We start from the raw sequence: 143,864 nt of genomic DNA on the forward strand, positions 1-143,864 counted from the left end.
GCTGTTGGGTGGATGTTCATGCTCTTGCCAATCTGAACCACTTGAAGGCCCACTCGGGAGAATCAGTCACCATGGGGCCCCTAGGTCGGGAATATAGTTTAACAGACAGGGGGTGTTCCCATCAGATCCCAGAAATTTCCAGAGAGTCCCTGGCTCACTAGACCTGTCTTACAGATTTATAGGGGCGCAAGGGATGTGTGCACGTGGCTGTACCTTTCTTTTTGAGACTGGAATACTCACTAGTAGCCCAGGCTAAGGGATAACTGCCCTTAAGAAAGGAACTCTAAGAAGCGCTTTTCCAGGAGCCTGGGACAGAAAATTCGCAGGATGCGGGAAAAGCGAGTCTCCTTCAGGGACGAAGAGACAGCAAGCTGCGGTGTGCTTGCCAGCCTCTATTTGAAGCAAGAAGTTCTCTGATACAAAGGGAGAACTCCAGCTAGAAGTGCTTTTCCAGGAGGCTTGGACAGGAAATTCGAAGGATGGGGGAAATGCGAGCCTCCTTCAGGGACGAAGGGACAGCAAGCTGCGGTTTGGTTGCCATCCTCTACTTGAAGTCTGAAGGTTGCTGATACAAGGGGAGACCTCCAGCTATGCTCGGCGCCCCAAATTTCAAGTGAGAGGGCCTTGAAAATCCCGTTTCCTTTGCCATCCTAGCACAGACCTTGCCGGCTGAGAGCAATACTGCCAATGAGGAAGAAAGCAGCGGGAGTATGTTTGACATGATGGGGTGCGCTCCTGGGCTCGGCTCTTCAAAGGGGCCTTTCCTCTCTACGTGGGCCCCAAATCCCACTGGTGAAGGGCTTTGCCCCTCTTCCTTCCAGCCTGCAAATGGGCGGGACCAAGCTGGCTCTGTGACACGTAGGAAAAGAGCCGTTGGGTGGATGTTCATGTGCTTGCCAATCTGAAGCACTTGAAGGCCCACTCAGGAGAATCAGTCTTCCTGGGGCCCCTAGGTCGGGAATACAGGTTAACAGACATGGTGTGTTGCCATCAGAGTGCAGAAATTTCCAGAGAGACCCTGGCTCATTAGACCTGTCCTACAGAGCAAAAGGGACACAAGGATGTGTGCACGTGGAATCTCTAAGATGCCTGTCGATAATACTCTTGACTGAAGGCAGAGAGGAAGGGGACAACAGAGGATAAGATGGCTGAATGGCATCACTGACCAGATGGACATGAATTTGAGCAAGCCCCTGGAGGGGGTGATGGACAGGGAAGCCCAGCGTCCTGCAGTCCATGGGGTCACAGAGAGCCAGACACGAATGACCAGCTGAACTGAACTGAGCTGAGCTGACAATACCTTCTCCAGATTTTGGTCACCTGACTTTCTATCGTTGTGCTAAACTGAGTGATGACAGTGTACTGAATAGCTAGGTCATCTCCAAATAAATTAAGCTTAGTGTTTGACAGGACACCAGGACATGAATGGGGAGACCAGCACGGATGCATGGACACCAAGCTTGATACCTAGACAGCCAGTGGGAAATCGCTGTCTGACTCAGGGAACTCAAACTGGGGCTCTCTGATAGCCTAGAGAGGTGGGAATGGGCGGGACGTGGGAGGAAGATCAAGAGCGAGGGGAAACACGTACACTTACAGTGCATTCAGGTTGATATATGACCAATCAAACCAATATTGTAGAGCAAAAATCATTCCACTGAAAATAAATAACAATTAGAAAGAAAGAAACAAACAAAACGAAACAGATGGAATGAAATGAACAGAAACAGAATCTCTGCAACTCGAACACCTACGGTACATTCAGGTTGACATATGACCAATCAAACCAATATAGTAGAGCAAGAAACATTCCACTGAAAATAAATAACTGTTAGAAAGAAAGAAAGAAAGAAAGAAAACCAAACAGATGGAATGAAATGAACAGAAACACAAACTTTGAAACTCATACCCTATGGTAAATTAAGGTTGATATATGAACAATCAAACCAATATTATAGAGCAAGAAACATTCCACTGAAAATAAATGTTAGAAAGAAACAAAGAAAGAAAACCAAACAGATGGAATGAAATGAACAGAAACACAAACTTTGCAACTCACACCGATATTCAATTACAAAAAAAAAAAGACTATAAACATTTTAGAAAAACAACAAACCTCCCCATGACCTTTGATCTGGTGTTGAGTTCTAACACAAACAGAAAAAGCCAACTTCTCCAAATTGTGAATATAAGTTATTTCACACATTGACTTTTACAATTTGGGGCATTTACTCTGTGAAGGACCTTATTCGAGAGAAGCAAAAGACAAACTGGTAAATGAACCACTGACCACCCATCCTGGCCAGGCGGCAGAGAACGGAAAACACTTCCAGGAGTCATCTTCCAACAGGAGGTCCTGGTCAGGATCAAGGATCTCACAGGCTACCAGCAACCACGATTCTGGAGAGGTCGAAAAGAGATGGGAGACTCCAATCCAGAGGTCCTACCGACTTCCCAGGATCCTCCTCGCTGGAATCCATCTCAGCTGAGTGGTGCGTGTGCCCCCAGGAAGGATGCCAGTTCAGAATGACTGGCAAGAGACACGCCAGAAAGGAACCCAATGACCATAAACCCTGAGACTGTGAGCTTCCCTTCGTTTCCCTCTAGCAAGAGCAGTTTCTCTCCCATTTCCCTCACCCTCCTGCGCCCCCAGACGCTCTCCTGCTGCTGCTTCTGGCTGCGCCACACCCCCAGCCTAGCTCACAGGTCCGGCGCCTGGGCCTGGGAGCCAACCGCCTGCCAGGTGATCTCGGGCGCCCCGCCTGCACACCCACTTCCAGCACAGGCCCGCAAGCCACTCTCCTGCCGCCAGGTCAGACACCTGAAACACCAGCAGATCCAACCCACAGAGACAATCCAAGCTTTTTATCCGCTGATCTGTCTATCATTTGGGGATCAAAGTACGTCCACAGAAAGGAATGAGTACCTGACCTAGGACGGCCGTGATATCCTGTAGAAGCAGAGAAAACGGGTTACAGTCAAACTCTTCCTCTGGAAACGGTAAAGCGGGTTCTTTTGCATGTGCAATTATACAAAACAAATGCTTCTTACAAAGGCCTGCCTAGGGCCACGCAATAAGGGAATCCTTTCCAGGGCCTTGGGAGACTTCGCTGGTAGCTCAGGCTGTATGTCAAAGCTTTGCACCAACAGTGCAACAGTGCGGGAGATCTGGGTTCCACCCCTAGCTCAGGAAGACCTCCTGGAGAAGGGAATGGTATTCTTGCCCATCCCCCTCGCCCTCCCCCACCCCCGAACACCACTGGCCCCAGCCCCCCAAAAAAGAGGCTCAACGGGACATTGTAAATCTCAGGCGGAAATCTAGAAGATCTCTGTCTGCATTTACGTATGACTCCATGTGAGTCTTCTGTTTTCTCATAATATTGCTGAAGTTGTGAGTTCTTATCGAAATGGTCAAAAGAAAAGGAAGCCCTTACAAATCAAACAGCTCTAACTACAAGAAAAAATTGACCTAAATGAATTTCAGGTTCCCATGAACTGGGAAATAGTCAATATTAAATATTTAGTGTGTGTATATGTATGTATATATATTTTTTTTAATCACCTGCTACTCTACTATAGACATGGCTAAGAGGCATTAATATGATGCCCAACATTGTCATTGTGCCTAGGTTCATTATATGCTAAACATCGCTATATTGTCATATCTGTCACAAGCTTGTGAACAAAGAAAGTACCTCTAAAAACAATAACAAGGAAAACTCCTCAAAAATGTAAATGTGATATGAGCTTTTAGATAAACTCTTAACAATGATTATACTCTAACATGCCTGTCCATAATTGTCTCAAATGAAGGCAGAGGGGAAGGGGACGACAGAGGATAAGATGGCTGAATGGCATCACTGACCAGATGGACATGAATTTGAGCAAGCCCCTGGAGGGGGTGATGGACAGGGAAGCCCAGCGTCCTGCAGTCCACAGGGTCACAGAGAGCCAGACACGAATGACCAGCTGAACTGAACTAAGCTGAGCTGACAATACCTTCTCCAGATTTTGGTCACCTGACTTTCTATCGTTGTGCTAAACTGAGTGATGACAGTGTACTGAATAGCTAGGTCATCTCCAAATAAATTAAGCTTAGTGTTTGACAGGACACCAGGACATGAATGGGGAGACCAGCACAGATGCATGGACACCAAGCTTGATACCTAGACAGCCAGTGGGAAATCGCTGTCTGACTCAGGGAACTCAAACTGGGGCTCTCTGATAGCCTAGAGAGGTGGGAATGGGCGGGACGTGGGAGGGAGATTCAAGAGCAAGGGACCACACATACCCCTATGGTACATTCAGGTTGATATATGACCAATCAAACCAATATTGTAGAGCAAGAATCATTCTACTGAAAATAAATAACTGTTAGAAAGAAAGAAAGAAAGAAAGGAAACCAAACAGATGGAATGAAATGAACAGAAACAGAATCTGCAACTCGTACCCCTATGGTAAATTCAGCTTGGTATATGAACAATCAAACCAATATTATAGAGCAAGAAACATTCCACTGAAAATAAATAACTGTTAGAAAGAAACAAAGAAAGAAAACCAAACAGATGGAATGAAATGAACAGAAACACAAACTTTGCAACTCACACCGATATTCAATTACAAAAAAAAAAAAAAAAAGAAACACTATACACATTTTAGAAAAACAACAAACCTCTCCATGACCTTTGGTCTGGTGTTGAGTTCTAACACACAACAAAAAAAAGCCAACTTCTCCAAATTGTGAATATAAGTTATTTCACACATTGACTTTTACAATTTGGGGCATTTACTCTGTGAAGGACCTTATTCGAGAGAAGCAAAAGACAAACTGGTAAATGAACCACTGACCACCCATCCTGGCCAGGCGGCAGAGAACGGAAAACACTTCCAGGAGTCATCTTCCAACAGGAGGTCCTGGTCAGGATCAAGGATCTCACAGGCTACCAGCAACCACGATTCTGGAGAGGTCGAAAAGAGATGGGAGACTCCAATCCAGAGGTCTTACCGACTTCTCAAGATCCTCCTCACTGGAATCCATCTCGGCTGAGTGTGCGTGTGCCCCCAGGAAGGATGCCAGTTCAGAATGACTGGCAAGGGACAAGTCAGAAAGGAACCCAATGACCATAAACCCTGAGACTGTGAGCTTACCTCCATTTCCCTCTGGCAAGAGCAGTTTCTCTCCCGTTTCCCTCACCCTCCTGTGCCCCCAGATGGATGCGCTCCCGCTGCCGCTTCGGGCTGCGCCCCGTCCCCCGCCGAACTCACAGGTGCGGCGCCTCGGCTTGTGAGGGGCCCGCCCTCCAGGCGCTCTAGGCACGCCCCGCCTGCACACCCACTTCCAGCACAGGCCTCGGGCCTCGCTCCTGCCGCCAGGCCAGACACCTGAAACACCAGCAGATCCACCCCACAGAGACAATCCAAGCTTTTTATCCACTGATCTGTCTATAATTCGGCGATCAAACTAAGTCTACAGAAAGGAAATATGACCTGACCTAGGACGGCCTTGATATTCTACAGAACCGGAGACAACTGGTTACAGTGAAAACTGTTTTCCTCCTGGAAACAGTAAAGCTGGTTCTTTTGCATATGCAATTATTCAAAACAATTGCTTCTTACAAAGGCCTGCCTAGGGCAAGGCATGAAGGGAACCCTTTCCAGGACCTTGGGAGAAGTCCCTGGCAGCTCAGGCGGTAAAGCTTCCCCCCTACAGTGTGGGAGATCTGGGTTAGATCTTTGGCTCAGGAAGATCTCCTTCAGAAGGGAATGGCAACCCACTCTGTCATTCTTGCCCAACCCAACCCTCTCAAAAAAGGGGCTCAACGGCATATTTTAAATCTCAGGTAGAAAACTAGAAGATCTCTGTCTGTCTGCATTTATGTATGTCTCCATGTGAGTCTTCTGTTTTTTTCATAATATTGCTGACGTTGTGAGTTCTTATCGAAATGGTCAAAAGAAAAGGAAGCCCTTACAAATCAAACAGCTCTAACTACAAGAAAAAATTGACCTAAATGAATTTCAGATTCACGGGAACTGGAAAATATTCAATATTAAATATCTAGTATTTTTTTCCTGCTACTCTTCTATAGACATATTTAAGAGTCATTAACATGAAGCCCAAAATTGTCATTGTGCCTAGGTTTATTATAAGTTAAAAATTGCTATATTGTTATATCTGTCATAAGCTTGTCAACAAAGAAAGTATCTCTAAAATAATAACAAAGAAAACTCCTAAAAAATGTAAATGTGATGTAGGCTTTTAGATAAACTATTAACAATAATTATACTCTAAAATCCCTGTCTATAATAGTCTTGATTGAAGGCAGAGGAGAAGGGGACGACAGAGGATAAGATGGCTGGATGGCATCGCTGACTCGATGGACATGAGTTTGAGCAAGCCCCTGGAGTTGGTGATGGACAGGGAAGCCTGGTGTCCTGCAGTCCACTGGGTCACAAATAGTCAGACATGACTGAGCAACTGAACTGAACTGAACTGACAGTAGTTTCTCCAGATTTTGGTCACCTGAGTTTCTATTGTTTTTCTAAACTAAGTGATGACAGTGTATTGAATAGCTAGGTCATTCCAAATAAATTAAGTTTCTGAAACATTCACTACTTTACAGGACCTTCCTCTTACACAGAAATGAAGAGATTTTTGACTATCCATGAATAGCGTCTGGTGCCATCCTGAAACTAAACAATTTTATGGAATCACATTGCCATGCTCCCCTACAGTCCAATGGACTTTCACAAGGACATGATTTCTCTGAATGTTTATTTCAAAAAGTTAGAATTGGATGACTGCAAACAATAAAACTAATAATATTTTAATACATAATGTTAATAATACAGAGTTGGTCATTCTTTTTCCTATTCTACCACAGCCTACTGACTGGAAGTCAGTTTTAGTAACTACTACTATCATAAGACCCTCATCAGTAAGTGAAGATATATAGGAAAACCCATAATATATCTAAAAAAAATCAAAGATACAATGATGATTAAAAAAAAATACAGTGACATCTTAGTTGGTATAGATACAGGATGATTATGAAAGCACAGCCCACGATCAAGTACAGGCCATGGAAACCTGTGACTGTCACGAGTGTTGACTTCTCCTCTATCTGAGGTTGTCAAAAGTGCCTTGTAAAATCCTGAGGTTTGCAGCACTTGTAACCTCCTGAAGAGACTGCAATCAAAAGGGTTTCTAGAATATCCTGATGATTTGCATCTACCAGGCTGTGGTGAGCTCAAGCAATACATTCTCCAGAGGACAGAAGACAGACATGTTGGGAAGTGGGAATGACTTCTACTGCACTTAGGGAGAAAGGGCATGTTACTACTCAGCCTGCTACAAGTGTAGAAGCATCACCTCAGTGATGAAACCTTTAAAGGCTCGATAAAAATGACAATGACTGGTAGGAATAAACCTTCAGAAGTGCCTTCTCAGACCTCCCGTCATAAGCACAAGCACACTAAAAACACCGAGTTTTCACGGCCTCACACAAAATTAGACTCACTTATGACAATGGCCGGAGAGGCTCCTATAAGACATCGGGGCTGGGCTTTACTGTAAGATGCACGTCGGTTCAGTGCATCGCTATGTGTTACGGAAATATGTGTTACTGACAGGGTGAAGGCATATTCTTGAATAACACAGCAAATAACACTACAAATTCAAGGAACTTGGCTACAATGACAATAGCTGATTTCATGATGGCTACTGCTTGGTAGAGCTAGGATTGCCTCTCCCATTAAGTACCTCAATGGCCAGCTGTGATAGTAGCCATTAGTTTCTCACTGCAATTCTCACTTAGAAACCGAACCTAATACTTGCCATGTTGACTAGCGCAAGAACAGTGGAAGCCCCTTGGAGAAGCAAGTCAGACAGACATGCTTCTGTTTTATCACAGAAACTGCTTCTCGCCGGTCCTGCTCACAGACAGATTGCTAATTCCAAATTTATAGACAGTTATGTAGATATTCTTTACCAACTGAGCCACCAGGGAAGCCCTAATAGCTTAGTTGGTAAAGAAACTATAAATAGTGAAGAGAGGGAAGGAAAAATGGGAACCTGTCATGAGGCCCCTGAAAATAGGGAACTAAAAACTTTTCAGAGATTCGAAGTCAAAGGGGGCTAATATGACTTGGAAATGGAGCAGCAGGCACAAGCTCTAGAATGAAATGAAGGGCAGAAGAATGAAATTAGGGAATATAAGATAGAGACGAAGATAGAACAATGTCAAAGTGAAGTCCAACTCTTGGAGAGGGAATTCACAGGGCCTGGACCCCATCTCAGGCCTGTCCATGCTGCTCGTGCACAGCCACCTCTCCAGTGGACTCTGAGCTCTGCGCTTAGTGCCTGTGGGGACGACAATGGAAGGATAGGACCCCCTCCGCACAGGGGGACCTTGAAGAGCGTGTCCAGGTTGCTCATCGCCTAAGAGAAAATAGACACTCATCACCCCTGTCTCTGGACCTGTCTCTGGACAGGTCATAATTTTTTCTGTATCTATCAGAGTGTAACCTCGGCCTTATTGATTATTGGCCAATTGTTTAACTTTTTGAACACATAACACATGAATGATGGGATTATTGTGATTGTATTTACCCTTCGTTTGTTTATGTAAGTCTTAAGTAATTTGGGGTGGTGAGTTCGGACATGGACACATGGGGTATAAAAGATTTTCACAAATGCTGGTCAGGATCCTTGGCTAAGAGAAGGCTCTGCCTTGGGCCTGCCACTGTAATAAACTGCACTCCACTATCTACATTGTCCTTCTGAGTGAATTTGTTTCCCAGAACGCATGGCTACAACACTCTTACAAAAAGTATAGATCGAAGAATTAGGGAAGAAAATTAAGATATACTGACTGCTTATTATGTCTTGCACTGATTAGGAGCTTTGTAACTACTTTTAATTTAATCTTCCAGGCTCCCCTGGTGGCTCAGTGGTAAAGAATCCACCTGCCAATGCAGGGAGCATAGGTTCAGTCCCTGATCCAAGAAGATCCCACACGGCAGGAAACAACTAAGCCTGTGTGCCACAACTATGGAGCCTATGCCCCAGAGCCCAGAAGCTACAACTATTGAGTGCATGTGCTGCAGCTGCTGAGCCCTGGAGCCTGTGCTCCACAAGAGAAGCCACCACAGCGGGATGGCCACGCACCGCACTTAAAGAGTGGCCTTCACTGTCCACAACTAGAGAAAAGCCCGTGCGGGAACAAAGACCCAGCACAGCCAGAAATAAATAAATAAAATGACTTTATAGTTTAGTCTTCCAGTTTCTATTTTCTATGAAATAGCTATCTCACTAAAGGTGATATTCAAATATTTAACAGTAGACAAATATTTAACAGCATAGACAATGAACCAGTCAGAAGCTAGCCAGAACACCCCTGCTGAGCCAGGTGTTAATCTCTAATGACTGGCTCCCAAGGCCACAGTAGGGATCTTGGGAGGGGTCAGGGCAGGCCAGCAAGCACACAGGAAACAGGCTCTGGACAAAGGCCATGCACTGTTCTTAAGAGTGAAATGATATGTACCAACAGAATATCAGCTCTCAGTGGAAATGTCCTCTGGGCAGGTTTAGACTTAATCTCCATCTTTACTTTATTGTCTCCTTGATGCTTCACTAGCAACTGGGGTGTTCCCTGCTGCTCTTGCCTTCGAGGGGCAGTACCACTGCTACAGACGGTGGCTCCAAGGAGAGCAGGCAGCAGAGACCCTTGTTATCATTTGCCTCCAAATCCCTTCAGCATCCCCAAGATTAGCACACTAGCCTGTATAAATTTAGGTACATTTCTTTACTAAAGGCCTGGGAGCAATTACAGAAGGAAATTATAATGAAGGAAAGAAAGAGTTCAAGTTCTAGTTCATTTAGAGTTCTAGAGAAGGCAGGGCTTCCTAGACATTTTTACTTGGTCTGCCCAGCACCCTTTCCCAAACCCCACACCATGGTGCCTTGGTTAAAGGTGTAGATGTGCAACCTGTGCGGTGGGATTTGCAGTTATCACTCAGTAACACTGTAGCATTGAGCTAAAAGTCACACCTCTCAGAGCCAATATGGATTGGTTATTAAAATTGCTAATTTTATTAGGTGGGACATTGGCAATTTGTAAGAAAAAAGTTTTTTTTGCTTTGACTTGTAAATGGAGGTATTTGGGGAGCAGGAAATGATGTGGTGCTTGGAATTTGTCTTTAAACACACCCCAGGCCAAAAAAGGGAGTGTTACTGCAGTGGTAGGAGAGGACAGATGATTGCTGAAGCAAGGCGAGGGCTACGTAGAGCGGGGTGGGGTTTCTGTGCTCTCCAGAGTTGTGTGTATGTTTGAAACGTTTCACTAAGAGTGAATGAACCAAAAACAAACAATAAGGATTTCCAAAGAGCGTGTACATTTCATAGTTGCAATTTATTTGATTTTCCAGGTCGATTCCAGCTCTCATCCTATCCGTTAGCTTCCCTAGACATTAGCAGGGATATTCCCTCTGACAAAACTTGCCAGGTCCAATGCTAGTGAGCACACTGGTTTGGATTCTATCAGTTCACTTTAGTCGTTCAGTTGTGTCTGACTCTTTGTGACAACATGGATTGCAGCAAGCCAGGCTTCCCCGTCAATCACCAACTACCAGAGCTTGCTCCAATTCAAGTCCATCGAGTCAGTGATGCCATCCAACCATCTTATATTCTGAGGTCAACTTCTCCTGCCTTCAATCTTTCCCAACATCAGGGTCTTTTCAATTGAGTCAGTTCTTTGCATCAGGTGGCCAAAGGATTGGAGTTTCAGCTTCAGCATCAGTCCTTCCAGTGAATACTCAGGATGCTTTCCTTTAGGATGAACTGGTTTGATCTCCTTGCAGTCTAAGGGACTCTCAAGAGTCTTCCCCAACACCACAGTTCAAAAGCATCAATTCTTCAGCACTCAGCCTTCTTTACAGGCCAACTCTCACATCCATACATGACTACTGGAAAAATCATAGCTTTGACTATATCAATCTTTGTTGGTAAAGTAATGTCTCTATTTTTTAGTATGCTGTCTATGTTGGTAAAGCTGTTCTTCCAAGGAGCAAGCATCTTTACATTTCATGACTGCAGTCATCATTTGCAGTGATTTTGGAGCCAAAAGTAGTAAAGCCTGTCACTGTTTCAATTGTTTCCCCATCTATTTGCTATGAAGTGATGGGACCAGATGCCATGATCTTAGTTTTTTGAATGTTGAGTTTTAAGCCAACTTTGTCACTCTCCTCTTTCACTTTCATCAAAAGGCTCTTTAGTTCTTCTTCACTTTCTGCCATAAGGGTGGTGTCATCTGCATATCTGAGGTTATTGATATTTCTCCTGGCAATCTTGATTCCAGCTTGTGCTTCATCCAGCCCAGCATTTCACATGATGTATTCTGCGTTTAAGTTAAATAAGCAAGATGACAAGATACAGCCTTGACATACTCCTTTTCCAACTTGGAACCAGTCCATTGTTCCATGTCCAGTACTAACTGTTGCTTCTTGACCTGCATACGGATTTCTCAGGAGGCAGATCAGGTGGTCTGGTATTCTCATTTCATGAAGAATTTTTCAGTTTGTTGTGATCCACATAAAGCCTTTAGTGTAGTCAATGAAGCAGACATAGATGTTGTTCTGGAATTCTCTTGCTTTTCCTATGGTCCAGCAGATGTTGGCAATTTGATCTCTGGTCCCTCTGCCTTTTCTAAACCAGCTTGAACATCTGGAAATTCTTGGTGCATATACTGTTGAAGCTTGGCTTGGAGAATTTTGAGCATTATTTGTTAGTGTGAGATAGGGGCAATTATGTGGTAGTTTGAACATTCTTTAGCATTGCCTTTCTTTGGGATTAGAATGAAAAGTGACCTTTCCCAGTCCTGTGTGGCCACTGCTGAGTTTTCCAAATTTTCTGGAATATTGAGTGCAGCACTTTCACAGCATCATCTTTGAGGATTTGAAATAGCTCAGCTGGAATTCCATCACCTCCACTAGCTTTGTTTGCAGTGATGTTTCATAAAACCGGTTGATACACACTCCAGGGTGTCTGGCTCTAGGCGAGTGATCACACCATTATGTTTATCTGGGTCATTAAGATCTTTTTTGTATAGTTCTTCTGTGTATGCTTGCCACTTCTTCTTAATATCTTCTGCTTCTGTTAGGTCTATACTGTTTGTGTTCTTTATTGTGCCCGTTTTTGCATGAAATACTCCCTTGGTATCTCTAATTTCCTTGAAGGGATCTCTAGTCTTTCCCATTGTATTCTTTTCCTGTGTTCCTTTTCACTGGAAAGGATTCCAATGATTCCAATTCCTTTCCTGAGGAAGGCTTTCTTCTCTCTCCTTGCTATTCTTTGGAACTCTGCATTCAGATGGATATAGCTTTCCTTTTCTCCTTTGCCTTTCACTTCTCTTCTTTTCTCAGCTATTTGTAAGGCCTCCTCAGACAACCATTTTGTCTTTTTGCATTTCTTCTTGAGGATGGTCTTGTGCCATGTTTCCTGTACCATGTTACAAATCTCTGCCTATACTTTTTCAGGCACTCTGTCTATCAGGTCAAATTCCTCGAATCTATTTGTCAATTACATTGTATAATTCTCCCTGGAGAGGGGAAAGGCTACCCACTCCAATATTCTGGCCTGGCGAATTCCATGGACTGCATAGTCCAGAGGGTTGCAAAGTGTTGGACATGACTGAGCAGCATTCACTTTCACTTTTCATTGTATAATTGTAAGGGATTTGATTTAGGTCATACCTGAATGGTCTAGTGGTTTTCCCTACTTTCTTCAATTTAAATCTGAATTTTGCAATAAGGAGTTCATGATCTGAGCCACAGTCAGCTCCAGGTCTTGTTTTTGCTGACTGTATGGAGCTTCTTCATCTTCGGCTGCAAAAATTATAACCAATCTAATTTCAGTATTGACCATCTAGTGATGTTCATGTGAAGAGTCATCTCTTGTGTTGTGGGAAGAGGATGTTTACTATGACCAGTGCATGCTCATGGAAAAGGCTAACTCTGTTAGCCTTTGCCCTGCTTCATTTTATACTCCAAGGCCCAGACTTGCCTGTTACTCTAGGTATCTCTTACTTCTTACTTTTGCATTCCAGTCCCCAATGATGAAAAGGACACCTTTTTTGTTGTTGTTAGTTCTGAAGGTCTTGGAGGTCTTCATAGAACCATTCAGTTCAGCTTCTTCAGCATTAGTGTTTGGGCATAGACTTGGATTACTGTGATAGTGAATGGTTTGCCTTGGAAATGACCAGAAATCACTTTGTCGGTTCTGAGATTGCACCCAAGTACTGCACTTTGCACTCTTTTGTTGACTATGAGGGCCACTCCATTTCTTCTAAGGGATTCTCGCCCATAGTAGTAGATATAATGGTCCTCTGAATTAAATTTGCCCGTTCCAGTCCATTTTAGTTCATTGATTCCTAAAATATTGATGTTCACTCTTGCCATCTCCTGCTTGACCACTTCCAATTTACCTTGATTCATGGACCTAACATTCCAGTTTTCTATGCAATATTATTCTTTTCAGTATCAGAATTTACTTCCATCACCAGTCACATCCATGATTGGGCATTGTTTTCACTTTGGCTCAGCGTCTTCATTCTTTCTGGAGCTATTTTTTCACCCTTCTCCAGTAGCATATTGGGCAGTTACCGACCTGGGGAGTTCATCTTTCAGGGTCGTATATTTTTGCCTTTTTTTTTTTTTTTTTTACTGTTCATGGGATTCTTAAGGCAAGAATACTGAAGTGGTCTGCCATTCCCTTCTACAGTGAACCACGTTTTGTCAGAACTCTCCACCATGATCCATCCATCATACATGGCCCTACATGGCATGCTCATAGTCTAACTGAATTAGATAGGGTTGTGATCCAAGTGATCAGTTTGGTTAATTTTCTGTAATTTTGGTTTTCATTCTGTCTGCCCTCTGATGGATGAGGATAAGAGACTTGTGGAAGCTTCCTGATTGGAGGGATTGGCTGTGAGGGAATCTGGGTCTTGCTCTGACATGCTTAGTAAATCTGTAATCTAATTTTCTCATGATGGGTACAGCTGTGTTCCTTCCCTGTAGTTGGCTTGAGACCAAGCTGTGGTAGGGGTAATGGCAACCTCCTTCCAAATGGTTTATGCCAGGACTGTTGTATTCAGTGAGACTGAGCTATGGTAGGGGTAATTGCAACCTCCTTCCAAATGGTTTATGCTAGGACTGTTGTATTCAGTGAGACTGAGCTATAGTAGGGGTAATTGCAACCTCCTTCTAAATGGTTTATTCCAGGACTGTTGTATTCAGTGAGACTGAACTATGGTAGGGGTAATTGCAACCTCCTTCCAAATGGTTTATGCCAGGACTGTTGTATTCAGTGAGACTGAGCTATGGTAGGGGTAATTGCAACCTCCTTCCAAATGGTTTATTCTAGGACTGTTGTATTCAGTGTCCCTGACCCCACAATAGCCATGTTGACCCATGCTTCCCCTGGGGACTCTTGGACACTCACAGGCAAGTCTGCCTCAGTCTCCTGTGAGGGTCACTGCTCCTTTCTCCTGGTTCCTAGTGTGCACAAGGTTTTGTTTGTGCCCTCTAAGAGTCTCTTTCACCAGTCCCATGGAAGTTCTGTAATCAAGTCCCACTGGCCTTCAAGGTCAAATTCCCTGAGGGTTCTCAGTCCCTTTGCTGGATCCCCATGTTGGGAAATCTGTTGTGGGCCTTAGAACTTTCATAACAGTGTGAGGACTTCTCTGGTATAATTGATCTTCAGTTTGTGGGTTGTCTACTCGCTGGCTCTCTGATGGGGCTCACACATTGTGCTTCCCCAGTCTGCTGAGGCCACAGCCCCTGTCCCCACAGCAGGCAACTGCTGACACTTGCATCTGCAGGAGACACTCAAACACTCAAAGGCAGCTCTGGCCCAGACCTATAACCATGTTTTTAAAATGTGACCAGTTTGCTGTTTGCACTAACTTGAATGCAAGAATCTCATTTTGAGGTGTTATCTTCCTCTGTCCCACTCTCTCTTAAGGACTGTTAAGGGTTAATGTTATCTCCAAGGTGAAAACAGCCTTGGGAGGAGCAGCCTACACCTGGTGTATAAAGGCAAAGTCTGCAGGAAGAAGAGTTTCAGGGTGAAGAGTGTCAAGAGAGGTTTGTAGTTTGAGTTATCGGTCTCAAGGAGAGAAAAAGAAAAGTGAATCCTCATCATTTGATCCTGGTATTCAGAGCCAGAGGCAGGGACCTTGGGAAAGTGAAGAAGAGAAAAAGAAAGAAAAATGTCCAAATAAAATAGGTATGTATGAGGGCAAGAGGAGGGAGAAACTCTGAGAAAATGGGGTTGGGTGTATGATCACATTGATTTGCTGTTGTTGTTTAGTCTCTAAGTCGTGTCCAACTCTTTTGCAACCCCATGGACTCTAGCCCACCAGGCTCCTCTGTTCATGTGATTTCCCAGGTGAGAATACTGGAGTGGGTTGCCATTTCCTTCTCCAGGGGAATCTTTCTGACCCAAGGCTCAAATCTACCTCTACTTCATTAGCAGGTGGACTCTTTCTTACTGAGCCACCAGGGAAGCCCAATCACATGGATACTGGCCTCAAACACAAAAATTTGCTATTCCTAGTGAAAAATGGAATCAGCTCAGTTCAGTCACTCAGTTGTGCCTGACTCTTTGCGACCCCATGGACTGCAGCACACCAGACCTCCCTGTCCATCACCAACTCCTGGAGTTTATTCAAACTCATGCCGATTGAGTGGGTTATGCCATCCAACCATCTCATCCTCTGTCGTCCCCTTCTCCTCCTGCCTTCAATCTTTTCCAGCATCAGGGTCTTTTCCATTGAGTCAATTCTTTGCATCAGGTGGCCAAAGTACTGGAGTTTCAGTTTCAGCATCAGTCCTTCCGATGAATAATCAGGACTGATTTCCTTTAGGATGGATTGGTTTGATCGTGCTGTCCAAGGGACTCTCAAGAGTCTCCTCCAACACCACAGTTCAGAAGCATAAATTCTTTGGCTCTCAACTTTCTTCATAGTCTAATTCTCACATCCATACCTGACTACTAGAAAAACCATAGCTTTGACTAGATGGATCTTCGTTGGCAAAGTAATGTCTCTGCTTTTTAATATGCTGTCTTAGTTGGTCATAACTTTTCTTCCAGGGAGCAAGCGTCTTTTAATTTTGTGGCTGCAATCACCATATGTAGTGATTTTGGAGCCCCCCCAAATAAAGTCTGCCACTGTTTCCATTGCTTCCCCATCTATTTGCCATGAAGTCATGGGACCAGATGCCATGATGTTAGTTTTCTGATTGTTGAGTTTTAAGCCAAGTTTTTCACTCTCCTTTTTCACTTTCATCAGTAGGCTCTTTAATTCTTCACTTTCTGCCATAAGGGGAGTGTCATCTGCATATCTGAGGTTATTGATATTTCTCCCAGCAATCTTGATTTCAGCCTGTGCTTCTTCTAGCCCAGCGTTTCTCATGATGTACTCTGGATATTAGTTAAATAAGCTGGGTGACAATATACAGCTTTGACATACTCCTTTGCCGATTTGGAACCAGTCTGTTGTTCCATGCACAGTTCTAACTGTTGCTTCCTAACCTGCATACAGATTTCTCAAGAGGCAGGTCAGGTGGTCTGGTATTCCCATCTCTTTCAAAATTTTCCACAGTTTATTGTGATCCATGCAGTCGAAGGCTTTGGCATAGTCAATATGCAGAAATAGATGTTTTTCTGGAACTCTCTTGGTTTTTTGATGAGCCAGAGGATGTTGGCAATTTGATCTCTGGTTCCTCTGCCTTTTCTAACACCAGCTTGAACATCTGGAAGTTCACGGTTCATGCATTGCTGAAGCCTGACTTGGAGAATTTTGAGCATTACTTTACTAGCATGTGAGATGAGTGCAATTGTGTGGTAGTCTGAGCATTCTTTGCCATTGCCTTTCTTAGGGATTGGAATGAAAACTGACCTTTTCCAGTCCTGTGGCCACTGCTGAATTTTCCAAATGTGCTGGCATATTGAGTGCAGCACTTTCACAGCATCATCTTTCAGGATTTGAAATAGCTCAACTGGAATCCCATCACTTCCACTAGCTTTGTAGTGATGCTTCCTAAGGTCCACTTGACTTTGCATTCCAGGATGTCTGGCTCTAGGAGAGTGATCACACCATCGTGATTATCTGGGTCGTGAAGATCTTTTTTGTATAGTTCTGTGTATTCTTGCCACCTCTTCTTAATATCTTCTGCATCTGTTAGATCCATACTATATCTGTCTTTTGTTGTGCCCATCGTTGCATGAAATGTTCCCTTGGTATCTCTAATTTTCTTCAAGAGATCTCTAGTCTTTCCCATGTATTGTTTTCCTCTATTTCTTTGCATTGATCACTAAGGAAGGCTTTCTTTTCTTTGAACTGATCACTGAGGAAGGAGATATGGAATAGTTTCTGCCATATCAATAAACAAAGGATATCACAGTTGTCAGCAATTGCAGCCACCATGGAAGGTGAGCTAATGAGCCCTGAGGGTATTCAGGATGGAAATAGTGCCTGCCATCTAGTAGCCATCAAACTGCAGCCATTCCCTATGGTGAGTCCTGAGGAAGCTCAGGATGTGAAAACAGACTACTAGCCCCAGATAGTTGAGGGGCATATCAAAGGAATAATTTCAGTAAGACTAGTCCCTCGCATCTTTCTTTACATAGAAAAGCACTAAATTTCTCAACTTGGAATATCTGGTTTTCTTTCAATTACAAGACATTTTTGACATTCAGACTACCTACACTTTGTTGCAAAACTTCTATATAAACTGTCCCCCAACTCCCTGCCTCCTCTGAGCAGTTCTCTCAGGGTCACTTGAGCTGCTATCTCCCCGACTTGAAGTTCTAAAAATTCTCACCAAATAAAGCATAACTCTCAACTTCTAGGTTGTGAATGGCTTCTAAGGAGATTACAAATAAATATGTATGCACATGTATTTGTGTGCTATGTTCTGACTAGCTAGGTGATGAGGTGCTCTTTAAGAAGAGTGAAGACCAGAGTTACTCAAAGGTGCTCCCTTAAGAAGAGTGAAGACCCAAGGTTATTCCGACCTCCCACCTGGATCTGAGCCAGACCCTGGAGCAAGATCTGGGAGGAGATCCTGGAAGAATGCTGCAGGTAGATTTTTCCCAGTGGAAACGGCGGCTGGAGAGGAAGCCCCAGACTTCTCCAGCCAGTGCTCTTCAGTCTCAGACCTACCTCACTTGGGAGCCAGACTGCCCAACCCAGCTTGCCTGAGCTGCAGTGTCGCCCTCCGCCGCACGGTGGCAGCATGACCTACAGCGCGGTGGCAGCGGCGATCGCCACGCCCCTCTTGGCGGCGGCGGGCGGAGGCCGTGCGGCGGAGGCCGGCCCGCGGAGCCCTCGCTGATTGGCCGCGGTGCGGCAGCTGCCATGTTGGCCAAAGTGGCGCTCTCTGCTGGGGCAACTGGCTCTGGCTGCGGCTGCCAGGTCGGTAAGCACAGGGTCTTCCTTCTTCCCCTCGCCCGCGGTTGGAGCTGAGGGGCGGCGTTCGGCGGGATGGAGAAAAGTAGGATGAACCTGCCCAAGGGGCCGGACACGCTGTGCTCTGACAAGGACGAGTTCATGAAGGTGCGCCCGGGGGGCTGTGCTCCCCGAGCCGAGGCGGGTGGCCTGTTTTCCTTTCCCTCCGGGGCCTCCTCCAGCTGCTGGGCCGCGCACGCCCCGGATCAGCCCCCGGCGGGACCTCGCTGCCTTCGCAGTGAGTCTTTTGGCCTCAGGTGGGGCTGGGGAAGCCTGCTGTGAGAAGGCACTTATGTGAAATGGTGCACAGTGAGGAAAAGGCCTGAAGTTGTGGGCAAGTGGTTTTGAGCTAGGTGTAAAAGCTCCGGTTATTACCCGAGCCCGTTCCCATGCAGTGCAGTCGGGATTGCCAGATCCTGGGCAGACAGAAGTTTGTCGATCGCCGCCTTAAACCTAGAAGCTCAGTATGAATGTATTGACCAAATCTCTGGACCCACGTCTCTACCTAGGGATTAGGTGGGTGGAAAAGGCACTTAATCGAAAGTTTTTCCTTAACGTTCGCCTGAAGTTTCTGAATGGGATATTTAAAAGATTAGAATCTGATTACTGATTTTGTTGCAGTACAACAAAGCAAACCATTTTACTTCTCTAAAGTTAGTCTACTTTTTATAAGGTGAACTTGAGGTTGGTCTGAAGGTAAATATAGGCCATCAGCTTACATGAAGAGTTGAAATATGATGGATATTAAAGGTTTATCCGGCACAGCCTTGAAAGTGTCCAAGATTTGAATCAGAGCTGGGAGGAACTTTGCATATTCTTTTGGGGGTGATGCTCTGGAACTGTACATACACCATCAAGAAATACAGTTATGCTTTATTTATAAGGTTTGGGGTTTTTATACCACTTAATGGCTACTTTCAGTGTTAAAAAGTTAAATGTTTTGGCTCAGTAGACACTTAAATTTTTGAGCAACTGAATTTAAGTCTTACTTTTTTTTTTTTTATGACTTCAAGTCTTAGTATGTTTTTTTGCTTTTTAGCTTCATTAGTTTATCCTTTTGATGCTTGCATTCAGTTCACAGTCTCTGGTTTTAAACAGTATTTACATCTGTTCTTTTTTATAGCTGAGTAGTGTGTACCACATGGACTTGAGCTTGGGCAAACTTGGGGAGATGGTGAGGGCCGGGGAAGCTGGGTGTGCTGCAGTCCATGGGGTCTCAAAGAGTCAGACGTGACTTGGGGACTGAACAACGCCACATCTTCTTTATCCATTCCTGTGAACTTTTAGATTGTTTCCATGTCTTGGCCATTGCAAATAGTGCTGCAGTGAATACTAGGGTGCGTGTATCTTTTCAAATGATGATTTTCTTCAGATACATGCCCAGGAGTGGGGTTGCTGAATGATATGGTAGTTTTATATTTAGTTTTTTTATTGTTGTTGTTTTCCATTTATTTTTATTAGTTGGAGGCTAATTACTTTACAATATTGTAGTGGTTTTTGCCATACATTGACATGAATCAGCCATGAATTTACATGTATTCCCCATCCTGATCCCCCCTCCTACATCCCTCCTTATATTTAGTTTTTAAAGGAACTTCCATATTGTTCATCAAAAAGAGCAAAGTAATGCCATTTGCAGCTACATGAATGGACCTGGAGATTATCATACTAAGTGAAGTAAGTCAGACAGAGAAAGACAAATATATCATTTATATGTGGACTCTAATAAAAATGATACGTGCATGCGTGTATGCTCAGTCTTAAGCAACTCTTTGAAACCTCATGGACTGTAGCCTGCCAGGCTCCTCTGGCCATGGGTTTCTCCAGGAAAATCCTGGAGTAGTTTGCTGTTTCCTTATCCAGGGGATATTCTTAACCCAGGGGTGAAACTCACATCTCCCATGTTTCTTTGCATTGGCGGGTAGGTTGTTTACCATAGAGCCACCTGGGAAGCCTGGAAAGTCATAACAGATGAACTTATTTACAAAACAGACTCACAGCCATGTCTGACTCTTTGCAACCCCATGGACTGCAGCACACCAGGCCTCCCTGTCCCATCACCAACTCCCAGAATTTACTCAAACTCATGTCCATTGAGTTGGTGATGCCATCCAACCATCTCATCCTTTGTCGTCCCCTTCTCCTCCCGCCTCCAATCTTTCCCAGCATCAGGGCGTTTTCCAATGAGTTAGTTCTTTGCATCAGGTGGTCAAAGTATTGGAGTTTCAGTTTCAGCATCAGTCCTTCCAGTGAATATTCAGGACCAGTCTCCTTTAGGATGGACTGGTTGGATCTCCTTGCAGTTCGAGGGACTCTCTAGAGTCTTCTCCAACACCACAGTTCAAAGGCATAAATTCTTCGGTGCTCAGCTTTACTTATGGTCCAACTCTCACATCCGTACATGACTACTGGAGAAACCATAGCCTTGACTAGCCGGATCTGTATGGTTACTGAAGGGGAAGCATGGGGAGAGGTGATAAGTTAGGAGACTGGGATTAACGTATACACACTACCATATGTAAAGCAGATCAGCAGAGGTTCACTGTGCAGCACAGAGAGCTCTGCTCAGCACTTCAGTGACCCACGTGGGAGAGGAGCCCAGGGCAGAGTGGGTCCACGCGTGCACACAGACGAGCTGCTCTGCAGCACGCCCGGGACTGGCACAGCAGTGCATGTCAGCTGTAGTAAAAAAGTTAAGTGATGCAGTTTCAGAAAAAAAGCAGTTACATCTGGATCTTCTCCAGTGTGGCCATGTCATTTTTATCACGCAGGCCATCTAGACCCAGGAATAATGCACTCTTGTCCTTGCGCAGTGATGTTTCTGCTAAACCTCTGTGATGAAGGGCGTCATTTGAAAGGGAGTACCACCTGAGCTTGCCGATCCAGAAACGCTTTGTTCCATCCGCTGGCTGAGAACTGTCCTGGAGCAAGGGTAGGAAGAAAGAGCATGATGAGGCGAGGTGTGCTGAAAGAAGCCAAGGCACAAGCAGAGATGAGGGGCTTTGTTCAAGAATCTCAGAATACAGAGAGCTTAGCTTGACCAACTTTGCCTTCTTCAAGGCTTCCTTCAGGCTCAACACCAGCATTCTTTCTGACTTGCTAGCCCCACCATGTTTCTTGCTCTGAACTGATAGAAAGCCGTTGGGAAGAGAGGCTTCGGAAAGTAGAAACCTCAAAATAAGTTCTAAAGTAGAACTTGATGAAGGGGAGAGCAAACTGGGGAGGTGGCTGAAATGGCAGCAGTTTCATATTCTTTCATGCCTCCTAAGCCTCTGAATGTGCTCTGTAGTTTGTAGTGCTAATAAATGTGACCACTTCACATGTAAAAGCAAAATGCATAGGACAGCCACCCTGTGTTAAATGTTGATTTTCTAAGTGAGACTCGGAGGTAAAGGTTACTTGCAATTTATGTTTCCTTCAGAGAGACATTTTAAAAGTTTTGGTCACATGGCAGAAATGATAGGTAGAGAGTTTGCCTTTGGGGTTATATTTCATAAGTCTGTCTGATTCAACACATATTGTAATTTGTGCCTGTGAGAAAGTTAGAGAATGTCTGATTTGCATTGGGAGAGTGAAGGTTACTCAAAAAATTCAGTCATTGGAAAATTTGTTTCCAGTCAAAGGAAACTGTCTCACACACATGATGAGGCCCTATTAGGACAATGGTAGCAATCATTCATTTAATAAACAGGCACTCATTGATCACCTTGGAGAAGGAAATGGCAACCCACTCCAGTGTTCTTGCCTGCAGAATCCCATGGACTGAGAAGCCTGGTGGGCTACAGCCCATGGGGTTGCAGAGAGTTGGACATGACTGAGTGTCTATCACTTCACTTCACTGATCACCTTCTTTGTGTCCACCAGCAGTCTGGACTGGATAGTACAAGGGTAGATAAGATTTAGGCTTTTGAGTATGGTCACAGAAAGACCACAGTGTGTGCTGAGAAACTGGACTTAGTCCAGAGAGGCTGGGAGGATGACCAGAATTGAGACTGGAAAAGTAGAAAGACAGCTGGGTGGGACTGCAAGTTGTTCTCGTGTACTGCACTGAGGGGTTTGTGCTTGATGAGTTACAGTCAGGTGGAAAGCAGGAAATGACGTAGTCATGTCTGTGGCATTGGACCCGTGTTAGAGGATGCTGGGCCACTGGTTACTTCAAGGGTTCTGTTTCAAGGGGAAATTAGGTTGGATTTGGACTGATGAGCTAATGTTTTGATTTGGGCCATTCTTGCACATGTATTTCAGTCCTAACTCAATGTCGTAGTGGTATCTTAGACTTTTAGGAAGTTATTTAATAAATGCTTAAGAAACAACCAACTACCTTTCTGAACATAGAGAGAAAAGGCTACTTAAAATGCTTCAGTGGTCCTTGTAATATCTAATGAGAAATACAGAGCAGAGGACAGATTTGTGAAGGATGTAGATGATCAGAAGACAAGAGTGGCAGATGGTAGTAGAGGTACCATCACTTGGGGACGTCTGTCACTTGGTAGTAGAGGTGGTGATGACATCATATCATTAGTTTTGTCAGCTTAAAAAATACAAAAATCCTTAGCGAGGATTGATGGCCAACTAATACATGAAATAGGACATGAGATACTAGTAACACGGGAGAGAAGAGGCTGCTAACAAAGATAACTTAGACCAATTCACCTAGGTGTGCTGTTGAAATCTGTCTTTCTATCTCAGCATATGACTTCTATTTTATAGAAAAAATAGTGCCATCAGATGGGAACTTCTTCATCTTGACTGATGACAGCTCCATTCTTGTACATGTACCCATCCCCTTTCTCCACCTCGCCTGTTTGGAAAAGGGGTTTTCCTTCCTGAGGTTGGTCCTTCCTACCCCACTCCTCCCCGTGCTTGGAGCCCAGACCCCCTGGTACTCTCCCCACCCTCTGATTCCCCTCTCCTCTGACCTCATCCCCAGTGGCTTTCAAACACGCTCCTGCTTTGGTCCTTCCTCTTGACCCTCCTGCCTCTAGTCATTTTCATATCATTCTCTTCCACATCCCAGCCAAACTCTTGAGTTGTTTTTACTTTCTTATATGCTGATTGGCTGTTTGTATATCTTCTTTGGAGGAATGTCTATTCAGATCCTTTGCTAATTTTTTAATTGGTTTATTTGTCTTTTAACTGTTGAGTTGTAAGAGTTTTTATACTCTGGATGTTAGACCCTTGTCAGATACATGATTTGCAGATATTTTCTCCCATTCACTGGGTTGTCTTCTCACTTTGTAAATAATGTGTTTTAACACACAAGTTTTAATTTTGATTGAGTTCAGTTTATTTGTTATCTTGATGCTTTTTGTGTCAATGACTGCCTAATTCAAGGGCACACAGATTTTCCCCTGTTTTCTTCTTAGAGTTTGATTGTTTTAGCTCTTCTATTTGTCTTTTCATCTATCTTGAGTTAAATTTTTATGTATAGTGTGATGTTGGTATCTAAATTCATTCTCTTGCATGATATTTTCTAGATAATAATATCAATTGCTGGATGTTTAGTAAATCTACAGTGTAAAGTGAAACCCTCTGGGAAGTGAAATGTGGCAGTTATTCCATGCCACTGTGAGTCTGAAGTCGTTTGCTGTCAGAGCAAAAGCTCTGATATTCATAGGTGTTCTCAGTCATTTTCTCTTGTGTGGGGCTACGTTTGTTTATCCAAGAACAAATATGTAAATGGCAAACTGAGCACTAATATTGCCTGATAGCATTTGTTAGAGCTCAAGTTATATGATTTAGAATGCCACCATGAAGCTCAGCTCTGAACTTCATCCATTGGAAGTTCATACTTTCAGAGTAACAAGCCGAGTGCTCTGCGTAGAGTCGTACGGCTGGTCAGTACCAAGGCCAAGATGTCAGGCTGAGTCCTGCCCCCCCATTCTTTGTGATTGTTGTGTAACTGTGAGTCTAAGGTGTTATCTTAGGTAGTCTCAAGAAGTAAAAGAAACCGATGGTTTTTCACTAGGTGGCTGTGAAATTAGTTTGGTAAGAACTCTCTTATCTGACACTATTATAGCAGGTGTTTGGGTGATTAATTAAGAAAGTCAGTTTTTATAAGTACTCTTAGGGAATGGTGCATGTTGTCCTTAACATGTGTATATTTGTTCTACGTTGATGTGGCTCGAAACTCTTTTCTCTGAAAATCTGTCTGTGAATTCGATTTTTGTTGTTGTTGTACTTTAAGTTGAATGAGAACCCCAAGGCATTTGCAGAGAATCTGGTATAGAATCCTTCAAGACTTGTATGATCCTCCTTCCCACAGCACTACCTGGTTCATGGTCATCTCATACATTTAATATAATTCAGCAAAAATTGTCTTATCAGTTTCTCAGTGTCAGGTCTTTGCAAAGCATCTGCCTTAGTTTTCATGAAAACAGTTATCACTGTGTACTTATATTTTGTTGGTTTGTACAATGTTTAATAAAATTATGTAATTTTGGTGATAAGTATAAGTGGCATTAACAAGTTTGGGAATCATCGTACCTGATACTTGATAACTAAACAGCTCAGTTAGTACTGAAGTCATAAGTAGACAGTAATTTGCTCTCTGTATGCCTGTGTGCCTACCTGGGGCATCAGAATGTTATAAAGGGAAACAGGGCATAATGATTCTGTGAACAATGCTTGAAAGTTGGTTTTGAAAGATTTTGAACATCTGTTCAGTTGAATACTTAACATCCATATAAAATGTCAATAACAATTAATATGTATTATGAAAAGACATTGAAGCTATATGTAAAAGGAGAAAAATAGCTTAGAAAAGGTCTATTAAGATTCTGTGTATGTGTGTGTGTTTGTGCATGTGTGTGTGAACATAGAAAAAGGTCAAGGAGGTCCTTTCATTCAAGGAGGATCCTACAACACTTACCTCCTCCCGTGGACACAGGAAATCAGTAGCTCCTCGTGAAATAGTTTCCTCCTCTGAGCAACTCCTGCACATCTGGCCAACAACCCACATCAAAGTGGATAGGAGAGGCTGAGACATGGTCTCACCATCCACCCCACTCCCAGCATGGTGACCCACAATTGGAAGGAAGCTACCATCCCCAGCTGCTCCCTGAGAAGTGAAGGGTCTGAACCCTAAACTTGGCACCGTTCCTTTAAAGACTTGCACCTGGGAGATGAGCCCCCAAACATCTACCTTTGAAAGTCAGTGGAACTGGCATCTGCAAGACCCACCAGGCTTATGATGTGAGAAACAGCTTTTGAAGGGCAGCATGAACTTGGCCACCCTCCTGGGGCCTGGCACAGGGACAGCGGCTGAAAAGGGCCCAGACTTTCTGTGAAAGAGGCTTGTTTATCTTAAAGCATCAGCCTGAGGGGCCCGCCTCTCATTTAACACTCTCTGGGGGCTTGGAGGCTGGCAGGAGCCGTCTTTGCCCTCTCTGCCTCATTCCAGCTGGACAGTATCTCCTAGAAAGGAACTTGGGTACTTGTCGGGTGCCCCGATGTTTGCAGTTGCTGCCCAGAGACAACTCTAGGTCACCTGGCTTTGGTGGCCAGTGAGGCTTACACCTGTAGGTCCCCAGTGTTCACTGCAGTATTACTTGCAATAGTCAAGACATGGAAGCAGGCTTAGTATCCATCGATAGATGAATAGATAAAGAAACCATGATATACACACACCACACACACACAGAGGAATATTATTCAGCCATGAAAAGGAACTAAATCTAGACTCCCCTGGTGGTACTGAAAAGGAAAAGTTAAAATTTGACATAACCTCCTGCTCGTTCTGCCTGTGTAACTCAGCTTGCTCCTTGCAAAGTCTGGATCGGGTAGATCACGTAGTCTCAGAAAGTGGGGACTTACGATACGAAGAACTGGAGCTTTTCTCACCACCCCTGTACTGCTCTTTGCAATTCCCCAGCCCCTGTAAACCTGCTTAATCATGCCTTTCCATATAAAGGTCAGGCATTCCCCTCCTCATCTTGACTGCTGTTCCCGTGCACACAAAACTGCTTCGTTTAAACCAGCCTATTAGCAGCTAGTGTTGCCCACTATAGTCTGTCTATGAACACTCTGTAACCCCTCTGTTTGGGGCTCAGAGCTTAGAGTGTTAACTGCTCTGGGCCCGCTGGCGTAGTAAACGTGAGTTCTCCAACTCTCCGAGTGTGGTGCTTGGTTTCTCGAGTACTGCTTTCTACAACAGTACAGTGGCTAAGAATCTGCTTGCCAATTCAGAGGACACAGATTTGATCCCTGGTCCGGGCAGATTCAACATGCCACAGAGCAGATAAGCCTCTGAGCCACAGCTACTCTGCCTGTGCTCTAGAGTCCGTTGCCCACAGCAAGAGAAACCAGCAAATGAGAAGTCTGCAAACCACAACACAGAGTAGCCCCTGCTCGCCACAACTAGAGAAAGCCCGCAGGCAGCAATGAAGATGCAGCACAACCAAGAATAATAAATAAAAATATTTTCAAAAAAGAAAGAAATCTTGCCATTTGTGGCAACGTGGATGGAGCTTGAGGGCATTAATGCTACATGACATAAGTTAGAGAAAGATGCTCATGATCTCACTTTTATGTGAAATCTAAAAAACGAAACAAAAATTAACTCAAAGGTACTGAGAACAGATTGGTGGTTGCTAGAGCAGGGGGTGGGGAATGGACGAAATGGGCGAAGGGGTCAAATGGTGCAGACTTCTAGTTAATCAGTTAAATAAGTCATGGGGATGTGATGTGTAGCATGGTGACTATAGTTGATAATACTGTACTGTATATTTGAAAGTTTAAGAGAGTAAATCTTTAAATTTATCATAGCAAGAAAAGGAAATTTGTAACTGTGTGGTGGATGTTACCTCATCCATCCTCACAGTGAAAATATTTGGGAAAAAAAATGCCAGAAAGTTTCAAAAGACAAAACTTGAATTTTCTGTGACAAATAGTTGGCAACACTTTACATAGTATTTTCAATGATATATAACATTTACATTTTATTAGGTATTATGTAATCTAGAGATGATTTAAAGTGTATGTAAATACTGTGCCATTTTATTTTAGAGACTAGGACATACCTAGATTTTGGTGTCTTTGGGGGTCCTGAAAACAGGCCCCCATGGATGCTGAGGGATGGCTTTATTTTTAGGTTGAAATTGTCACAGTGAATATTTGTTACTTTTAAAACTTAAGGGAAAAGGAACTACTTCTGAGAAGAGCCTATTTAATGTGTGTAGTTAAAAACAAATGAAATCCCTTTTGGGACTTAGGCAGCAGGAGAGAATGCTCTTGGTCAGGGGCCTCCCTCTTGGCACGTTGACAGTGTGCAAGCGCCTTTCTGTCCTGTGTGTTTTAAAGTGCTTTATCCTGACAGCAGTTAACCTTTCAAATGAATAGAATGGTGTCTCTCTGTTCTCCCTCCTTTTATTTGTATATGTAAAATGTGAAATTGTTGCAATAATTTTTTTTTCTGGTTTTATTTTCAGGAAGACTTTGATGTCGATCATGTTGTGTCTGACTGTCGGAAGCGAGTCCAGCTAGAAGCACTTAGAGATGACCTGGAGCTCTACTATAAGCTGCTTAAAACAGCCATGGTTGAGCTCATCAAGGACACACAGACTTTGTCAACCTGTCAACAAACCTGGTAAACTTGAAATCCACAGTTCCTGCCTGTCAGTGTATTTACACATGTACTACACACTTTTTTTCTCACTCATGTTTCTTCTTAACAGCTCTGCGTCTTTTTAGAAACCTTTTAGTTATTTTTTTCCCCAGAAACTTGAAGGGATTGCTAATCTTGATTAATAAAGGAACTAAACTTTCTTGACACACATCTTTTGTGTTTAGTTTGATTATGTTTGGAATGACTTATTAAGAAGTGGTGACAAGTAAAGGATAGCAATGCCAAGAGTGTTTTTGTTAGTTGCTAATTGATTCCCATGAAATCTCACCAGTTTAGACTAATTTCCAAGAGCAGATATCAACTATTCTTAAGGAAATGTTCCATTTACTTTCAGGTACATGTGCTAGCCAGAGATAGGTTGAGAAAACATTGGCCAATATTGATCATTAAGAAGCCTATTTTTATACATGTTATACAAATATAGGAATTGTTTGTAAGAAATACCTGTAACACTCCATGGCTGATTCGTTTGTAAAGTAATTAGCCTCCAAATAATAAAAATAAATGAAAAAAAAAAAGAAGCATATCAATTACTTGGAAAAGTTGTTTAGAAACACTTGAGTTTTCATACTTGTGAAAGTCTTGTTCATATTTTGTTTTTAAGTCTGTTTGTCAAAAGAGGTATGGAAAATAGCCATCTCTATGGGAATTTCAAGAAACATTGAGAATAATGAGCCATATTTGCTTTTGGGAAATACACCACTAAGATAAATGTTCCAGTAGGATTAGAGACCCTGAAAATTTTATTTCCATCCTATTTAATTTGGATTTTTCTGAAGGGTTGTAATAATGCTTAGGAGAGATGTAGTCCATCAGACTTTCATATCAGCTGGTTGAATATCATAAACAACAGAGATAGCTATTTTTCCTGTTAGTTTTTTAAGTCATTTAAAATTTCATCCCAAAGGCAAATTGTGCATAGGAATTTTTGATTTCTTATGACTTTCCTTATTTTTATAGTGCTTATATATCAACAGGTTTTTCACATTCAAGGAGCAATATTTATGGCCAAATAACATTTTTGTTATGTAGTTACTAGCAGCATATAATTGTACAGAAAGAATAACCTAAGTTTCATACTGCTTTGATCATTAAGCACAGGCTTCACTGTTAACCCTGGCCCTGATGTCTGTGCCAACATGCTTTTGCCTTTAGGTCGGTATGGACAAGGCCCTCAATCAGCTTTCTGTGCCTTTGGGACAGTTACGAGGTCCCGAAATAACCGTCAACAATCTACCATAAAGCATATTACACTTGTTTGCCTTCTCCAAGAATTATTTTATTAATCTGTTAGGTTGTTGTGATTGGTGTTTTTTAATGTTCCATGATTATAGTATAATACTTTCAAAATGTAAATGATTTGCATGTGATGTTACAACCTAAGAAACATATTTGGTTTGAAGATGACAAATTCTCAAGGGTAGAGTAGACACTTTTAAATGTCGAGGAGGAGGAGAAGGGTATTTCAAAAATTAAATTTGTTAATACCACCTCACCCATGTATAAGTGGTCTCCAGCTTAGAACTGGCTTACTTATATTTTAAAATTTGTCATTTTACAAGTATTTTCCCAGACAATATTTTATATGTAGTTAGATTCGTGGACCAGTTTATACCAGCCATTTAACCCCTGCTGTAACTGAAGGGTCATATAAATGTCGTGTAATACCTAGTTTCTCTGAGAAAATCTCTCCCTTGGGAATGGAACTGTCTGCCCCTAAGCCGTGAGAACAGGGACTTCATCCGGGTGAACAGTGGAGAGGGAGTTTTGGTATCACCTCCAACAGAAAACTGCCGCCCTGTCCTCCCCTCACCCTCTGGGCTGTGCTAGGCGCCTCAAACTCCATCCTCCCTTCGTTGTGAAGCACCGCACCATCACTTCCTGTGTGTGTCAGCACTGGGCCACGCCAGACCACGTGGTCTTATGCTCCTTGCCTCGAGACAGTACCTGGCACATGCAGGGTTCTCACTAGATAATGTAGTAAAGAGGTTCTGCTTGGATAAAGCTGTAGGAAATGCAGGACAATGGGAACGTCAGGGCTGAGAGGTCCCGAGGAGGGTAGGCAAGAAAAAATTCGTAAAAGAGGTTAAGTTGTGAGCTGTGTCTTGAACTAGCAGATTGTTTGAAAGTTCGTGTCTTGTTTGAATTTTACAAAGCTTATTAAAGTGCGTTTTGTTGGAATGGAAAAGAAAGAAGTTTTTGGTCTGCTGCTGAATCCCACACCAGCCTCTGCATGGCCTTCCTGCCTCCTTTTCAGGACTCCTCTTCCTTCTCGCACCCTATAGCCATGATATTTCCCAAACCCCATCATTTATTAACCTTCCACTCTTCTCTCTGAACTCTCTCCACTCTGCCCACCTGTGCTTGAACTTCCTCGACTGCCCTCTTGCCTTCAGGCTCTTGTCCTACACTGCCAGCGGCCAGCACCACCTACCGTCCCTTACTCTGCAGCTGTCTTTATCACTACCCTTCTCCTCATCAACCAAGACCTCACCTGCCTTTTTAATCTCAACTCAAGAAGCTTCTCCGAGATTCTAAGATCATTGAGGGATAAGACTGTTTCTATCTAATTCATCATTGTATCCTCATTGGCTGACTGTTAGTAGACATTTCATGTTTATTGAATGAATTAATTCACTTTTCTATAAAATTTTTGTGATTTGTCTGGTGGTGGTGGTTTAGTCGCTAAGCCGTGTCTGACTCTTGCGACCCCACGGACTGTAGCCTGCCAGGCTCCTCTGTCCATGGGATTCTCCAGGCAAGAGTACTGGAGTGGGTTGCCATGTCTAGTTTATTCTAATCGTTTCTTTTACCTTTGTTTTGGCCTGATTCTTCATATTTTGTTTAATTTATTAGCTTTTGGACATGTTTCTCCACCTATGAGCTGCCTTTTCCTGGCCATTCTTTTCCTTACTCCTTGATTCGTAATATCCTTAGAACAACATGGCATCATGAAGTATCAGTGCTTAAGGATTGTTTAGTTCCTGATAGAATCTAGTCTAAAATTCTCCTAAACCTCCCCCACCCCTGTTTATTTCTACTTCTCTCCAAAATGAAGCCTGCTGTGTACCCGGGTGCACCCTCCAACCCCGAGTGCGCCCTGTCAGTTGTACCTTTCCACCCTCTGTCCTCTAGTGACTGGTCTCCTCCACCGTCGGCCTCCACAGGCTCTCCAAGTCAGACTCGAGTTCCACCCCCTGCGCCAGATTTTCCTAGTGTTTGATTCAGATGGTTCTTTGTGTACTCTGACCACGTATGACGGTGATTGTATATGTATTGGGTTGGCCAGCAAGTTCCACTGGTTTTTAAGTAAAAATAAAAGACACACTTTTCATTTTCACCAAGAACTTTATTGAACAGTGTATTCACAGTTTTGTTCCAGTACCTTCTGCCGTTTTTTTCAGGCAGCTTCATAATTCCATCTTCCCAAAACTTTTTATGTCTTTGAGCAAAGAACTGTTGCAGGTGTCTTTTATGGTCTTCCAGGGAATTGAAATTTTTCCATTAAAAGAATTTTGTAAAGACCAAAATAAGTGAAAATCTGAAGGTGCAATGTCTGGTGACTGTGGTGGATGAATCAGAAATTTCCCAGTCAAGCTGTAACAGTTTTTGCCTGGTCATCAAAGAAACATGGTCTTTGAGTTATCCTGATGCAAGATTATGCATTTTCTGTTGACTAATTCCAGATGCTTTTCGTCTAGTGCTGCCTTCAGTTGGTCTAATTGGGAGCAAGTACTTGTTAGAATTAGTCATTTGGTTTTCCAGAAGGAGCTTATTATAGAGAATCCCCTTCCAATCCCACCATATACACAGCATCACTTGTGGATGAAGAGCAGCCTTACGTATGATTGTGGTGCTTCATTTTGCTCGCCCCATGAGCTCTTCCATTCCACATAATTGTACAGTATCCACAGAGGATGAGATGGTTGGATGGCATCATCAACTCAATGGACATGAGTTTGAGGAAACTCTGGGTGATAGTGAAGGACAGGGAAGCCTGGCGTGCTGCAGTCCACGGGGACAACTGAGCAACTGAACAACAACAGCAATCCACTTTTCTCTCCCCTGTCACAACTTGTTTTAAAAATTAAACATTTTTGTTACATTTAAGTATAGAATTACCTGTGGAAATATGGTCAAGAAGGTTCTTTTTTTGCTTCACTTATGTGGAACCCAAGCATCAAAACGATTCACATAACCAAGCTGGTGCAAATGGTATTCAACAGTCGATTTGAATATTTTGAGTATGTTGGCCATCGCCTGCATGGTATAACATTGATTGTTCTCAGTTAAGGTCTCGATTTGATTGCTGTCAACTTCAACTGCTCTTTTCAACTGTGGCCAAATCGATCCAGTGAGAAGTCTCCAGCACAGAACTTTGCAAGCCATTTTGACTCTTCAGTCAGTCACAGCACCTTCTCCATACACTGCACAAATCTTACTTTGCATTTCAGTTGTATTTTTACCTTTCTTGAAATAATAAAGCATAATATGCAGAAAATGTTGCTTTTTTCCTCCTTTAATATTAAAATGACTACACAAAAATTCAGTAGTCTTGATTTTTCTTTTTTTAATTTATTTTATTTCTTTTCATTTATTTTTATTAGTTGGAGGCTAATTACTTTACAATATTGTAGTTGTTTTTGCCATACATTGACATGAATCAGCCATGGATTTACATGTGTTCCCCATCCCAATCCCCCCTCCCACCTCCCTCCCCATCCCATCCCTCTGGGTCTTCCCAGTGCACCAGCCCTAAGCACTTCTCTCATGCATCCAACCTGGGCTGGTGGTCTGTTTCACCCTTGATAGTATACTTATTTCAATGCTGTTCTCTCAGAACATCCCACCCTCGCCTTCTCCCACAGAGTCCAAAAGTCTGTTCTGTACATCTGTGTCTCTTTTTCTGTTTTGCATATAGGGTTATTGTTACCATCTTTTTAAATTCCATATATATGTGTTAGTATACTGTATTGGTCTTCATCTTTCTGGCTTACCTTACTCTGTATAATGGGCTCCAGTTTCATCCATCTCATTAGAACTGATTCAAATGAATTCTTTTTAATGGCTGAGTAATATTCCATGGTGTATATGTACCACAGCTTCCTTATCCATTCATCTGCTGATGGGCATCTAGGTTGCTTCCATGTCCTGGCAATTGTAAACAGTGCTGCGATGAACATTGGGGTGCATGTGTCTTTTTCAGATCTGGTTTCTTCGGTGTGTATGCCCAGAAGTGGGATTGCTGGGTCATATGGCAGTTCTATTTCCAGTTTTTTAAGAAATCTCCACACTGTTCTCCATAGTGGCTGTACTAGTTTGCATTCCCACCAACAGTGTAAGAGGGTTCCCTTTTCTCCACACCCTCTCCAGCATTTTATTGCTTGTAGACTTTTGGATAGCAGCCATCCTGACTGGCGTGTAATGGTACCTCATTGTGGTTTTGATTTGCATTTCGCTGATAATGAGTGATGTTGAGCATCTCTTCATGTGTTTGTTAGCCATCTGTATGTCTTCTTTGGAGAAATGTCTGTTTAGTTCTTTGGCCCATTTTTTGATTGGGTGATTAATTTTTCTGGAATTGAGCTGCAGGAGTTGCTTGTATATTTTGAGATTAATCCTTTGTCTGTTTCTTCATTTGCTATTATTTCCTCCCATTCTGAAGGCTGTCTTTTCACCTTGCTTATAGTTTCCTTTGTTGTGCAAAAGCTTTTAAGTTTCATTAGGTCCCATTTGTTTAGTTTTGTTTTTATTTCCAATATTCTGGGAGGTGGGTCATAGAGGATCCTGCTGTGATTTATGTCAGAGAGTGTTTTGCCTATGTTCTCCTCTAGGAGTTTTATAGTTTCTGGTCTAACATTTAGATCTTTAATCCATTTTGAGTTTATTTTTGTGTATGGTGTTAGAAAGTGTTCTAGTTTCATTCTTTTACAAGTGGTTGACCAGTTTTCCCAGCACCACTTTTTAAAGAGGTTGTCTTTTTTCCATTGTATATTCTTGCCTCCTTTGTCGAAGATAAGATGTCCATAGGTATGTGGATGATTTTTTTTTTTAATGCACACTGATATGACAGCTGTCACAATACAGTCTTACAAAATTATTTCTAATGAAATTGAAGACAGCCAAGCACTACTAGAGCCATCTTATGATAAAAAAGTAAACTAACGTTTTTGCCAACCCAATATTATTATTCTTTTGGCCGTTAATCCTCTGTGATCTTGGCTTTATATGTCATTTTGCCCTCGAAGCATGAGTACCCTCAACAGCATTGTATTTGATATTATGTATTTTTGTCAATGTCTACATAATACTGGCCCAAAGATAATTAAGTTACGTGAAATTTCATGTATAAGTTTTGTAATGCCACGAAACAATTTCTGCAATACATTTTCTTTATTCTTTTAAAGAGTCTTCGGTCATCTGTCAGTGAAGGAATTTGGGCAGTAGATGAACGAAGGTCTAAACAAAAGAGGACACTAGGGGAAAAAAGGTATCCTTGAGTGTCATACTGTTAAACATGGGCTTATGGTAGCACCTTGGAGCTAACGGCACTTTCCTGGATGCAGTGTGATATACTCCTCTTGGTACCTCTGCAGAGAGGAGTGCGGGATCTTCCTTTCTCTTTAGGCATCAGCATTCAGCCAGGCTCCTGAGGGGTTCAGCCAGAGCTAGAACCCATGTCTTCTCACTCCTTGGCTGATTAAAGTCCTAGTAACAAGAAGGGTGTGGTAAAGTAACTAATTGAAGAAAAACACAAAGAATATTGCATAGTCTTCTTGTGCTTTATTAATGATAGCATTAAAAATTTTAAGTGTAGATTTCTTATGCTACATGCCAGCTAAAAGCCTCATGTCTTCTCAACTTCTCAGCATATGAAACATTTTTTGGTCCTCCCAAAACTGTTTCTATGTTTATAATGTCATGTTAACTATTTGAAATAAAGCAGAATTTTAGAAGTACCCAAATGGACACAAAATTAAGATTCCTCAGTTTTTCCAGAATAAGACACAGTAATAACTGGTATCAGTGAAGCATTTTACAGTTTAACAGGCATAAAACAAATTTCTCAGCACCCTTGTAAGGAAGATATTCAAATTTTAGTGATTAGGGAGCAAGTAGGCCCTCTTGCCTGGAGAATCCCAGGACAGCGGAGCCTGATGGGCTGCCGTCTGTGGGTTCGCACAGAGTCGGACACAACTGAAGCGACTTAGCAGCAGCAGCAGCATTCATTGGAAGGACTGATGCTGAAGCTGAAAGTCCAATACTTTGGCCACCTGATGTGAAGAACTGACTCATTTGAAAACACTCTTACGCTGGGAAGGATTGAGGGCAGGCTGAGCAGGGCACAGAGGGGTCAATAAAACACATCCAATCCCTCAGGGAACTGCCCAACCCACAGTGGACAGACATAAGCAGATATGTCTTGAGTGAGTTTATAAGAACACTGGTAGCACAGAACACAGAAGAGGAAGCACTTTGTTCCTTCTGGAGGGGAGGGGGGCCATGTCAGGAAGAGCAGCAGAGGAGACATGACGCTGAAGCTGGGTCCCAGAGGGTTTGTGGAATTTCACCTGGGGAGCAGGAGGGAACGTGTTCTACAGGGGCCCTCCTGAGCAAGGGCATGGAGGCGTGCATGCACACCCTGTGTTTGCTGTGCCCAGAGCTTCTGGTCCAAGTGAGTGATGTAACTCCAGATGCCGGGAGCCCAGGCTGAGCAGCATCAGGATAGGGAAGGCCCATCCTGGCCGCCGGGCTGGGGCGAGGTGGGGGAGCAGGTGCTGATCCAAGCTGACTCCCCTTCAGGGGAAGGTTGAGGCCGTTCACACAGACGATGAAGGAACTGGACCCTGTCCCAGTTCTGTGTTCTTTTTTTAAATTTTTTAAAAAAATAGAATCAGGCATCTGGAGAGTCAAAAATAAACCTTTGCCCATTGAGACAGGAAGCCTGGAGACCAAGGGTTTCAGGGGAAGGGTTGGGAGGAGAGTGAGGTAGGCACTGGACTGAGGGTCATCCAGAAAGGAACAGGACAGGAGGGAAGAGCGGCAGTGGTCTGGGGCCTGCACTGCCTGTCCTGGATCCACACACGTCCTGCCTGCCTTCCCCGGGCCACGTCCTAGCCTCATTCTCTGCTCTCTCCACAGCTCTGGAGGCCTGTACTCCGAAAGGTGCTAGAAACAAAGCCTGTGAGTGTGATCCGGGACTCCAAAGCCCCTCACCCACCACCACCATGGCAGGAAAAGGTGCCAAAGGGACGCTGGTGAGTACAGAAACCAGACTGCAGCGAGGGGTGGGGGTCATGAGCACCGTCCGTCCCTTCTGGGGCCTGCTGTCAGCTGCTGGCCCCGACAGGAGGGCCTAGGAGGCTCCATGGGGCCCCAGGTCTGGCACTGCCAGGGCTCCTGAGTGCTGGGGCTATTGCAGGCCTAGGCAGGCAGCCCCTCACCCAGCAGGTTAGATACTGCCGTGGTTCAGAGCCCTCAGCAGGCAGATTCTGCTACAGAGCCCAAAAGTCACGCTGGGAGGCAGGAAGCACACTCCCCACCCTCATCACAAGATGCCCTGGAGAGCAGGCTGCAGTCGGTCCTGCCGGGAGGGCTGTCCCGTGGCTGACACCCCGCACCCTCATCACAAGATGCCCTGAAGAGCAGGCTGCCATCTGTCTTGCCAGGAGGGCTGTCCCGTGGCTGACACCCCGCACCCTCATCACAAGATGCCCTGGAGAGCAGGCCGCAGTCAGTCCTGCCAGGAGGGCTGTCCTGTGGCTGACACCCCGGCTCCCTCATCACAAGATGCCCTGGAGATCAGGCTGCAGTCGGTCCTGCCGGGACGGCTGTCCCGTGGCTGACACCCCGGCACCCTCATCCTGTGCTCTGCCTGCTGAGGGGAGCATTCAGTAGGGGCTGGTCAAGGAGTCCTCAGAGACTGATTTTTCTCTTCTTCCACTTGAAAAATAGCATAGAACATTTCATGTTGAATCCTCTTGTGAGGTCTTTCAGGACACATCCCTCTCCCCTTTCCCCAAGTCACGGCTCTTCACTGCCCACTGCCTCAGAGCACAGGAGAGGTGGTGCAAAGCAGAGGGCAAGAGCAGGGCCAGCTCATGGATGGATGGCTCATGGATGGAGGAAGCAGGCCAGCTCTGGAATCAGAAGCCAGGAAAATACCCAAGGGCAGTCATTGTATTCCTTCTCTGGGGATATTGCCTCAAGAAGCAGTGAGACTGGGCAGCTGCCCTAGGGTCTCTTGCTGAGCCCTCCCCAAACAAGCCCTGTCTCTCACCAGGGATTTCTGGGCTCTTAAGTCCTTGGTCCAGAGAAATGCTGTCAGGGAGGCAGCCACACACTTGTGCCCCAGGCTCAGGACCCTCTCTCCTGCCTGGTCCTGAACTTCCAGCATCCAGCCCCTCAGGCCCGCTCTGGTCTGGCCCACTCCCGATTGGAAGAAGTCTGAATGAATAAGGCTTCTCAAAGTATTCCTGAGCCAGCCTGAGCTCTTGAGTGCTCAGGTGTGGGCAGAGACGGAGGTCTCCAGACCCGCATACTTGCTAGGGGGGAGTAGATGCCATGATAGGATCAAGACTGGCTTCCTTCTTGCCAGAAGTGTTGGAATGGCCATGGGCCTGTAGCAGAAAGTGGAGTGCGGCTCTGCCCCTCCCTCCCTAGAGATTCTGAATCCCGTGAAACTTAAGAAACCCTCTGAGGACTCGCTGGCTGTTCTGTTTTCTCTGGAGTGACCCTGAAAGGACTGGGACGGGCAGGCAGGGGTGATGTGGGACCCATGTGGGCAGCACAGAGAGCCTGAATCCCAAGGTCCCAGAACCCCTGCTGCAGCTGAGCTTCCCAGACCCCAGGCTCTGCCGGCTAGCCCGTCTGTGGAAGGGAATGCCACCTTGGGACACCTGTTCCCAGCACCAGGATGTGCCTAAAGATAGCCAGAGCGTAGTTTCCTTCGTGCCCTTTGACCTTTGACATCTGCCCACTGCTGCTGCGTCTGAGGCTCCATAGCAGGTCCCCTGGGCACCCCCAGTGTTTGCTCGAGATTCTACTCCTGCTTCTTTCTCAGTTCTGCTTATGACCCTGGGCTACACTGTTTTCAGGACTCAGTTGGAACCAGTGCTGCCTCCATGTAGTGCTTGTCTCTGAGGAGTGCCGTCCTTCTTAGCTAACCTGGGCAGCTGTACCTGGACTTCATTAACTGCCATGGTCCCCAAAGGGGAGATCATGAAGATGCTCCTTCTCTAGAGGCCACGGTGGGAACAGAGGGAACTGAGGGCCATGTGTGTAAACCAGGGGCACTGGGGCCCTCCCAGGTCTGTGATTCCTGCTGCCATTTGTGTCCTGGGATGCGGGAGTGGGCAGCTGGCCCTGGCCACGAGGTCCTCCCTTCCATCCCCCTTTGCCCAGGCTTGGGCGTGAAGACATGGGTCCCCCGGGTCTCCTCGGTGTCTACCATGTGTCATCCTTGGAGCCTCTGCGGAGCTGTCCATGCAGCAGGTGCCCCGTGGAGGGCAAGCCACTTCCCAGCACATGCTCAGGCCCACATGCCCACCGCACGTGTTCCTTCCCCCACTCCCAGCCCAGATGGTCTCTGCCAGGCCAGCTCAGCTGCCTCCCTCATGCCTCAGCAGCTCCTAGGACAGGGCCACGCAGGAACCCAGCTGGCCAGGATGTTTCCAAGCCTGGGAGCAGCTGGGATGGTTGGCGGCACCAGGGATGGGGGTGGGGGTGGTTCCTTTCATGGAGACCTAGTGCCTCTGTTTATACACATGTAGGGCCGGGTTGCCTGGGGCTCAGAGGACAGGGAGCTGGTAGAGAGGAGCTCAGGACAGGAGAGCCCCACTGCTGCTGCTAAGTTGCTTCAGTCGTGTCCGACTTTGTGCAACCCCCCTGGTAGCCTGCCAGGGTCCTCTGTCCCTGGGATTCTCTAGGTAGAATACTGGAGTGGTTTACCATTTCCTTCTCCAATGCATGCATGCATGTTAAGTCGCTTCAGTCGTGTCCAACTCTGTGCAACCCCATAGACGGTAGCCCACCAGAGTCCTCTGTCCCTGGGATTCTCTAGGTAAGAATACTGGATGAGTTGCCATTTCCTTCTCCAATGCACGCGTGCATGCTAAGTCGCTTCAGTCCTGTCAGATTCTGTGCGACCCCATGGACAGCAGCCCACCAGGCTCCTCTGACCACGGATTCTCTAGGTAAGAATACTGGAGTGAGTTGCCATTTCCTTCTCCAAGAGCCCACTGGGTCAGCTTTAATCCCACAGTCTCACACAAAGTCCAACTCAGTCCCCTCCCCTGTGCCTGCTCCCCTCTCGTATAGTATCTTGGGCAGATAGGCCTTGGTGAGTCTTACTGGTCTCTCCCCACATCTCTGCTGCATTGGGTGCCTCTGCTACTGGGAAGTCTCATGATGAATAAGAGCAGAGTCACCCAGGCTAGGGCTCTAGGTGCTGGAGCATCTAAATCGTCCTAGAAGGCTTTGAAAGTACCACAGGCCGCCTGGGCCTGTCCCACCCTGACCTGTTCTGTTCTGTCTTGACAAAAGTGTTTAGCTGCTTCTTGTCTGCAGCAGCCGTCAGCACCTGGGGCGCAGTGGACGCTCACCCAGCCCCGGTGTGGGCTTGACACATCCTGGGAGCTCAGCAAGCACAGGTTTGGCGTACACCAGGGCCTCCCCTGGTAGAAGGCTTGTCACTTACCAGGCGTCCTGCTAGCACGAGTCCTGGCACGTGACCAGGGCTCGCCCAGCATGACACGGCACACCCTGGGCACCCACCTGGCACAGGGCCAGGCTCAAGGTGCAGCTCACCCTGCTCAGGGCTGACCGCGTCCTGGGTCCTCAGCTGGCCCAGAGTTTGGCACACATGGGAAGACCATATCCTGGGTCCTCACCTGGCCCAGAGTTTGGCACACATGGGAAGACCGCATCCTGGGTCCTCACCTTGCCCAGAATTTGCCACACATGGGCACTCATCTAGTGCAGGACCCAGCAAACCACCAGGGCTCCCTGGCATGGGGCTGGCACACACTGGGTGCCTTCCTAGTGTGGTCTGTCACACAGTAGGTCTTCTCCTATCTTAGGCACCAACACACAGTGGGCACTCTCCTTATATGACAAGGACTAGCACAGAGGAGGTGCTGTCCTACAATGACTAGATGATCCTAGATTCACAACTACAGCCTCCCCAGTGAAATGGACAATATCTAGATCCAGAGGAAAAGGCCCAACCTCCTCAGGCTTCCTCTCTGGACCTAGGGCCTGCCCTCCGTTCCACTTGGCATCCCTCCCCACCCTGGCCTCCCTGGAACCCACCGACTCAGCTCTGTGGCCTCCCCTCCCCTCACACAGCTTCCCAGCAGCCCCACCACCTGCCTCAGCAGGACCTTCCCTCGGAGTCACGGGTCGTAAACAAAGCCCCTCGACTCCTTGGCCCTCTGGAGGAATGCCCCCTCTTACTAAGAAAGGTCAGTAGGCTGCCTCTGCCTCAAATCTTCTCCTAGGCTGCCCTTCATATTGTGACCTGCAGAGGGCGCTGACCAACACATGCCTCTTCTGCCAAACTCCTGCCTCTGTGTTGGTTCGCTCAACAGGCATCAGGGTCAGAAACTGTCCAGGCTCTCAGTCCATGGGGGAACCAAAGATAAAGGGATGAATAAGATCCACCCCCTCCTCCCAGGAGTGGCTCCTGGACCCTTGCGGCTGAGCTTTCCAATCTTTTTCCCTTTGGGACATGCAGAAAAAAATAGTTTGGGCCGGTGGGGCAAATAGACAAGGTCACTCAAAGCTGAAGGCAGCAGGGCTGGAGTTTCTGGGCTGCCCAAGCCCAACCAGACTGGCACACTATTTAGGGCACATCGTGTTGGGAGGCTCTGCCTTCCAGAATAGCCACCGGGTCTTACTGCTATAGCTGAGAGGTGTTTTACTTTAAGCACCAGCATTCAAAGGAAAGAATGCATTCCTTGCTCAAAATACTCTCTAAAAACTTCGTTTAGTTACATATGTTAAACTGGTAGTGCTTTGTGTTATTTTTTTATTGCAAGAGGTCAGCATAAAACACAAGGGTTTAAAGAGCTTGGAAGGCTAATCTTCTGAACTCTTTCTTTTTATGGCACCGTATTTAATGTTTGGTTATGGACCATGTGCTTTTGAGACCAAACAACTAACTGAAAAGCTTTTGGAACCACACATATTTACAAGTTGGCTTTCACATAACATCTTTGGACTTATTCTGCATTATTTTTTAATTTCCCCAACCAGATGGTAAACACCTTGAGAACAGGACACTCATCTATTTCACTGCATCTCCAGCAGTGGCTCTCACTGTACTTACTGAGTACCCATCACTGTTCTTAGTGATTTCTGCTACATCTTCATAATAACAAGAATGATGTTGTAACCACTCCCACTTAGTGGATGAACAGTTGAGACGTAAAGAGGTTTGGTGACCTCACAAGGCCAAGCTGGTATGTAGCACAGCCAGGAGCTGAGTGAGGTCTGTGTGGCTCTAGAGCTGGTGTGAAGACACTGAGAGAGGGCTGCTGGGTCCAAGTCCCGTTGAGCGTCAGGTGTCTGCTGGGAGACAAGGGCATGGTCCTGAGCTTAGGGCCTGCCTGGCAGGCCTCAGACCAGCTCTCAGAGGACTGTAAGTTCATACTGTAAAGACGTGGTGAGGGCAGGGAAGGCTGGAAGCCAAAGAGCAGGCAAAAGGCAGACGTGGGCTCAGAAATCTGCCCTGGGAGCTCTTCTCGCTTTAGAGGAGTCAATCTTTCTCTTGATTTGCTTTGTTCACTTGTAAAATGGGAATATTTTATAAAACTGGCACACACTATCTAATAGGGTTGCTCTGGGGCTCAAATGAGATTGTGCAGCTTTCCACAGGGTCGCTGGAGCCTGTGGACCCAGAATGCCTGGGCAGTATCATCGGCCTAATTCACATTAGGCACCAGGCACAGTGGGGCATGCGTATCCTGACACAGCATTGCAGCCTAGCTCCTCAACATCGGGGAATCAGACTCTGAATCTGAAAATGGGGATGATGTCATATAATATGCCTAGCACATAGTTCCCTGGTGGCTCAGGGGTAAAGAACCCACCTTCCAATGCAGGAGACTTGGGTTTGATCTCTGGGTTGGGAGGATCCCCTGGAGAAGGAAATGGCAACCCACCCTAGTATTCTTGCCTAGAGAATCCCATGGACAGACGAGCCTGGAGAGCTGCAGCCCATGGGGTTGCAAAAGAGTTGGACACGACTGAGCAACTAAACCACAATAAGCACATAGTGGGTGCCCAGAAATGGGGGTGCTTGGTCACCTCGTCTTGCTGAAGCCATCTTGGGCAGCCCTCTCAAAGGTCACGTCCCTAGGCTCTCCAGGAGGGCGCAGCCGGGAGCCATCCTGAAGGGAAGGAGTCCTGCCTGGGACTGCCTGCTCCTTAGGGAGGCCTGGCTCCAGCCCCGGAAAAGGAGTGGAGTTCAGCGGGCCATCCTGTGTACCTCCTGACCCATGGCTAGTTTTCTTGGAGGGAAATTCCCCTCTAATTGCACTGGATAAAATCTCCTGAGCTTTGCCAAGTAGTAGCCCCACCCTGGAAGACAGTCCCTGGGGTGGTAATTTCTAGAGCATCTCTGGGCTTTGTGCTTCTGGAACCTTCCAGAAGGCTCGCCCTAGTCTAGATCAAGTTGCCCAGCCCACACCATGCCCCACGTGTAGCAGAATACCTAAGTGGGCGGAGTCTGTTACTCCCTGCTCTGTCCCTGCTCTGAGTACAGTTCCCGGTACCTACTTGGTGCTCAGGAAATGACCCGTCCAATGACTGAACGACTGAATCTGCCCAGAGGTAATTTTGCCCAAACCTCACTGGGAGGCAGCGGCTCCATGGTCTCCACCATGAGTCTTGAGGACAGTGACCACATCTTAACCGTCTTTGAACATCTATAGCACCGCACAGGGCCTTCCCAGGTGGCTCAGTGGTAAAGAATCCGCCGGCCAGTGCAGGAGGTGCAGGAAACACTGGTTCAACCCCTGGGTCAGGGAGATCCCCTGGAGTAGGAAATGGCAACCCATGCCAGTATTCTTGCCTGGAAAATTCCATGGACAGAGGCACCTGGCAGGCTGCAGTCCATGGGGTTGCCGAGAGTCAGACGCGACTGGGCACGTACGCAGCAGCAGCAGCAGCCCAGGGACACTGGGCCCCGAGGCTCCGAGTGCTGGCCCTCGGCTTAGAGGACGTGGCCCTGCTAGGACTTCGTGTGTCACTGGGACCTCAGCCTCTCAGCCCTGCCTCTCCATCACAGCATGCAGAAGGCTCGAGCCCTCTGACCGGCAGGGGAAGCCCCGTGCCTTTTGATGTCCTGGCCTCCTCTGTCCCAATACTCTGCCCTACCTGCTCCCAACCCCAGCTCCAGCCTGCCACCTCCTGGCTGCAGCTCATCTGCCCACGTCTCCCAATCCTTCTATACTTCCTTTCTCCCTCCTCTGGGAAGTCTTGGGGGTTTTTTTTATGATTTATTTTTTGACCGTGTCATGCTTGGCATGCGGGATCTTAGTTCCCTGAGGAGGGATTGAACCTGCGCCCCCTGCAGTGGAGGCACTGGAAGCTCAGAGTCTTAGACACTGGACCTTGAGGGAAGTCCATGGGAAGCCTCCTCGATCACCTGCTCTTGCCCTCACCACACCCCTGCATATGACTGTACTGAGGCCCCTGCCCCAAATAGCACCAACAACCCATCTCCCTTCTAGACTGTGACCTCCTCGTGGCAGGGTCTCAGGGCCGTTCATACCCCATAGGCACACAGGGCCCGGCAGAGTGGAAGCCATAAATGTTTGTGGAATGAATGAACGAGGCCTGCCCCCCAGCCCACAAAGCCCTCTTCCCTCGAGCTCCCCAACAGGATGTGGGGGATTTCCTCCAGGATGTCCTGCTGTGCCCTCATACCCACCCAGCTGGGACAAGGTATTCCAAACACCCCCAGCAGCAGAGCCTCCCCTCAGGCCAGCCCCGGGACTCTGTTCTCCGTCAGCAGAGCGCAGGGGTGCCGGGCTGCCCTTCCCAGACGCAGCTTGGTGACGACAGCCCTGGGCTCAGGGAACTGCAGTGGCTCTCCTTTGGTTCTGCAGGGTTAGCTCTATGCTTCATCCGTGCAAGCCCTCCAAGAAGTCACGTACTCCCTGGAGACTGCCACGTGGCTGGTGAGCTCCCCACACACCTGTTGCCCTGGTCACAACGGCTTATCCTCCGGCTCATCTGGGACTAAGGGCCTCTGCTGGCGCTCTTCTGCTCACTAGGAAGCCACCTGTCTTTGCCCCGACCCTCCTCGTCTGACCTGCCTGACTGCTGGAGCCTCAGTGCTGCGGCGTAAGGATGCACACACACTCACTAAGCCTGTGCGTCAGCCTCTCCTGAAGTGGACCGCGAGCTCCTCATGTTTCTTCCCACACCCCTGCTCTGCTCCGTTCCCGGCGCCCTTCCTAGACTGCAGACCACTGCCCTTCAGCGAATAGGGAGGGCTGAAGATAGGCTCCCAGGGTAACCCCTAGAAGCCCAGGTCCCATGGGGGCCTCACCTCCTAACTCCTCGCTGGGGCTTGTCCTCGGGAGGGTCTGGTTGAGCACCTGAGAGACGTTGCCAGGCAGGGCAGGAAGCTGCAAGCTCTTGGTGATTTGGGGGTTATCCAGCACACTCACGCAGCCGGGCGTGTTCCAAGGGTTATTACAGTAGGTCCAGAGCATCATGGACGAGAAGTAGTAGTAGAAGGCGATGCAGACGACCACGTTGTAGTAGATGCCGGTGTATGTGGACACCACCATCGTGCCGTAGCCCACACCTAGGGGAAGGGAGGGGCAGGAGCAGCCTCACACACCTAGCTGAAGGATGTGAAGCTAATTTTGAAGGGCCTAAAGGGCGGGTTTTTGTGGAAGGCCACAGAAGGGGCAGGTCAAAGCCTTGGCAGGAGTGAGCTGGGGGCTGAGTCAAGGGGGCTGCGGGCGAAGGGCTTTTGTGTATGCATGTGGTAGGAGAAGAGGGTGGAGGCCAAGTAAACAATGGATCCCAGGATGTGTCCCTGGCCTTGGCCATTGATGTGGGCCTCAGGTCAACACCTGGGTTCCATAGGGGTTGGCAGTCTTTATACAGAGGAGTGAGTCTGCACGGCCCCCAGAGGCCCATGTGTGTGTGTGTGTGTGTGTGTACCACATCCAGGCGTCACCTTTCAACATGGGGCTGATCTTCCAGACCCCTAGGCAGCCCTGACTTGCAAATTGGCCTAACGAGAGTTCCATGAAGAAGAGGGGCATCCCGCAGAAGATGAGAATGATGAAGAAGGGGATCATGAAGTCTCCTGGTGGGCAGGGAGAGGGCTGGCTCAGGGCCGACTTTGGGGGATCCTACCCTCTTCCTGATCAGAACCCGACAGATCCTTTGCAATTGACTGGGCTTCCAGGAGGGTATGCCCTGGGCTGGAGCCTCAGTCTGAGGCACACTGCTCACGGCCTGTTTTTGAACTTGACAGGGGTTCCCAGGAAATCTTTGAGCTGAACCCAGGTCCCAGAGCCACCATGTTTGGGTGGGAATTGATGACTTAACCAAGCAATTTCACACACATTAGCCGATGGGGTCCTCAGATATCCCCAAATCATTTTGGGGTTAGCTGGTGAAATGCAGGGGGCATAAAACTGAGACTTGGGAGGTTGGGTTGCTTTCCTCTCTACCTGTTCTCCCCTTGAGGCATCAGCTGCCAGGCTGATCACCCCTAAGCCAGGGGTGGGGGCAAAGGAGATTAGGGCCAGAGGCCAGCCTGTCTGGAGTGGGGTCTGTGCCAGAAGGGGCTGGCTGGGCCCTGGTGGCTAGGCTCTATCCACATGGGTGGTCCCTGCCCTGTGCCCACTGGGGACCTCCCCTGCAGGGAGCCGGCCTGGACAAAGCCCAAATAGGCCCTGGGAAAGGCCTTGAAAGAGGCTATTCCCTGTCCCGCCACCCCACGGTTTAGAAGTAAAATATTTACCGGGCCTCCTTTGTTATTCCTCGAGAAAAACATAGTGACCTCTTACCTAGTTTTCTGTTTTCTTGGAATTTATTCAAGCATGTCTTTTCTGACCCTAGGGTTAATTAATAGGTAGCTTTTTATCTTTTTTATAAACAGACCTGTTTTTGCCTATCTTAAGGAATATTAGGTATAGGCGCCTAGTTTATCTTGGAATGTTAATAACAATATCCCTAGCTTCTGCAATCACTCATGATAAAGAAAATTGTATTAATGTGGTTAAAACCAGGTGGCATTCTTTATGTATGATGTTTTCTGCTTGTAAAGGTATGAAAGTAGCTGTTTCACTCAATAAACTGCTGAGTTGTCTAAAGAGCATTCAGCCCTCTCGACCCCATTCTTTTACTTTCAGTTCTTCTTTCTCAGGCCTCCGTGCGGTTGCAGTTGGGACTTGTTCATGTTGCTGGCTGGTTCTGGCAGGTGAAGCCCGAACAGGGACCCGATTGGACTGCATGATCGCAGCCGCCCGAAACGTGAGTAAAAAAGGGGATCCCAAAAGAAGAGTGAGTACGGATTTTTTTCAGGGTGGAGAGGGTTTTTAGTCGAGAGTATAAACTATGGGTCAAGGTAGCAGTAGGGAACTTTTTGTAACTATGCTCAAGACTATGTTAAAGGTAAGAGGAGTTTCTGTTGCTAAACATACGTTAGAAAAGTTTTTGTTGTTTGTAGAAGAGGTTTGTCCTTGGTTTCCTGAGGATGGGACTGTGAATATAGACACATGGAAGAAGGTAAGAGAGCAAATTCAGCAGTATTATTCTTTACATGGAGCAGAAAAGGTACCGCTAGATGCTTATTCATTATGGACACTCATTAGGGACTGTTTGGACCCTGAACATGAAAGCAAAAAATTGGAGGCTGCATTAAAGAATATAATTGGCAAACCTCCCACTTTACCTACTGCTCCTCCTTTGGAGCATGATTATGGTACGGCAGAAAAACCCCTCGTACAGAGTTCTTCTGACTCTGACTCTGAATTAGACCCTACTGAGCAAGCAGAAGATCCATGGGAGTTATTTGCTGCTGAAAAAACCGCTGTTAAAACACAAGCGGAATTATCCCCTTTTTCGGAGGTTAAAGATTTACTTACAACTGTGACTAAACGTCTTGATACTCTTAACTTAAAGCTTTTTTCCCAGCCCTTATGTCCCTCTAATCAGTTACCATTGCAGCCTCCGTCTGTTATTGCTGGATTAGACCCACCGATTGCTGATATGCAAAAGGGGTCTGAGGCTCCCGCACAGGCATTATCTGTAAAAAACACCTCCGAACTGTCCCCCCTCCAACTTGCAATTCGCCAGGCGAGGCAACAGGGAGAAACCTTGGCAGGATTTCCTATCCTTTTCCCCGTCCTTGAAGTTGCTCAACAAAAAAGGTATTATGAACCCCTGCCATTTAAGCAAATTAAAAATTAAAACAAGCCTGTGCCCAGTATGGACCAACTGCTCCTTTTACTATGTCCATCATTGAGAACTTAAATAGTCAATATTTACCTCCTAATGATTGGAAGCACGTCTCTAGGGCCTGCCTCTCTGGGGGAGACTATTTGTTATGGAAATCAGAATTTGGAGAACAATGTGGGATTTTTGCAGACAGGAACAGGAGAAATGGTCTGCAAGTGAGTTTTGAAATGCTTATGGGGGAAGGAGCATATAGGGCTACTAATCAGCAATTGAATTATCCCCCTGAAGCTTATCCCCAAATAAATGAGGCAGCTTTGATAGCTTGGAAGCGGCTTCCTACATCTAATAAAAAATCTGAAGATTTGTCTAAAATAAGGCAGGGTCCTGACGAGCCTTATCAGGATTTCGTGGCTCGTCTCCTTGACTCAGTATCGCGAGTTATAGGAGATGAAGAAGCAGGTATGGTTTTAACCCGTCAGCTGGCATATGAAAATGCTAACTCTGCTTGCCAGGCTGCTTTGAGACCCTACAGAAAGAAAGGAGGAATAGCTGATTATATCCGGATTTGTGCAGATATTGGGCCGTCTTATATGCAAGGTTTAACTACTGCAGCTGCTCTTCAAGGAAAAACTGTTAAAGAAATATTGTATCAACAAGCTAACAAAGGAAAGGTTAAAAATAGGGTCAATGGGCCCCCTGGCAGCTGTTTCTCTTGTGGACAGATAGGACACTGAGCTATACAGTGCCCCCAAAGGAAAGGAGAGACAGCTGGTAAACAAAATGATAACCCTAATTTGTGCCCCAGATGTAAAAAGGGAAGACACTGGGCAAGGGATTGTAGATCTAAAACAGATATCAATGGAAAAGTGCTTGCGCCTATGTCGGGAAACTGGGTGAGGGGCCAGCCCCAGGCCCCGAAACAATGTTATAGGGCAATTCAGGAAAATCATCCGGGAACGATTTCCAACCCAGAGTCAAAGATCTCTATAGAGCCACCTCAGGCAGCGCAGGATTGGACCTCTGTTCCTCCACCTATACAGTACTAACTCCTGAAATGGGAATGCAAGCGCTACCCACTGGGGTTTATGGGCCGTTGCCACAGAATTCCGTGGGTTTGCTATTGGGAAGAAGCAGTTGGACTATGAAAGGATTACAAATTGCCCCTGGAGTAATTGATTCAGATTTTACTGGGGAAATAAAAATTATGGCTTGCGCTCCAAAGAACATTGTTAGTATCCCTTCTGGACAGCGTATAGCTCAGTTGGTCATGCTGCCTACTATACCCATGGGGAAAATAAAAAGCGCTCAACCTCGGGAAGGCACATGTTTCGGGTCATCTGATGCTTATTGGATTCAAAATATAAAAGAAACTCACCCAGAATTAGAACTACTTATTAACGGGCACAAATTTGTAGGAATATTGGATACTGGGGCTGATGTTTCTGTGATATCTTTAAATGATTGGCCAAAAAACTGGAATAAGCAAGTAGCCATCTCCACCTTACGGGGAATTGGCCAGTCTCATAACCCCGAGCAGAGTTCTGAGTTGCTTAAGTGGAAGGATGCTGAGGGTCATGAAGGACATATCCAGCCTTACATTTTACCTAACATTCCTGTTAATCTGTGGGGAAGAGATGTCATGAAGCAAATGGGAGTTTACATATTTGCCCCGAATGATGCTGTTAGCCAGATGCTTTTGAATCAGGGGCTATTGCCTAATCAGGGATTGGGAAGAAATGGAGAAGGAAATTTGTCACCTGTTCAAACTAAAACCTTGCCTCTTCGATCAGGATTAGGGTATTTTTAGGGGAGGCCATTGTATCTCCTGCGGCTCATGCAGATGTGATTACTTGGAAAAGTGACGCGCCAGTCTGGGTCGATCAATGGCCTCTCACGAAAGAAAAAATATCAGCCGCAGAACAATTGGTGCAGGAACAATTGGCGCTTGGACATATCGAACATTCTAATTCGCCATGGAATTCTCCTGTTTTCGTAATTAGAAAGAAATCTGGTAAATGGAGATTGCTACAAGATCTTAGAAAAGTTAATGAGACCATGGTTATTATGGGACCCTTACAACCTGGCCTCCCTTCTCCTATAGCTATTCCAAAAGGAACTTATAAATTAATCATTGATATAAAAGGTTGTTTTTATACTATACCTTTGGCACCACAAGATTGTCCTCGCTTTGCTTTTAGCGTCCCTGCTAATAACTTTCATCAACCCATGAAACGCTACCAATGGAAAGTACTTCCTCAAGGCATGGCCAATAGCCCCACCTTGTGTCAAAAGTTTGTTGCTAAGGCCTTGGAACCTACTCGCCAAAAATATCCCTCTTTATATATGATTCATTATATGGATGACATTTTACTAGCTCATTCTAATGAAAGTATTTTGTTGTCTGCCTTCTCCGGCTTGCAGGCTGATTTACAGCACTATGGTCTTCAAATAGCTCCTGAAAAAGTTCAACATAGCCCACCTTATTCTCATTTAGGTTTCAGATTGGAAGGGGAGACTTTTAAGGCTCAGAAATTAGAACTTCGTAAAGATAATTTGAAAACATTAAACGATTTTCAAAAATTATTAGGAGATATTAATTGGATTTGGCCTTATTTGAAAATCACTACTGGGGAATTAAAACCTCTGTTTGATATTCTTAAAGGACCTTCAGAGCCTATGTCGCCTCAGGTTTTGACTGATGAAGGACGCCAAGCTTTAAATATAGTGGAAAAAGCTTTGGCTGCTCAAACAAGTTCTCCTTGTGATTATACAAGAGAATGGGGTTTGTATATACTTCCTTCTAAACACACCCCTACAGCTGTTCTTTTTCAAGATTCCCGTCTTTATTGGATACATTTGCCTGTTTCCCCTGCTCGGGTACTCAACCCTTATTTTGATCTAGTCAGTAATCTTATCGCCAAGGGCCGTCAAGATTCCAGAGAATTATTGGGGAGAGACCCTTACTTTATCTGTCTACCACTTACAAACGAACAGCAGAACTAGCTATTCCAGTTCAGTGATTCCTGGAATGCAGCCCTGGCTCATTTTGCCGGCAGATTAGAAAATCATTTTCCTGCTAATAAGCTGCTACATTTTGCCAGCCAGCACGACTTTGTGTTTCCTTCTGTAGTTGTCTCGCAGCCACTTACAGACGCAGTTACCGTATTCACTGATGGATCCTCCAACGGAAAGGCTGCTTATGTTATTAATGACAATATTACCTCCTGGTTTACAGGCTGTTCCTCTGCACAAGAAGTAGAATTGTGCACCGTGTTTGCTGTTCTACAACACTTTGCCTCTGAACCTTTAAATGTTTTTTCTGATAGCCAGTATGTTATTAGAGCTTTTAATCAACTAGAAACTGTTCCTTTTATTCATACTGCTAATTCGGTGATTCAGCAACTGTTTCGCCATATACAAGCTCTTTTAGATCAAAGGATTCATAAATGCTTTTTTGGCCATATTCGCGCTCATACGAGTTTACCTGGAGCACTCTGGAAATGCATTAGCTGATTCAGCCACTCATATTTTCCTTTCCCAGGCCCAACTCGCAGAACGTTCTCACCAATTACATCATCAAAACAGCAATACCCTCAGATTACAATATAAATACCCCGTGAAACCACCAGGCAAATAGTTAACCGCTGCTCTGTTTGTCCTCGGTTTTTTTCTGTTCCTCACTATGGTGTGAACCCCCGCGGCCTCCTTCCCAACCATTTATGGCAGATGGATGTTACTCACGTTCTCTCCTTTGGTAAATTGAAATATGTTCATGTTAATATAGATACTTTTTCTGGATATATTTTTGCCTCTTTACAAACAGGAGAAGCAGCTCGACATTGTATCGCACATTGCCTTGCAGCTTTCTCTGTTATGGGAACTCCAAAGACCATCAAAATGGACAGTGGACCTGGATATACTTCTGCCGCTTTTCTTAATTTTCGCTCCCGTCTCTCCATCTCTCTTAAAACAGGCATCCCCTACAATCCCCAAGGCCAAGGCATCGTTGAACGAGCTCATCAGACATTAAAACATCAGCTTTTGAAATTCAAGAAGGGGGAGTTATATCCCCTCATACCATATAATTACTTACATCATGCCCTTTTTATTCTTAATTTTTTAAATTTGGACTCTGAAGGCAAAACCGCAGCACAGCAATTCTGGTCCCCAGCTGCTATTAACAAGCCTCATGTAATTTGGAGAGATCCAATTACTAATCAGTGGCATGGCCCTGACCCTGTTTTGATATGGGGGCGGGGACATGTTTGTGTTTTTCCACGGGATGCCGAAGCACCGTGCTGGCTCCCGGAGAGGCTGGTACGCCAGACGGAGACAGTCGCTGACTGCTCGACTAGAGAGGCTGAGGATACAAGAGAGGAATGTTCTGCCAACAAATCAACAACTACGTGAGTTCGTGGAGCGAGCAAGACACATTGCTGCAGATACAATCAATCCACATATTTCCCTATCCTACCTGGTGCTTGCATTGGCATGTGCCGTTATGAATCAGGCCTTTCCCAGAGCTGAAGGAAATGTTTTTCTTTCTTGGGCTCATTCTTATGCTGATTTTCATAATACCTCTGCTTGTTGGGTATGCACTGCTATGCCTTTGTCAGTTGTAAATGGTTTCCCATGGTGGGTGTTACCGATGGGTCAGGAAGAACTACCTGCGGTGTGTGAATTTTTAGAACAATATAAGCAGATTTACCTTAGCCTTAATTCTCTTAATGTTACAGCTTTGACCTGGTGTAATTAGAAACCTTATGACTCCTGGATAAGATTTAATGCCAGCAAAAGTATTAAGATAATCTCTGCTGCCTTTAATCAGTACGTCAATTCCTCCAGTAAAGGACAAGATCATTCCAGCTGATATTTTGGGGACTATTATCAGATTTGGGATGAATACTTTTGGATGACCCCAGAAAAAGGACAATTACTGAAACAAGCGGACATTTGCTGGGAACAACAAGAACATCAACCCAGATTTGGAGAAAGAGACTTAGGCAAACATTTGCTGAAACATATGGGTATCACCCCTATTTCCTTATGTGATCACATAATTGATGTCACCTTTTCTGTTAAAACATCCACGCCATGGCCAGAATCTGATTGGTTTTACAACCCTGGCATCAGATGGGTTGCTCCTAATGGAACAAAATGGATCTGTGGTTCTAATGTTTGGCGGTGGCTGCCTGTGGGATGGGTAGGACGGTGCAGCCTTGGATTTGTGTTTGCCCCTGGTCGCATTAGTCATAAGCCCATCAAAAACCCTGCCAACCTTGCTTTTTTGAAAGCGCGATGGTCTCATCTGTATTTCATTGGTATGATTATTTGGCAGCAGTCTTTGTTACCTCTGTTGGGACGGTCGACATAATGACCCATGTAGATGACTTAACTAATTTTACTCAACAAGCCTTATTAGACACAAAGAAGGCTATTGAAGCTTTAAATGAAGAACAGAAACAAATGAGAAAGGCCGTGTTACAAAACCGAATGGCCTTAGACATTATTACTGCTGCTCAAGGTGGGACCTGCGCTATAATAAAAGTAGAATGTTGTGTGTATATCCCAGATTTATCTTCCAATGTGTCTGATGCTGTAAATGATCTTCAACATCAAGTACTCTCTATGCAGGATTCCTCCCTTTCTTTTTGGGAACAAGTTAAATCCTGGTTTGAGAGTGGTGGAAAAACCTGCTTATGATACTTGTTATTGTACTTTGTTTTCTTTGTTGTGGACCATGTTTTTTACAATGTATTATGAATTTAGTTACTGAAAGAATCATGAAGTTTTCCCGTATTATGAAAAATTAACATTATTTCATTTTTCTCGGGGAGTGAACGGGGAGGCTTGATATTTTAATAAATAAAAAAGGGGGAGATGCGGGGAGCCGGCCTGGACAAGGCCCAAATAGGCCCTGGGAAAGGCCTTGAAAGAGGCTATTCCCTGTCCCGCCACCCCACGGTTTAGAAGTAAAATATTTACCTGGCCTCCTTTGTTATTCCTCGAGAAAAACATAGTGACCTCTTACCTAGTTTTCTGTTTTCTTGGAATTTATTCAAGCATGTCTTTTCTGACCCTAGGGTTAATTAATAGGTAGCTTTTTATCTTTTTTATAAACAGACCTGTTTTTGCCTATCTTAAGGAATATTAGGTATAGGCGCCTAGTTTATCTTGGAATGTTAATAACAATATCCCTAGCTTCTGCAATCACTCATGATAAAGAAAATTGTATTAATGTGGTTAAAACCAGGTGGCATTCTTTATGTATGATGTTTTCTGCTTGTAAAGGTATGAAAGTAGCTGTTTCACTCAATAAACTGCTGAGTTGTCTAAAGAGCATTCAGCCCTCTCGACCCCATTCTTTTACTTTCAGTTCTTCTTTCTCAGGCCTCCGTGCGGTTGCAGTTTGGAACTTGTTCATGTTGCCGGCTGGTTCCGGCACTCCCCCATTGCGATAGCAGAGGTATGGGAAGCAGCAGACACTGCCCAGGCCCACGGCGTAGCCCACACTCATCAGTATAAACTCGATCTGGCTGCCCCAGTTGCCCCGTTGGCAGCTGTGGTCCTCCTCGGTGGCCTCGCTGGGCATAGCACCATTCTATGCAGACAGGAGAAAAGCCACCATCAGCAAGGCATTGGCATGAGGTGCCTGACCCTTCAGACCTCACCCAGTGGGGACACCGTGGACCCTCCAGGCCCTCACCCCCACCCTGGGCTTCCCCTCTGCTGGCAGGAGCTGCAGGCAGGCCTGGCAGAGGAGCACAGAGGGAAGAGTGGCTGCCAGAGGGTGCCAAGAGGGGCCTCCCTTACCAGCCCCCCAGCACCAGCCCACCCGAGGAGCTGCTGCCAGCATCTGAGAGGTGGGACACTGAGAGGGAGCTTGAGTTGAGAGCCCCCCAGCCCCAGCCCCTCCAAAGCCTCCCCTCTCCCCTCTGGGTGAGGATCTGGGAGCAGCTGAGCCTCATACCAAGAAGCCAAGCTGGGCTGGGCACAAAGGGGCCTGTGTCCAGACAGCCCGCCACCACCATATCACCAGGCTGAGCATGCTGCCCATGGCAGATGGCTGGGGGCGGTGGGGGGGGGGGCAGTGGACCCGTCCCCCAGCTGAAGGCTTTTTCTAGGGGGCACCTGGTGGGCAGGGCTGTAGGGTACAAGAAGGGGAAGCAACTGAGCTGGGCCAGACCTGAGGAAGGCATTCTGGGACTCAGGATGGGAGGGCCAGGGGAGCCACCTCTGACTGCCCACGACTGGGGAGGGGATCCCTGGGGAGGCTGACCTGGGTTGGTTCGGGGGCGGGGGGGAAGACCAGAGTTGTAGGCACCATGCCTGACTTGGAGGACAGACTCTGGGCAGTTCTAGTTCCAGTTCCCTCAGGGGAACTGGAGGGGATGACTCCAGAAAAGGGTCTCTGAGCTGAGAGAGCATGGGCTGCAGAAGAGGGGGCTGGTCAGGAAGGGCTGATGAGGGGGTTCGCCCCAAAGGAAGGATGCGGGCTTGCCTGGGGAGCTGTGGGGCTGGACTGGGTGGCCTGAGGCCCCACTGAGGACCCCAGGCCCTTTATACGTGTGAGCAGACGCATCCCCACGAATCAGCCACCCTGAGCCAGAGCCTGAGGGGTCAGAGGAGTCTCACTAAGAGGCAAGGGAGGACCCTGAGAGTCCCTGAGTGACAGAGGCAGTCTCCCAGAGGTGGGCTGTTCTGAGAGAAATGGCCAGGGGTCCCTAAGGATACCCAGGATCAGAGACACAGCCGCACGACCTCTGGGGACAGCACGGTAGTGACACTGACCCTCAATTTAAAAGAGATTCAAGGTTCGCAGGCAAATAAACAAATGGGCCTGCTGCTTTGACCTGCTGCTGGACTCTGACACTGGCCGACAGGCGCAGAGTGGGGGGATGGTCTCACCGAGCCTGCGCCTTCCAGGAGGGCCCATTTGGAAAGGCAGGCCCAGAGGCCCTAGCACCTGATGGTGGCCCTCCTAGCCACGCACTCTTTGCTCTGAGTGGGCGCATCTGGGGGGCCACTTCAGGCTTGCACAGCACGTGGGCACTACTGCACAGACGCCCTTGTCCTGCACTAAGGTGTCACCTCCCACCCAGCACTGCCCAGAGGAGAACCTGAGCCTCACACGGCCCTGGGAGGCTTGGGGCCCAGTACCAGGAACCCTTCACAGGGCACCCAGGGCCAAGCAGCAGAGCTTGTGTGCATTCATTCACGGAGGTTGAGAAGCACCTACTATGTGCCAGGCCCGACCTCAGGCTCAGGAAATTCAGAAGAGGACAAACACACCCGACCCACTCGGAGCTAGAAGTCCAGGGGAGGAAGCCATTAGTGAGATAGACAACTTTTACAAGCAACTTCAACGTGGCCACAAAGGGGAATTCCTCAAGTCACGAGAGTGTGAAACGATGACTCGGGTTGGGGTAGGAGAAGGCTGAGGTCGCAGAAGGCTGCCCTGATGAAGAGGCTTGAAGGCCACCTTGGCCCTGGGAGAGGGCAGCTCCTAGTCCTGGTGTGACAGGTCCCTACAGAATCCTGGCTAAGCCTGTCACCACCTCCTAGGGCCTTTTTTGGGGACAGGCCTAGCAATAGCATCGGGTCCGGGGGGCATTTTTTCAGAGGGCATGAGGTCTGCCTGACATAGTTTATCCATTCCCAAACAAAACCCAGCCAAATAGGCCTCCTATATGTTGATCCTAGAGCAACAGTTTTATTCTGTCTGAGGCTCGTTGACTTAGGGGCACAATGGAGGATGGTTAGCAGCTTCAGAATACATGGGTGGGGTCACGAAGCAGCAGTTATAGCCGTAAGACAACTGAGGGTCCAGGGTGGCCTCACAGGTGGAGCAAGGGCAAGGCCTCTTGCAGAGACCGAGGCTCTAGGGTTTGATGTTCAAGGCCTGACTGAGTGCAGCGGGACCAGACTTGGGCCTCTGAGGCCCTGCTCCTCCCCTGGTGTGGAGGGCCCGGGAGGGTGGCCGGCAGCGAGCCACACTGACGAGCAGCACCACTGAGCCCTGCTGGCTGTACCCCCGGGAGGCTGCAGCCTGGGGGACTGGGGCCCGGGACTGGAGTGGGGATGGGACTGTGGCGGGAAGTAACAGACAACATGAGGTGTCCGCTGTGCAGAAGGAGGTGCCGTGACGCCCTGCAAGTGGTGGGAGGAGCTCCCAGCAGAAGCAGCACCAGCTGCTGCTCCCTGGCCCTGTATCCCAGCCCTTGAGAGCCCCATTCAGGAGCTGTGGAGGGAATGCTGCCGTGCGGGCCTGGTCCACAGCCAGGCCTCTGACTTTTCATTCCAGTGCAAGCTATGTGCAGGCAGTCTGGCGAGGGCGTGGCGCTCAGCAAAGGACAGAGGAAGCCCCCCTTCCTCCGAGAACACTGGAGGGCAGGGTCCCTCTGTGGGGGCTCCTGGGGGCTCTAGTTCCCTTCCAGCCCTCCTCTGGGGACGCCCCTCGACTTCCTTCCTGGACAGCAATGCCCAACGCTGGCGAGACTTTTCTAATGCTGCACAAGTTTTTTTCTCCTTGCATAATTTTCCTCATTCTAAGCCCTCCATTCTTTTTTACCTGCTGGGTGGAAAGCCTATCACTGATAGTAACAGTCCTTGCAGAGGTTGTTGGCTCTGAGGTGCCCACAAAAGAATCTCTTTGTGCTCATGTGTTTGACCCAGACTGGTGGCCCGTCTGCCTAACCCAGCTCAGCCCCGCCAACTGGCCAGCCTCCAGGCTCCTGCTGCCCATCACCCATCTCCCACTGTCTGCTGCCCCTCGCTGCCCTCCCAACCTTCCTCCCTTGCTCACACCTGGGTGGTGAGTTAAAACAGTGGCCTGGTGCCCTTCTGGGTTGGTCCCTCCTCCTCAGGCTCCCTGGATAGCCCCTACCCTCACCTCTGACTCGTCATGGGCCTCATGGGTGACCTCCAGGGTGGGGATTGCCTCGCCCTGTGCCCAATCTTCCCCAGGCCCAGCAGGATGCAGGCTTTGGGGCATGCCTTCCACGGCTGTGTGGGTGGGCTGTGATCATCCTCCACAACATTGCCTAGTCAATTCCTGGGCAGGTTGATAAGTCTAGGGGTCCCCAAGGAGAGAGGGGTCTGGAATTCTCAAGGAGAAAGAAAGGACAAACTTTTTTCCCTCTACATTCTTTAGAATTATATAACAATAATGTATCCTGCTTAAGGACAGTCTCTGGAAAAAAACCTTCTGGCTAATCCTGTTATCTTCAAGTGTAAATTATGGGAGTAGGTCTAGTGAGGTCTTTACAACCTCCATTCTTTTGATTCACTGTAGTAACTAATTTGAGAGTATATAATTCCATTGCTAACACTAGCAAAGGGGTACTCTTTCTGCCCCTTTCTGATGTCTATGTCAGAAGCTTTCTCTATCCCTTTTATACTTTAATAAACTCTATTGCACAAAAGCTCTGAGCGATCAAGCCTCATCTCTGGCCCCGGATTGAATTCTTCTCCTCCGGAGGCCAAGAATCCCGACATCTTTGCATGGTTCAACAACAACCTTTCAACATCTGCCATGCAAAGACACACACAGCGACCCTGTCCTTAGAAGCAGTCATTGAGGCAGCAGTGTCCATGCCTGCACAAGGATCTGTGACCTGTCTTGGGTTCACAACCTCCCACCCCATCCCTGCCCAGGAGGGCGAGCCACACTGAGCAGCTGCTTATGTAAGTCCTGTCCCTAGCCCTCTGCCCTCTGTTTATTCACTGTTCTGGGTGTGCTCCTGGAATCCAGGCAGTTCAGCTCCGAGGGCAGAAACCAGAGCTCCCCCCACACCTTGGACTTGGCAGGGCGGGGATCTCGCACTGGGGTTTAGCATCCTAACATTATAGAACCTGCACCCCAAGGAGTCCAAATCTCTTCCACTCTCAGCATTGAGAGACCTTAGCTATAAAACCAGGAGACAGATAGACAACCTCAATAAATCTCCTTAGATTCTGTAGCTCTGCCTTGCCTGGAATTTGCTGTTTCTGACTCCTGTATTTTCCATTAGTTCCCACTGACTTTCTAAACAACTTAAAAAAATAGTTATTGATTTCTTTCCAATTATGAGCTTATCATTTAAAAAAAAAAATTGCAAACTACAGCAAAGTGTAAAGAGGACACAATGTTGCAGAGCCCGCTCCCAGAGGCCACCCTCCCACCCCGCACTGCAGAGGCGCCCCTCGCTTCTTCGTGTCCAGACTCAGAGGCAGCTCAGGTTTCTACTCTGGACGGTGGCTGTGCTCAGGCTGCCAAGTCCCGCCCTCCAAGAGCAGTGTCCCCTGGATATTTCTGTGAATCGAGCGCTCTCTCTTCTGCTCTCGGACACTGAGGACTCCTGGAGCAGGCCAGGCGGGGCAGGCCCTGCTAGAAGCCGGCAGGCTTCTTGTCCAGGACTCTGCAGCCCCAGGGTTCGCTCAAGGGATGAAGTCCTATCCAAGACTAACTTTGCAGAGGAGAACGGGCAAGACCCTACATCCCAGATTGACCATGAGCCAAATCCAGATCCCTGGCAGCCATCTCTGAGCTCCAGTGGGGGAATTCAGGCCGAACAGCCATGACAGTAAACCGTGGCTGCCTCAGGAGACCCCATGACCTCACATTCCTTGATTCTTGATTCCCCAACTTGTCTTCCTGAGGTACACCTGACCTGTGATGACAGAGCCTTCCATCCTTCAACTGGCTTCCTGGTCTAGATACGTGAAAGAGTCAAGGGCTGGGCTAGAGGAGCATGGGAAAATATACCCCAGACTCGAGCAGTATGCAGGGGCTATTAGTGTCTCCTGCATCAAGGAAAATCTCACAGCACCTCTCAGGAGATCAGGTCCTCATATGGGAGGTGAGAGATGCCCGGTGCCGTTTCACCCCAGAGCCCTGACTGGCAGAGGGCTCTGCCAGTACTGACCTGCCATTATTGTGGATGGCAGACAGAAGTTGCAGCCCAGGCACGCCAGGCTCCACTCCAGACCCTGGGAGTAGTGACAGGACCACTGGGTGGGCACCGTCTCTGCCCTGGAACCCAGCAGTCCTTCCCCACACTGTGGCAGCCATGAGCAGCCTCTGCCCCAGTTGGCTATCAGCAGGCTGGCATTTTGGAAGTGGCTTTGGTTGCTGACCCTGGCAGTCCTGAGGGTGGAGGGCAGCCCTGCACAATGCTACTCCCAAACTCAATTCAGGTCTCCCCAGAGTACATGCCTTCTCTTGCCTTCTGGAGGTCAAGTCAGGATGCGCTGCAGAGAAAGAAGGTGACTGTCCCAGGCTCCCCTCCCTCACTGCCATCAGCCACATTGTGCCTGCCATCCCCACCCATCCCCAGCTTCCAGGGATGAGGGCACACTGGAGGTGCCCCCCACCCCGGGCCCTCGTCCTGGACACTGGCAAACATTTCGCAGAGCCTGTCGCCTCCCAGCTGAGACACTCGCCCACCCCCTTCCCCCATCCTTACCACGCAGCCCCTGTACCAAGTCCCCCTGCCCCTCACCCACTCTCCCCATACGAGTAACTGCCATGGCGCAGACAATGGGGCTGAGTTGGTTAGTACGATTCCTGGGCACCTCCGGCCGTCTCGCTGGGAGCTAGGACAATGCAGCTTTGATACACAGGGCAGATTCTCAGCAGGCCCTTGGGCGGGGGGGTGGGGGGCCCTCACACCCCCATTCTCCTCTCCCACACCCCCACCACACAGCTAACCCTTCCTGCTCCTTTGCACACTTGCAACTTTCTGCATCACTTTTGCTGGTGTTTGCCTCTATGGCTGGCTGTGCCTGCCCCTCCCTGGCACAGACCACTCAGCCCCTCTCCCCACCCCCAGACCTGCCTCCCAGTCTGCCTGGCATCAGAGAGAGGGCTCGACCTCCTGGAAAGTGACTGACCTGTCCTGGGAAGGAGGGGTCCACAGGTCTCTGAGCCGCCACCATCCCAGGGTGAACACTTGGAGTGGAGTGCGCGCGTCGCCTCCACTCATTCACACCTCTGCCAGCTCCGGGCGACACTGATGCATCCCCTGCCTCTTCCACTGCCTGCTGGGCGGCGTCAATTACTCTAACCTCATCTCCCGCCGAAGCTCTGCCTGCCCCTCCCCTGGCAATCCCGCTCTGGCCTTACCTACTTCACCCAGCACGGATGCACCACAGCTGGAGTGAGGCATGGGGCTTGTGGTGTTTCTCTGTGTTCACACACACACACACACTCAGAAACACAGGGTGAGGCAGAGTGGGCACAGAAGAGAGAGAGAGGGCGGCTCATTGCCATTCTAGAGTGAGGCGTGGGGCTTGTTGTGTTTCTCCATGTTCCCACACACACAGACTCACAACAGGATGGTGAGGCAGAGCGGGCGCAGCAGAGAGAGAGAGGGTGGCTCATTCCCATTCTAGAGTGAGGCGTGGGGCTTGTTGTGTTTCTCCATGTTCCCACACACACACACACTCACAACCAAAGGGTGAGGCAGAGCAGGCACAGAAGAGAGAGAGAGGGCGGCTCATTCCCATTCTAGAGTGAGGTGTGGGGCTTGTTGTGTTTCTCCCTTGTCCCCCCCCCAACACACACACACTCATAACCACAGGGTGAGGCAGAGCGGGCGCAGCAGAGAGAGAGAGGGCGGCTCATTCCCACTGTAAAGTGCGGTCTGGGGCCCAGATGATTCTGAGAGTACAGGCCTGGCACTGGGTGGGCTCCTGATAACAAGGTTGGGTACCACTGGGCAGTAGAGATGGTGAAGGGTCAGGGAGAAGGGGATGCAGCCACAGGACCACCAGCGCCTCTCAGACTTCACAGAGAGCTGTAGGCTGAAGGGCGATGGGCCCTGGAGCAATCCCCCCAGAACTTGGGGATCCCCAGCCAGCCAAGATGGTTAAAGAATGTGACTGACTATGCAAAAGAGTTGTGGCCTGGTGAATTGCTCTGTCACTTGTCTGAAGACAGATGGCATTAGCCAAGAGGGCAGCTGCAGAGACAGACCCCTGAGGATGAGCACTGCGTCAGCTGAACCTGAGGGCCCTCTGAGAGAGTGTGCTGAGTGGTCTGCGTAGACTATCACTCAGACCCTCAATCCCTCTTCTCCGAGGCAACACTCACTGGTCAGTCTCCAGGGGGTGCTGAGACACCACAAACCAGTGACCAGGAAGGTGGGCACGAGTGTTCTGGTGCTGTGAAGACACAGCTTCCAGTTTTTGGAAACTGATGGGTGAGCAAAGTGTCTGGTCAAGCATGAATTCTGATGTAAAGGACAGCTTCCCTGTGTGCTGACCCCAATGGGAACATGGCAGGATGATACTATTTTAATCTTTTTTGTTATTATTATTTTAAAAATGTTTACTGGGCTGCGTTGGGTCTAAGTTGCAGCGCAGGGGCTCAGTAGCTGTGATGCCACAGCTCAGCTGCTCCGCGGCCTGTGGGGTCTCAGTTCTCTGACCAGCGGCATTGAACCCGTGTCCCCTGCACTGCAAGGCAGACTCCTAGCCACTGGAAGACCAGGGAAGTCCCAACATCATTATGGCAAGTCTTCAGAGTCAGACAGGCCTGGGTTCCAACCCCAGCCCTGGTGAATCTCCCTCCATGTATCTCCTTAGGCAAGTTACTTTACTTGTCTGGCCTTAGTTTCCTTATCTCTAAAATGGGGATCATATCTACCCATCTTTGAAGCTAGTAAGCATTATAAATAATAGTAATAGATAATATATATTAAGTGCTTACTGTGAGCCAGATGCTGTCCTAAACACTTCATATTAATATATATTAACTCATTTAATCCTCCCAACAGCCCCTTTAGGTGGGTATGCTACTATGCCCATTTTGGGAGAGAAGATGGGGAGTGATCTTGGCTCAAGCAAGTCTCCCAAGAGAATGGCCTCAGACCCTAGCTACTGAGCTGATTCCAGGCCAGCCTCATGCAGCCAGGTTCCCAGACACACTCTGCTGACTTCCGCTGACTTCCTGCGAGTCCAGACTTAGGGCCAAGCTCCTGGCTGGGCCACTGGCTCCAGGAAGGCCCAGTCACCCATGATGCCCAAATGTTCACTTCCACTCAGGGTGGGCTCTGGACTTTGGCTGCCCTGGCCTGGGCCGGGTGCCCAGAACAGGCAGCCCTAGCTGGACAGCTTTCTCTGGCTCTGGCCATGGGGACAGCAGGTGGCAGCAGCCCTGCTGGGTCCTGGCCGTAATGAGGCCTCATTAGTGGGATCCAGCTGCTCTAGCCCCACTCAGGGAGGCCGACTGCCCCCAAGAACATCCAGATGATGCTGGGGTTCCCACCGCCCCGCTTCTTCCAGATCTGCTGGCACTTCATCCCACCAACTATCATCTTTGTAAGTTCCTTGCTGGTCCCACCCCTGCCGCCCCCGTGGCAAGCATCCTTCTCTTGGGAACCAGCCAAGGAAGAGCACAAGCCCAACCATTAGGCCAGAGCTCCTCCTGGGGGCTCCGCACCTACAGCTCTGGTCACTGGAAGTCTGAGCAAAGCTGTATAGAGCTAGACAGGTGTGGAGACTCAGAACCACCCAAGCCCTGGCCTTGGGTTAGGAAGGGAGCACAGGGCCCTGTATCTGATGGAAGACAGTGCCCAGCTTCAGAAGGGGAAAATAGGCTGGCAGCAGCTAAGAGCCAGCCCTCCCTCCGTGGCATTTCCACCTGGCATCCCCCCAGAGGAGCCCCAAGGGAATCATGACTGACCTTGGCATTGGTCTCTGACAGCCTCACTGAGCTCGTGTCTCTAGTCCCTTATAGCTGAGGTGCTTGGAGTGCTCAGGATATGTGGTGTGAATGCATGTTCCAGAAGCAGGCTGTGCAAGTCAGGTATCAGCTCAGGATCTGGAATAGGCTGGCTTGGCAGGGGGAGTTCTGGATTTCCACCAGTATTCAACACTTGGAAGACAGACCCCCCAGCAGGGAGTGGAAGTGGTGGAGGGAAAGCCCACCATGACCAGGAACAGTATACTAAGTCTCGCAATACAACTCTCCATGGTTTCATTATTATCCCCATTTACAGATGAGGAAACCGAAGCCCTGAGATGTTAAGTAATTGACTCAAGGTTATATGGCTTCTAAGAGTCAGAGCCTTCATGTGAAGCAGGTGGTCTGATCTGGAGCGTGTGTGCTGGGCCCATGCTGCACTAGACACAAGTTTAGGAGGAGGAGTGGTCTGTGAACTACAAGCCCTCTGATAGTGTCCCTTTATGATCAGGGTGAGAAGTTGGGGCGGGGGTGGGGGGCGGGGGAAGGGATTTGCTAGCATAGTGGTCGCTCCACAGAGAAGAGGCAGGGCCGTCTCTGAGTGACAGAGGGCTCAGCCCGATGGTCAGGGCAAGTGTCTGGAGTCGTGCCCCGCATCATGCCAGCTCCTCTGTGCCACAGAGAGATCGGCACTGGATTTCCACATTGGCTCATGTTTCTGGGGGAAGAAAGGCCCCTGAGGGCTGAGACCTCCATCACATGGGGTGTGGGATCTTCCCGAGCCTGGCACAGGCACCAGCTCTGGCCACTGGCCCAGCTTTGAAACAGGAGGAGCAGAAGTGTCCTGTAAGCGGCGGGAGGTGGGGGAGGGCAGTCACCACCGCCAAGCGCTGTGCCCTCGGAGGTTGTGGCTTTGGCCGAGGACCTGCCCTGGGGGAGCTCATCCTCCAGGGCTCCCAGGAAGCTGCCGCCCTGTGGGGAGACCCAGGGCACCACCCAGTCAGGGCAGGAGGCAGGAGGCAGCCTGGGTCCACTGTCTCCAGGAAACTGAGGCAAAGCCCGCAGCATCCTGTCTGTGCTCAGAAAAGCAGGCTGGAATCACCTTTGGGTGAGGATGCCAGGCTCTGTGGACCGCGTGCTTCTGGGCTATTAGTTTTCTTTTGGAGGTTTTACTTCATAGTGGTGAAAAGATATTATTATTATTATTATTATTTTAACAAACTCCATACTTCTATCAGCTCAAATAAAGAATTTGTCCACATGTTAGATCAGGCTCTAGTTGCATTCAGGAAACTTGTTATAAGGTCCTCTAAGTGCAGCGTCCCCCGGATGCGGGTCTTGACTTCTAGAATTTAGTCACTAAAAAGCCTGGAGGGGCCTGAGCCCCAGGACTTGGCTGAAGGCTTGGGAGGTGTATGCTGAGGCCTCCTGGCAAGCAGCACCTATTGTCCCAGGCCCTCCAAGTGGCTCATGAACCAATGGCCCATCTTCCTGCTTCCAGTAGTATTTTTGTTGCTGCAGCCCTAAGCTTTATCTCTGGTGTCCCTCGGCTCTTTCCAAAGTGGTTTCTGAGAGCACTCCCGGACTGACACGGTTTCTAGGCTTTGGAAGCTCCCCCGGCTGACCATTGCCATCTCTGAAGCTGTAGGCTGGCAGGACTTTTCCCTTTCCTTTCCCCCATTGCTCCCACCTCCCTGCATAAGTGAGTTCAGATCAGCACATGAGATTATGCCAGGTGCTGTGCTGGGCACTGGAGACCTACAGCTGATGCAATCCCAGGAGCTCCCAGGTCTGGAGGGAACATTCAAAAACTGCTTTCAGTTCAGTTCAGTCACTCAGTCGTGTCCGACTCTTTGTGAACCCATGAACTGCAGCACACCAGGCCTCCCTGTCCATCACTACCTCCTGGAGTTTATCCAAACTCATGTCCATCCAGTCGGTGATGCCATCCAACCATCTCATCCTCTGTCATCTCCTTCTCCTCCTGCCCTCAATCTTTCCCAGAATCAGGGTCTTTTCAAATGAGTCAGCTCTTTGCATCAGGTGGCAAAAATATTGGAGTTTCAGCTTCAACATCAGTCCTTCCAATGAACACCCAGGACTGATCTCCTTTAGGATGGACTGGTTGGATCTTCTTGGAGTCCAAGGGACTCTCAAGAGTCTTCTCCAACACCACAGTTCAAAAAATGCTTAGTAGATGGAAAATGCCATTGAAGCCTTAAAGGCCACAGATTTGGCCTTACTTCAGCAGGCAGTGGAGGGCCACTGCAAGTCTTTGAGTAGAACTGACTACTAAGGGCCACGGCAGCTGAACAGTTTCTTGCCTGCTTCAGGATTATCCAGAAGCCAGACCCCTCCCCTTCCACAGTGCCCACCTGCCCATCATACCCTGGACCCCTGGTGCCATTGCTTCTTCCACTATGCAAACGTTGATGTCACCGCTCAGTTCAGTTCAGTTCAGTTCAGTCGCTCAGTCGTGTCCAACTCTGCGACCTCATGAATCGCAGCACGCCAGGCCTCCCTGTCCATCACCAGCTCCCAGAGTTTACTCAAACTCACATCCATCGAGTCGGTGATGCCATCCAGCCATCTCATCCTCTGTCATCCCCTTCTCCTCCTGCCCCCAATCCCTCCCAGCATCAGGGTCTTTTCAAGTGAGTCAGCTCTTCACATCAGGTGGCCAAAGTATTGGAGTTTCAGCTTCAGCATCAGTCCTTCCAATGAACACCCAGGACTGATCTCATTTAGGATGGACTGGTTGGATTTCCTTAAAGCCCAAGGGACTCTCAAGAGTCTTCTCCAACACCACAGTTCAAAAGCACCAATATTTCAGCGCTCAGCTTTCTTTACAGTCCAACTCTCACATCCATACCATGACCACTGGAAAAACCATAGCCTTGACTAGACGAACCTTTGTTGGCAAAGTAATGTCTCTGCTTTTTAATATGCTATCTAGGTTGGTCATAACTTTCCTTCCAACGAGTAAGCGTCTTTGAATTTCATGGCTCCAATCACCATCTGCAGTGATTTTGGAGCTCAAAAAAAAAACTCTGACACTGCTTCCACTGTTTCCCCATCTGTTTGCCATGAAGTGATGGGACCAGATGCCATGATCTTAGTTTTCTGATGTTGAGCTTTAAGCCAACTTTTTCACTCTCCTCTTTCAATTTCACCAAGAGGCTTTTTAGTTCCTCTTCACTTTCTGCCATAAGGGTGGTGTCATCTGCATATCTGAGGTTATTGATATTTCTCCTGGCAATCTTGATTCCAGCTTGTGCTTCTTCCAGCCCAGTGTTTCTCATGATGTACTCTGCATATAAATTAAATAAGCAGGGTGTCAATATACAGCCTTGATGTACTCCTTTTCCTATTTGGAACCAGTCTGTTGGTCCATGTCCAGTTCTAACTGTTGCTTCCTGACCTGCATACAGGTTTCTCAAGAGGTGGGTCAGGTGGTCTGGTATTCCCATCTCTTTCAGAATTTTCCACAGTTTATTGTGATCCATATAGTCAAAGGCTTTGGCAAAGTCAATAAAGCAGAAATAGATGTTTCTCTGGAATTCTCTTGTTTTTTCAGTGATCCAGTGGATGTTGGCAATTGGATCTCTGGTTCCTCTGCCTTTTCTAAATCCAGCTTGAACATCCAGAATTTCACAGTTCACGTATTGCTGAAGCCTGGCTTGGAGAATTTTGAGCGTTACTTTACTAGCATGTGAGATGAGTGCAATTGTGTGGTAGTTTGAGCATTCTTTGGGATTGCCTTTCTTTGGGATTGGAATGAAAACTGACCTTTTCCAGTCCTGTGGCCACTGCTGAGTTTTCCAAATTTGCTGGCATATTGAGTGCAGCATTTTCACAGCATCATCTTTCAGGATTTGAAATAGCTCAACTGGAATTCCATCATCTCCACTAGCTTTGTTCATAGTGATGCTTCCTAAGGCCCACCTGACTTCACATTCCAGGATGTCTGGCTCTAGGTGAGTGATCACACCATCTGGGTCGTGAAGATCTTTTTTGTACAGTCCATCTGTGTATTCTTGCCAAGTCTTCTTAATATCTTCTGCTTCTGTTAGGTCCATACCATTTCTGTCCTTTATCAAACCCATCTTTGCATGAAATGTTCCCTTGGTATCTCTAATTTTCTTGAAGAGATCTCTAGTCTTTCCCATTCTGTTGTTTTCCTCTATTTCTTTGCATTGATCACTGAGGAAGTCTTTCTTATCTCTCCTGGCTATTCTTTGGAACTCTGCATTCAAATGGGAATATCTTTCCTTTTCTCCTTTGCTTTTCACTTCTCTTCTTTTCACAGCTGTTTGTAAGGCCTCCTCAGACAACCATTTTGCCTTTTTGCATTTCTTTTCCATGGGGGTGGTCTTGATCCCTGTCTCCTGTACAGTGTCATGAACCTCCATCCATAGTTCATCAGGCACTCTGTCTATCAGATCTAGTCCCTTAAGTCTATTTCTCACTTCCACTGTATAGTCATAAGGGATTTGATTTAGGTCATACCTGAGTGGTCTAGTGGTTTTCTCTACTTTCTTCAATTTAAGTCTGAATTTGGCAATAAGGAGTTCATGATCTAAGCCACAGTCAGATCCTGGCCTTATTTTTGCTGACTGTATAGAGCTTCTCCATCTCTGGCTGCAAAGAAAATAACCAATCTGATTTCAATGTTGACCATCTGGTGATGCCCATGTGTAGAGTCTTCTCTTGTGTTCTCGGAAGAGGGTGTTTGCTCTGACCAGTGCGTTCTCTTGGCAAAACTCTTATTAGCCTTTGCCCTGCTTCATTCAGTACTCCAAGGCCAAATTTGCCTGTTACTCCAGGTGTTTCTTGACTTTCTACTTTTGCATTACAGTCCCCTATAATGAAAAGGACATCTTTTTCGGGTGTTCTAAAAGGTCTTGTAGGTCTTCATAGAACCATTTAACTTCAGCTTCTTCAGCGTGACTGGTTGGGGCATAGGCTTGGATTACCGTGATATTGAATGGTTTGCTTGGAAACATGTCAGGATGCATTTAACAGGAGGATTCCTGTGTGCTGTTTTGGATCTGTCAGGAAACCTTTGGCCCTTATTAATTCCTGAATATTCAGGAATTAAGAGGAGAGGCACGCCTTTCCCTGGGCTGAGGAATCCAGACATTTCCTTTGTTAGTTTCTCATTATGGTGGTAAGTACCCTTTTCTCTTTTTAATAGGGATCGCCTTGTGTTTTGTAAGTTTGGAATTTTAATCTTTATCTTTGCTGAGAATAACTTGTAAGACAGTATATATGTGCACACCATGTTGATTAAAACACCTTTACTCCATCAGAGCTTTGGTCCACGTGTCTTTCCTTGTTTCTTTCTTTCCTTCTCTCTCTCTTTCAGGCTAATTCCTTGGAGCACAGAGCCCCGCTGAGCTCACTTTCTTGCCCGGGCTTCTAAAACCCTCTCGAGAAGGTGCACTGTGCCTTCACCCACTTGAGAGGGCGCCTGGTGCCTACGTGCAGCGCCGCGAGCTCTAAGAACAGAGCTTTATCGGCTCTCCGTGTAAACCAGGGGCTATCAGCCTCTTTCTCTCTCTTACTTTCTTATCATCGACTCTGGACCACCAGGTTCTGGTCCATTAAAGGACCAACAGAAGCGAACAGAGATCATTCTGTCATTTTTGAGACTGCATCCAAGTACTGCATTTTGGACTCTTTTGCTGACCACGATGGCTACTCCATTTCCTCTAAGGGATTCCTGCCCACAGTAGTAGATATAATGGTCATCTGAGTTAAATTCACCCATCCCAGTCCATTTGATGTCACTGATTCCTAGAATGTCGACATTCACTCTTGCCATATCCTGTTTGACCACTTCCAATTTGCCTTGATTCATGGACCTAACATTCCAGATTCCTATGCGATATTGCTCTTTACAGCATCGGACCTTGCTTCTATCACCAGTCACATCCACAACTGGGTATTGTTTTTGCTTTGGCTCCATCCCTTCATTCTTTCCAGAGTTATTTCTCCACTGACCTCCAGTAGCATGTTGGGCACCTACTGACCTGGGGAGTTCCTCTTTCAGTATCCTATCATTTGGCCTTCTCATACTGTTCATGGGGTTCTCAAGGCAAGAATACTGAAGTGGTTTGCCATTCCCTTCTCCAGTGGACCACATTCTGTCAGACCTCTCCACCATGGCCTGTCCGTCTTGGATGGCCCCACACAGCATGGCTTAGTTTCATTGAGTTATTCAAGACTGTGGTCCTGTGATCAGATTGGCTAGTTTTCTGTGATTATGGTTTCAGTGTGCCTGCCCCTTGATGCCCTCTCACAACACCTACCATCTTACTTGGTTTCTCTTACCTTGGACGAAGAGTATCTCCTTACGGCTGCCCCTCCTGACCTTGAACGTGGAGCAGCTCCTCTCGGCTCTCCTGCGCCTGAGCAGCCACCGCTCCTTGGACGTGTGGTGGCTCCTCTCGGCCACCTCCCCTGGCCTCGGACGAGGGATAGCTCCTCTCGGCCGCTGCCCCTGGCCTCAGATGTGGGGTAGCTCCTCTTGGCCGCTCCTGCGCCATCGCAGCCTGACGCTCTCTGTCACCGCCTCTGACCGTGGGCCAGGGGTAGCTCCTCACGGCCATGTTTCTGCACGGCCCGTCGCAGCCGGCATGCTTCTGCAATGCCACCCCTACCCTCCCTGAAATGCCTCTTTCTAGTCTGGGAAACTGGAGAGGGAGGGGAGCAGTGCTGATAGGAGGCCTAGGGCCTGGGTGGGGCTGGGCAGGACTCACGCCCACTCCCAACCCCTACTCTTTGCAGTTTATTCTCATCTTCCTGGTGATCGAGCACCAGCCGATCACCTACCAACAACAAAAATATCCAAGGTGGGCTGAGGCCATTGGCTTCCTCATGGCCTCTGCGGTGGGCATTCCACTCTACGCCCTGTTCCACTTCTGGAGGACAGATGGGGACACCCTCCTCCAGATGAGTGGTGGGGGCAGGGGCACCCAGGTGACTCAGAAGGGGGTGGATGGATGGATGGCACTCCAGGGCTCCCTTCTGATGCACTCTGCCCGCCCATCCCTCCCCCATGCCTATCTCTCCTGCAGCATTTGAAGAACTCAACAAAGCTGAGTCTAGACTGGGGTCCCGCCCTCCTGGAGCACTGAACAGAGCGCTACACCCACACTATTCCACACTCCCCTGAAGATGGGCTTGAGTTCCAACTGCTGTCCCTGGACAATGCCCAGATTACTGGGCAGTAATGACTCCAGCCGTCTGCAGGACTCCCAGGTGCCAGCACAGCTGCCGGGGGAGTGCCCCACCCCCACCCTGTGCTCCCAACACAGAGACTGGGGAGACAGCGGGTAGGTGTCACCACCTGCCCCCACCATGCCTGGCCAGGGGTGGCACCTGTCACCTTGGCCACCACGGCTAGCATGGTCATTCGTGTTCGTGTCCCTAGTGTTTACAGGTCCGTTAGATGCCAAGATGGCAGCTGGGGGTGCAGGTGATGTGGGAGTTGCTGGGGGGCCCCAGGTCAGGCCCCCAGATGCCTGCTAGGCCCCACGTGGCCTCTGACGCCCCCACACTCTGCCCTGAGCTGAGGTTCTGGGTGGGCCCCTACCTGTCCCTGTCTCTGAGCCTTCAGCCTCCTGACCAGGGTTCCCGCCCTCGGGGTGGACCCCAGCCTCCGCCCAGGCTAATTCAGATCTCCCCACCTGGAGGCAGGGTGAGGGGCCGGGGGGGCTGTGCAGTGTTACGGGTCAGGCTGTGCGACCCGGCCCTTTTGTCTGATTATTTTTGTAAAAATTGTTTTATCTGTAGTTGCTACCCCCTCACCCTCGGCTTCAGGCCCAATCTGTCTTCCAGGCCCGCCTGCACATCCCTCGGCAGCTCTGAGGTCTCTGCGCCTCCTTCCAGCCCAGCAGAGGCCCATGACCCAACAGCCCGCCCAAAGAACTCGTTTCGGGGTGGGGGGGGGGTTGGGTAGGGATGGGGTGATGCTCAGCAGGAGGTTTGAGCCCAGAGCCCCAGGGAAGTGGACCCTACATGACACCCCCCTTGCCCTACCACTGCCAGGCTAAAGCCCAGTCTTCCTGAACTGGGCTACCCTTGTTCAGGTGCCACATTGCCCCAGTCCGTGTGTCCCAACCACTCTCTGGAGCCAAAACTCCTTTCCCCAAGCCCTGCAGTGTCTGGTGTCTGTCCTCTGCACCCCTCCGTGCAGTGACAGCCCCAGAAGAGCTGCCTCTAATCCTCTGTAGCAATAACAGTGCGCCTCTCACCCCCAACCATCTGCGAACCACTAGGTTTTTAAAGTCCATAGATTTTAATGAAATTTCTATTCCTGTCTCTGAGCTGCTGCTGTGCTTTGTCTGGGTCCTCCAGAGGGACATGAGTCAGGACTGGGACAAGACCTCCTCCTGCCAGGCCTTTGGGGGGATGCCGGGGAGGAGAAAGGCCAGAGACTGTGACAGTCAGGACCAGACACTGAGGACCTGGTGAGAAGGTAGGGTGAGAGCCAGACAGACAGACAGACAGCAGTGGACTCCTGGGGAGGGCTCATCCTAGACTAGATCCAAAGTGGGCTGGACCCTGGCAGCTGAAAGAGAGCAGGAGCAAACAGGACGAGTTCCAGCCGAAGCTGAAGCCTCCTTCCTGAGGAGCCCTTCAGGTTGGGGCCTGGGGCGCTGCACTGGACGTCAGAGTGGAAGCTGGCCTTTTCCCGGGGCGGGACTGAATCTTCTGTCCCCAGTGGCAGGTGACGGCCAGGCCGCGAGGTTAGGGGCACCGCTCCAGAGGGGAGCAGGCAGGCAGCACTGGAGAAGCCTGGCCCAAACTCCAGCAGCCCCGTGGAGGCAAGGCAGAAGTCCAGTGCCCTGGCTGGAGGACCCCAAGGGCTGTGGCCTGAATGGGAGGGAGTAACTGTGAGGGGGCCGAGGCCTGCCCCTCAGCCTGCCCCATCCAGCTGTCTGTCTGCTCTCGGTTACCTGTGGCTGGGGGAGACACAGGAAGGCCTCAGGGGTGCCTGCAGCTCCTGTTGCCTGGCTGCCTTCTATTCCTTTAGCTCTGGAGGAGAGGTTCTGCCTGAGACACAGCGCCCAGTCCTCCAGGGTGTGTTACAAGAGCAAGGTGGGATGGGTGTGGGTGGGGGGGGGAAATGGGAGGAGTGAAGCGCTGGGTGCTCTGGGGCCTGCTAGGGTCCTCACCTGCCAGGGTGGGCTCTAGGCTTGCCTCAGAGGGCTGGGGGGCACCTGAATACTCGTCTTCCAGGCAGCGCTGCAGGGAGAGCTGGCTCAGTGCCTGGCTTTACAGCAGGGGTGGGGCAGGACTGGGCAGGGTGCCCAGGCCAGGATCCCCATGGTGGGGCGCAGGAACCAGCCCGTGCAGTCTCTTCCTCCCAATCATCTGGGGGCACTCCTGAGAGGAACACCAGCCTCTCACTGAAAAGCTGAGCTTGGCAAGAGGGTGGCAGGCCTGAATCCAGACTTGGGGAGGAGAAGGAGGCAAAAGACCTAGGCAGACCCAGCAGTTGATCTAAAAGTGCTGACCTCGGACTTAGGGACTCAACTGGAATATGGGTTCACGTACTTAAGGATCACACACATAAGAAGTGTGCACACAGGAAAAATGGACCCAGGGTTCACACAACCTCAGCAGATGTGTGGAACTCACACCCTGGGTGAGAGACGGGGTTGAGAGATGGGGTTGTCTAGGCTCAGCAGAAGGGCTGGGGGCAGGGTGGCCAAGGACTGCAGCTCACCTGCAGGATGGGAATCTCCCTCTCCAGAGCATGGCACTCTTCCTCCAGGAGGGCCCTGGGACATGGACAGTGCAGCACCGGAAGCAGCGCTACAGGCCCAGGTCTCAGCAGAGCCCTCCACGTGGTCCCAACCTCCGGCCTCCCCAGGAGCCTCCTCTAGGCCCTCCTATCTCAGTCCACCTCTCCCTCTGCTGCCCTCATGCTGTTCCAGCACAGCCTTGCAGCCCTGCCAGCCTCTTCCTGGGCAGGGTGTGTCCTCTGTCCTTGCCCACCTCCCAGTGCCCACCCTCAGAAGCAGCAGTCTCTCTTCTACATGATAGAACTAGACTTGTGGGTCCTCCTGCCTCCATTCTCTCCCGCATGACAGCCCTGCCCCTGCTTTAAAAACTCTTCTGTGTGTCATCTCTTCCCCACCTCCCAGGATAAAAGTCCTCAGGCCAAGGCCTGTGTAGGCATCTGTACTTGACTGATTCCTGGCAGCAACCTCAACAGCATCCCGCCCTTTCCACCTCTCAGCCCCACTCTCCTGGGTCTCCCAGCCAGGTGTGTTCCCTCCCTTCTCCTCCCAGTAGTCCCAGTACATCAGGGTCCATCCGCAGTCCCACCCTCCCTGCCCCCACCCCCACTGCACACACTTGGGGGCCTCACCGCACGTGTCCAGCAGCCTGGTCAATGTGGGACACGTTCAGCTGGTCCTTGATGATGCTGAGGTCCTGGTGACAGCTGCTGGCAGATGAAGTCAACCTCACTCTCTCATGCTGCTTCACCCCAGGCCTTCAGAACACAAACACCATTTCTCCTAGAAAATTTTGTGCTTTCTCACAAAGGCAACACAAGATGGTAGTAAAAGGAGGAGATCAGGAGCCTGGGGTTGCACATGGGTTCTGCCACCCTTCACTGTGTGTGAGTCTGGGAAAGTCAATCATCCTTTCTGAGCTTTAGTATCATCTGCAAAATGGGGCCATCACCCTCTTCATAAGGATGTGTGAGAAATAAGTTGCTACCATTCACGGATGAACACGCTGCTGCTCACTTATCTCGTTCAGTCCCTAGCCCTCTCTAACCCAGTCCTCACAGCCTGGCTATCCCAGCCTGAGGGACAACCGGCCACTGGGTGAAGTCTTTCCTTCCACTCCTATCTGCGTGTCCTTCTCCCTCTCCCTGCAAAGCACTTCTCTTTGTATCTGTCTGGAAGTCTGTTCCTTGTACTCTAAAACCCAGCTCGAACCAAGCTCCCAGGATTTGCACGTGTTTCCTGGGCCTCTGCAGCCCTCATGGGCTGACCTCTACCACAGGTGGCTGTAGAAGTGTCAGTTCCAGACCAGGAACTCCTCCATTCCCGCAGGTGGGACCTACCAGCTAGTTTGGGTTCTTTGCCCAGCAAGGACAGATCCCTCCTCTCCTCCTACTACACCTGGGTTCACCAGCTCTCATCTGGAACATCTCCTGTTCTGGCAAATCAGACCTGGGCTCCTCCAAGGCAAAGTGCAGGACCCTGGGGCTATACTGGACCCAAGTGTGGGTCTGGTCCCTGCAGAAGATGCATAAAGGCAATTCAGGGGCTCCTTCCAGGGAACGACAGGAAAGATGACCCTGGACCCTTGTCAGTTTCCAGGCTAGCCCATCTGAGTTCTGGAGACAGGGCCCAGACCCAGGTCTAGGCTCCAACCTGCCCTCACAGATGGCCTCCCGGCAGAGACCTTGGAGCAGCTGCCGCAGTTCCTGGCGCACAAGATCTCTTACGAGGGGCGGTTGTACCAGAAGGGAGGAGAGGTCAGAGGTGGGGCGCGATCCAGAGGCTTGGATAGATCGAGCCTCTTGGAGCAATGACCGTAACATCACTACCTGCAAGGAGAGCTGGGGCACCTCGGCGATTGCGGAGGTAAGTGAACGGAGGCAGGGGAGCTGGGGGAATGACCGGCAGGGCAGTTAAATTGGAGAGGGTTGGGCGGACAATGAGATCCGACAAGAGCTCGAGAGTTACTGGGCAGGGCTAGGGACCTGTAGAAGGTGAGAAAATCATCCGAGTCGTGAGACAGGTCTGCCGTGGGGCCCACCTTCCTACGCCCCACCTCTGCCCATAGCTCCAGGCTCAGATCCACTGTCGTCTCCCCTAGAATCCTCTTCACTTCGGGCTGCTCCGGGAGCGGAACGTGCTCTTCCACTAGTTCCCACAGCGACTGGAAGTCCCCAGGCATGGCCCGCCCGCCCCGCTGCCCCACCCAGACGCGCGGCCGCACACTTGGACCTGCGGGACCACAGCTCGGACCGCTGGGTTACTGGTATACTGCTAGTCGCCCAGAGCCGGGCACACCCACTCACGCCTCGCACGCTTCCGGGTCTCACAGGCCACGCCCCCAGCCTGTCACTCGGACCAGCCTCTCCCAAGCCTCATTCCGTTCGGCCGCCTGTCCCCACGACTAGAGTTGCTCGGTTCAGAGCCGCTGGCCTCTGGAGCTCCCTTCTGCCCTACTACTGATCGACTCTCGGAGGCCACGGTTTCAGGTCGCGGCCCCGGGAGCCAGGAGGCCCGAGCCCCGCCTCTTCCCCGCGGCCGTCACCCGGGAAACGGGGCCCGCTACCCCAAGCCCCGCCCCCAGTGGTCCCCGGCCCCGCCCATTCCGGGGCGGTGCCAGCTAGCAAAGCCCAACCCACAGCCGCGGTAGGTGGTTTCGCAGTCTCAACCATGCACATCACTCTGACTCCAAGCACCTTTCATCCCTGGGCACCTTTAGACTCCAGGGCAGGTGAAAGAACCGAGAAATATGAGCCCGGTGGGTTTATTACTTCCGTGCCTTTTCTGGGGCAGGAACGGACTAGGCTGTTCAAGGAAGACAAGTAAAGGGTGGAGTGTGGCAGAAACAGGAGGAGGGGAGGAAGGCGGTAGGTCTAGGGGGACCAAGGGGCCAGATAAGCAGCGTCTCACGGAGCCCCTCTTGCTTGAAGCCAGGCTTGCAGTGTGAAGCGCAGGGAAGCCTGCAGTGAGCGCCTTGGGGTCTGGGAGGGCTCTCTGACCCTCGGCCCCCCGCTCCGCCCGTCCCGACCCACCTCCGTCCCGCCCGCCACGTCCCCTTGCCCCAGCACCCCGCTCGCTCATTTTCCTCTCTGCTCCTCTGCACTTTTCCTACCTGGTTCTGTTTTCTCCAGGAGAACTGCAAAATGGGTTCGTTTCCTGGGTTTTCCTCTCCCGAGGAGCCACTTAGAAACCCGGCCCCTCCGGTCCCACTGGAGCTGCTGAGTCAGAATCTGAGCAAAACCGTATCCTCGGGTGGTTCACATGCGTGTTGAAGTTTGACAAGCGCTCTTCCAGATGAAGTGGGTTTCAGTTTACACATTTTATTTTGCTTTGAAGGGCTGGCCACGCCTGTTAAGACCTTTAATCCGTGGGAAAGCGAGTTTGTACTGAGCTTATAAATAAGGAAGCAGCTTGTGGCTGTTTGTGGGTTGTCACAGCTCTTAAACTGAAGATGAGGAACCTCTTTTAATTTTCCTACCTTAATTTTGACTTGTCCTGCTTTAATATATAAGTAGCATTTCTCTGAAGTTATTTTACTTAAGTGCCAGTGCACACAAACACACACATTTTAGCTATCAAAACATATATGTAACTCTACTGGTCAGAAATCAGGAGAAAATTAAAGTGCCATAGTGATGGAATAAGATGAAGGAACCCCCCCCTCCCCCGCTTTAATTATTGTAGCATCTTATCTATTTAGTCCATGTTCTTCTTTTTACTACTTTTTCATGCTAACTCAGTAAAGTATGAAGAATGTACTCTGAACTGTACATGTTAGTCCAGTGATGGAAGTTTTTATTTTCTGAGTTTCTCATCTTCCTGCTGCCTTGGGTCAGGGGCTCCACTAAAGGCTGATTTCCAGGGGTGCTGATACAAGCATCAGGGGAAGGGGTTCAGTTGTCACATCCTTCTGTGGCTTAAAGATTCTCTGCTGACAGAGAAACAAACCAATAAGACAAATACAACTGGGTGCGCCATCTGGATTCTCCACTGCTGCATCTGTGTCTGAAGGGAGAGGGTGGCTGGGTTTCCTCGTGACCTTGTCTCTGCCCACAGATCGCGGCCCTTGGAACAAGCCATCAGAGATGCCCAAGAGTGTGATGATGATGAAATTCAGCTCTACAACGAGCAGATCAACACCCTGTGGAAGGAGAATGAAGAGGCAGAGAGGAGCCTGGAGAGGTCATCCTATGACTGCCGGCAGCTGGTGGTCACCCAGCAGACCCTGAGGAACGAGTTGGACTGGTATCATCGAATCATCGAGAATGCAGGCAATAGGTGGGGTCAGGGTGCGCAGAGCCCGTGGACACAGGACCACTTACTTGTTTCATGTTTTTCCATGTGCCAGTTCCAGGCTGTAGGGAATGTGGCAGGAAAGTGAAAGTGTTAGTTGCTCAGTCTTGTCCGACTCTTTGTTACCCCCTGGACTATAGCCCGCCAAATTCCTCTGTCCATGGGATTCTCCAGGCAAGGATATTGCAGTGGGTAGCCATTCTGTTCTCCAGGGGATCTTCCCGACCCATGGCAGGCAGATTGTTTACCGTCTGAGTCACCAGAAGAAGACCCCTAAATCCAGGACCTCATGGGTCTGGAATGGCAGTGGGGGAGGCAGAGGATGAATGGGTTTGCAACAGAGATGTGGGCTCTGGCATGAGTGGTGGTGGGGGGAGGGGAGAGGTGATGAAGATGACCATGGGAGTGTTTGGATGTCAAGGTGCCTTTCAGCTCCACAGGTCTCTGGGGACAGGAACATCTTAGCTGAAAGGATGACCAGGTATGGTTATTGAGATGCTGCAGGCAAGATGCCTGCACAGTACCTGGAATTGGACCAGAGCTCAGAGCAGTTGATATTATTACTGCTGCTTCCATGATGACTCTGAGCACCTAGCCAGTCAGTACTGTGGCTGCCAGCAGGCTGTCTGGTCTCCTCTGCACGATGCATTGGGATGTGAACTCTGCTGGCAAATGTCTCTGTCTCAGCGTTATTCACATCTACACCTGCATCAGCTACTCTCCATTTCCTCCATGTTCATCTATGCGACCGTGTCTGCACCTACATGTATACTTATGTCCACATCTGTGTCTACAGCGTCTGTATGTGTCCATCTACACTATACCTACATTCTCTACATCATCTGGAGCTACACCCACATCACCTAACCTACATCTGTATCATCTACACCTATACCTGTCTCTACATCACCTACACCTACATCATCTGTATCTACATCTGACACCTACTCAGCCATCTATGTCTGTCTGGATCATCTACATGTACGTCTACCTCACATCTGCATTTTCTGCACCTGCACCATCTTCTTCAACACCTCTGTTATTTATGCTGATGCCTGCATCACCTACATTTACACCTGCACTTACCTCTATGTCTACATCTGCATCTCTACCTCCACCCACATCTACATCATCTGTATCCACGTCTATATCACTTACATCTGTATCTACATACACCTATACCTACATTATCTATGGTTACACTTACATCTTTATCACCTAAGCCTGCACCTCATCTACACATAAAGTATCTAAATCTCCATCATCTTTATGTACATGCATAAAGTATCTATACCTCCATGGTTTTCATGTACATGTATAAGCTGTTTACATCTCCATTGTTTTTATGTACAAGTATAAAGAAAGCTGAGCACCAAAGAATTGATGCTTTTGAACTGTGGTGTTGGAGAAGACTCTTGAGAGTCCCTTGGACTGCAAGGAGATCCAAGAAGTCCATCGTAAAGGAGATCAATCCTGGGTGTTCATTGGAAGGACTGATGTTGAAGCTGAAACCCCAATACTTTGGCCACCTGATGTGAAGAGCTGACTCATTTGAAAAGACCCTGATGCTGGGAAAAACTGAGGGCAGGAGGAGAAGGGGATGACAGAGGATGAGATGGTTGGATGAGATAACTGACTCAATGGACATGAGTTTGAGTAAACTCTGGGAGTTGGTGATGGACAGGGAGGCCTGGCATTCTGCGGTTCATGGGGTTGCAAAGAGTCGGAGACAAATGGGCCACTGAACTGACCTGATAAACTGTCTACATCTCCATTGTTTTTATGTACATGCATAAACTGTCTACACCCCCACTGTCTTTATGTACACGTATAAACCATCGGTACCTGCACTGTCTTTATATACACACACACATCTACAGTGGTGTCTCCATTATTCCTATCTGTACCCATGCCTACATATATGGCTGCATCTACCTGTGTCGGAGAAGGCAATGGCAACCCACTCCAGTATTCTTGTCTGGAAAATGCCATGGATGGAGAAGCCTGGTAGGCTGCAGTCCATGGGGTCGCTAAGAGTTGGTCATGACTGAGCGACTTCACTTTCACTTTTCACATTCATGCATTGAAGAAGGAAATGGCAACCCACTCCAGTGTTCTTGCCTGGAGAATCCCAGGGACGAGGTAGCCTTGCCGGTTGCATCTATGGGGTTGCACAGAGTCGGACACGGCTGAAGTGACTTAGCAGTAGCAGCAGCAGCAGCAGCCACCTAGAACTAAAAGCCCGCCTTGTGGATGAGACAGGGTGAAACTTTGTGTTTTCTGAAACTTTAAGTTTCTCCTCTTGGCTGGTCTGAAGCAGTGAATGTGGCCTCTGGCCCAGGGGATTTCCATTCTGGGTTTAAGGGCATAGTTTCCTCTTGTTTCACAGGAGGAAGGGGATGGTAAGCAAGGAGTGGTGGTGTTTATCAGGTTTGGGGTGCAGGGGGGACAAGGGTGTGCCTGGAGGCTATTCCAAACCCATCAGAGGAAGGTGGGGTGACTCTGAGTTGCTCCTTTGGGGAAGCCTGAGGTGACAGTGGCTCTCTGGACTGGATTTCCTGGTCTGGACTGGATCCAAGTGTCCCCTGTGACCTCGAGGTGAGGGTGCTGGGGTGGGCCAGAGACCCTGCTCCCACAGAGTGTCATTGCAGGAGAAACACGGATCTCAGTAAGTTGTACCCAGTGTGAAGGGAACTGTGGGGGCCTCCCCTCTGCTCTGCAAGCCCAGAGAGGCCAAGTGACTTGTCCTAAAGTCACACAGCAGCCCGCAGGGCTGGGTCCTCAGTGTGGGTCATGAATGCTTAGGACCCAGGGATCCTACCTTGTTGCCAACCAGCCAACCAGTAAACCCCACCCCAGTGCTAGGCTTGTATTTTTCAACAAATACTTTTTCTTCCTCTTTCATTGGCCTTGACTCATTGCACCCGCCTCTTTTTTTTTTTTTTCTTTTTTCAAAGATCTTACCAGAGATGTGCAGGATATAACTGCAGTGAAACCAAGACTCAAAGGCCTCCCCAAGAACCTTCCGAGGAAAAAGGACATGGTAGTGAAAGACAGAGCAGATGAAATTCTGGAAGAGACACCACTGAGAGGCCCAGAGGACACAAAGCTGGGGAGGGTGGTGCTCAAAGAAGAAGGCAAATCTAAGCTTGAACCGGGGGATGAAGAAGCAAGTCCCCCGACCTAGGAAGGGGCTCTGGAGGATGTCCCAAATGGAGGCAAGATAAGCAAAGACTTTGAGAAACTAGGCAAGATGATCAAGGAGAAGGTGAAAGGCCCCAAAGAACCCGAGCCCCTTGCCAACCTGTACACCAAAAGCAGTACATGACAGTCTCTGGAGACGCCAGTCTCATGGGTCCTGGCTTCTGTGTCTTCTCCATCCCAGCAAAGGGGGCGTGGTGGTTTCTAAGGGAGCGACTCTGTGCGTCCTGACAGCAGCGTGGAGCCCTCTCCCCAGCAGCCTGAGCCCCCTCTGGAGGATGGACAGGGTTCCCCCAGGGGAAAGAAGACGGTCTGAAGGAGGAAGGGGGCACCCCAGGGGAAAGAAGATGGTCTGAAGGAGGAAGGGGGCACCCCAGGGGAAAGAAGACGGTCTGAAGGATGAAGGGGGCCCCCAGGGGAAAGAAGATGCTCTGAAGGATGAAAGGGGGCCCCCAGGGGAAAGAAGATGGCCTGAAGGAGGAAGGGGGGCCCCTGAAGGGGAAAGAAGATGGTCTGAAGGAGGAAGGGGGCCCCCCAGGGGAAAGAAGATGCTCTGAAGGATGAAAGGGGGCCCCCAGGGGAAAGAAGATGCTCTGAAGGTGGAAGGTGGGCCCCCAGGGGAAAGAAGATGGTCTGAAGGATGAAGGGGGCGCCCCAGGGGAAAGAAGATGGTCTGAAGGAGGAAGGGGGACCCCCACAGGTGAAAGAAGACGGTCTGAAGGATGAAGGGGGCCCCGAGGGGAAATAAGATGGTCTGAAGGAGGAAGGGGGGCCCCCAGGGGGAAGAAGACAGTCTGAAGAATGAAGGGGGCCCCTGAAGGGGAAAGAACATGGATGCCCCCCCACACACCCTGCAGACAAAGGGGATGAGAAAAATGCCAAAGAACTGAAGGGCCTCCAGGGGAAACAGGATGGCCAGAAGGAGGAGGAGGGGGACAGACGGCCCTGTCCCATGGTGGCACCTGGTCCAGAGGGGCTGTCTACACCCCGGTCTCAAGGGCCTCACGTCACTCTGGGTGGGTCCAAGGGGCATGGGGCTCAGAGCAGCAGCCGGCCGGTGAGAAGCCCTCCCAGGAAGCTGGCCTAAAAGAAAGTGGAGGTGATGGAATCCATAGAGAAGTTTTCCACCGGGAGCATCCAGATGTACGAAGAGACTGTTGTCATTGTGGAGACCACGATTGAAAAGACAAGGCAAACAAGAAGAAACTGGGAAAGAAGGGATCCTCCAGTGCCTGAGCTAACCAGGAGGAGGTGCCTCTGGGCCCCTGCAGACATGTGCTTCGATGTCTCAGAACAGAGGCTACAAGGGTGAGGATACAAGGTTCTTGTTTGGATTAGACCATGGCTGGCCTGTCTGGCTTACCAATGAAGCCTTAATTAAAATGTTTTCTTTGCTTGCACATCATTTGTCTGATTAACAGGGGCCTTGGGCTTGCATGTGGGCCAGCCTCACTCAGGACAGGGTTGCCCTGCTAACAGCCACTGAGCTGAGCTCATTTAAGAAAGTAGATGAGCCCTTTGTCCTAGGGCATCGCAGGGCTCATTAGAGGCTCAGAGTCTGGATTTCAAACCTGAAACATGTCAGGTGATGAATCAGCTTGTTTTCACCACGTTTCAGGCACAAGTACACAATTGCACGATCGGTGCTTTGTTAGAAGTCAGATGATTAAAGGTGTCTGTCTCAGTTTGGATTCCCCAAGAAGCTGACCCTGCAGCAAGGATCTGATGTCATTTCTGGGGATGTGGTCCCAGGAAGTGCTAAGAGGACAGGAGACGGAGGTGGGGGCAGCAGGGCAACAGAGAGGAGAGGTGCTACCAGGTGGGTTGGCACCGTGGTTGGCTGGCGCTCAGCCCCCATCCCTGGGGGCTCTTGGAAATGGGGTAGAATTCAGTCTTCAGTTACCCTGTCCAAGGATGCAAGGGCTGGGTGGGTCAACACCCAGCCAGAAGGGAGGGCCCAGGACAGCCCTCAACTGAGAATCGCAGGTGCAGGCAGGCGTTTGGACACCAGGCGTGGAGATGCTTCAACAGGGGTCACGGGCAGGAAGCAGGGCACCAGGGCTGCCTGCATAGCACACGAACCTTGTGTCCTTCTGGCTGAGTCCTTAAGACTTTCTCACTCAGAGATTGCACTCCTGGGTCAGGCTTCAAAAGCAAAATCAAATGTCACCACGCAGTTCCTTGTTCAGCAGTTAATTAATGAACTTGCCTAACATTTACTGAGGGGCTTCCCTGATGGCTCAAGCGGTAAAGAATCTGCCTGCAATTCAGGAGACATAGGAGAGGCTGGTTCAATCCTGGGGTTGGGGAGATCACATGGAGATGGAAATGGCAACCCACTCCAGTATTCTTGCCTGGGAAATTTCATGAACAGAGGAGCCTGGTGGGCTACATCCATGGGGTTGCAAAGAGTCAGACATGACTGAGCGACTGAGCACAGACGCACATTTACTGAACATACTGTTTGCCAGGCAGAGTGCAGTGCTGATAAGGGAGAGTTTACAAGTTTATTAATGATCTTAATTACCATAATATAATGTCCCATAATACACATATGTGTATTCTCCTGTGCATACATGTGCACTCAGGTAACTACAGTGTCACATCCTAGGAAACAGAAATTACTTGAAACCAGAATCTTTACAAACATTTTTATGCTGCCTATAGGCATCTCTTTTTCTCTACTAACAGTCCAAAAGTTTTTTTTTTTTTTTTTTTTTCGCTTAGCCAAATAAGAAATTACTCCTTCTCCATGTAGATGCTCCAAAATACATTATGGGCAGTGAATACATGTGCTGAAATGGATTATTGCAATCTCCCTAAACAAAGGTATCTGGCAAGACAACCACACATCATTAGAGAAAATTAATAGTGTCATAAATTACATTCTAGTATTTCTTTGTTAGAAATCATACAAAGAATACTAAATGGAGTCACCTTTCCTTTCTGTGTAGAGCTTTAAAAAAATCTCTCTCTGAATTCATGTAAGGTGTGGATTTCAAGATCGACATATGCTTTTGTTGTTCTTTCTATAAGATGAGTGAAGGACCTGCTCCATGGCACATTTTAAAATATGCATCACTTAAAAGCTTAAGAGAGAATAATGGAAACCTTTACCTGGAGCCCAGACTGTGCTGGGAATTTGGACCAGTGTATATATTAGATTCAACAGAACCACTCCTGCAAACCTTGTCTTTTCCCCAGTAAGTCTTTTAATTTTTTGGGTCATGTGTTCAGATAATTATTTTAAAAGGTGGGGGATATCTTTTTGGAAAGAAATGTCATTTTTATATTTTATTCAATCAGTGATCAAACGTGGACTGGGGGGCCTGTTCTGATCATTCAAGGCTTTGTCGGGGAGACAGCAGGGGACACTGAATGTGTTCAGCTGTCACAGTCATGACTTTCTGGGCAAGGGATGAATTGCACTGGCAGGAAGATAACTAAATAAGAGAAAATCATGCAGAGAAGGCACCACAGGGGCATGTGCTAGACAGAAAGGGTGTCTCTTCTGGGGTGGACAGTCCAGTGAAGACCCCATGGATGAAGTGATGACCTGATGACAAGACGGGCCCACTGTGTGCAGATCAGAGGGAAGAGCATTGTAGGTAGCAAGAACGGCTGGTGCAGAGGTCCTGGGGCAGGAATGGACTAGGCTGTTCAAGGAAGACAAGTAAAGGGGGGAGTGTGGGAGAAACAGGAAGAGGGGAGGAAGGTGGTGGGTTGAGGGGGACCGAGGGGTCAGATGAGCAGCATCTCCCAGAGCCCCCCTTGCTTGAAGCCAGGCTTGCAGTGTGATGTGCAGGGCAGCCTGTGGTGAGCGCCTTGGGGTCTGGGAGGGCTCTCTGACCCTTGCACCTCCCCGCTCCCCCTGCCCCAGTGCCCCACCCACTCATTTTCCTGGCTGCTCCTCTGCACTTTTCCTACTTGGTTCTGTTTCCCCCAGGAGAGCTGCAGAACGTGTTCATTTCCTGGGTTTTCCTCTCTTGAGGTCTCTGAAAACAAGCACTTAAGTTTGCATAAAAAAGATAAACACAGGGGCCCCAAGCAGGTTCCCCAGCAACACGGATGACAGGAGAACGCTGGAGCTTTGCCAAACACTGAGACCTCCACAGTGCCAGTGCCCGGATGACTGGTCCAAACTGCTGTGTCGGGGAGCAGGAGGAGGCTGGGCTCCTCTTGGACTCAGCCTCAAGCCCAGGACCGAGAGTGTCCAGAGCCACCTCCTCCATAAAGAAACTGCCTCCCAGTTCCCAGGAGCCCCCATTCTCTAAGCACTGGAGTCACGGTGACCAGTGACCACTGTTGTTTCAGCCGCAGTTAGGAGCTGGCCCCCAGGTTGCTCCTCCCGCCCCCGCCGGTCTGGTTCAGGCCCCCATGCACAAGCAGCAGAGCAGGCACGTGTGACTCTGCGGGGGTTCCTGCAGCCCCAGGAGTGAGCTCGGTCCACACACTGGGCAGGCTGGCAGTACTGGGGCTCCGGGAGCGGCCCTCATCTAGAATGGAGAGGCCCAGGTGCATGGACACCCCAGCTCTCTTGCCCCTCCGTTGGGACCACCCCGAGGCTTGTTGTACACTGTCCCCACTGGGTGTCAGCTGCAGACGCGGATGGAGAGACCCACTCATCCCTGTGGCCCGAATGGGACCCCTCCTCTCCTGTCCCACTGCCTGCTTCCCTACATAAAGAAGCTTCCTTCCAAATAAATGACTTGACCTCGGCTCCTGTGTTAGAGTCAGCTTCTGGCAGGAACAATCTGAGATGGCTGGTTGTTGTCTGCCCAGCAAACACCCCTCTCTCCCCACTGCTGGGTGGGGGCAGCCCTGATCTTGCCCTGAGGAGCTGCTCCTTCACACAATTTACAGCCCTGATCAGACCCATGAGACACCCCGCCTTCCTCTTCCTGTGGGTGGACAAGTGTCCCAAACCAGACCCACTATTGGAATAGGAGATCCAAGTCCAGCGGAGCCAGGATGAACATGCAGGAGCCGCCCTGTGATTGGGGAGTCCTGATGTGGTCCCCACAGTCCCCACTGTGCCTCCCGATCCCAGGGCTCAATACAGCCTCTGTCCCTTTTGAGGCTGGTTCAGGCTGGCTCCTTAGACTTCCCTTCAGTTCTGAGTGCTACACCGCCTGTTTTAGATATGCAGCTTCCGTGTCTTCATGAGTCAGAGTTGGTTTCTGTTCTTGCAGCCCCAGAGATCCCCACGAAAACCTCCAGTGAAGGAGGTTTGGTATCAAGGTGGGGATTGATGGAGGTTTCAGTTAGGTGGGATTGCCCCCAGAGCAGACCCTAAACAAGATCTCGGGTGCCGGTGGTTTGTAGAGCGGTGATCACAGAGACTAGGCCTGCCATTAGAAAGCCCAGGCTCTTAGCTCCAAGCCAGCCTGTCTACGCTGCAGTGGGTGCCAGGGTTGTGAAGCTGCGGTCTCGTCCCTGATACGCCATCATCCCCCTGGTGGGGGAGAGGGAAGGCGGGAAGAAAGACACTGTGGTCCTTGTTTGCTACTTCATCCTGGTCATGGCACTTCCTTCCCTGAGCAACAGCTGAGGCCAGTTCCCAGTCTTTCCAACATCTGCAGAAGCAGCCTCACTACAGTCTCCTCAGAGACCTGGGTCTTCCAGGGCGTCCTGCCAGGGGTGCTCATGCTCCACCTCTGGGCAGGGGGGCGGGGGTGTTGTCTGTCCCCTACATCCAGCAAGCCTGCTAGTTTGATGCAGGTGCTTGGTCCATGTGCTTCTGTCCAAAGCTGTCGCTTCTGCTTTTCTATTTAAGAAGGTAATGCTTCTTTAAGCTCTTTTATAGTGCTTTTGGAGAAGAAAAAGGCTGCCCACCCCAGTATTCTTGCCTGAGAAGTCCCATGGGCTGAGGAGCCTGGTAGGCTACAGCCGGTGGGATCGCAGAGTCAGACATGACTTAGCAACTAAACAACAACAAATAGTGCTTTATACTCAGGTCTGTCTGTTAAAGTCACCAGTGGTGTTTCAGGCTGCACTGATCCGGGCTATTGCTTTGTGCTTCACTCGCAGGGAAGAGGCCAGTTGTCCCTGCAGGAGGTGAGGAAGCTGGGGTGTCTGTGGACCAGCCGCCCGCTTCTCCAGGTGAGCGTGCCTCTGGGGCACTGATCCCCTGGCCTTTCTGCCTGTCGCACGTGAGGTCCTGTGCACCTCTGCAGCCAGAGGACACCCTGACAGAGAGAGCATGCCTGGTGTGTGTGGTGACCTATGGGGCTCTCCAAGGAGAGAGATGCAGGGGAAAGTTTGGAAAACTTTTTTTTCTGCCAGATTATAGGCTGTTCAGGCTCTTTTGTATTAATAACTACTCAACTCTGCCATGTTAGCATCAAAACAGCCACAGACAACACAAAAGCAAATAGGTGTGATGGCTTCCAATAAAATTGTATTTAAAAAACAAGAATATTTGCATTCATATACCAGGCAGGGGGCTAGACTGGGTCCTGGGCTGTAGTTTGCTGATCCCTGCTGTAAGGCACACACACCAACAAGGTCTCATACAAAATCCAACTTACATCAGAAGACACTTCTTACCTGGCATCACTGCTGGCTTTTCCCTTTCTTTTTCATGTTAGAAAATTCCATTTAGGCCTCTCCTTGACTTGAAGCTTTATTATAAGAAGGAATCTCCAAGCAACCATTATGATCAAGTTTATCCTAAAGCACTATATCCTGGACTTGTAGTTGGGCCGTTGGTGATGAGTGAAGTCACCTCAAAACTTGTGTGGCACTTGGCAGATTGATGATGAAGAGCATCATTTAAGTACCACAATTACTGCAAATGCTTGACTCTGATCCCTCGTGCTTGGATGAAAGCAAATAAATGCCACAGAGAAGCCATGCTGACCTGTGTTTTACTCAAAGAAATGGGGTTTTGAGTGGAGACGTATATTCTATCAGGAGATACATCCTTAGTCAATAACTCACCTTCACCTGCATGCTAGCGTCCTTGTGATAGGGAGTTCCCTGACAGCTTATCTGTCACCTGTGACCAGTTCCAGGACATAGGGTCAAAAGAGAAAAAGATAAGTTGCAGTCTCTGTCTTCCATCCAGCTTGGAGTAGCCTAGGGCTGTCCTCTTGGGTGAACCGGGACATCTTTCAGGGCACTATTATGACATGAGACTGCCATGCTGGGATGGTGAAGGTGGGGTGGCCTGAAGCCATCCAGGTGGGAACCGGTGACAGTTCACTTTAGAACTAAGGAGTTCCCAGCCTCATTCAGCGGTTTGGGCATCTAAAACCCTGTGGGCTGAGACTTCTAATCACCCCCATCCCATCCTAAACCTCCCAGGACTGAATATTAGAGTCTTCATCTCTGGGGCCGAGCGCATTTGTCCATCGTCAGTTTATTCTATCCCCAGGTTGACAGTGCATGTCTTCTAAGTTCTATAAGACAAATGAAGCTGGCAGGCTGGCTTGGGAAATTTGCCTCAGGTCAGATTTTGATTCCTGGCTTATAAGCTCAAAACCAAATTCAACAGAGAGGTGTTTGAACCCAAGGAAAGGGCCTCTTGGCAATGAAATGCATGAGAGACTAGTGAACCAACTCAAGCAGGAGTTGATTAATTTGTAAAGCAGAGAGGGAGCCTCTCTCTTGGACACCCAGGTGCTGGTCACCCTCTCTCTCAGTGCCAGTGTCCTTGGGAAGCTGAATAAGGTGTTGGGAGGCTGTGCGTGGGCTTGGACTCACCATTGGCAGGTGGAGGGGTTTCCAGGAGCACGCCTGGGGCTGGCCTCCCTGTGCCCGGTCCTCAACTGACGTCAGCTCTTCAGAGGCTAGAATCCCCCTTTACACCGGCCTCTGTGTTCCCCTACACTGAGCACCCAACTTCCATCATGACTCTGCATTTCCTAAGCTCCCACATGCTGCATGCCCGCTCCGCCCACCCCTGCAACTCTGTCCTTCTTTGACAGAAGACCACATGGCAGCCACAGTCAAATCACCTTCGCTGGCCCAAGACCCATCCTGTGCTCATGTTTGCTGCAAACTCCCAGTGTTTTTCAATCGCCTTTTCCTCTCCCACAGCCAGTGTCTCTAATCTTGGCATTCTGAGTTCTAGAAATTTCTATCAAATTAGACTCTTGGCATCCAAAAACTTACTCTATGAGTTCACCAATCCTCCTAATGCTTGGCTGCTATGAGTTCACCAATCCTCCTAATGCTTCGCTGCGTATCCTAAAGGTTCTGTAATGTGTGGTTCTCAGGTGATGCCAACCCATGAAGGGATCGCTCTCATGAAAATCGCTCTTCATAATTTATAAGTGATGGCAACAATGACGCATGGTAGTGACTCTGTAAGAATTATCAGGTTTTTAAAAAATATTTTTTGATGTGACTATTTTTAAAGTCTTTACTGAATTTGTTACAATATCACTTCTGTTGTATGTTTTGATTTTTTGGCCCTGGGTCATGTGGGGTCTTAGCTCTCCAACCAGGAGGTCGAACCTGCAACTCCTGCACTGGAAGATGAAGTCTTAATCACTGAACCACCAAGGGAGTCCCAAGAATTATCAGTTTTTAAACTTTATCTTTGGGAAATCATTCTTTGGACTTAAATGTTGAAAAGCAGTGTTCAGTCTGTCATGAGATCAGGTTGGACCTTATGCCTTTCAGTATGTGTTTTCAGCCACAGGCTTTTTTTCATATTTTACTAGTTGGGTTTTGTAAGTAGTGGATCACAGGAAAAAACCAAAATTGTTTTTACAACAAATATGATAAATGTAAGATATTTGTAATTTAATGAATAACTCTCCAGATTTGCTAAAATAGTGTGTGGTCACATGGGTGGAGCCAGTGTGAGACACTTTTCATGAACAGGTTGCCATGTAAATCAATATGTAAGAATATGTTTTAAGGGATTATCAAGTCCTCTCTGTGGCAGAGACCCCGGTGCTCACCGAGGATTCTACTAGCGGTCCTGTTATCTCTCAGTTGCTTCCTGTGTAGCAGCGTCATTGACCAGGACTGGCCAGCACACGGTAGGTCAAATGACTTGTGTGTCTCCTTCGTACTGAACGTAGAAGAGGGTGTGGGTCTTCATGGGTTCTTTCTCTCGCCTGCTGACCGTTCACAGCCTCGTGCTGTGATGACAGACCTGACGGTGAAGGTCGGAGCAGCCTGAATCTCTGAGCCACTGCATGGCAATCTGTGGTCTTGGGGAGTTACCCAGATCCTCCATGAAATTTGTGTAAATGATAAATACACCTTTGTTGTGTGAAACCTCTGAGATCTGGGGGCTGTTTTACTACAGTAGAACTGGTCTAGCTTGGTGAATATATTCTAGAAGAGCGTTCTGAAAGATCTTCGACCATGACTCCAGTGAGAAATGTATTACACATTGTGAGACAATACACTCAGACACGTACACACACACATTTCTGAAAAAAAAATCAGGAAACAATTATCATTAATATGCATGATTTCTTGTTATGCTATCTTATTCTACCCAAAATGCTTGTTTTAACTCCCTAAATTTATATGACAACTGCCAATGGGGTATAACCTGAATCTAAAAATGCTGCTGTAGATCATAATTTGTGTATGAATTATTTGTTAATTCTAAATCTTTCATTCATATTTGTGAAAGCAAACTTTTTAGCTCTTTCTCTGGCAACTTTTAATTTTCTCTCCCAGAATGGATGGAAGTGTTTCTATGTAATACATATCACATCCCACATAATTTCTGGAAGGTAATGTTTTATTGTTGAATCTCCTAATTTACATCATGTATTTTTAAATCTACTTATAAAATGTTGTCACACATAATAACAACGTTAATGTGATTATTATTCACTTATTTTCTTTTTTTTTAAAAAATAAATGACTATAAATAACTATCTCTTGCATTAAAATCAGGATATCACAAAACCTCACTAGCTGAACATATTTTAGTGTTAATACTTGTGTAAAAAATGAAATAGAGACCAAATATTTTTAAATAGCACTATATATATTTTATGTACTGTATACTCATATCAAAACTTGCCATTTCTATTAAGAAGCTGATAAGTTACTCTCTAATTTCATAAATTAGGCCACAACTGTGAAAATATGGACAACTATTTTGTATCTGTGCTGCTATATAAGAGACTTAAAGTTTATATAGAAAGGTGCAAAATTAGAGAGGTAAAGTAATGGGAATTCATGAACATTTCACCTGAATTTCCACTGGCCTTTTTCTTCAGCCAGAATCATTTTGATATCCTCTGAATATACTTTTAGAAATGAATGTGGTATCTGTTTCTTCAGTAAATACACATACACACATTTTAGGTATATGTGTGTATATACAGTTATACAAGTGTATATAAAGATATATACACATATATACACATGTGTATTAGTCTACACGTGTATATATATTTTTGTGTGCACTTAAACACACATGCACACTTAATGTCCTTTGGTTTATTTTCAGACTGTTAGTGAGAAATGAAATTTTGATGATTTCCATTTATTTTTGCTTTAAGTCTAAACTGGTTTAGAAAGACCTTTGCAACATGTAATAAATTTCTTTTAAAAATCATAAATATATGACATCATAAAGCATTCTATAGAGGAGATCATATGGTGTTAGAGAAGGTAGAAATCCATGCCAACATGGGAGAAAAGAGAAAGAACACAGGTTTTCCAGGCTTTTCTGCCTTTAAGGAAGGGCCCTCTGGCTCTGTGTTGCCAACTTAGAGGTGAGGAACTCCAGGCTGCTCCCACGGGAAGGGAGAAATGTAGCCAGAAGGGGTGGATCAGTTCTTGGGAATCAAATCAAACCAGCACATCAGTTTGGGAGGTCGGGTGGGCACTGGTGAGCTATTCCTTGGGTAGGAGAACAAAGTGACAGCCTCTCGGAAAGCCTTTCTACTTGGTGATGAGATGCTGTCTCTGGGGGTGACCGGGGGAAGGGGGCATGTCACCTTTGGGGTGCAGGTTAAAGCCCCTCCTGGACTGCTTGGCTGCCACAACTGTAGCTGACTGTAGTGTTTTCCATGCGAAGGGCTTCTGCCTCCTTTGGATCTCAAGTTACGGGGAGATGAGCTGGCTTTTCCTCCTTCAGTGGGAAGGGCTCCATACAAATGGGGGTTCCTGTGAAGTGGTTGCCCACCTCTCCAAACCTGACCCCTCGCCCTCATACACCTCTTCCAGAACAGAGGCCATTTCCCCAACTCATCAACTGCAGAAGCTGTTTTCCTCCAATCGTGTATGGAAAGCTCTCAAAAATGCTCACCTTCTTTCCCCCCTCCCCCCATCAGATTAATAAGCCCCAGAGCAGCATCAGAAAGGAACATCCCTGTTCTAAGAACTACTAAGCTACTCTTTCCTAGATGTGTCGTCATCCTGCCTTTCAATTTTTTTTTTTTTTTTTTGCATAACTTTGGGAGGAGCCCCAGAAAACTGGGACTGGAGAAAGGCTAGGCACATGGAGAGTGATGGGGGCATCTCCCAGAGTTTACCGTAACTTAGAGCAGTGGCTGATGAAAAGGCAGCCAGGCCACTGAGATCTTACGCCTATTACACTGGCAAGCCAAACAAGCTACGACACTGACCGTGGTGGTAAGATTTCCTGTGTTCAAGCTTTTGGACTCTATCCAACCCATCTGGTAACTAGGGGACTTTTTGATTCATGCCACCTTCCTTTACATCCCTGAAAAATCTTGCTAGAAGTCAATACATCTTTCCCCAAAGGATTTACAGCATCTGGGCTTTAAGAGACTCAGAGCTCACCTCTGTCATAAACCTGGCTCCTCCTTTTACATAACGGGTCCTCCCTTGAGGTCATGAATAAAACATCTTTGGAGTCCCCAGGCCTGGCTTATTTAAATGCATTCTCTTCTCTTCTGTGAAAGAAATGGAGGGGAGAGCTGTCCTGGGTTGGTTAGCACGATATCACCTATCTGAAGGACAGAAATGAAGAGCTTGGAGTCACAAACAGGATAGAGGTGTGGGTGGGAGCACTGTATTGGGGGCACAGAATAGAAAAGGTTGTTTCCATAGGAATGAAAAGAACCACTGACAGTGAGTGAAGCTTCAGATCTAGACGTGGGCGTCGCTGGTGTGGGGGAAGGGTCACTGCTACGCTCCGGGAGGAGGCGGCGGGGATGGGGGAGGGGGCCGGGCGCTAGTCCTTGCCAAGGATGCTCTTCAGGCTTCTCTGCTTGACTTCATCCAGCTCTTCCTCCAGCTCCTCCTTCTTGGACATGGCCAACTTGGACTGGTGATCCCGCACCACTTGGTCAATGTAGGGGGCACTCTGTGTGCCATACAGCATCAGCATCCACTCCTTCAGCACCCCCTTCTGGGGTGTGCTCCCCATGAAGCCCAGCTCCAGGGTCCAGGTGCTCCGGGTGTCCTCCCCCCAAGTGTGGGTGGTCATGAAAGGCCACTTGTCGAAGCCCACTTTGGCGGTGGCATCTCAGGAGCACTGGCTCAGCAGGATGGACTTGGTGCCCACAGGGGACATCATGTTGATGTTCAGGTCCCTCTCCTGGCCGCGCTGACCGTGACGACTGCTTGGACGTGCTCCAGATAGTGGACGAAGTTTTCCTTCCCCTCGCATGCGTCGGTCGTGAGTGTCAGCACCAGCTTGCCAGTGGTCAGAATTTTCCTGAGGGCAGAGTGGCGAGGAGACACAGTGAGAGGTGGGGACACTATCCCAGGTTTTTTTTTTTTTTTTTTTTTAATTTTTGACTGCATCCAGGGGCATATGGGACCTTTGCTCCCCCACCAAAGATCGAACCCATGTCCCCTGCATTGGAAGTCAGAGTCTTGATCACAGGACTGCTGGAGGATTCTTATCCCAGGGGTTTTGAAGGCCACTCTGGGGAGCGGGGAGAGCACGGACTCTGGGGTTTATTATTATACCAGCTGTGTGACCCTGAGAATGTCACTTGCAGTCTCTAATCTGTTTGGACGGGGGATGCAGCTGATGCAGTTGACCCCCTTCCCACTTCTCCTAGGTCTCTGCTGGGTTCTCTTGCAGCTGAGGCCCCTGTGGACCCTGATGGCAAAATGTCAGGGATTTGATCCGGAAGGAAAAACCCTAACCAATGATTGACAGGAGGATGTGAGTCAATACAGCCTGGGTTCCTCACTGCTGGCGGGAACAACTCCGTGTCCCCGGTGGGGTTGAGCCTAGTTGCCCGGGGCAGCTAGACACCAGTCAGCGCATCCTCTGTGTCTTCTCTATTGGGTTGCTCTCTCTCCCTGCCTACATCGCCTCCTCCTCACCTGTGTCTCCTGAGATCATCTTTCAGAAAAAAAACTGTCAGCACCCACGTCCCACTAGGGCAACTGAGAGTGGGACGGGAGCTCAGATGTCTTTCTTTTACAGCACTCAGTACTTTGATAAAGATAAATCATTGCTGAAATGATTGTTATGACTATCGTAACAATATGATTGCAGCTCAGAAGTGACTGGTCATGGCCACACCTGACCGGTATGAGGTTGAGCACACTCTCCCCTCTCTACTGAGCTTCTGCTATTCAGGTCAAGTGTTAATGTTGATTACCAAATTCACTTAAAATCCAGAGTTTGCCACAGCCTTCAGGGGCTTCCCTGGTGGTTCAGATGATAAAGAATCTGCCTGCAATGCGGGAGACCCAGGTTCAATCCTTGGGTGGGGAAGATCCTTTGGAGCAGAGAATGGCAACCGACTCCAGTATTCTTGCCTGGGGCCATGGACAGAGGAACCTGGTAGGCTACAGTCCATGGGGTTGCAAAAAGTCTGACAAGACTGAGCAACTAATACTTTGCTCAAGGAGCTGAGTGGGCAGGGGAGGGTGGGGGCTGAGCCGGACTGGGTGCTCTGGGAACATGATGGTGGCGGGGTGGGCCAGGCTGCCTCTGCTCACTGACTTGGATGGTCCAGTGCAGATGACTCACAGCCAGTTCTATTCTTCCCTTTTATTTTAGTCAAGCACCCTTCACGGATTCTCCTAATAAAGTCTCTTTAGAAAATTGCTTTTTGAGCTGACTGCTTCTCCAAGAAGATGAGCGCTGAGGAGACTCATAAACCTGACAGTCGCCACTCAGCGGCTCCCAGCCCGTTTCTGTGCAGCCCGGGGTAGACTTGGCCGCTGCCAGGGGGCCATGGAGCCCTGCAGCTGGCCCATGAGAAGCTGGATTCCTGGCACTAAGGGCTGCTTCTGCCAGAGGCCCAGCCGGCCTGGGCGCTGCCATTGGAGCCTCCCTGCCCAGCCTCTGAGCTCTTCCAGCATGGCATCTGCCCCAGACCTTGCTCATCAGCACCTGAGATCAAGTTCAGGTGGGCGGTGGGTGAGGGGGCAGAGGGCACCCAGGAGACCAGAGCCCTTCCATCAAGGCCCAACCTCCCTCACCCCAAATTTCCCTGACTGGTCTGACCGCCCTATTGCCTATCACCACTGTTTAGACGCCTTCCTTGTGCCCGGAGAAGCTGGCTGAATAGTCATTCATTCATTCATTCCACAAATATTGATCCCATGACTGCTAAGTTCTAGGCCCTGAAGACACACCAGCAAATGGGACAGGCTAGGTTCCTGTTCTCGGGGAGCCCAGCTGAATTAGTTCTGAAAGTGCTCTCGAGGGAGGGGCTATATACATATAGTTATGACTGCCTCGGGGCTTCCCTGCTGGCTCAGATGGTAAAGAACCTGTCTGCAATGCAGGAAACATGGGTTTGATTCCTTGGTGAAGGGAATGGCAACCCACTCTAGTATTCTTGCCTGGAGAATTCCATGGACACAGGAGCCTGGCAGGCTACAGTCCATGGGCTCTCAAAGAGTCAGACACCACTGAGTGACTAACATTTTCACTTTTCATGACTGACTTGCTTTGTTGTATGGCAGAAACCTACATGACATTGTACAGGATATATTCTCCAATTAAATTAAAAAAAAAAAAAAAAAGAGCTCTCAACTTTCCTTTCATTGAAATAATGCTTCTGAGACCACCCACAAAATTCAGTCTTCTGGACCTTATCCAAAATCTCAGAAATGAGAACCTCTGAGGAGTGGGGCCTTGAGAGATATATTTTTACACACAAACCAACACATTTGTATGTACTTTCTTCTTCTATTATTTGGGCACACTGTGTGTCTTGTGGGATGTTAGTTCCCCAATCAGTGATCAAAACTGGGTTCCCTGCAGTGGAAGCACCAAGTTCTAACCACTGGATCACCAGAGAAGTCCCTCCCTTTTTTTTCTAAGAAATTTCTATATATTTTAAAGTTTAAAGTTGCTGTCATAGTATATGTGTACATGTGCATTTTGCTGAGAATAAAACTGTCACAACAGAAGATCATTTGGGAAATGTAAATTCTTGATGAATTTGTATAAAACCCTGTAAGAAACATATAGGCAAGAACATCTACATATATAGTGAGAGGAATTTAACTTGATCAACTGAAACACAATAAAATACTTTTCCAGATTAAAAAAAATAATGCTGCTAACACTAGGTAAGCTCCCAGCTGGGGTGAGCCGCTGTGACGGTCACACTTCAGGGCTTCAGATTCCTTAACTAACATGAGGGCATCAGACGGCCTATTTCCAGTGTTGCCTCTGGCTCCAAATTCCAACAAGTATCTGGATTAGGACAGAGTGCTAAGTGCACTTGGAACTAGGAAGGAAACGGTCATTCCTCCTGGCATACGTTCTCCATCTCCCTTCCCCATCCCCCCCAAAAGCACAGAGCATGAGGATCAACAGAATGCCAGTCTTCCTGTCCATGGCCATTGTGGAGAACAAGGTCTGATGTCAACACAAACCACAACTAAGTGGAGTCCCAGAGCTCCTTCTCCTCAATACTGTGGTTGTACCACCTTTCTGCTAATTGGGAACGTAAGCCAAGATGCAGCTAACTACATCCTGCTCTCGTCACACTGCCCACAGTCCCCACCTGCTGTGGCCCAGAGCCTGCAAAGGCACAGATGCTGTAAGGCTTCCCCTTAGCAAAGTCCCTCTTTGTAAATCTCTCCCTCTTGGCAATAAGGGATGGAAGTTCCAGGCCCCAGGGCTCTGGAGATTGGATACTCTGAAACTGCCTAATGATACAGCTCTGCCTGGAAGCTGGCTGTCCCTGAATCAAATCCAGGGCGTCTCAGAAGGCCACAGAGAGGCATCACAGTGTGGTGGTGGCATCTTCAGTGTATTTTCCACGACTAGCAGCAGAGCTTACTGTGCCCACTTACTCCAGGTCCTGCACAGAGCCGCCCACACAGTGGAACCTCTCAGGCACCGTCTTCCAGTCTTTGGCCATCTTCACCATGGCACCTGTGTCTAGGACCCCGTAGCCAAAGAGGTGATCAAACTCCAGGCCAACCCAGTTCCTCCACCACTGATGGACCTCATTGTGAAGCTGGTTCTGCTTGGAGGTGAGCACAGTCAGATGCTGCATGTCTCTCCAGGTCAGACCCAGGCTGTGGACCGGAGGCAGGGCGTTTGAGGACAAGGGCATGGGACAGGGATGAAGGGAAGGAAAAAGAGACACAATGACTAAGATAGCACCTAGACCTCCAGTAAGATTTTGGAACATCTATGAACCCCCGAGTCAAGGGAGGATTATTCATGCATTATTTATAACATAGGTATAGCTGTACATCAATTAAAAGTCTTGCCTTTCTTACTTAAATATATTTCAAATGCAAAAACTGACACACACTGGGATGGCTAAAATGAAAAAGGCAGACAATACCAAGTGTTGACAAAGATGAAGGACAACTGAGTACTCTGCAGATGGGAGTATAAATTACTGCAAACACTTTGGAAAACAGTTTGACTCTTATCTTCTTCTGATGTTGCCCAAGTGCTTAAGCTGTGGCCCAGAAGTTCCATTTCTAGGCGTGTAGCCAACAAAAATGTGTGTATATATTCACCAGACATATATGTACTGGAAATGTCCATAAGCCCAAACTATGAAGCCCCCAAATGCCCATCCACAGTAAAGTGGATAAGCCAACTGAGATGTATTTATTGGACGTGGAACACTGCACTGCAGTGAGAATGAAACATAGCTACTCAGAATAACTGGGATGAAGAGAATGCTGACCCAAAGAAGTCAGACACAGAGGAGAACAAACTGTATGATTCCAGTCACTTAAAGTGGAAACACAGGCACAGCCACTGCGTGCTGTCGGAAGCCAGGCCGGTGGTGGGTCTCGGGCAGGCGGTGCTGGAGGGACACGGAGGCTGCTGGGCGCGCGCTGAGCTCTGTTTCCGGGTCTGAGTGTTGGCCGCGTGGAAACGTTCCGTTTGGGAACAGGGCACAGCCACTGCGTGCTGTCGGAAGCCAGGCTGGTGGTGGGTCTCGGGCAGGCGGTGCTGGAGGGACACGGAGGCTGCTGGGCGCGCGCTGAGCTCTGTTTCCGGGTCTGAGTGTTGGCCGCGTGGAACCGTTCCGTTTGGGAACACGGGCTGGCAGTTCTTCAAGAGCAGAGACAACAGCCACAATAGCTGGCTCCCCAGGGCCCAGGACGGCCCTCCTTGGCACTCTCTTCATTCAGCAAATAAACAAGTTGGCTTGCAGAGGTGTCTCTGGAAGTTAGTGTCTACTATTACTCAATGTCTGTGTTTTTCAAAGTGTCAGTCATGACCCATTTGTGGGCTAGAAGGTTGACTGACTGCATGGGCTGTGTATCTGGGTTGCACAGTAAAATCATTTGTGGAACATTTAAGACCAAACCGCTCCAGCCTCATCTCAGACTAAGTAAATCGGAATCTCTGGGAGGGGGACCCAGGCTTGGGAAATTGTTAACACTTCTCAGGTCATTCCAGGAGACAGCTGAGGTTGAGAAGTAGGTTCTTTATGAATGAAGCGGTCAAGAGTGGAAGAGAACAGAAAAGAATAACAGTGTGACTGTAAAATGGGGAAAGTGTGTGTGTGTTATGTGTTGGGTTGGAATGCAAAATGTATTTCTCACTGAGAGTCATGGTCAAAAAAGTTGTAAAAACTTTGCACTACAGTTCTCCTCAGAATCAAATGATTCAAAGAAAATCACTCATTTGATAAAATCTCATATGGGCAGGTTTCATTGGTTCAAAACTTTGAATGAGGGTCAGAAGATGCTAGTGATTCATATGCTCTTGAAATATAGACTTTCAGTTTTTAAGGAGAAACTTTCAAGGAAAGTCAATGCTTATTTGAGAAATTTAAGAACATATTTATTTAGGACATATGGTCCCCTGGACATACAGACTAGGTGAACAGTGTGAAATTTCCTGACATTAATTGTGGCTGAAAGCTCAGTGTTTTGGTAGAACAGGATTCTGAATCATTTAACCCAAAAGTGTTGATAAATGAGGATCTGCTAACTTCAAGGTGATCAGAAGGCTAGCTGGCAGGTGGAGTAGCTCTCACCTTTGCAAGGGGTTTTGCCACAATAATGTGCTATGCTTCCTGAAGGACCTCCATGGATTTACTCTCATGGGGCCCGTGAGAGAGAAAGAGTGTGTCAGAATGAGGATGTTCTCATTTCTAAACTAAATCAGAGCAAGGTCCATAGTCCAGCATCAGAATTTGTGACACTGGTTGAACAACCATTTGCTTATGCCTGAAAAGTAACACTGAGTCTCTCCTAGTTTTATATTCTGAGCAACTTCTGAATTGATCAAAGACATGCATATGTGCTAAGTCTCTTCAGTCATATCTGACTCTTTGTGACCTCAGGCTCCTCTGTCCATGGGATTCTCCAGGCAACAATACTGGAGTGGGTTGCAATGCCCTTCTCCAGGGGATCTTCCCAACCTAGGGATCGAACCCACATCTTATGATTCCTGCATTGGCAGGCAGGTTCTTTATCACTAGCACCACCTGGGAAGGCCTGACAGAAGACAGTGTGTTAGTGTTAGTAGTCCAGTTGTGTCCAGCTCTTTGCAACCCCATGGCCTGAAGCCTGCCAGGCTCCTCTGTCCATGGAATTCTTCAGGCAAGAATACTGGAGTGGTCTGCTATTCCCTTCTCCAGGGGATCTTCCCAACCAAGGGATCGAACCTGGGTCTCCTGCATTGCAGGCAGACCCTTTCCTGTCTGAGCCACCAGGGAAGCCCCATTGTGTAAAGCAGGGATCTCACAACCTGCTTCAAGCTTTAATCCTACTACGGCAGCTCAAGGGTTGTAGGTGACACCTATTAACTAACACAAAATAAATGTACAGAATATCTACAGTATGGAAATCACTCTGTTCAGTGTTAAAAGCAAGGAATAGGTCATGCTCTTAAATAGTTTATATAAGAGTTGGAAAAGTAAGACAGATCTATGGAAAAGCACTGCACAGTCAAGTGATTCTATGAACATCTATTGAGTGTGTATCATGTCCAGGCTCTGCACTAGTTCTGAGCAGGCTGTGGGAAGGTCCCAGAGCCTGCAGTCCAGGAGGCAGACAGACAGCTCAATATTTAAACAGGGGGGAGCCGAGCTCCCTCCCTGTCATGCCAAGGGAGTCAGCAATGGGGACCTGGAGTTATCCCAAGGAGAGCATCTCACAGAACGTGGACCAGCATCAGAACCACGTGGGGACCCATGACAAACATGGACTCCTGGTCTCAACCTCAGGTCTCTGGCATCGGACCTCCTGGAGGCTGTGGGCCTGAGGATGCACACTTAGGACTGTGCCCAGGTGATGCTTCTGCACACAGGGTTTGAGAACACGGGTCTGAGACGGCGGTTCACAACCTCAGCTGCACGTGTGGACAGCATGAACACAACGATGACGTCAGACAGGACCCAGAATTGTTGCTTCCACAGACCTGTCCATACCTCTGCCAAAGGCTTGAAGGATCCAGAGGCGGGAGAAGGCAAGTATTATGCAGGTGATAAACTTTAAAAATCACAGGAGGTCCAGAGCCCCGAGTGTCAGGGAGAGAGAGCCAGGGACTGAGGCAGGAGAGAACCACACTTTAGGAAGTCGGAACTTTATCTGAGGAATAGATACGAAGGCAGAGGCACTTGAGCTGGTCTTTAGAAACATCATCCAAAGAAGGAATTAAGATGTGTGGGATTGGAAGGCAGTAATATTTAACAGCAGTATGGAGGAATCTCTCAGACATAATGCTGAACCAAAATGCCCATACTGATACTTAGGTGATGGTCTATTTCCTGATTTGGGTGCTGGTTACATTGATGTTTAAGGCTTCCCTGGTTGCTCAGATGGTAAAGAATCTCCCTGCAATGTGGGAGATCTGTGTTCGATCCTTGAGTGGGCAATCCCCTAGAGAAGGAAATGGCTACCCACTCCAGTATTCTTGCCTGGAGAATCCCATGGACAGAGGAGCCTGGTGGGCTACAGTCCGTGGGGTCTCAAAGAGTTAGATGCGACTGAGTGACTAACACCAATACTACATGGATGTGTTAACTTTATAAGAAGTCTTTGAGCTGTCCCTAACATGTGTACACTTGTCTCTATGCCTATTATACTTTGATGGGGCTTACATGACAAAATCCATCCTTGGAAAGTCACTTTCAGAAACACTGTTCTAGCCTAGAACATGGGCCGCTTTACTGTGGATGATTCTCCTGGGCCAGAAGTTTGCCTCCTTATGACCCCCTCAGACCTGGCTTGGCCCTCTAGAACCCCACAGAAAGTCTGGGGTAATGGAGAAAACCCCACATATGGGAAGGTAACTGTGTGTGTGTGTGCTAAGTCGCTTCAGTCATGTCCAACTCTGTGTGACCCTGTGGACTGCAGCCCTCCAGACTCCTCTACGCAAGGGATTCTCCACGCAAGAATATTGGAGTGGGTTGCCATTTCCTTCTCCAGGGGATCTTCCTGAGTCCGGGATCAAACCTGCGTCTCTTACATCTCCTGCATTGGCAGACGGGTTCTTTACCACTAGCACCACCTAACCTCCACTAGAGATATCCTGCGAAACTTCTCTAATATTGGACTCCCTGGGAAATGTGAGCAATGATCCCTGGGGAATCAAGAAAGTGTTTTCAAGCATTTGGCAGAAAAGCATTTTATGAGATTAAACAACAAGGTGATGACTAATCAGGACAGAAGAATTGGTTCCCTTTATCCCCTGGAGCCACAGGGATGGTCCTTCTACCTCTTTCATGGTCCTGATGGGCGGATGTTTTAGACAGGATAATTTGTTTACTGCATTCAGGTTGCTTTGGAAAAGCTTTCTGGTTGGCCCTCAGAGTGGGAAACAGCCCTGACTGCTGCCACATATGTCCCCAACGACTCCCAGGTGCCTCGTCTGAACACAAAGAGAGGTGAGTTGCAGAAAGTGTTCACAAAGAGAGCTTCCTCCCTCTGGGCTCTCTCCCGGGGCTATTTCATGCTGATCAGAGGTTTTAACTCCTGGTTTTGTTGTTGTTCAATCGCTCAGTGGTGTCCGACTCTTCGCGACCCCATGGATTGCAGCATGCCAGGCTGCCCTGTCCTTCACCATCTCTGGGAGTTTGCTCAAACCTATGTCCATCAAGTCAGTGATGCCATCCAACCATCTCATCCTCTGTCACCCCCTTCTCCTCCCGCCCTCAATCTTTCCCAGCATCAAGATCTTTTTCAATGAGTCAGCTCTTCAAATCAGGTGGCCAAAGTATTGGAGCTTCAGCTTCATCTTCCCAATGAACATTGGAGCACTTTTGCCCACTGAAAAGCCTTGGACTTTACCACCCCAGGAAGGGTTTATGCAGCCCGGCTCCCTTGCCTTGATTTGGAATAAACTCTGAGGCATGATTTACACTCTAGAACTCCCCCTGGGGTCAGGCTGAGGCCAGAACCTCTGGAATCACATCCTTGATCAGATCCTTTCCCATCTCTAACCTGCTTCCTCTCTTTCCCAGTGGTCTCTGCTGGGAACACATTCTTAATGAATCACACCAAACTCTAATCTCAGGGTGTGTTTCCAACCCAGGTGGCTGGTGTTCTGAGAAATTTGAGGACTAGCTTCCAAGATGGGCTTGAACCACCTCCTACCGGGTATCACTTTCCCCCCTGTTTATGGCAAGAGAGTGCTCAGTTGATGACCACTGCTCCAAAATGAAGTATGCCTAAACAGTGACTGCATTCTTTTCTGTGAGGAAAGCTGCGAGTGTGGTAAAGAATGAGGAATAATTGGTGCAGAGCCCATGAATCTGTTGAAAGTTCCAGCAGCCTGTTCCAGCACTTTGATTGATCTAGATGTCACTTTGTTGGCATATAGGTAGCTTAGTGGCAAAGAACTCGCCTGCTAATTCAGGAGACATAAGAGATGTGAGTTTGATCCCTGGGTCGGGAAGATCCCCTGTATTCTTGCTTGAAGGATCCCAGGGACAGAGGAGCCTGGTGGGCTAAGTTGTTGGCATATACACCTGGGCAGGTGACTTTTTGCTTGCCAGAATCCAGGGAGACTTTGAGTTGAGTTCTGCCCTCTTCAATTTAAAAGGAGACCAAAAACTCCTTCTTGTTCCCTGTCCTCTGTGAGACTGTGGCAGGAGCAGCCTCCTTGTCTGCTCCCATCTAGAGTGAACGAGACCAACTCAGACTCTAAGACCCAACAGGTCCTGAGGAGAACAGTTTCATTTTTAGGAAATGCACATAATATATAAGGTTTTTTTTTTTTTTTTTTGTCTTGGTGCTTAATAGGAAGAGAGTGTCCATCTCTTCTTTCTTAAATTTTCCACCTGAGTTTTGTTAACAGAATCAAAGTTTGGCTTCGCCCAAAGACAGAAATCATTCCCAATTTGGGGCTTTATCTGTAAAAGGAGGATAATGATGCCTTTTTCTGCTTAAAGGCATAGGGGTTGGACTAGATAATCTTTTGAAGTCCTTCCCTATTCAGGGAATCAGCTCTTACCTCCTTTGCAAGTCAGAAAATGTACTGTATCTGTGGAGAGTCAAGCAGGGATGCCTGAAAATTGATGCTAGAAGCTCTGGTTGCCCAACAACAGCTGACAGGGATGGGAACTCAACTTCCCTTCCCCAGGAGCCAGAATCCAACTTCTTACAAGTTGCTGGTTCTGTATTCTCTGATAATTCCTTGCATAGTGGGCATCTGCACTTATACCACATGGATGTTGCCTGAAGCCACAAGTTCATTGCTCAAACCAAAGGTGAGTCTCTGGTTTGCACTAAGCCAGGGGAGCAGGTGGGCAGGGACCTCTGCTGATGCTCAAATCCAAGGTGGGTCCAGCAGCAGTGACGTGTGGCCTCTCCATGGGATGGTGAGAACAGAGAGGGTGGGCTCCTCTCACTGGTAGCTGGAAGGTAGCAGCAGAGCCCATTTCTTGGGCTACACTGTGTGACTTTGCCCACATTGTCTCATTATTAAAGTGAGTTCATCATAGAAGTTAACAAATCTGGAGCAAGAGCATCCTGTTTCCACCACATGTTCTGAAAACCTTGCTAGATAACCAGCTTGGCAATGATCTTCTTTCATTTAGCTGATTGGGAATATTATTAGAGTGAAACGGCCATGAAACCCACAGATGAAAGAAAATATCCATGTACCCCCATGTGTGGTTGGGTGTTGGGCTCTTGTGCTCTCTCAGGGATGTAATTTTGTGGGATGTGTGTGTGTGTGTGTGTGTGTGTGTGTGTGTGTGTATGTATTTCATTAGCAATGCCTGGCAGAGTTCATTGGCCCTGACTTTTTACTGACTCTCACACCCACTTTTGCCTCCATGGACACTTGGTGTTGGGTTGGGAGACTTGTGTTAGTTCACCCTGCAGAGCTGGCTCTTGGTCCCGAGCTGCAAACATACTTAGCCTCTAAAGCCAGTGCGAACACTCCAGCTGCTTCAGGAGCAGCCGCGGATGTTCCAGAATGCCTGAGGGTGCAGTTGCCATATAAATCTGGGGTTGCCTGGATGGGAAAAGTGTGAGGAATAAGTGAAGAAACCCCACTGCTTTAAACCCAAAACAACACAGAGCAGAGGATCTTCTGTTTCTTTTACTTAAAGTCTGCCTTGTTCTGAAGACGATTTAGATAGAGTTAAGAATAAGCTTAGCACTCATGTATCTATTTTGCCAGACATTTTATCTGAGCTTCCTAGTAGCCTATGCAAAAAGGGAAACACAATCAGTTATAGTGTCCATAAGATACAAGCAAGTCAACTGTTTAGAGAGGCAACTCAGCAGCTATTCTAATAAAGAGATATTTATTCTCTGGACCCTAAAAGGAAACATTATAGGTGGAAAGTGACAAGCCAATGCCACCACCATAGTTAAAGCAATGCTGGGGTTTGTTACACTGAGATTAGCTCAGAAAGCTCAGGGCCATTTCAAAAAATCTCTTTTCCCTTCAGGAAAAATGGGTGGCATTCCCAAAGAGGAAAAATGAAACAAGTTCAGGTAAAGTTTGCCTAGAGGGACAGCCATTAAAGAGAAAATGTTACATTCTCTACATCTAAAATCCACCAAGAGATTCTGGAACACAGTGAAAAAGACAACTGCTACATCAGTGATCACTCTAGGACTCTTCTTAAGTGGGGAGGCTGATAAGCTGAGTTTTAAAGGATGAAAGAGAAAATCCTCATCTTCAATGTTTGTGAGAGACAGGGTTTTCATTAAGATTGTTTATAAACCATGAGAATACTCATTTCTCCTGTTTGTCTGTAGGCTCCTTGAGTGGGTCTATTATTTTGGGGAACAAAGCATCAGGGAGGTTTAACATCATCTCCTGGGGAAAGTGACTGTATTCAAAGAGAATTCGGTGCCCCTCCTCAGCTGTAGTAGAAAGAGTCACAGACAGGGGCTGAGGACAGAGTGATCCCACTGGAAGGCTCTTGGGACAGGGAGGGGAGCTTCTGGGGGAGTGTATGGGAAAAGGTTTACAAGCAGAATGAGTTTGGGACCACCCTCACTTGTCCCTTTCTGCCCACACAGCTCAGAAGATGTGGAAGGAGTTGACACATTTTTCATCCTCCCCAAGACTAAGGGGAGCTGAGGGAGCTCATGGGAGAAATCAGCGGGTCTCATGGGGGAGCCAGGCTAAGGCCTGGGTCTCTTGCAGGCAAGGAACTTCTGCTAGCTCATGTGAGAACCTGGCCAGCTGGATGGGTGGAGCCCAGGCAGGACCTTGTGACTGAAGGGCTAGCTGGTACTGATGACTGCATTCTTGTTCCTGCCTTACTCCCAACCCTGGAGAAGGTGGTGACGAGGCAGGATGCAGCCCAGCAGGACTATTGAGCCACCCAGTAAATTCCTGGCTTGGAGGACTGAGAAAAGGCTGTATGTCTAGCGGACTTGGAAAATTCACTATTAAACCTAAGTGCCCAGGAAGGAAGAGTTGCTCAGAAGAGTGCAATAAATGTCTCTGATTCTTAATCTTTTGGTTTCTCAATTGTGGACCCGGTTTAAAAATATTATGAAACACACTACTCTTCCTTTGCAAAAACACACATGTGCCCACTTCTAGGGAGGTCTGGGGACCAGGAAAAGTCCATCCTTGGATGCCATTTCTAAATTACTCTAATAAATGGATGTGTTCTTGGCTCAGATGGGGTGCATGTTTGATGCTCCAGTTCTTAATATTAGTGACCTTATAAGCAATGTGCTGGGGCAACATCTTGGTAAACTAGAGTTCATCATTATTTGTAAGCCAGAACAACGAACAGGAAAATCTGTGGACCATGAGCGGGAAGGAGGTCATGGCGTTCTTGTTTTTCGTGAGGTCTCGACCTTGATAACAAAGCATCACCAGCCTAGAAGAGGGGGCATCTCCCCTCGGAATGGGGGGCTGACTCTTTGAAGGAGGGCCCTCCTTCCATGATGTCACCGTGTCTGGGTATGACGTCACAAATGTCTACGCGCACCCCTGGCCCGCACTCACCACACCGGCCTCAGGATTCCGCTTGCGCCCGTTGTTGAAGGTGAAGGCCAGCGTGGAGGAGAAGCTCTTGTGGTAGAGCGTGGTCCTGCCATCGTTGATGGCCGAGTTGATGGAGATCGTCCACATGCTCGATGCGTAGCCATCGCAGTTGCAGTCGTCATAGCTGCCGCCGTCGCCTGAGGCCCACACGTAGATGCTGCCTGTGTCCCCGCGGCCCTGGGGGTGGGGGACAGAGAGGGATGCACAGGCTGCAGGGGGGTCCGCCTGGCCTCTTAAGCAGTTGAAGCCAAGGGCTGGCTTCGTTTCTATCTGCCCTTAAAAACCACTGTCCTTCTGAACAGGCACCCTGAGAATTTTTCTTTGCAGGAAGGATTCAGTATAAAGTCACCTCAATTTACAATATAATCTGGGAATAACAAGGTGGGAAAGACTGGAAGAATCTCCTTAAAACTGACAAGTGAACTGCTTTTAAACATAGAACATCCTCATGGTAAAAAATCAAAGTATATGGAAAGGAAAATGAAAAAAAAAAAAATCCCTCTACATGTAATACTTACATTCTTTCAGGCATTTTTCAGCAAAAATGCAAACGTACTTGTAAATTTATACTTAGCTGTGTAAGATGTAAAAGATATTTATATCTAGCTTCTGTTTTACACATATTATGTATATTTTACATAGGTTTACATGTGTATGTAGATATTGTAAGTATTAAATACACATTTACTTACAGATTATATATATATGTTATATATATATATATATATACATATACATATATATATATGATACATATCCCTGGGAAGATCCCCTGGAGGAGGGCATGGTAACCCACTCCAGTATTCCTGCCTGGAGAATCCCATGGACAGAGGAGCCTGGAGGTCTGCAGTCTACGGGGTCGGAAAGAGTCAGACAGTCTTAGCAGTTGAGCATGCACACGCTCCAGAGGAAAAGAGATGTCTGAATTACCTCCAAGGTCTCCTGCCTCCTGACAATGAGAAGTCACATTTTGATTGCTTCTAATACGACTTGGAGTTAATTAGCCTGTGACTGACTGAGTTGAAACATCAACAAAGATTGATTCAGCCACTAGCTAGGAAGTGTCCTCAGTGTCTTGGTAAATCTGTCTTGGAAAACTTCATCCAAACTGGCAACTGCCCGCAGAAACCAAGACCCAGAGGGAACCGTAGCATCTTTACAACTGAGAGGGTGCAAGGCTCACCCTCTCAAGCAGGCTCAGATTAGGGCTCAGTGTCAAGGATGGGGCCCTTGGAAAGTGAAACAGACGTGAATCAGCATCAGTGAGTGAGGCTACCCGCTGGGGAACCTTCCCTTGAACCAGCCCACAGGTGGGCTGCTAGTGAGACAGGCAGCCTCTGCTAAAAGGAAACCAATGCTGAAAGCATCCTCACCTTGATGTAGGGAGACTGGTTGTGACTCTAACCTGTTAGGCTTTCTCTGTATTCTTGGCCCCTTTATATTATAGTCTATAGCCCTTCCCACTAAGAGAGGGAGGTCTGTTTCCCACCCTTGAGTCTGGGTTGGCTTTCTGCCTTGCTTCAGCAAATGGGATGTGGTGGGCAGTGGTGCTGGGTTGATTCTGAGCGTAAGTCTCAAGGAGCCCAACCCATGTCTGCTTTCCCTCAGAGGCCATGGGAACCAACCTGAGTTAGCATGCAGGTGATGACAGACAGCCTGGTCAGGTTCGCTGCCACAGCTAACAGTGACCCCACATGGGAGGCCACCCCAGACCAGCCAGTCTGTGGCTCATATTCCAGCTGACCACAGATGCGTGAGTGAGGCCACCTGAGATTCGCCAAGGATGGCCCAGGTTGGCAGAGCAACCCAGCTGACCTGTAGACCCACGATCGGAGTTAATTGGTTGTTATTTTAAACTACTGAGTTTTGGGGAAGTTTGTTATGTGGTTTTGCTCACTGATACACAGAGAGCAGTATCAGCATGTTTCTGAAGAGTTGGCAGCAAACATTAGTTTTGTTTTGGACTGTAAGACTTAACCCACAGGAATATTTTGATTGCTAGGAATTTTAAACTTCATTTTCCTAAGCTGTTTGTGTGTGTGTGTGTTCATGAGGGTGATAATAATTACATTCTTGCTTCTAATAATTGGATATCAGTAGCAAATAGTCCCTGACTTCTGGGCAAGATGGGCCACTAAAGAGAAGACCCTAGTTCTGGGGGAAGACAAGTGGGGAAGGGGCATCTATAAGAGGGCTGAGAACTGACTGTGGGATGGGTCTGTTACCAGCACACCACACTGTCCTGTTAGAACGACACCCCAAGATCCAGTCCTGCTCCCCAGCTTCACCTGAACTGCAGCTGGGATGAAACTGAAACAGAACAACTGACTCACATTCAAACAATCATTTCGAGGGTACAGGGAGAAATCAGATGATAATCACAGCACACACTTATAGGGCACTTAGTGTGAGGCAGGGACCACCCTGAACACCTTACATGGTCACTCACTGCATCCTTACAGCCGTCCTCTGCAGCAGTACCGTTCATACCAGTCACAGGGAAGACAATATACATAGGAAGGAGCACAACAAACAAACACAACAGCTAAGTAAGACTTTGAAATTCTGGGGTCACAGATGAAAATATGACCACTGAAGAGAAAGACAGCATCTCAGGGTTGTCAATTTTCCCCAAGTTAACTTCCAAATTTAACGTGGTCCCGACAGATGCACTGTGTCATTTGGGATTCAATCAGGCAGAGTCTGCCATGCTGGGCAGTTCACTTCAGGGAGTTTTATCCAGGAAGAAAGTAGTAAAGAACCAAAACCCCAATTGGGGTGTGGAGGTCACCCAGAGATGAGGGAGGAGATGGTCCAGGAGCCTGCCCTGCTCAGGGTGGGCTGCCTTCCGGGGTCCCCCGCCCTTACTCTGCAGCCCATGCTTGAAGGAGACTGTCTACCTGCCCTCCATGTTTATCTGGTTTAGGATGCAATTACCTTCTCTGCCTCTCCTACCCTTCCGCTCTTTTTTTTTTTTTTTCCTCATTTTTTTTTAAGGCAAGTGCACTTAGATGAAATTTAATATGTGGTGCAACTCCACTTTGAATTCTCTCTTTGTATTAGTCTTTGGAGTTTAGCAGGATTAATTTCTCTTAAAAGATTTCGCGAAATGAGAATTTGTCAACAAAGCACTATTGATGGTATTTAGCCACCGGTGTTCTCAACCAGGGGTGATTTTGTGCCCCAGGGGGCATTTGGCACGGTTGGAGGCATTTTGATGTTCACTACCAGCATCTAGTGGGTGGAGGCCAAGGATGCTAAACTTTTAACGCAGAGGACAGCCCTCTGCCCCCTGCCCCTACCACTGACAACTAAGTGTCAACAGTGCAGAGGCTGCGTCTTTCCTCTAACCTATTGGTAAAGGCAGTGATTTTTAAGAGCATAGCCTAAAGCAGCCTTTCACAGACCCCAAGTTTCTTAAAAGTTCATATGGATTTTGTAGTTTGCTTTTGAGAGAGTAACAGGCAGGGAGGCTAGGGGTCTCCAAATGGAGGAAATAGGCTGCAAGTGTCAGACATTTTTTTTTTTTTTAATCTCTTTCTTAAGCAGCAGGAGGATATAAACTACAAGTGTCAATTTTTTTCCCTTCTCTATACAAAATTAAAAGGAGGTTTCTATTAAAATTTTGTGTTGCCATGAGGACACCTGGTTCCAATTGAACTTAACTTTTCTCAAACCTTGAGCTAGCCAATGCATTTTTCTTATGGAAATGTTTTTCTTAAACTATGTTAATGAACTAAGTATTTACCCTAGACTCTGTCTTTCTTCAAGTTGGTTCTGCTTAACACTTTCAGAACAGATAAGGGCTCAACAAAACTGTTTTACTCACACATTGTTCTCCTAATCTATGTTAATGAAGCTATATGTTTACTTGGAAACCTGCCTTTCAAGAGTCATGTCAATCATTTTATGGCCCAGGACGACTCACCTTGTGTCAATGTTATCTCAAAATGCATGTTGTGGGTGAGGGGCCTGGTGCCAGTCTCTGAGTTTTGCGACATTCCCTTTCGCTAATTAGCAGCCTAGCTTCCCTGGTAGCTCAGATGGCAAAGCTCTGCCTACAATGTAGGAGACCATGGTTCGTTCGATCCCTGGGTCGGGAAGATCCCCTGGAGAAGAAAATGGCAACCCAGTCCAGTATTCTTTTCTGGAGAATTCCATGGACCAAGGAGCTTGGTGGACTTCAGTCCATGGGGTCACAAAGAGTCGGACACGACTGAGCGACTTCACTTATAGTAGTTGTATAACATCCCGCTAAAGACTAGCAGGGAGCACTCTTTCTGCTCCCTTCCGATGTCTATGTCAGAAATTTTCTCTGTCTCTTTCATACTTTAATAAAATTTTATCACACCAAAGCTTTTGTGAGGCTGTCACGGCTAACGCCATGGCAGGCAGCCTAGATTAGGAGTAGGCCTGGTTTCCCGGGGTAACATAATTATCAGGCCTCCTGGAACCAGCCAATCAACATATGCCTAGCCAGAAAAAAGGGAACCTATCAGGGGAAAGCTGAAAGCCCCACATTGGGCCAACAAAAATTACCTTGCAACTGTGTAACCAATCCACTTACGCCAACTACCTATTGTGTAACCAATCCGATTGCGCCAACTACCTGCTGCTTATTTTGACCTAATAAATACCTGAGAGAACTGGGGCTCGGGGCCTTTCGTCCTCACACACTGGTGAGGGCGGGAGGCCCTGGCTCGAGTCACTAATAAATTCCCCCATTGCAAGTTGCATTGTTTCGAGGAGTCTTCTTTCCGGACCGGGGACTCGGACTACGGGCAGAACAGCTCTGAGCTATCAAGACTTGTCATTGGCCCCAGATTGAATTCCCCTCTCTGGAGGCCAAAAACCCCAGCATCTTTCACAGCTCAGCAATGACCTTTCACTTTTAATATAAAAATAATGGCACAAATTGTTTACCATTGGCTAATGTAAAGTTTCAACTCAAGGCTAGTACCTTGGCTCCGTATACTCTCAGCATGTATACTCTCTCCATATTCTCCACTTCCTGTCCCAGGAGGTGGAAATCCTGCTTTGAAAGGCTTGGGGCTGAAGTGAAGTGAGTTGGTCCCTTCATCCTACCTGGTGCCTCATGACCCAGACTAATGACTACCCCGCTCCCCCCAAGCCCCAACCCAGTGGTGATATCTGCTTGCAGATACTGATGAAGCGAGCCTGATATAGTTTGCCTTTTTCTAGACACTGAATTACACTAATTTTTATTTTCCAGTCATGTTGACATCTTAATAGAACACTGATATACTTTAAAAAGTCATTGTATTTTTATTATGAAAATCATATTCTTTGTAGAATGAGTGGAATCTAGACTATGAAGAAGAAAATAAAATTCCTATGTAATCTTCCTTGAATAGAAAGCCACTGGCAATATTTGGTGGATTCCTACCAGTTATATATATATATATACATAACATAAGAGCACGTTTAAGAATGAAAATGAGATAATAAAATCTATTTACCTTTGTGGCCCTGCTTAAAATGTATTTCTCACTTACCATTACATTAATATTTCCTCACATAATCAAATGCTCATCTACACTGTAAGTTTTTCTTAGTCTTCTTAGATAGCCATTCCATAATTTATTTACTCTTCTTCTTAGATGTACACAGAAAACTCGTTCTAGGTTTTAAAGTGCTGATGTGAACATGATTCTATATATGTCTTTGTATCTCTATTCATTTCTTCAACCAGAGTTTTTAAAATATGAAATGTGGGGTGAAAAGGAATGAATGTTTGAAGATTCTTGACCCATGGTGCCATATTATTGGTTTTACACAGCTTAATAATAATCTATATTTTCAGTATTCAGCCCATCTGGGTAAAGATTTAGAATTATTAAAAAAAATAACTTTGCCAATGTAGCAAGCAAAAACAAAACTCATTGTTTTGAGGTTTTTTTTTTTTTTTTTTCACTATCAGTTGAATTTATCTTTACATTTACTGTTCATTTGTCAGTCAGTCAGTCAGTTCAGTCACTCAGTCCTGTCTGGCTCTTTAAGACCCCATGAACCACAGCATGCCAGGCCTCCCTGTCCATCACCATCTCCCGGAGTTCACCCAAACTCATATCCATTGAGTCAGTGATGCCATCCAACCATCTCATCCTCTGTCATCCCCTTCTCCTCCTGCCCTCAATCTTTCCCACCATCAGGGTCTTTTCCAATGAGTCAACCCTTCACATCAGGTGGCCAAAGTATTGGAGTTTCAGCTTCAGCATCAGTCCTTCCAATGAACACCCAGGACTGATCTCATTTAGGATGGACTGGTTGGATCTCCCTGCAGTCCAAGGGACTCTCAAGACTCTTCTCCAACACCACAGTTCAAAAGCACCAATTCTTCAGTGCTCAGCTTTCTTTATAGTCCAACTCTCATATCCATACATACTGGAAAAACCATAGCCTTGACTAGACCGACCTTTGTTGGCAAAGTAATGTCTCTGTTTTTTAATATGATGTCTAGATTGGTCATAACTTTCCTTCCAAGGAGTAAGTGTCTTTTAATTTCATGGATTCAATCACCATCTGCAGTGATTTTGGAGCCCAGAAAAATAAAGTCATCCACTGTTTCCACTGTCTCCCCATCTATTTCCCATGAAGTGATGGGACCAGATGCCATAATCTTAGTTTTCTGAATGTTGAGCTTTAAGCCAACTTTTTCACTCTCTTCTTTCACTTTCATCAAGAGGCTCTTTAGTTCTTCTTCACTATCTGCTATAAGGGTGGTGTCATCTGCATATCTGAGATTATTAATATTTCTCCCGGCAATCTTGATTCCAGCTTTGTGCTTTCATCCAGCCCAGCATTTCTCATGATGTACTCTGCATATAAGTTAAATAAGCAGGCTGACAATATACAGCCTTGACATACTCCTTTTCCTATTTGGAACGAGTCTGTTGTTCCATGTCCAGTTCTAACTGTTGCTTCCTGACCTGCATACAGGTTTCTCAAGAGGCAGGTCAGGTGGTCTGGTATTCCCATCTCTTTCAGAACTTTCCACAGTTCATTGTGATCCACACAGTCAAAGGCTTTGGCGTAGTCAATAAAGCAGAAATAGATGTTTTTTTTCTGGAACTGTCTTGCTTCTTCGATGATCCAATTTGGCAATTTGATCTCTGGTTCCTCTGCCTTTTCTAAAACCAGCTTAAACATCTGGAAGTTCATGGTTCACTTACTGCTGAAGCCTGGCTTGGAGAATTTTGGGCATTACTTTACTAGCGTGTGAGATGAGTGCAACTGTGCAGTAGTTTGAGCATTCTTTGGCATTGCCTTTCTTTGGGACTGGAATGAAAACTGACCTTTTCCTGTCCTGTGGCCACTTCTGAGTTTTCCAAATTTGCTGGCATATTGAGTGCAGCACTTTCACAGCATCATCTTTCAGGATTTGAAATAGTCAACTGAAATTCCATCACCTCCACTAGCTTTTATCATAGTGATGCTTCCTAAGGCCCACTTGACTTTGCATTCCAGGATGTCTGGCTCTAGGTGAGTGATCACACCATCGTGATTATCTGTGTCGTGAAGATCTTTTTTGTACAGTTCTTCCCTGTATTCTTGCCACCTCTTCTTAATATATTTTGCTTCTGTTAGGTCTGTACCATTTCTGTCCTTTATTGAGCCCATCTTTGCATGAAATTTTCCCTTGTATCTCTAATTTTCTTTTTTTTTTTTTTTTAAATATTTATTTATTATTTTGGTTACTCTGGATCTTAGTTGAGGCAAATGAATTCTTAGTTGAGGCATGTGGGATCTAGTTCCCTGTCCAGGGAATGAACCTGGGCTTCGTGCATTGGAAGCACAAAGTCTTAGCCACTGGACCACCAGGGAAGTCCCTCTAATTTTCTTGAAAAGATTGCTTGTCTTTCCCATTCTATTGTTTTCCTCTATTTCTTTGCAATGATCACTGAGGAAGGCTTTCTTATCTCTCCTTGTTATTTTTTGGAGCTCTGCATTCAGATGGGTGTATCTTTCCTTTTCTCCTTTGCTTTTTGCTTCTCTTCTTCTCACAGCTATTTGTAAGGCCTCCTCAGACAGCCATTTTGCTTTTTTGCATTTCTTTTTCTTTGGGATCGTCTTGATTCCTGTCTCCTGTACAATGTCATGAACCTCCATCCATACTTCATCAGGCACTCTGTCTATCAGATCTGGTCCCTTAAACCTATTTCTCACTTCCACTGTATAATCATAAGGGATTTGATTTAGGTCATACCTGAATGGTCTAGTGTATTTTCTACTTTCTTTAATTTAAGTCTGAATTTGGCAATAAGGAGTTCATGATCTGAGCCACAGTCAGCTCCCGGTCTTGTTTTTGCTGACTGTATAGACCTTCTCCATCTTTGGCTACAAAGAATATCATCAATCTGATTTTGGTGTCGACCATCTGGTGAGGTCCATGTGTAGTCTTCTCTTGTGTTGTTCAAAGAGGGTGTTTGTTATGACCAGTGCGTTCTCTTGGCAAAACTCTATTAGCCTTTGCCCTGCTTCATTCTGTACTCCGAGGCCAAATTTGCCTGTTACTCCAGGTGTTTCTTGACTTCCTACTTTTGCTTTCCAGTCCCCTACAATGTAAAGGACATCTTTTTTGGGTGTTCATTCTAAAAGGTCCTATAGGTCTTCATAGAACTGTTCAGCTTCTTCAGCATTACTGGTTGGGGCATAGACTTAGATTACTGTGATAGTGAATGGTTTGCATTGGAAACGAACAGAGATCATTCTGTCGTTTCTGAGATTGCATCCGAGTACTGCATTTTGGACTCTTTTGTTGACTATGACGGCTATTCCATTTCTCCTAAGGGATCCTTCCCCACAGTAGTAGATATAATGGTCATTTTAATTAAATTCATCCATTCCAATCCATTTTAGTTCACTGATTCCCAGAATGTAACATTTACTCCTGCCATCTCCTGTTTGACCACTTCCATTTTGCCTTGATTCATGGACCTAACATTCCAGGTTCCTATGCAATATTGCTCTTTACAGCATCAGACCTTGCTTCTGTCACCAGTCATATCCACAACTGGGTCTTGTTTTTTCTTTGGCTCCATCTCTTCATTTTTTCTGGAGTTATTTCTCCACTGATCTCTAGTAGCATATTGGGCACCTACCAACCTGGGGAGTTCATCTTTCAGTGTCCTATCTTGTTGCCTTTTCATACTGTTCATGGAATTCCAAAAGCAAGAATACTAAAGTGGTTTGCCGTTCCCTTCTCTGATACTTGAGTTTTTGTTAATAAGGGGTTTCATGGTGATGATTCACAGCAGAGAGGGGTTTGGTAGCTTCAGGATGAAGCCTGTAGCCAGAAGAACCAAACCACCTTCTTAGGGCATTGGAACTCTCAGCCCCACCCTCAACCTCAAGAAGTGGAGAGGAACTGGAGATTGAGTTCAATCACCAAACTGATGATTTAAAAACTCAGGGCCGGGTTGCTAAGGGAGCTTCCCCAGCTGGAAAACATCTTAATAGGCTAGGAGTGTAGTATCTCTTCCTCTGGCTATTCACTAATATCTTTTGTAATAAAATGGTAAATGTAAGTATAGCACTTTCCTGAGTTCTGTGAGTGGGTCTAGTAAATTTTTCACTTGAGGATGTTGTGGGAAGTCCCAAATTTGTATCCAGCTGGGCAGAAGTGTGGGTGGGTTGGGGACACACAGGGCCTGGTGTGGGGATACGCTCGTGGGACTGAGAGCCTTAACCTGTGGAATCTTCACTAACTGTGGGTAGCTGGTGTCAGAACTGAATTGAATTGTAGGGCACAGAGCTAGTATCAGACAAATAGTGTTGGAACTCATTGCAAATATCATAAAGACAAGGATGTCCACTATTTTAACAGAAGAGAAAACAATTAGAAACATAAGAATGGAAAAAGAAGAGATAAATATATGTTCATGTGCAAATGATATAGTTCTAGGAAACTTATAATAAATGGAAAACCTCTTATGAAGAATAAATGTATTTTGTCAAGTAGTATGTTATAAAACTAGCATATAGAAATAAAGAGCTTTGTAACCACTTGGAAGAAATAGTAATCACTTGTAAGAAATAAAGGAAGAGGAGAGTCCTGATTCCATTTACAACAGCAAAAGCAAAATGAAATAAAATGCAGGCACAAATTTAATGAGAATTGCATAAAACCTACATGAGGAAAACTATAAAATATTCCTATAGGACAAAAAGTTGATTTGAACAAATGAGAAAACATACCATATTATTGATCAGGAGACTCAATATCAGAAAGATATTGATACTCTACAAGTTAAAATTTGTGATCCCAATAAAATTATCTTCTGTTCTGTGCTTACTGGTGTCTGACTCTTTCAGACCCCATGGACTATAGCCCACCAGACTCCTTGGTCCATCAGGATTCTCTAGGCAAGAACACTGGAGTGGGTTGCCATGCTCTCCTCCAGGGGATCTTCCCAACCCATAGACTGAACCCAGGTCTCCTGCATTGCAGGCAGACTCTTTCCCATCTGAGCCACCAGGGAAGCCCAATAATATTGGAGTGGGTAGCCTTTCCCTTCTCCAGGGGAACTTCCTGACCCAGGAATTGAATCAGGGTCTCCTGCATTGCAGGCGGATTCTTCTACCAGGGAATTGTCTTCAGGTTATTAATTTTTTTCTGGAGCCAGACTGATTATATATTATTTTGGAAAATAAGACTAACCAGAAATCTCCTAAAAAAGAAGAGAAATGGGAGACTAGCCCTACTTCACATTGAAACATTTATTAAAACTCTCTTATGAATGAAACAATACCATTTTCAGCAACATGAATAGAGCTAGATGTGCCTAGAGCTGGTCATGCTCTGCAATGAGAAGCTACTGCAATGAGAATCTCATGCTCCACAACTAGAGAGTAGCACCCAATCTCTGAGCTAGAGAAAGCAGCAACAAAGACCCAGCAGAGACAAAAAAAAGAAGATACAGACTCACAGATATAGAAAACAAACTTAAGGTGACCAAAAGGGAAAGGGGATGGGGGAGGGATAAATTAAGAATTTGGGAAAAGCATATACAAACTGCAATGTATAAAATAGGTAAACAAAAAGGTCCCACTGTATAGCACAGGGAACTATATTCAATATACTGTAATAAACCATAATGGGAAATAATATATTTATTCATATAGTATATAATCACTTTGTTGTACATCAGAAACTAATACAATATTGTAAATCAACTCTAGCTTTTAAAAACTCTTTTATTAAAACATGGTATTGGTGCATAAATAGATATATAGTTAATTGAACAGGATATAAAATCTAAAGATAGATTCCAAAAGTATACAGACATTTAATGTTTGATAGACAAATGGTGTTGGAACAACTGATGGTCAAGTGGATAAAGATAAAATTGGATCCATTCTTCATGACTTGCACTTGGATAAATTCCAAGTGAGTCAGATATCTAAATGTAAAAATAGAAAGTCATACAAATACTAGAGGATAACATAGGTCAATTTTTTTACAACTTAGAAATGAGGAGGACTTTCCTGTGATTCCATATCTGGATTCACTAACAGAAAGATGGGTAAATTTATCTACCTGAAACTTTCAAAAATTAAAAAATTGCATGCCTGAAATACCATGAGCAGTGTCAAAGTTAAATAAAAACCAAGACAAAATTGTAACTAATATCACAAAAGGCCAATATCCCTAATATGTAAAATTTTTCTAAATATTGAAAAGAAATTCAAATCTTGGTCTAACAATCCAGTAATATATGCAAAAGTTAAAGAAAAGTAAATGCAAATAGCTCTTAAGTATATGAAAAGATGCTTAACTTTGATTTGCTACTTGTATAGTAAGATAAATGTATATTAATACTAAAATAAGATAACACTACATATCTATCAGATTTGCAAAAATCGCAAACTTGATAACACACTAAGCTGGTGAGACTGTGCAGAAACAGGTACTTTCATGTATTGCTGATGGAGATGAGAAATGGTACAACTGTGGAGGAAGATTTGACATTAGCTAGCAAAATTATGTGTGCATTTATTCTATGCCCAAGAAACCTCCCTCCTAGGTAAGACAAAATGGCAAAAACTTGAAATGATGAATGCTCAAGGCTATTTATTGCAGCAGACTTTGTAATAATACAAGAGTATCAACAGTTCACATGTCTATCTATAGAGGACAGGTGAATAAACAATGGTAAATACATGCAGTGGGGTATTCATCAATGTAAAAAGAAGACTATTTCCACGTATTGCTAAAGAGTGACCTCCAGGATAAAAGTGCAAAAAACCAACATGCAGGAGAGTATGTATAGTATTATAATTTTGTATAAGAATGGAAAAAGCATATATATATACACATACATATATATATACACACACAAACACACACACATATATATATATACAAAATTTTAAAGTGCATAAACCAAAAAGTAATAAATAAAAATGATTACCTATAAGGCAAAGGGTATGGATGTATCTCTGTGAATGTATCTTATTTTATACTTTTGATATAATAAAACATACACACAATTAAAAAACAAAACTTAACCACAAAGAAAAAAGCAATAATTCCTTACTACGGCCATCATGCTGAAGGTTGTCAGGCTTTGTGTCCAAACTTTTGCCTTAGAGTCATATGCTTGTTGCAGCAATGTCCTATACGAAGTGAGGGCAAAAACAAAATACCATTAATAGGTATAAGGAAGACTTTAAAATAAAGGGAAATTTATATGCCATTTATTTTTTATTAGGAAGCTTGTATTTACTTTATTATTTATTTATTTGGCTGCACAGCCTGTGGGATCTTAGCTACTTGACCATGGATCAAACCTGTGCCCCCTGCACTGGAAATGCAGAATCTTAACCACTGGACCTCCAGGGAAGTCCCAGGAAGCTTGTATTTTAGCTTGGAAATGCACTTTATGCAATATCAAGATAAATGCAAAATGGGAAAAATACAGTGTTGTGTGTATATATATATACACACTAACTGGCCTTAAGCTTGGCAGATTTTTGCCTTTGGTTCGTATGATTCTGACCAAAACGGACAATTCTGTTCTTTCTCTCTGGCTGTGCTGGGTCTTCGCCACTGCGCAGGCTTTTCTCTAGTTTTGATGAGGGCGTGGGGTGCCACCTTTCAGTTGCTATGCGCAGGCTTGTGGTGCCTGCCCCCCGCCCCCCTGCAGAGCAGGGGCTCCAGGGCACCGACCTATGTAATTGCAGTGGGTGGGCTCAGTGGTTGCTATTCCTGGGTTCCAGCGCACAGGCTCCATAGTTGCAAGCACAGGGGCCCAGTCACTCTGTGGCATGTGGCGTCCTCCTGGACTAGGGATCCCATCCATGCCTCCTGCATTGGCAGGCAGAATCCTCACCTCTGGGTCACCAGGGAAGGCCTACAATTCTATTCTGATGTGCGCTTTTAATCTATTCAAGTTCATTTACTCAATTTATTAGTTTTCTTAGACTAGTCTGAATAATATGTGACTCCTTGGCTAAGGCTTTTTCCTTCATTTAGAAACCTGATGTCTATTTTGGGAACTAGAAAAAACACAAATTACTTCAATAGAAAAGACTGTATTTAACTTAGAAAATGAGAGAGAGAGACTTAAGAGATCTTAAGTCTTGCAACCAAATGCAATATGTACATCTTGTTTAGATCTTGATTTAAATAAATCAAATATAAAAAGGCATTTTGAGACCATTGGGAAAAACTAAACATGGACTGATTGTTAGATGATATTAAGGAGTTAATTGCTGATTTTGGGGAGAAAGATAAGGAAATTGTGATTATGTTATGTTTATAAAATTAGTCTATATTACTGAAGAATTTACAAAGTGGAACTATATGCTGTCTTGGATTGTTTTAGAATACTCCAGCAAAAGAAAAAAGGTAGTAGTAGGAAGGATAGAGTATAAATAACAAGAATAGAATGTTGATTACTGATGAAGCTGGAAAATAGGTGCTTTGAGACTTATTATGCCATTCTCTCAGCTTTATGTGTATTTGAAATTTTCCATAATAAAAAGGTGTGATCAGGATGGGGAATACGTGTAAATCTATGGCTGATTCATATCAATGTATGACAAAACCCACTGAAATGTTGTGAAGTAATTAGCCTCCAACTAATAAAAAAAATAAAAAATTTAAAAAAAGGTGTGAATTCTGTCACTCCTATATCTCCCCAGGTGAAGCCATTGAACTCGAAAGAGCAAGATCAAATGTTAGACCAAATAAAATTTATATAACATAAATTACTTTCTTAAAGTTGCTTTATTTGGCCTTGAAAGCCTTTTAACAGATAGAAGTTAAAATATTATGGAAAAATAAAAGACCATTGTCACAGTCTGTTAATCTCATATGCTTCCCATGAGGATAAATAGTTATATGGCAGTTTTATGGGATTCAGGACCTAATATAGAAAATTTTCCTAAAGGACTCTCTAACACTCCATCCTTCCTTTTCTTCTTTTTAAACTTTTAAAATCGGGATGGGATGCAGATGGGGAAAAAATGGATGCATGAAAAAAATCTCCTATTTGACTAGTTAGAGCAAAGTAAAGAATGGGGCTGGTGGCCTTTGGTTTGAGATACTCTGGTGTGATAGAAACAAACATACAACAAATCTGCAAGTACAATCATCTGAAGTTGTCAGCTAACTTTATCCTAATAGACTATCGTTTAGAAAGCGTGTCAAATTCAGCAAATGGCTCTTTTGGGAACTAGCACTTGGCTTGCTCCTGGACTCCAGCAGAGTACAACAACACTTAACCATGAAATACTTGGTGATTCATTATACATCCCCAACTGATCTCAAACCCTAAAACAGAGGGCACTTCACCCATCAAGTGGAAGTGGTCCTACAAGACCAGGCTCAAGTCTGAATATGCATGAAAGTTGCATGAGCTAACTGTTTACATTCCTAATGTGTCCACTCTCATCACATGCCATCCATCCCTCAGCCAATGTCAGTGACCTCACAGAGAGTTTCCTATGATCAGTGAGCCAGGAGAGGAAACATTTCAACTTTTTACAGAATACTCAGCACAAGATACTGGTAGTGGCCAGCAGTGTACTACTGTGTCGTATATTACTTTCAGAGTGTCCCTGACAGACTACAGAGAGGGGAAATCCTTCTAGTGGGCAGAACTCAATACCACAGCTTGTTGTCCACTCTCCCTATTAGGGAAGATGTTCCAAGGTAAGGCCCCCCAAGGACATACAAAAAAGTGGTAAACTATTAACTCTATGGTCAGGGACTTGGAAGGGACAAGATAAGAAAATTGATGACAAGGAAGATTGGAGAAGGGGTATGTAGGTAGATTTAAGACCCTCTTAAAATGGGTCTAGTTTATGAAGGTATTTATTCACCTTGAGAATCTTCAGAATGGAGGAGACACTCCATAACCTGTTGAGCAAAAGACCTGTTCCATGGATGTCAGTCAGCCTCCCTCCCCAGTCACTCCAGTACTTGCCCCATGGAGTCATAAATTAAATTGAGCCCAGCTAAATCACATGGACTTCCCCTTCCCAAGGTTGACATGTTTATTGCCATTGAAGTGAAGGGTTAGTCACTCAGTTGTCTGACTATTTGTGACCCCATGGAGTATAGCCCACAAGTTTCCTTTGTCCATGGAATTCTCCTGGCAAGAATACTGGAGTGGGTAGCCATTCCCTTCTCCAGTGGTTCTTCCCAACCCAGGGATCGAACCCAGATCTTCCACATTGCAGACAGATTCTTTCCTGCCTGAGCCACCAGGGAAGCCCGTATTGCCATTACTGAGGCCTGGTTTATCAGCAAGTCACAAAATCCTTAGCCCCCTGCCCTTGGGGACAGTCAGGCACCTGAAGGTAGTCAGGCACTACAAATCAAACATAGTAGTGATTTAACCCCCCTGGAAATAGAGACTTATTCTGATTTGGATTTGATTCCCCTGCTCACCATGTCTCTGGCAGCACTACTGCCCCAAGGTTGTTCAATGCCTTATGCTGTTATTCTAACTCATACATATGAATCATGTTCATTTAAATGCACAAAGAAACCCAACACATTTTGAATATGGAATCCCATTAGCCATAGGTCTATCTTATTCTTATGCATGAAAGAAAAGAGAAAATTTCCAGTCATGTCCAATGAAGAGTACATCTGTGAAACTGCAATATGTCTGGAGTCCTTGAAAATAGTTTTTTCTCAGTTGTTGGAAAGATGCTATTCCCTTGAAGATTTATTATGTTCTAGGTAGTGGAGCCAGAGTCCCCTAAAATTTTGTAATAATTTTCACAAAAGCATTGCGGCTCTCTTAGGCTACACAGGAAAGACAGTTGCTCTGTTTGCAGGCATCTACTGAAGAACAGAAGAGCAATAGGTCATCACTGTGTCAGATGAGATTAAACAACCAGGAAACATAATATTTAAACCCTTTCAAAGCATTTAGGAAAAAACGGATAGTCTCTGGAATGTTTTCCTAGTACACTGGAACAGAGAAAAAGGTAGAACCCAAGGTTGTGACTGTGAAATATTTAGCAGCATTATGACTGGAAATGAAGGCAGCATTGCTTCATTAACAGTGGACATCTTTGATTAAAAAACATATTTTGACTAACTTTGTGACCTTCATAGAGGTATCCAGGTACAGAAAGGCTCTTGTTTGAAAAATACTTTCCTTTAAAAGTGATATAATTACAGAAAGGAGACCCGCTTCCACATGCAGTAGATTCTATACTAGTTTGCCTGGGCTGCCATAACAAAATATTACAGACTGAATGACTTACAAGACAGAAATTCATTTTCTCACAGTTTTGGAGGCTAGAAGTCCAAGATCAAGGTGTTGGCAGGGTTAGTTTCTTCTGAGACCTCTCTCCTTGTCCTATAGATGGATGTCTTCTCCCTGCATCTTTCCTCTGTGCATGTCTGTGTCCAAATTTCCTCTTCTTATAAAGATAGCAAGGACTTTCCTGTGGTCCAGTGGCTATGACTCTATGCTCCCAATGCAGGGAGCCTGGGTTTGATCCCTGGCTCCGAGAACTAGATCCCACATCGCAGCCACTAGAAAGATCTCACATGCTGCAACACAGCCAGTGAAATAAATAAATAAATAATAAACATACCAGTCATATTGGTGACTAATACCAAGATTAGGACACACTCTAACCACCTCCATTTTAGCTTACTTCTTTAAAGATCTTATCTCCAAATACAGTCACATTCTGAAATAACTGGGAGTTAGTACGTTAATACACCGTCTTCTTGGATTTAAAGGGAACACAATTCAGCTCCTAGCAGGTACTTGGAGAAGAGATTTATGTACAAGAAGTGGTCACTGCAGGGCCCTCCCCAGACAGTCTTGTTTTCCCTTTATCTGCTCTGTGTGCCTTCCCCCAAGCTTCTGCATGCTTTGGTGCTAAAATCTTACACTTGTGGCAAAGCATGCATTGCCCTACCTTTACCCTACCATACAGAGGGCTAGAAGTGCCTGGGAGTCTTATAAGTCCACCTGCTTCCCTCCCCTCCTTTCCTGGGGGAATGTGGTGTCATCCAGAAACCCTCCCCATCCGGTCTACATCAGGTTGACAGGAAACGAAGGATTTAATAAAAAATGCTGAATAGCCCTAAGGTAACATTTGCAGGGAGAGAGTTGGAAGAAGTCACACTTTGATTAGTAATCCCCACAACATTAGATATTTTTGAAGAGAGAGAAATAAGCCAAAACTTGCCTGAGCTGAACATGGTGACAAGCCCTTGACTTGGGTGTCACCTAGTATATGGAAAACAGGAAGACCTGAGTGATGTAGGATTTCTGCCCCATGTAGAAATGACCTTCTAATGCCTCGGCTCTCATAAGAGGAGGGCAGATTTGGGGGGTGTGTCTTGATTCTGAGCCCACTAAAGAGGTGGCCCCCAATGAATTACTTCTGACTGAGGTCAGTATGGGTACTTACTTTTTCCAGAACTCTCTGACTGTAGAAATGTAAACTTTTCCACTCAAAATCTTTGGTAAAAGTCTGTCCTATTCTTTCCTTTGTAATTTTTTTGTCTTCTCCCATTATTTCAATTTTCTTTTTTTTTAATTATTTATGTTGGCTGTGCTGGGTCTTCATTGCTGCTCATGGGCTTTCTCTAGTTGTGGTGAGCAGGGTCTACTCTCCATTGCTATGCTCAGGCTTCTCATTGGGGTGGCTTCTCTTGTTGCAGAGAAGGGGCTCTAGAGTGCGAGTCTGCACTCTTTAAAAAATGTCAAGATGATTAAAAGCAAAGAAAGACCAAAGAGCTGTTGCATATTGAAAGAGAATAAAGAGACATAACAACTAAATGCATGATTCTGGATTGGATCCTGGACCTACAGAAAATATCAGAATAATAGTGATGTGAGTGGGGCATATAAATTACATAGTCAAATTGCACTAATGTTAATTTTCTGATTTGTTGATTGGTTTCACTGTGGAGCAAATTGACGCTATAGTATTAAAGGATAATACTGATGTATTAATGGAGCATTGTGTGCAACCTAACTTTTAAATGGTTCAGGAAAAAAACAAATATGTCTACATATATACAGAGACACAGAGAGAGTTACAATAAGGATGATAAGGTAGATGTGGCAAAATACTAAAACTTGGGGAATCTGGTTGGACATATGGGAGTCCTGTATACTATTCCTGCAACTTTTCTGTAAGTTTGAAATGATTTCAAAATAAAACTTTTTTTTTCAAAAAGTAATTTTGGGGTTCCATAATTTTCCTAAAATCTCCACTCTCCATCTCTCAGCCAACTCATACTTTCTTTCAGAAGGAGAAAACAAAGATGTCATGCACTCAGAGAGTTGAAGATCTTGCTAAACTCACAATCTAGAGACTTTAAGAAAATCTTCCTCTAATGTAACATGTTCTCTTTCCCCAAAGCCAAGCGCTGGTGAGTATCTCAGTCAAGGAATCAAGTTTTTAAGCCGAGAAACCCCCATGTGAGGATTTTATTATTGGAGAATATTTATTCTTATTTTAATACATCTGTTGCTTCCATTTTCCAAGTGGGTTGAGAGATTAGCTTAAGCTTAGCACAGGAGCTAATATCCACAGATAAAAATGCCTTTTTTCTATTACATAAGCTTTTGTCTACTTCCTCATTTGGCTTTGGTAATAGATTGGATCAGTGCTTCCATTTCTTTTTCTTTTTTAAAAAAAATTATTTATTGTAATTGAAGTCTAATTGCTTTACAATATTGCGGTGGTTTTTGACATACGTTCACACGAATCAGCCATGGGTGTACATGTGTCCCCATCCTGACCTCCCCTCCTCTTCCCTCCCCATCCCATCCCTCAGGGTCTTCCCAGTGCACCAGCCCTAGGCACCCTCTCTCATACATTGAACCTGGACTGGCGATCTATTTCACATATGGTAATATACATGTTTCAATGCTATTCTCTCAAATCATCCCACCCTTGCCTTCTCACTCAGAGTCCAACAGTCTGTTCTTTACATCTGTGTCTCTTTTGCTGTCTCATATATGGGGTCATCGTTACCATCTTTCTAAATTCCATATATATGCCTTAATATACTATATTGGTGTTTTTCTTTCTGACTTACTTCACTCTGTATAATAGGCTCCAGTTTCATCCACCTCATTAGAACTGATTAAAATACATTCTTTTTAATAGCTGAATAATATTCCATTGTGTATGTGTACCACAGCTTTCTTATCCATTCATCTGCCAATGGACATCTACGTTGCTTCCATGTCCTGGCTATTGTAAACAGTGCTGTGATGAACATTTGGGTACACATGTTCTTTCAATTCTGGTTTTCTCGGTGTGTATGCCCAGCAGTGGGATTGCTGTGTCGTATGGCAGTTCTATTTCCAGTTTTTAAAGGAATCTCCACACTGCTCTCCATAGTGGCTTTACTAGTTTGCATTCTCACCAACAGTGTAAGAGAGTAACTTTTTCTCGGCACCGTCTCCAGAATTTATTGTTTGTAGACTTTTTGATAGCCGTCATTCTCTCCGATGTGAGATGGTACCTCATGGTGGTTTTGATTTGCATTTCTCTGATAATGAGTGATGTTGACCATCTTTTCATGTGTTTGTTAGCCATCTATATGTCTTCTTTGGAGTAATGTCTGTTTAGTTCTTTGGCCCAGTTTTTGACTGGGTTGTTTATTTTTCTGGAATTGAGCTGCAGGAGCTGCTTGTTTATTTTTGAGATTCATTCTTTGTCTTTTGCTTCATTTGCTATTATTTTCTCCCATTCTGAAAGCTGTCTTTTCACCTTGCTTATAGTTTCTTTTGTTGTGCAGCCTTTAATTTTAATTAGGTCCCATTTGTTTATTTTTGCTTTTATTTCCGTTACTCTGTGGGAGGTGGGTCTTAGAGGATCCTGCTTTGATTTATGTCAGAGAGTATTTTGCCTATGTTTTCCTCTAGGAGTTGTATAGTTTCTGGTCTTATATTTAGATCTTTAATCCATTTCAGGTGGCCAAAGTATTAGAGTTTCAGTTTCAACATCGGTCCTTCCAATGAATATTCAGAACTGATTTCCTTTAGGATGGACTGGTTGGATCTCCTTGCAGTCCAAGGGACTCTCAAGAGTCTTCTCCAACACCACAGTTCAAAAGCATCAATTCTTTAGTGCTCAGCTTTCTTTATAGTCCAACTCTCACATCCATACATGACCACTGGAAAAACCATAGCTTTGACTAGATGGACCTTTGTTGGCAAAGTAATGTCTCTGCTTTTTAATATGCTATCTAGGTTGGTCATAACTTTTCTTCCAAAGAGCAAGTGTCTTTTAATTTCATGGCTGCAGTCACCATCTGCAGTGATTTTGGAGCCCAGAAAAATAAAGTCTGACACTGTTTCCATTATTTTCCCAACTATTTGCCATGAAGTGATGGGACCAGATGCCATGATCTTAGTTTTCTGAATGTTGAGCTTTAAGCCAACTTTTTCACTCACCTCTTTCACTTTCATCAAGAGGCTCTTTAGTTCTTCTTCACTATCTGCAATAAGGGTGGTGTCATCTGTATATCTGAGGTTATTGATATTTCTCCCGGCAATCTTGATTCCAGCTTGTGCTTCACCAAGCCCAGTGTTTCTCATTATATACTCTGCATATAAGTTAATATACAGCCTTGACATACTCCTCTTCCTATTTGGAACCAGTCTGTTTTTCCATGTCCAGTTCTAACTGTTGCTCGGGACAAGCTTAGGAGTAAGGATAAGCTTGGAAGATGAGCCCTTTCTCTGAGGTTGGGGTTCAGATCTTATTGAAGAATATAGTTGCAGATGGTGGATAGCAGACAAATTTGCAGATTTGTAGTCATTGCGGAAGCAGAGCTGGTCCACAGTCACTGATCAAGCAGCAAGGAACCCTCCAGGATGCAGGTGAGCTGTCGACAGAGGCTGGGTGCCTGAGAGGGAATGGAGGTACTAGTGTGGGCCTGAGGCACAGAATACACAGTGTCCATGGTGGGAGGGCTGTGGTGTTGGGGGATTCAGAGGAGACAACCCTGGGAGTTAGCAGAGGGCCTGAGGGTGGTGGTGTGGGAGGGAGGCCCGCAGTGTGCAGTGTCTGCACTGACAGGGCTGCGGGAGGGGGGTCACCAGGCTCTGCTCTGGCTGCAAGGGCAACAAATAGTAATGTGGAGCCAGTGGATGAGGAGATGGATCAATGGGATAAAATAGAAAGTCTATAAATAGACACAAGGATATTGGGGAAATAAGTATGAAAACAAATCACTGGAAGAAAAATGAACTTCAAGAAGTTCTGGGAATGGAGGGAAGGGAGGTGCTAGTGTGAGCCTGAGGCACAGAATACACAGTGTCCAAAGCGGGAGGGCTGTGGTGTTGGGGGAATCACAGGAGACAACCCTGAGAGTTAGCAGAGGGACTGAGGGTGCTCTGGTGACCGAGTGGTTAAGAATCTGCCTGCCAGTGTAGGGGACACACGTGCAATCCTGGGTCCGAGAAGATTCCACACGCTGTGGGGTAACTAAGCTTGTGTGTCACAAGTTCTGAGCCTGTGCTCTGCAACAAGAGAAGTCACTGCAGTGAGAAGCCCATGCTGCAACTAGAAGGTAACCCCTGCTTGACAGAACTAGAGAAAGCCTGCGAAGCAACAAAGACCCAGAGTAGCCAAAAATCAATCAATCAGATTTTTGTTTGTTTTTTTTTTTTTTTAAAGAGGGACTTCCCTGCCAGTCCATTGGTTAAGATTCTGGACTTCCAATGCAGGAGGCATGGGTTCAATTCCTGGTTGGGGAACTAAGATCCCACATGCTGTGCAGAATGGCCAAAATAAATAAGTAAATAAGAAGAGAAATTGTTCTGGGATAGCTGCTTAACCTACCAGCAAAAGTTGATATTAGATCTATAGCTGATTCCATGAGTAAATCTAATCTCAGATGGATCAAGAATCTAAAGTAAAATATTCAAGATACAATTACTAGGGAAAAAAATAGGTGAATTCCTCTCTAACCAGAATTTAGACAAAGGGTTCTAACTATGACTCAAATCCAGATTCGATAAAAGTAGGTGAGGAAAATTGAGTGCATGAAAATAAAAATCTTTTACATGGCCATAAGTATATAAACACTGATAGATAGAATCAAAAGACAACTCAACCTCTAAAAGTGAGGGGAAAATACACCAAAACCGAGAGGGAAAAAATGGACAAAATCATGGACAGATAACTCACACCAAAGAATAATAGCTCATAAATATATAAAAAGAAATCTAGTTGTCATTCATTGTTTGAAAGTTCAAGTGGCAGATTTTATTTTCTTGGGCTCCAAAAATCACTGCAGATGGTGACTGCAGCCACAAAATTGAAAAACGCTTGCTCCTTGGAAGAAAAGTTAAAGACAAACAAAGATGGCTGCGTTACAAAGAATTGATGCTTTCGAACTGTGGTACTGGAGAAATACTCTTGAGAATCCCTTGGGCTGCAAGGAGATCAAACCAGTCAGTCCTAAAGGAAATCAACACTGAATATTCATTGGAAAGACTGACGCTGAAGCTTAAGCTCCAATGCTTTGGCCATCTGATACGAAGAACTGACTCACTGGAAAAGACCCTGAAGCTGGGAAAGACTGACAGCAGGAGAAGAGGGTGATGAAGGATGAAATGGTTGTATGGCATCACCGACCCAGTGAACATGAATTTGAGCCAACTCCAGGAGATAGTGAAGGGCAGGGAAGCCTGGTGTGGTGCAGTCCATAGGGTCGTCAAGAGTCAGACACAACGGAGTGACTGAACAACAACAAAGGGAGAAAAATAGTAAGCCTCAAAGAGATCCAACTAATTCCAAGAAAAATTCATGCCAGAAATAAAAGCTAACACCACACTTAAAGGAATAAAACAATCCAACAATCAATAATGTAAATTCACAACTTTCTGACATCCAGAAAAAAAACTGTCAGCCATTCAAAGACTGAAAAAAATTTGAATATTACTGATCTTTGGGACAATGCTTCCCAGGTGGCACTAGTGATAAAGAACCTGCTTGTCAATACAGGAGATGCTAGAGACGCTGGTTCAATCCTTGGGTTGGGAAGATCACCTGGAGAAGGGCAAGGCAACCCTCTCCAGTATTCTTGCCTGGAGAATCCCATGGAAAGAGGAGTCTGGTGGACTACAGTCCAGAGGGTCACAAAGAGTCAGACATGACTAAAATGTCCAACTTTAGCTGGACTGTGTGTCAGACTGTGTGTCTGTGTGTCAGAAGGAGAGGAGTGGAGACAAAATATTGACAAAACGATGGCCTAATTTTTTCAAAATTTTATTAAGACAATAAAACTTTAAAGAAGCTTAATGAACCCCAAATAGAATAAACACAAAATTCAAAACTATATAAAACCAATCATTATATTGTTTAAGAATACATATATAGTAACAACAAAGAAAAGCAAAGACAAGATCAACCAAAATTCAGGATAGGATGAGGAGTGTACAGAGAGGGGAACTCAAAAGTCTTCAAATGTATTAGTGTGTGTTCTTTTTCTCAAGTGTCATAAAAGCAAATTTTTTTAATTATTAAATTGTATATATATATATAAGATTTTTTGCGTATATTAAACATCACAATAAAAATAAATAAATGATTTTCATCCAGTTCTCTTTCTGTGTTACTTACAACACAAGCCAGAAACCTGGGTGTAAGTCAAACCATTTTTGAATGTGATTAGCTCTGTCTCTCTTGAGCTTGAATCTATTAATCTGGCCTCACTGCTATTTGAAGCAGAGATAACTAATTTGCCTAAGGGCTTCCCTGGTGGCTCAGATGGTAAAGAATCTGCCTGCAATGTGGGAGACCCATGTTTGATCCCTGGGTTGGGAAGATCCCCTAGAGAAGGGACCTGCAACCCACTCCAGTATTCTTGCCTCGAAAATTCCATGGACAGAGGAGCCTGGCAGGCTACAGTCTATGGGGTCGCAAAAGGATGGACACGGCTGAGTGACTAACACACACACACACACACACACACACACACACAGAGGGTATGGCAAAGGCAGGATTAAAACCTAGACTTACTTGAGAGTCCACAGTGTCTTATCCATCCATTATTCTGCCTTGTGGCAGGATACCAAGGTAACATTAGGAGATGCTTAGCCATGCCTGCCATAGAATAATCACTGAATATAAAGGATAGATTTATTTCTTCTCCAATCATCCTCTTACCTCCTTTATCTTCCTAACTCCTCCTTAATCCTTAACTCTGAGATCAAATTACACTTCCTATGGAATGCCTTGCTAACTCCTTTGGCCTAGTATAGTCACCTTCAGATACTTGTCCTCACAGCATGCTGTACATTTCCTACATCCCTCCTCTATGAGACTGTGACCTCCAAGGGGTGGAGGCCTGTCTTTCCCACCGTTGCAGCATACATGGCACACTCTTGCCCACTCTGATTCCTACCTGCTCCCATTCCTCAGTGAAAGTGATGGGTCACCAACAGATCTCTCTTGTATCCCAACAAACAACCTACCAACAGGGCTGCCAATAAAGACCAGCCCTGGCCCACGGAGTCTGGGATGCCCCACTCCATGGAAAGGACCCAGTGCTCAGGTGGAAACCAAAGGGACTTCGGACACCTAAGACTCCAGTCCCTGGGGCCAGAAATTGGTCACAAAAGATTGCCCTCTGCCCCCATTTTTAAAAATCAGATCCACTACCCTGGCTCACATTTGAGATGGAAGCTACCAGGATGCCAGGCCCAGGTATGAGGCGGTCACTTAGGAAACAGACCAAGGTGTCCTGCAGGACAGGGTCAGGGTGGAAGGGGGAGAGGCAGACACAACCAAGGCCATGAGAACACCCCCAGATGCTCAGAAGAAGTCTGAGTCCTTGACTCTTCTCCTCGGCAGCGTGGAGCACTTTCAGAACTTTCACCCATGATCTTTCTGGCCTCCACAAGGCACTGTCATTCTCTGGGTCCTTACTGTCCAGCACAGGGCATGACCAAAGGTTGACATCCAGGAAATGGGAGGCCCAACTAGCCCCCATAAATCCTTTAGGTCTGATTCAGGCACCTCTTTGAGAAGTCTTTCTTCCCTGACTCATGCTTTCATTTTCTCTGTGCCCCTTACTATGAGTTGTCCTTACAACTGTGGTGTTGTCTGTATTGTGGGTTCTTTCAAGAAGCTGAATGAAAGGAAGCTTGCAGGTTGACTTTCCTCAGAGAAGATTACCAGATCCAGCTTTCTTCTGCTTGGAATTCTCTTCTTTCATCTGATGGGCTTATTTCAACACTAAGGGGTTACTAGATGTTACATACCCTCACTTACTGAGCTCGAGGGTTACCTCCTCCAGAAAGTCTTTGACCTTCCCTCCTCAGGTATTCCTCCTCTCCATGGCCACTGCACCAAGGTGGACCTCTCAGCCCCTAGACCAAGATGGTCCCTGGGCCACAGGAACCAGACTTGACTCATTTCACTGTGGCCATCTCCTGGCAGTGCTGGGCTCAGGAGACACCTGTAGAAGATATCACCTTTAAGGTAAGAGATCCACCTCTGAAGTGGACAGCTACTGGTTGGGATTCCAGCTCTGCTACTTGAGGACTTAGGCCAGTTCCTGTTAGTTTGGTGGTCAGTAAAACAGCCAGCTGAGGTCCAGAAATGAGGCTCTGAACTAATTGTGGTTGAGTTGCCAGGGGAGTCATTATGTCCTTAACCCCAGGGGAGGGGCAGGGCAGGACAGGCCCTGTGATAGCTGATATTTAGGAGTCCAGGTACCTGGGCTTGGTGGTGGGCAGAGGGGAACTTACAGTGGGGTTCATCCTTCTCTGTCCCAGTCTAATGTCCTCCACCTGCAAGTCACCTAGAAAACAGAGCCTGGAACATGAACTAAGTATCAATGTTTTATTTGGGTGACAAAAACCCAGGGCATTGAGGATGAGAAAAGGGAACCAAGGTAAGGAATAATGGGAGGTAATGCAAGGTGACAGCACACTGAGTCTGCTTCATGACAAGCCTGGAAGAGGCACAGAAGCTGTGTACACTGGCTGCCTGGGAGGTCTCCCCACTGGGAGAAATGGTCTCCCTGCTGGGAGAAATCTTGCACCAGTTCAGGGAAGGGAGTGAAGAAGAGGTTATTTATCTGCTTGGATTTTCCCCAGCTCCCAATCATCAAACACTACACCTGGAGCATTTACTCTCCCACACTCTTGGGTTGCTAGTGGCTGCTTCAGATGTCAGATCCCATGTCCTGTGGAGAGCATTTCATCCAAGTTTGGAAATTATGGGAGGAGACAAACTGGATATATGGGTAGTGAGTGCCAGAGTGTATCTGATATTGTACATAAGACGTGTTCAAAACAGTCTGATACTGTTTTCCTCATTTATCAGAAGAGGAAACTTGGCATAATAGTCAAAAACCTTTCCCAAGTTCACATGGCTAGTAAGTGGTAAATTCAGGATTTGAACATAATCTGGCTCTGGAAGTCTGAAAGAGATGGGAATAAATACCAGACCACCTGACCTGCCTCTTGAGAAACCTGTATGCAGGTCAGGAAGCAACAGTTAGAACTGGACATGGAACAACAGACTCGTTCCAAATAGGAAAAGGAGTATGTCAAGGCTGTATATTGTCACCCTGCTTATCTAACTTATATACAGAGTATATCATGAGAAACACTGGGCTGGAAGAAGAACAAGCTGGAATCAAGATTGCTGGGAGAAATATCAATAACCTCAGATATGCAGATGACACCACCCTTATGGCAGAAAATGAAGAGGAACTAAAGAGCCTCTTGATGAAAGTGAAAGAGGAGAGTGAAAAAGTTGGCTTAAAGCTCAACATTCAGAAAACTAAGATCATGGCATCTGGTACCATCACTTCATGAGAAATAGATGGGGAAACAGTGGAAACAGTGTCAGACTTTATTTTTCTGGGCTCCAAAATCACTGCAGATGGTGATTGAATCCATGAAATTAAAAGACACTCCTTGGAAGGAAAGTTATGACCAACCTAGACAGCATATTAAAAAGCAGAGACATTACTTTGCCAACAAAGGTCCATCTAGTCAAGGCTATGGTTTTTCCAGTGGTCATGCATGGATGTGAGAGTTGGACTGTGAAGAAAGCTGAGCACCGAAAAATTGATGCTTTTGAACTGTGGTATTGGAGAAGACTCTTGAGAGTCCCCTGGGCTGCAAGGAGATCCAACCAATTCATCCTAAAGGATATCAGCCCTAGGTGTTGATTGGAAGGACTGATGCTGAAGCTGAAATTCAAATACTTTAGCCACCTCATGCGAAGAGTTGACTCATTGGAAAAGACCCTGATGCTGGGAGGGATTGGGGGCAGGAGGAGAAGGGGACAACAGAGGATGAAATGGCTGGATGGCGTCACCGACTCAATGGACATGGGTTTGAGTAAGCTCCGGGAGTTGGTGATGGACAGGGAGGCCTGGCATGCTGCTTGATTCATGGGGTCGCAAAGAGTCAGACATGACTGAGTGACTGAACTGAACTGAACTGGCTCTGGAAGCTGTCAAAGACCAAGATAAGGAACTTGGATTTTGTGTAATAGGCAAAGTAGAGTCGCTAAAGGGTTTCAAGCTGGGAGTGACATAAGATAAAGAGCTTTTGAATAAAGCTCCCATTCTTTACTTTGCTCCATCTTCCCATGCGGATGAACTTGGCACAAGTAGGTGGCCCCAGAAATGTGAGGACATCCAATAGTTTCTGAGGAGCTCTGACTGGGTCCAGCGCGCATATGGGCTTCACCATTGCCTCATAATCTTAGTGTCTTCATCAAAGCCTACACCCACCAAAGAGACTAGCTGGTCAGAGGCAGGCAGGATCTGGGTGGAGAAGCCAAAATGAGGGGAAGAGCAGATTGACCTAAAGGCCAGGAGTAGGAGGAGGACCAGCCATACACCCATTGTCAGCTGGTGGGTCTGGAGATCTTGGCATCCGCATATGAGTCCTTTGCCTGAGATGGTCAGATCTCATGAACTGTCAGCAGCACTGGTCATATTTTTGTGGTCGATGTTTGTATCCGAGGGTGTATGTCTTCCAAGTTCATCAGAACAGAAGAAGGACCATGTACAGGCTTCCCATGTGCATTTATAGGGCCGTTCATCTGGGGAATGACAAGGGAGAGAAGGAATTTAGAGGAACAGGCTGGCAGGTAGGAAGAAAGGGGTCTGACTTGATAAAGCAGAGCCGTCAATGTTGACGAATCAGAAGGAAACGTGCAGGAAAGCAGTGAGGAGACGGCATAACTAGCAGTCTCCATCATCTCAGCACAGGCATACCAGACTGTGGGAAAGGAGGTCAGTGGGGCCAACAGAGTTTGATCCCAACCTTTAAGGATGACAGGCTAATTCCAAACCATTACAAACCAGGGGTCCCCCAGAAATCTAAAACCCAGAGATTTCTCCACCCACCCCACATGTCTAAGACCTCATTTACCTGTGTGTTTTCATTGGTGACTCATGAGGTGGGAGTGCTTAGGGTAAGCTTGCTCACAGTTCTCATAGTTGCAGCGGTAAAGCCTTGAAACTGGGGATCTCCTCCTGGGAGCCTTTTCCTGGGCCCCAGAGTATTGCTGCTCTGCTCTTTGTGGAGCAGGTATGGGCTGCTTAAGTAGGAAGGGGTCTTCCTGGGAAACTGGCTGGTTCACAAAGGAGCCCTGGGATTCCAAAACCAGCAATAATAGAGATCCACCAGGGGGCATCCCAAAGTTGTGGGACTCTCTAGGAAGCAACATCTGAGCCATAGAAGGGACCATTTCTTGGGCCTCAGGGGAAGGCACAGTTGGATTTGTTAGGTGAGTGTAATCTCCTCAGTTCTGTCTCATCTCAATAAAAATTTGAAGCGACGGACATTAAAGCCCTCAGTGTGTCACAGCTCTTGGACAGACCGTGTTATAGCTCTCGGGTCTCGAACAGACTGTGTTATAGCTCTTAGACAGATCAGTGTTACAGCTCCATGTTACAGCTCAGTTTTATTTAGAAAGTAGCAGGAAAATCAATCCTTGAGGCGTGAGGGACCCAAAGACATGAAGAGAAGAGAGAGCCCTGCCCCTTTGGCTCCTTTTTTTAATGTTTTCTCCTCCCCCTGGGCCTGCCCTATGCAAACTGGGCTAGCCACGAGTGCTGTTTGTTCTACCTAGGTCCTCACTCCAGTCCTTGGACTTTCCTTTGACCTTCCTTTGTTCTATTTTTAGGACGTTTCCCTTTCTTCTCTTTTAGCCACTGCCATTTTGGACTCCGGTTTCCTATTCTAACTACCTGACAGATTTAATAACGTTTTAGGTGATAAAGGGTCTCTGTTAGAAGATACTGTTGAGAGGCCAGGATAAGACATTGTTCGCATTCTAATGTAGGACATCATTGGGATTCCACTGGGAGGTGAGGCTGGTGGCATCCTTAGATTCCCACCAAAGGTCAAAGCCATCCCCGGAATATTGGGTTCTCCTAAGGGCATCATCAGTGGTCCCTTGAAAATCATCATTCCTGGCTGCAAGAAGACATTCCTTGAGTGAAAATCACCTGGGAAGGGGTGAAAGTCAGCTGGGGGCAGTAGCTCACACGGTGGTCAGGCCATACTGAACTGTGGCCCCATTTCACTGGAATTCTGCCTGGGTGCCTCAGCAGAAGCCAAGGGTATCCTCTGCAGCTCTGTGCACTGAGGGATGTGTTGAATGCCTAATGGACTATGGTTCCAAGAGGTGTGCATTTCACTGCTTCCAGGAGATGAAGACATGGTCAAGTTGGACACTGACTTCTCAGCATTCTTGGAGAAAGAAAGTCAGGAGAGATTCACCATAGCTTAAACCACACTTCCTCATGTCCCCATTTCCAGACCCCACCTTAATCCAAGCCTTCATTATCTCTTGCCTGAATCACCCCACCTTCAGGCCATTCTCCAGTTTGGGTTTTCAAAAATGCAAGTCTGAGAGACTTCCCGGCAATCCAGTAGTTAAGACTCCTAGCTTCTACTGCACGGAGCTTGGGTTCGATCTCTCTTCAGGAAACTAAGATTCCACATGCCATGCAGTGTGGCAAATAAATAAATAAAATGCCAGTTTGGCTGATAGAAGCATGGTGGGAGCCTAGAAGTGACTCGTGCCACTCTACCTGCTCGGCATGCTTTTAGTTTTATTTCCTAATGTTAGGTAGTTAGAATAGGAAACAGGAGTCCAGAATGGCAGTGCGTAGAAGACAAGGAAAGGAAAAGGCCATGAAAATAGAACAAAAGAAGTTCAAAGGAAGGTCCGAGGAGTGGAGTGAGGACCTCAGGTAGAACAAACAGCACTCGTGGCTAGCCCAATTTACATAGGGCAGGCCCAGGGGAGAGGAAAAAAACATACAAAAAGAGGAGCCAAATGGCCTGGGCTCTCTCTTCTCTTTACATCTTTGGGTCAGCATGCCCTCACACCTCAAGGATGTATTTTCCTGCTATTTTCTAAATAAAACTGAGCTGTAACACGGAGCTGTAACACTGATCTGTTTAAGAGCTATAACACAGTCTGCTCGAGACCCAAGAGCTATTAACACTGTCTGTCCAAGAGCTGTGACATGCCGAGGGCTTTAATGTCTGTCGCTTCAAATTTCTGTTGAGACAAGACAGAACTGAGGAGATTACACTAGCCTGACAATAAAAAGTACAAAGAGCAAGTTAAATAGTCCACAACCTGTACTTTCAGCTAAGACTCTGAGAAAACTCTCAAATTCCAGATTATGTTTAAGTGTGAGGGTGAAAGATCATCCCAAACTAGCAGAACAGGTTCAGAAAACCATAAAGGTAAGAAGAATGGAGGATTCAGAAAGGTCTTGGCTTTGGCAAAACTTAGAAACTATTCACAAATATTTTCCTACAGAAGAGGCTCTCAGGACTTCCCTGGTGGTTCAGTGGTTAAGAATCCGCCTGCCAATGCAGGGGACACGGGTTGGATCCCTGGTCCAGGAAGATCCCATATGCTGCAGAGCAGGTAAGCCTGTGCACCACAACTACTGAGCCCCCTCTCCTAAAGCCCGTGCTCCAGCAGGAGAAGTCATTGCAAGGAGGAGCCCACTCACCACAACCAGAGAAAGACTGTGTGCTGCAACAAAGACCCACCACAACCAAAAATAAATTTAATAATTTTAGAGGTACTAATTTGGGGGGGGGGGGGGAGAGGCTCTCATTTGAGTAGGAATGCAATGGTTAAGTCTGAGATCAAGCACTGGAGGAAGTAAAGAAAAGGGGAAGACTTTTAACAGCACTGTTTAAAAATGTCAGGGATTGTCTTGGAAGTCAAGGGCAGTATTCCTTGACTGACTGATATTAAGGGAAAAGAGAAGAGATTGGTGGTAGGGCTTCTTGAAACAGGACAGGATCCAAGAATCATATTTTTTAAAGATGTCAATTACAGTTCCAATAGACATAGCTCTTGAGCTGAGAAACTGGGAACACAACCCCAATATCTCTCCAGAAAAGACCAATCCATTCAAAATGAAAACCAAAACATGATTAAAATACAGTATCCACAAAAGATACTAAAACACCAAAACAGAAATGGAAGAGTGTAACTTCTCAAAAGAGAAAGAAAATTCACCAGAAAAGTGCTGTTGAAAATCAAGGAAAAATTAACAACATTCAAGCACAAATTAAAAAATAAAAAAAAAAAAGGAAAACAAAACAAGAAAGTCAGTAATTGCAGCTTTTACCAATTACAGGAACACCACAGGGCAGACAGAGGAATTCAAAGAAGTTATGTCCAGACAATAGGCTATGAGTAATAATAGAGGGGAGGGAGGCGAGGAGACAATGATAAGGGAAACTATAGGGGCTTCCCTGGTGCTAACAATGTTTCAAAGGTCTTTATTCTGTAATAATCCATTAAGCTGTGCGCTTACATTCACTTTTCTGTTTGAGTGCTATTTATCACAATAAAAAGGTTTTAACACAATATTGTGAGAATCTGGATTTTCAGCATAAGTGAAATTATAAAAATCATAAACAAAAATAATGCTATATTGAAATAGGAAATGTTTTATACAAGCACAAATCCCTCATGCTCAGATTTTTGCCTTCAATTCCATTCCTTATTGAAAGGAAGAGTTAGGAGAATTTCCTGACTTCAAGTCTGGAACAAAGAATGAATAAGTGAACCTGGTGCTTCTTATTGTGCCAGAAAATAAGGGAACTTCCCAAGATAATTAGGACTGTGTCAAATGGACACAGCTGAAGTGACACCAGGGAAGATAGTTGACTAGGAAGCACCAGGAATTCACGTCCCTGATGGCAGAATTTGCCTGATGTAATTACTTGGGAACAATGGAGTCTATTAAATGCTTGTGACTTCAAGGGAAGTTGGGAAAGGTATACTGAAGTTAATTACAGTCAGTTTGAGCTCTTAGGTAGCTAGTAGCTATCCCCAAACATCCGGGTCCCATACCAGGAAGCTGTGCACACATTTCTGGAGCAGCCTGCCTCAGCTTGTGGGAGTCAGAGTGGGCAAGGAAAACCTTGGGTTCCAAATCATGGGTAATCTGTGTTCTAATCACTAATTGCTGCTTCTGATCATGTGCAGACAGCGGTGGGAAGCCATTGTTGCAACTCCCACTGCAATCGTCACAAACCTCTCCCCCTCCAAATGACAGAACCTACAGGGTATTTCAAAGGACTGCCACCTCTCTCTCTCTCTCTGGCCATGTTGCATGGCTTCTGGGATCTTAGTTCCCAGACCAGAGATGGAAACTGTGCCCCCTGCAGTGGAGGCACAGTCTTAACCAGTGGGCTGCCAGGGAAGTCCCTGGCATCTGTTGTTTTCTCCCTTCATTTTTCTCTTTTTCACCTTTTGGGAACCATACATTTAAGAACTAGTATACTCAGAAGCTTCTTAAGTGGCTCAGTGGGTAAAGAATCTGCCTGGAATGCAGGAGACACAGGAGACAAGGGTTCAATCCCTGGGTCGGGAAGATACCCTAGAGGAGGAAATGGCAACCCGCTCCAGTATTCTTGCCTGGAGAATCCCATGGACAGAGGAGCCTGGTCTGCTACAGCCCTTGGGGTCGCAAAAAGTCAGACACGACTGAAGCAGCTGAGTACACACACACAGACACACACACACACACACATACTCAAAAGCAACAACATATATAGAAAACTTAGAAAGTCACCATACATATGTAAGAAAAGATCCAGACTCATAAAATATCTGGGAAACCTTAAGCTTACCTCTCGGGCTGATGCTGTCACAGAGACAACATACACCAACTTAAATAAACTGTAAACAAAATCAGGAAACCCTGAGGAAGAAGAAGAATTTGATTTCCAGAGTTCCTACATCATAAGATTCAAATGTCCTGCTTTCAACAACAACAACAAAAAAAAAAACTCATGAGTCATAAAAGGACAGGAATGTTATGACCCATTCAAAGGGGAAAAAAATAAATAAATGTCTAAGAAAGGCCAGATGGTGAACTTCCTACACCAAGAATTTAAAATAGCTTTCTGTCTTAAAGATGCTCAAAGAGCTAAAAGAAGATGTGAACAAAGTCATAAAACTAATGTATGAACAAAATGGCAATTCTGATAAAGAGACAGAAAACCTAAAAATAAACTAAAAAGAAATTTTGGAGCTTAAAAATATAGTTAAAATAAAACTGACTAGAGGGATTCAAAAGCAGATTTGAGTAGGCAGAAGAATCAGCCACTTTGAAGATAGGACAATTGAAATTGTCAAGTTAAGTAACAAGAAGAAAAAAATATTGAAGAAAACTGAAATGAAGGCCTAAATGACCTGTGGGACAACATCAAGCAGATCAACATATGCATTGTAGGAATCCCAGAAGAGAGAAAGGAGCAGAGAGACCGCTTGAAAAAATAATGGGTGAAAACATCTCAAATGTGATGAAAGACATGCACATAGCCTTCCAAAGAGCTCAGTGAACTTCAAGTAAGATAAAAGCAATCAAGGAAATCCATACTGAGATACATTATAATTAAACTGTCTAAAGACAAAGAGAATCTTGAGAGCAGTAAGAAAGTAAATCATCACATATAAGGGATCCCAGATAAGATTCTTAACAGATTTCTCATTAGAAACCTTGGATGCCAAAAGGCAGTGGGTTGATATATTCAAAACGCTGAAAGAAACTGTCTAACCACAAGTCTCATAACTGGCAAAACTGTCCTTCAAATATGAAGGAGATATTAAGTCATTCCCAGATAAATGCTAGAAGAGTTTATTACCATTAGAGCATCTTTCATTCTAATGAGGTGGTGACTCTTGGTGACTTGGATAGGGGCTGGTCACCAAAAAGACCAAGTCATCATTAGAAGCTTGGACTTTTGGGCCCTATCCCTCCTTCTCCAGAGACAAGAGAGGGCCTAGAAAATGAATTAATAATTGATGATTATAAATAATTATGATAATAATTGATGATATCTACATGATCAAGTCTCATAAAAATCCCCAAAGTACAGAGCTCAGAGAGCTTCTGGGTTGTTGAACATATGGAGGTGCTAGGAGATAGGGAGGGAATGGAAGCTCTATGCCCCTACCTAAGAGAGGGAATGGAAGCTCTATGCCCATCTTCCATACCTCACCCTCTATGTAGCTCTTTATCTGGCTGTTCAATTGTATCTTTAAGGTATCATTTTGTAATAAATCAGCAATAGTAAATAAACTTTGCCTGGGTTCTGTGAGCTGCTCTAGAAAATTATCAGACCTCAGGAGGAGGTCATAGAAACTGGTCCCAATTTACAGACAGTTGGTCAGAAGCCAAGGTGACAACCTGGACTTGTGATTGTTGTCTGAATCAGGGGGTAAGGACTACCCTGGTTGTCCCATGGCTAAGATTCAATGCTCCCAATGCAGAGAGCCTGGGCTCCATCCCTGGTGAGGAAACTAGATGCCACATGCTGCAACTGAGAGTTCCCATGCCACAAATCAAGGTCTCACGAGAGGACCTTGCTGTAACTAGAGGATCTTGTATGCCTCAACTAAAAATCCTGCATGTCACAACTAAGACCCAGCACAGCCAAACAAATAAAAATAATGAGGCTTCCCTTGTGGCTCAGTGGTTAAAAAAAAAAAGAAAAAAGAAAAAAACCCACCTGCCAATGCAGGAGACATGGGATTGATCTCTGGGCTGAGAAGATCCCACATGCCATGGAGTAACTAAGCCTGTGCACCACGACTACTGAGCCTGTGTTCAAGAGTCCAGGCGCTGCAACTGGTGAGTCCATGCGTCACCACTGCTGAAGCCTGAGCTCCATAGAGCCTGTGCTCCACAACAAGAGAGTCCACTCAATGAGAAGCCCTCAAACTGCAACTAGAGAAAAACCCACACAGCAACAAAGACCCAGCACAGCCAAAATTAAATAGCATAAATAAATAAAATTTTTTTAATTTAAAAATAAATATTAAAGAAAAGAGGAAATAAATGGTAGAGGACAGTCTATGGGATTAAGCCCTTAACCTGAAGGACTGGGCACTAATTCCAGGCAGTTAGTTTCCTGCTGCAGAAAACCCACATATCTGATGTCATAAGTGTTGTGAGAGTGAGGATGAAGGAAGACAGTTTTCTTAGATACCAATGCATAAAAAATGTGACTACTTTGTACTTTTGGACTCTTAATACATAAAGATGTAACTTTGTGACATTAATAACTGAATTGGAATGGGGACAGTACTGGATCAAGCTTTTATTTTAATCACATTAAAGTGGTAAAAATTCAAATTAGTATGGTATAATTTGGGGATGTCAAATTTAATCCCTACAGTGAACACAAAGAAAATAGTTAAATGATACATACAAAAGGAAATGAGAAGGGAATTAAAGTTTCACTACAAAAAACAAAACAAAACAATCAACTAAATACAAAAAAATATAATACAGGAAACAAGGGCCAAGAAAGCTAAATGTATTCTGAAAACAAAGTCAAAATGACAGAAGTCCCTCCTTATCATTAACACTTTAAGTATAAACAGCTTAAACTCTCCAATCAAGACAGAGGTTGGAAGAATGGATTCAAGTAAACATGGTATAATTATATGTTGTTTACAAGAGACTACTTTAGATCCAGAGATAAAAATAGGCTGAAAGTGAAAAGATGGGAAAAGATATTCCATGGAAATAGTAAACAAAAGAGTTGGCATGGCTATACTAGTGGCTATCAAATATAATAGACTTTAAATCAAAAAAGGTTGCAAGAGACAAAGGATATTATATATCAGTATATTAATAAAGGTTCAACACAGCAAAAGGATGCATAATTATAAAGATTTACACCTAATGATAGGTCAAAGTATCTGAAACCAAAACTGACAGATTTGAAGGGACAAATAAACAGTTCTAAGTAACAGTTGGAGATTTCAATATCTCACTCTAAATAATAAATAGAACAACCAGACGGAAGATGAGTAGGGAAACAGAAGTTGAACAACACATAAACCAACTAGATAAAACAAACATATACAGAACACTCTACTCAACAACAAGATACACATTCTTCTCAAATGCACATGGTACATTCTTCTTCAGAATAGATCATATGTCAAGTCACAAATTAAGGCTCAAGAGATTTTAAAAGACAGAAATCAATAATGGCAAGAATGTTGGAAAATATTCAAATTTATGGAATTAAACAACATACTCTTAAACAACCAATAGGTCAAAAAAGGAATCACACGGGAAATGAGAAAATACTTAAGACAGACGAAAATGAAAACAAAACTAAAAAACTTGCAAGGTTCAGCAAAAGCAATGCTAAGAGGGAATTTATAACTGTAAATGCTTATAATTTAAAAAGATCTCAAACCAACAACCTAGTTTTATGCCTTAAGGAACTAGAAGAAGGATAAAATTAACCCAAAGTTCAGTTCAGTTCAGTTCAGTTCAGTCGCTCAGTCGTGTCCGACTCTTTGCAACCCCAAGAATCACAGCACGCCAGGCCTCCCTGTCCATCACCAACGCCTGGAGTTTACTGAAACTCATGTCCATTGAGTTGATGATGCCACCCAGCCATCTCATCCTCTGTCGTCCCCTTCTCCTCCTGCCCCCAATCCCTTCCAGCATCAGGGTAGTTTCCATGCATTACTACCAATTATACAGAAATTGTCCACTGGCTAAGAATCCACCATACAATGCAGGGGACCCGGGTTAAGTCCCTTGTTA

The 143,864-nt window shown here is 46.5% G+C and overlaps 2 protein-coding genes and 4 pseudogenes across 26 annotated transcripts; 2 read left to right on the forward strand and 4 right to left on the reverse strand.

Moving 5' to 3' along the window:
• The first annotated feature begins 18,353 nt into the window (after positions 1–18,353).
• LOC122681451 (conserved oligomeric Golgi complex subunit 2-like) lies at positions 18,354–53,913 on the forward strand. 25 transcript variants are annotated; one of them, XR_006336989.1, is made up of 8 exons: positions 18,411–18,617; positions 27,938–28,095; positions 34,542–34,624; positions 36,277–36,392; positions 44,250–44,321; positions 44,418–44,487; positions 46,524–46,644; positions 51,113–53,913. XR_006336989.1 is itself a non-coding variant. In XM_043883573.1 (3 exons), the coding sequence occupies exons 1-3, from the start codon at positions 18,546–18,548 to the stop codon at positions 32,425–32,427; spliced, it is 234 nt and encodes a 77-aa protein (XP_043739508.1). In that variant the 5' UTR covers positions 18,411–18,545; the 3' UTR covers positions 32,428–32,442. The 25 variants fall into 25 exon arrangements, 3 of the variants coding, with proteins under 3 accessions (XP_043739508.1, XP_043739507.1, XP_043739506.1); XR_006337000.1 differs by having other exon boundaries at positions 18,354–18,476; positions 44,250–44,487; XR_006337004.1 differs by having other exon boundaries at positions 18,406–18,480; positions 44,250–44,487.
• A 1-nt stretch (position 53,914) lies between these two features.
• Positions 53,915–61,070, reverse strand: LOC122681754 (sodium- and chloride-dependent glycine transporter 1-like). Its single transcript, XM_043884186.1, has 2 exons — positions 60,445–61,070; positions 53,915–54,172 (listed from the first exon to the last, which is right to left on the reverse strand). The coding sequence occupies exons 1-2, from the start codon at positions 60,487–60,489 to the stop codon at positions 53,915–53,917; spliced, it is 303 nt and encodes a 100-aa protein (XP_043740121.1). The 5' UTR covers positions 60,490–61,070.
• Positions 61,071–71,884: 10,814 nt separating this feature from the next.
• Positions 71,885–75,281, reverse strand: LOC122681757 (annotated as a pseudogene).
• Positions 75,282–77,132: 1,851 nt separating this feature from the next.
• On the forward strand, positions 77,133–80,803 carry LOC122681758 (annotated as a pseudogene).
• An 11,814-nt stretch (positions 80,804–92,617) lies between these two features.
• On the reverse strand, positions 92,618–134,475 carry LOC122681763 (annotated as a pseudogene).
• LOC122681764 lies at positions 134,153–136,494 on the reverse strand (annotated as a pseudogene).
• Positions 136,495–143,864: the final 7,370 nt, after the last annotated feature.

The sequence above is a fragment of the Cervus elaphus genome, chromosome 23, assembly GCF_910594005.1.
Source record: "Cervus elaphus chromosome 23, mCerEla1.1, whole genome shotgun sequence".
In the NCBI taxonomy this organism is placed as follows: domain Eukaryota; kingdom Metazoa; phylum Chordata; class Mammalia; order Artiodactyla; family Cervidae; genus Cervus; species Cervus elaphus.

Excerpts from the sequence above, each read along its gene's own strand:
- LOC122681451 (XM_043883571.1), top strand. The coding sequence starts at position 18,546 with ATGGAGAAAAGTAGGATGAACCTGCCCAAGGGGCCGGACACGCTGTGC. Across the intron at positions 18,767-27,937 it reads AGTGAGTCTTTTGGCCTCAG|GAAGACTTTGATGTCGATCA; the intron begins GTGGGGCTGGGG and ends TTTTATTTTCAG.
- LOC122681754 (XM_043884186.1), bottom strand. The coding sequence starts at position 60,489 with ATGGTGGCGGCTCAGAGACCTGTGGACCCCTCCTTCCCAGGACAG. Across the intron at positions 54,173-60,444 it reads ACCCCTCCTTCCCAGGACAG|AATGGTGCTATGCCCAGCGA; the intron begins GTCAGTCACTTT and ends CTGTCTGCATAG.